The sequence below is a fragment of the Schistocerca nitens genome, chromosome 4 (assembly GCF_023898315.1).
Source record: "Schistocerca nitens isolate TAMUIC-IGC-003100 chromosome 4, iqSchNite1.1, whole genome shotgun sequence".
NCBI lineage: Eukaryota > Metazoa > Arthropoda > Insecta > Orthoptera > Acrididae > Schistocerca > Schistocerca nitens.
Genome location: NC_064617.1, coordinates 763584004 through 763688718, shown reverse-complemented (window position 1 = coordinate 763688718; position 104715 = coordinate 763584004). Strand labels below are relative to the sequence as shown.

Here is a 104715-nt window from a genome sequence, read left to right as displayed (position 1 = left end):
TCTCTTGTCAGAGCTATTTCAGTGCAATATGTACTGAGGGAGACAGAATTACTAAACTCGCTACAGCAGGTGAAAACCCAGTATCCAGTCTTAGCACTTCACCAGCATCCAACCATGGGAATTTAAGATATTCATACACAGAGATCGGAAAATATGCTCCCATAATGGACGCAGTGTGTCTGCCATTACAACTGCTGTACTCTGGTGTATTAATCATTATAAAACATGATGATCATACATTGCAGATCCAAATAACGACAAGCCACAAACGGTGTCACTAGAACATGTTAAGTTAGTGTATCTGCTTACATCAGACACTGATACAGCTCTTGAGGAAAATGAGAAAGCCGCACTGATGACTCTGGAGCAAACCAGTGGAGAAACTGGGCAATCAACCACAGCATCACCCTTCGCTCAGTAAGCAAACCTAGAAGAAACATTGGAGACACTAGCGGTCTATATCAGGTTGGGCTGACGACTGCATTACAAGTATCCATATATTTTAGGAGCTCTGCTCTACCATAGGGGTATGTTGGAAGCGCCAACTTCAGAATAACATACAAAGTGGATCTCATTGTGTTTTCGACGAACTTATAGGGCAGCATTTCCTCGAGTTATTTGAAGGAGGTTAGTTGACCGCTCGTTACACGAATCACAAATGCAGTCTCTCACTGTCTGTGAAGCGAGTTAGTTTACATTCATAATGCTCCCTGTCAGCAAAAAATATGAAAACATACCTACCATATACACGATAGTCTTTTACTTTAAATTTTACTTTGATACCTGTAACCCTTCCTTACACACAATGATTTGCACTTAACACACATTAAAAAATCACATTTTTTAAAAATTATATCGAGCAGAAAGAGCCAAGCAAATTTATGTTTGAAGTTAATTTTATTATCTGTTAGATAATAGTTGTGTCAGCTGTTCTCGTGTTCCGACTTGACGTCGTCTGTAATTGTGGAGCAGTAAATGCAGCGTCCGTCAATAAATGAAGGATGATTTCTGTCATGTAGACAACTGATCAATATCAGTTGGTAATTTTGTCATGTGTTGTTGTGTTATTCACATCACAGTTATGAACATATATTACGAGATACCGCAGGCAAATGAACCTGACTTGTCCGTTCGGTTTGGCAACGAGGATTTAGTTCGCCGCCGCTGTGCCACAACACCAACCTTATCCCCTCCAAGCTTCCCTATTGCTCCTCCTCTCTGCGCAGAGCTGCCTTCAGACGTTTTGCACTTTTGCAGACTACAAAAAATTTTTCTAGTACTACCTTTTTTCGAAACCTTGAAAAAACGTTTCGAAGGACTGTGAGTTTCGAAAGTGAAAAATATATTGTAACTTAAGCAAATATCGAAATAAAAACAAAGACCCCGACTTGGGTCTTTTTTTTTTTTTACAGTTTTTCGACAGTTTTTACTTGCCGTCCCGTTAGATCCAGAGTGAAATCATCGTCAAATTTGAATGAGAAATTGTTGGTATTGGTTCTGTGAATGGTAAACTATGGAAGAGTTTACACAAGTTACCTTTTCTATTATGAAAATTCCTAGTTCTGCTTTTTTTTAGAGGGGTTAAAACATTTCGATGAACTGTGAGTTTCAATTGTGAAAAATCTGTTCTAAATTAAGAAAATATTGAAAAAAATTTAAAGACTATGGCTTGCGCCATTTTGATTTGTTTCGAAAAATTTGTTAATTTGATGCAAATGGAAGATACCCATATGCACAACCGGTCGAAGGCGTAACGGAAGTACTTAATTTTTTTGCATAGTTTCGTTGGTTTGTGACCTGAGCGGCAGAAAGTAGTTTTGTGTTTTTACTGTCGGTGAACAATGTTGTTGTACATAAACAGTGCATCATTATACAGTGTTATAGGTATCACGTTCGTTTAGTTTATGGCTATCACATTTCGTTCAGTAGCATTAATAAAGCGAAATATCGTAACATCTGGAGCGTATTCGAGAGACAATAATAACTGTATTCTTCCGCGTGCAGCAGTTGCTTCCTCTTGACGCCATGTTCTTACGTGGACTGGTTGATCTGGTGGAGGTTGACTCGTGAAAAGCGTTTAATTTGTGTTTGTTACTAGTTTGACTTTATTTTGAACTTGAACCGCGTTTTTAAAAAAAAGAGTGCGAAATGGGAAGGTCGGATAGAAGGTAAGTAAGGAGCAAGTTCTTATAAAATTTGACTGTTGATGAAGGACCATATTGGGCTACATTGATGTGCGTTGTGGACTGAGTAAACTGAAAATATTGTCGATGCTGAAGTAGAAATTGGCAATAGAATCATTAGCTTAATAATTATAAAAATATATGGAGTACTTTATATGCAACGATGAACAGTTTTCGAAGATTATTAGCCAATTGAAGTTATGTGTTCTTTAATTGCTAAGAGCTGTGAAAATTTGTGGAGATTGCTGCGTATTTTGGTACTGAACTTCAAAGTGTGTAATGATGATGATCTAATATATCGTGTGTGTGTGTGTGAGAGAGAGAGAGAGAGAGAGCGGTAGCGGTGCTACTTCTACATGTTTTGGATTCGGCGGCGAGAGTTACCGTTATATTATTTTACAGTGTTAAACACGTATAATGATCAGATTTGTATAACGTGAAGCTTAATTTTTGCATAATACTTCATTGGGCATTAACCTGTTTAATGTTTCTGAAGAATTGTGCTATAAAAAAATAGGGGAAAAATTACCTTCAAAGCGTAGTAGTTTGAAGGCAGTCATCCACCATACAGGAATTGCATTCCGTTCAGTTATATTTGCCTCGCTACAATTACACTCTATGCCTTGTATTGCTCCACAGTTCGAATGTGGTGAAATCTTCGTTGTAGCTTGGTTAGGCAACAAGGTGGCTATTTTGTTGAGGATGGAAAGCCAACGAATGTGAATGTAAAATAAAAGACCGATCTGCTGCAGAGCCCACTTTCGCTTCTGTGCTCCATTTAATTCGCTTTTCACGTTCAGAACTTTAACGACAATGTGTATATACGAAAAGGCTATCAGTCCCGTGTGTAAATATGTTCTGCATAACTGTAGTGAGTGTTTCACGATGCACCTCTGTAGCAGCGTCCCAAGCGAACTTTTCTGGAACTGCAGACCGATTCACGTCGCCCGTCAGTTTTTCTGCAGAAATTGTAACGGGCTGGTCCGATCTCAAATTCGTGATTTTCCACAGTGTCTGGTTGAAATTACAGGCAAGCCCCTCCCCCCTGTGAATTGTTAACATTCTTGTAGACATCCCAGAGAATTTCCTTTCTTCTTCAAATCAAATGTGAGGGTTTTATAAGTTTCATATACAAATACTGAATCAGATTTGTAAAATTATATTCATATTTAGTCAGAAAGAAAGGATTACTATCACATCTCAGTAAGTCATGATCATACAGGCATATTTCCTCACTGTATGCTTTTATTAGGATATTTGTTTGTTTGGTCCATTTCCATTTTTAGAATATACAGCTGATACAAAGAAGTCTTTTTGCAGACAGCTTGCATAAAATATTGTATTTACTTACTGCGATTATGAAAGTTACTCATTAAATAAAAGTATGCAAAAGTTCCCATATGAAAACGTGAAGTTAGCTGATGGCTACAGAATTCAACAAACCATAAACAATATCAAGTAGAAAGCACACACTGAGTACCCCATTCTGCGTATGTAGTCATTATTGCAGTCGCGCATGGATGAGAAGATCCTTGGCAGTTTAGAACTCTTGTATACTTCTGCATGCTGATAATTTCTGCTATTTTTCATAGTTCCACATGTTCTGCCACCAGATGGCAGACATTATAGATGTCTGTCATATCATACTGTGTCATACTCCCATAAAAGATGCAAGGTTGGGACACTAAATATAAGGGACGTTCAAAAGGAAATGAGCCAGAGGCATAATTACAGAAACCAGTACCTGTATTTTAGAAATATTGACACTGGCTGTTGAGACACTTGCCTCACTTTGACAGAAGATGATGAATGGCTGTCTCATAAAATTCCTGGGGGTGCAATTTTAACCAGTTCTGCACGTAAAGCTGAACGGCATTCGAGGTGAATGGTTTGCCCCTCAGAGCCCTTTTAAGGGGACCAAAATTGGCCTAATCACAGGGGGAGAGGTCCGGACTGTATGGAGGTTGGCCAAGAACCTCCCTTTTGAATTTCTGCAGGAGTGCCGAGACTGTGTTGGCCGTATGAGGCTTTGCATTCTCGTGGAGCATAATGACCCCACAGGTGAGATTGCCTGGACATTTTGATTTGATGCTTGGTGAAGTGTGGTCAAGGTTTGAAAGTAATGCTGGGCATTCACTGTTGCCCCATGCTGCAGGAAGTGGATCAAAAGTGAATCATTTTTGGTCCCCTTAAAAAGGCTCTGAGGGGCAAACGATTCACCTCGGACAACGTCCACCCGTACGTGCGGAACTAGTTAACATCGCAGCCCTGGGAATTTTGAGACAGCCATTCACTGCCTTGTCACAGTGGGACAAATGTCTCAACAGCCAGGGTCAATACTTCTAACATACAGGTACTGGTTTCTGTAATAATGCCTCCGGCATATTTCTTTTTGAACACCCCTTATAAATCTCACTAATAAGCAGGATTCAGGTTTATCAGGCTGCCTTGATTTAGGTTGTGTGTTTGCTTTATTATCGGAGGGGGAAAGAGTAAGAGCTCTTTGCATAATTGCGGTCACCACTTTTATGGACTTACATTTTTTGGTTCGAGAAATTCCCAGTGTGTGCTGCCATGTTAACAAAGACATTTGAGCAGGAATCCTTTTTTCATGACCAAACTTGTCTGCTACAGTCGGGCGAATGCTGTGACAACGTGTATTGTATAACAATGTTGTCAGCTCCCAACATGAGGTGTGATGGGGGAAAAAAGGGGATGTTTAGCAGCTGTTTGTATGCAACCATTGGGAGCAGTGATTATGTGAATCTATTTATTATTCCATCGGTCTCATGAAACTGAGGCTGGTATGTTGTTTAACTCCTCCCTCCCCCAAAAACCATTGTTGTAGTGGGAGACTGATTGGTAACGTTGCTGGAGTTCTAGGGATTTGGTTGAAAGGTGGTAACTGGGTGCGAGCTGGTGAAGCAAACAAATTTGAATGCCAGATAAGGGTGGTAACAGTTTGACATGTAGCGTAGCTTAATGTTTGTTTGTGCCATAGGTTAATGCACTTTCACTCACTATAGAAATAAAAGCAAAAAGATTAATTCATAAAAGTATTTTAAATAATGGCCATGCCTGAGTATTTTGATGTTGTGCATATTTATCAAACATAAGCTATAGAAAAAGGCAGGTGGGCCCACTGCATGACTTGTTCCTGAAACTGAAGCATTAGCTGCCTATGAGCAGTAGAGAAACACTGCTGACTTGGATTGGCCTCACTCTAGACTCTCACATAGCTAGGTTTGTAATAGTAGGCTAATTTTCTGTCAACGGACAGGTGTTGACAACAATGTTTCACTTTCAGATTGTGAGATATTTAAATATGCATGTTCATTAAGTCTGTTTCTCACACATACTTGTTCCCAAAGTAAAGCCTAGTTTACCTGATGACACTGTGTTGCACGCGTTTGTGGTACCAGCCAGTATGCATTTGTGGCACACTTTTGCAAAACTCATTAGTAAAATTAAACAACTTTGGTTTCTTCCAACTTTCGTGGCCCAAGTTGCACAAGTATTGAGATTAGGTGTGGCAGTGTTGTGTAAATGAACAGCAATGGAGTAAATTATTCATTTTATGGATATCTATGCTATGTGTAGGTGTTTGTGGGATTTGAATGATGTTCATTTTGCTGCTTTTGAGGTTTTCGTACATACAAGTAAACAAAACATGACTGTGAAACAGTCCATGTCTAAAAGACTAAAATCCTATAGTTAGAGTTGGTCAGTTTTTAATCAATATTTGTTTATTTAAAATGTTAAGGAGTGCTTCCCATTCACAAATTGTACATATGTTCAAACCGTGAAATGTTGCCACTGTACATGTGTCTTCAGAATAGTAGTTTGGAAACCATTCTGTACTAAGTGCAGGCTGTTTTGAATAATTATTACTATTGGACTTCAGTTTTGTCTATTAGCCACCAACCTGAACACCCATTGCCCCTCCCCCCTACCCCTCCACCCCACCTGCTCCCAAGCACATATGCTTCTCAATGTTTCTGGCTGGTAAACTCCATTATTTACATGTTTCTGGTCTGTTAACTGTCATTGTGCATATTGTTGAGATAGCAGTTTTCCTCTGCCAGTTAAGAATTGCATCTGTAGCACTGACAGTTTTATCAACCATTTGTTGGTGTAATGGAGCCGACTTTTCATAAGAGTGAAATTTGGAAACTGCAATTCCAGATGCATTTCCCACAATCTGGTGAGCTGCTTCTCTTTGAAACTTAGTGGACCATGCCATGACAAAGGTTTAATTAAGCATGGTGTTAATGGAAATGTCAGGCCTAGGATTCTTAAGACTTTTGCACAAAACGCAATTTTTAATTATATTTCTGGTGACAGTGCTTCACACATTATCATACCTTTCTATCTTATTGCATTATTAACCTTTTTGGCGTAGCGTGAGTTGTTCTAGTGTCATTCTAAGATGGTTAGAATAACTTCTGTGATCTTTCACAGCAATTAGTTTCTGTAAGGTCACTGAACACCCAAGCTGATGTCTTTATCTAGACATGAACCCAAACAAGTTTCTTATTTCTATTCTTATGACACAGTTTCACCCAACAAAGAATTAACTCCACTGCAACTCTTGCAACTGCTAAAACTTTCATTTTAGACATGACTACAGCATTTGTAAAATGATGAAACTCAAGTGTGCAGTGGTCATGCCATCTACAGTCATGTATGAAACCCATTTGTGTGCAATTCTGTTTACGCAGCAAGTGGTGCAACTCATAGATGCTGAGTGCTTCTGCTGTGGACGATTGGAAACTGCAAAAGTTGGTTGGTTGCTTGCAGATTGTGTTTTGGGCAAGTCGATCTAATTGCCACCTATTTCATTCAATACACTAGCTACTGGTATTGTACACTTCTTCATCCACAACTGTTAGATTCCTAGTGCTAGAATTCTCATTTATCACGTGAGAAGTTTTGCAGACACCTTTGTGGTTTTCATCATTATGAATGAGACACACTTCTGGAGTAAGAGGAAGGAATTGGGGATTGTTCTGATTATGTTCTCTGCCCTGTCAGAAGAAAGCCTGTTAGGGACACACATTGTAAAATAAAACATAATCAACAAATGAATAGTTTGTAAGGAAAATTTCTGTTGCACAGGGTTATATTGTATTTTGAAATATATACGTGTAATGATGCAGTAAAATGTTTCATTGTAGAACTCTCTCAAGAAAACTTGATGACTGTACAGTTATGGTAACTTTAAGGAAAATATGGACTTTTCTAAATGAAAGTGTTGGATACATTACAGTCATTAGACAAATAGTTATTTTGTACAAGTGGTCAGACTAAAATTTACTTGTGTTGTTTTATTGCATTATTTGGTAGGTAAGCATTTTAATGTTTTCATGATGTAATTTCTCTTTACATGCTAAAACTATATATCTGTTAGTTGACTTGATTTTTTTTTTTCTTATGTAGAGACAGAGACAGGGACCGGGACAGGGATCGAGATAGGGACAGGGACAGAGACAGGTCTCGTGACAGAGGCCGAGACCGAGACAGGGACAGAGATCGCGATAGAAGTCGGCGAAGGAGCCGTAGTCGCAGTAGAGATCGTTATCGTGATGACCGAAGAGGTGGTGGTGGACGAGGGAAAAGAAGTCAAGCTGGAGCTAATCTCCGGAAACCACATTGGGACCTAAGCAGACTTCAACCTTTTCGCAAAGACTTCTATGTTCCTCATCCAGATGTAGCAAACAGGTGAGTGGAATATTGTTACCAGTCAGAGTTTAGATGGGGAGTACATTTGACTTCTTATATAACAACCAAGATGCTTATACCAAATTGCTACATTTTTTACGATGTGTTACTACTAGTCAGAATTGTGGAAAAGCTTGCATTTTCATCCTTACAGGTCACCACAGGAAGTTGAAGAATATAGAAGTTCAAAAGAAATAACGCTTAAAGGTCGCAATGTTCCAAATCCTATCAGAACATTTGATGAAGCTGGTTTCCCAGAATATGTACTTAAAGAAATAAAGTATGTATGTTTTCAAAAATTGTTTTTGGAGATTAAGTGTAATGTTCTTCATATTTGCTGTAGATTACTGTAATAGAATGGCTAATAGTGACTGTAGGGATGTAAGCCAATGCTTATTTTGATTGAAATTGTTTTCTTTAACCATAAGAATACAGGTTACAAAAAATAGATAACAAATGCTTAATGAAACTTTTGATTTTTGATTTGATTGTTTGTATGTGCAGAAAGCAAGGGTTCTCAGAACCTACAGCTATCCAAGCTCAGGGTTGGCCCATTGCGTTGAGTGGAAGAGATATGGTGGGCATTGCGCAGACTGGTTCAGGAAAAACTCTTTCGGTAAAGTATCTCTGCAAATCATTTGACTTTATTTAAGAGGCAGTGATGAAATAAAAGCAAATGAATGTTACATGTATGTGATATACGCTATACTGAGCCTTGAATGTGTGAATGTTATGTAAAAATGACATTAATTACACTTTATTAATAACAGTTGGACCAGATTATTACTTGATATGCAAGGACATTTAGTTATAGTTGCTGTTACTATAAAGTTGCCATTTGTTGTGCACTGCTTTAAAATTCTTTATTCAGTTTGTAAGGTTCTTAAAAACTTAAAAGTTTCTGTGGTTAATCAGATCTTGTTACATTCTAAGGTTGTAGAAAAATAATGGTGGAAGATTTTTATGTAAATATTGATCATTGTTGTTGATGTTTGTATTGAGTTGACACACCCTCTCCCACTGCTACCCTTGCATATTTCTTTTTCAAAAATTGTATTTCTCTGGTGAATGTTAGGTTTAACTGCGTATCATGGGCTGACATTTTATATATTCAACATAACTTGGTTTATTCGGTGCATGTTAAGCAGATGCATCCAACAAAGTGGAAAGTTTTCTGAAATTTCAGTGCTACACTTGGTTCGTTTTATTGGTTATACCTATAACTATGCTCCAGTATTCATTGTAGTTATTTACACAAATGGTAGTGGACCAGACATTTCCATCTAACTAGAATTTGCTTATGTACATTCAACAGCAGTCTTCTGGTGTCTACAGATGACAGTGTACCAGAGGTACTTCATCATCGGGCAATTCAAAGTCAATTCAACACAGATAAGTAACATTTTCAACCTGAACCCTCTCAGATTTCTTTCAAATTTGGTGCATCCAATGATCCAGATAGGAGATGGTAAACTACTGATTTGCAGAGATATGTCAATTGACAAAGTTACGGACCATATAAGTTGGAAATGATACGAAATTTAAATATGTCTGTGTCAACTCATGTTACTGGAATTCTGGTTCTAATCCTGATACAGCAATGAAAGTCTCATAATTAAAAAGCTAATGGATAGATCTTCACACTGATATGCAACGTACTGGGTTTCTAAGAATGTTCATGTTCACCATCATTGACCTTGAATATGCCAACCCCCACCCCCACATTCAGTTTTTGAAAAATATGTGGTATAAAAATTTGTCACCATCAGTACACTTTCAAAATACTGAAGGAAGCATGTAAATATGAAACACACATTATTGTGTTGTATAAAATATGATTTATATTGTTATAATGGTATTATGAATGATTTACAGTATAGCTTCAGTAAAAAGTGGTTACATCTCATCTCACAAGTCTCCATTTAAATTGTTAATGTTAACAAGATCTGAAGCAGGGAGAGTGGGTGTCTTTCCATTTGGTGTCAATGGACCCAATCTTTTTAAATGTCACATTGTCTGATAACACAGGTGTCAGCTAGGAAAGGCAGATGCTGGAGATGGCCTATTTGGATGCAAGAAGCTGGTGTGTACGTAATCTGTTTCTTCATATATTCATAAGACATTTGGATACCACCAATGACTGTCATACATACAAGCAACAAGTCCATGTATGTCTCTTAACAGCATTTCATTCACCACGGCAGTCTCTGACTCTTGTCAGCCCAATAAAGAAGCAGAAAATGTTCTTTATTTAATTGGATAGATAAAAATCTACTTACCAATTGTACTTTTTAATTGGCAAGCTTTCAGCCAGTAGCTCCTCCTTCAGGCAGAAGGGTTGAAGGGGAAGGAAGAGGACTGGAGAGGTCTAGGAAAAGGGGTAGATTTTGGGAAAGTCACCCAGAACCACGGGTCAGGGTAGACTTACCGTATGGGGTTATAAGGAAAGACTGATGTTGGGAACTGCATCAGACGAGATTTGAAAACATGAGAGACAAGGTAATATGCAGACAGAGATTACTGCTTAAACATCATGCATGCGTTAATAAGAGTGAAAAGTTAAAGGCATTGTACGTAACAGTGGGCAGTGAAAAATAGACGGGAAAGACAATGAAATACATAGAAAACTAAAATGGAGTGAAGCAAAGAGTAGTTACAGTGAAAAACTGCCGAGATGGAAGAAAGTAACTTAATTTAAGGCCATGTGGATGGCGAGAACAAAGGACATGTTGTGCTATTGCAGGTAGGAAGTAGCACTAAGTGTCCTTGGTTTTCGCCATCCACCTGGCCTTAATTTACGTTAATTTCCTCAGTCTCAGGAGCTCTTCACTGTAACTTCTCTCTGCTTCACCCTGTTGTAGTTTTCTACATCTTTCATTGCTTTCCTTTCTATTTTTCACTGCCCACTCCCACCATTGTTACGTATGATGCTCTTAGCTTTTCACTCTTAACAACTCGTGCATGATGTTTAAGCAGTAATCTCTGCATATTATCCTGTCTTCCATCTTTAAGCTATCAGGTTTTCAAATCTCATCCAGTCTTCATTTCTCATCCCGTATGGTAAGTCCCCACCTGATCTGCGATTCTGGGTGACTTTCTGATAATCACCCCTTTATCTAGACCTCTCCAGTCCATTTCCTTCAACCCTTCTACGTGAAGGATCCACTGGGATTTTTTATCTACCATTTAAATAGTTTTTGTCAGTAATTGCTTGTTTTCATTGTTATAGAATGTTTTTTGCTATTGCTCTACTTTTGTTAATAGGTATTACTCATTGAAGCTTGTGGGTATGTGGAATTGTCCTTGTATGCGTGGCAGTGCATCCTTGATGGGAAGCTGATGTCTAGTGGGAGACATATGAAGGAATATTTTCTTTGCACCACTGAAACAATTGTCTTAAAAATACTCTTTCATGTATTCCTTGACGTTGGCAAGTGTGGCTAATCTTGAGGTTGGCAAGTGTGGCTAATCTATGCACAACCACACCAGAAGGTCCTTTATCTTGAGCTGTAGCAAAAATGCCATTCTGCTGTAAAATCAAAAACTCCAAGATGGGCGATTCATGAAATTCTTCCTGCTTTTGTATTGGAGAGCACGTGCACCTGAGAAGTAGTGAATGAGCTTCAGAGTTATAATGCGACAGTTTTGAAAAAATTGACGAAATTGTGCTGGAAAGTGCGCCCCCCCCCCCCCCCCCCCACACACACACACACACAAAAACAAAAATCATGTTGAAGGCAGGGAAATATTTCCACATATGACACACAGTGTATATCTGTAGTAAGTTACAAATAGATGAATTGTAACCTGAGAATTATTCCACTGAAAGCATTGTACTCCATTCAAATGGTGTAGTAGTACCCCACAAAATCACAAACAACAAGGTCTTCATTTACTTTTGAGTTCTTATTTAGTGATTTTAGAGAGCTGTGACTGCTGCTGGGTGATAAGAGTGTGGTAGGAGCTGTTCTAAATTTGTTGCAAACATGTCAATGATATCATTTGTAGATTTTATTTTGTCAAAAACTAAACTTCCATGTAACTTCAGCAGTGCAATTTGTACCAGACAGACAGTCCTGTCAAATTTGGACAGTAGGGACATGGACACCTCCCCTTAAGACACATGCTGCAACTGCAGGATTGCGTGTACCAAATGCTATGCAGTGCTTGTTTGATGGTAATACGTGTTTTCCAGACTTCATTAGTTCTTTCAGTTTACACCCTTCAACCATTAACTTAAAATTCTTGTATGAGACTTCGGTCCCAAGTGGCATTGGTAAGGACAAAGGGCTGTGGTAACAACTTCAAAATTTTGATTATCCTGTTTACGCCTGGGTGTGTCTTTGAAAGATGCATGCAATTCCTTAAGGTTGTGCAACACTTTCTGCTTCTGTACTTTAATTGCATTTTCTTTTACAGGCGTTCTTTTCTCCCTGGCATCACACGGCTCATGATAAAATCATGTACACATTGAATGGCTTTTTCACATGTCTTATCAAGCTTTAGATTTTGTGACATTAATATACCATGGTCTGCTACTAACAGTTATGCTCTTTGTAGCATGCAACCTGAAGTGGAAAATTTTTTCATAGTTTTCCTTATAATCCAGATCTTTCAAATTACTGTCAGAATTTGTATTTTGTCACATATAGTCTGAATTGTGACACATCTTCCAGCTGCATTATGATTTCTCCTTTTCTGTTTTGTACACTCTTCTTCTACCAGTTGTGCCACATAAGTATGTTCCAATACTGAGGCAGTCTTTTACAGTTTTTGCTCTGGGTACTTTTTCTCATACTGAAGCCTCTTTTTTTTTCGCAGCAGATTCACCTAAGTACTTAAGGCTAGTACTTAAAGATTCCAGTGCCACATCTTACATTGTTTCTTCTTCATTTACACATTTTGTGGAAGTTTGTAGGACAGCTGTGGCAGCACTACAGGGGTGATGGGTTTTCTGATTTTGATTTCTAGGTTTGCTGCAAATTTTTCCACCTGGCAATACATTTGGGCACCTGTTTACCATCCATTCCTGAACATTCATCACATTCTTCATTAAGCTCACATGACCACATTTAAATGGATTGCAACAATACAGTTATGACTTCAAATCCATTTTTTACGAAACTACTTCACATTACATGTATACTGCAGTTTGAGTAAACAAGCTACTTATGATTGGTTGAAATTAGTCTCTGTGGCTGGCTGTTCACAGCAAGAAATGTTCACCAATTGGTCAGAACAATGACTACTATCGGCTACTGTTCTGGGAAAAACCATGTATATGACTTTCTTTTTTAAAAAAAAAAATCGAGGGAGTGATGTTTTGAGACATTAAAGGTCTAAGATCAGGAATTAGAAACTAGCTTTATTGCGTGTAATGTAAAGCCCTAATCATTAGCTTTTCAATTGCATAAGTTTCACTGCTGTCTCTTGATTAGCAGCAGAGTTACCGGTCCAGAAATACATGCCAAAATAGACGCATGTAAATTTTACAGTTTTCAAACTTTGCAGACCTGTAGCTTTCTTCACGATTATTATATGCCTCTGCAAGTCAGGTCATTGGATGCACCGTATCTGAAGCAAAACTGGGTGGGTCAGGTTGAGTGCTGCGTTGACTTGCCTTCCCATGAAATTACCCCAATTTTTTTATCTGCTGTTGATTTAGTGATTGGATTCTACTTGATTTACTCTCAGCTGTTTTGATGGAACCACTTGCTGCTGCTTCTCAAATATGGTGGAATATTTTTTACATCTTTATGATGCAGAGCAGTTGAACGGAATGGACAGTGTCTTGAAAGGAGGATATAAGATGAACATTAACAAAAGCAAAACGAGGATAATGGAATGTAGTCAAATTAAATCGGGTGATGCTGAGGGGATTAGATTAGGAAATGACACACTTAAAGTAGTAAAGGAGTTTTGCTATTTAGGGAGTAAAATAACTGATGATGGTCGAAGTAGAGAGGATATAAAATGTAGACTGGCAATGGCAAGGAAATCATTTCTGAAGAAGAGAAATTTGTTAAATTTGTAAGAAGAGAAATTTGTTAGATTTAAGTGTCAGGAAGTCGTTTCTGAAAGTATTTGTATGGAGTGTAGCCATGTATGGAAGTGAAACATGGCCGATAAATAGTTTGGATAAGAAGTGAATAGAAGCTTTCGAAATGTGGTGCTACAGAAGAATGCTGAAGATACGGTGGGTAGATCACATAACTAATGAGGAGGTATTGAATAGGATTGGGGAGAAGAGAAGTTTGTGGCACAACTTGACTCGAAGAAGGGATCGGTTGGTAGGACATGTTTTGAGGCATCAAGGGATCACAAATTTAGCATTGGAGGGCAGCGTGGAGGGCAAAAATCGTAGAGGGAGACCAAGAGATCAATACACTAAGCAGATTCAGAATGATGTAGGTTGCAGTAGGTACTGGGAGATGAAGAAGCTTGCAGAGGATAGAGTAGCATGGAGAGCTGCATCAAACCAGTCTCAGGACTGAAGACAACAACAACAACAACAACAACAACATGATGCAGGTGTTGTAATTCTATCCGTTAGATAGAATTAAGTCACAGCTGCAAAATACTAACGCGAAGTCTTTACAGACGAATGGAAAAACTGGTAGAAGCCGACCTCGGGGAAGATCAGTTTGGATTCCGTAGAAATGTTGGAACACGTGAGGCAATACTGACCTTACGACTTATCTTGGAAGAAAGATTAAGAAAAGGCAAACCTACGTTTCTAGCATTTGTAGACTTAGAAAAAGCTTTTGATAATGTTGACTGGAATACTCTCTTTCAAATTCTGAAGGTAGCAGGGGTAAAATACAGGGAGTGAAAGGCTATTTACAATTTGTACAGAAACCAGATGGCAGTTATAAGAGTCGAGGGGCATGAAAGGGAAGCAGTGGTTGGGAAGGGAGTGAGACAGGGTTGTAGCCTCTCCCCGATGTTATTCAATCTGTATATTGAGCAAGCAGTAAAGGAAACAAAAGAAAAATTCGGAGTAGGTATTAAAATTCATGGAGAAGCAGTAAAAACTTTGAGGTTCGCCGATGACATTGTAATTCTGTCAGAGACAGCAAAGGACTTGGAAGAGCAGTTGAACGGAATGGACAGTGTCTTGAAAGGAGGATATAAGATGAACATCAACAAAAGCAAAACGAGGATAATGGAATGTAGTCAAATTAAGTCGGGTGATGCTGAGGGAATTAGATTAGGAAATGAGACACTTAAAGTAGTAAAGGAGTTTTGCTATTTAGGGAGTAGAATAACTGATGATGGTCGAAGTAGAGAGGATATAAAATGTAGACTGGCAATGGCAAGGAACGCGTTTCTCAAGAAGAGAAATTTGTTAACATCGAGTATAGATTTAGGTGTCAGGAAGTCGTTTCTGAAAGTATTTGTATGGAGTGTAGCCATGTATGGAAGTGAGACGTGGACGATAACTAGTTTGGACAAGAAGAGAATAGAAGCTTTCGAAATGTGGTGCTACAGAAGAATGCTGAAGATAAGGTGGGTAGATCACGTAACTAATGAGGAGGTATTGAATAGGATTGGGGAGAAGAGAAGTTTGTGGCACAACTTGACTAGAAGAAGGGATCGATTGGTAGGACATGTTTTGAGGCATCAAGGGATCACAAATTTAGCATTGGAGGGCAGCGTGGAGGGTAAAAATCGTAGAGGGAGACCAAGAGATGAATACACTAAGCAGATTCAGAAGGATGTAGGTTGCAGTAGGTACTGGGAGATGAAGAAGCTTGCACAGGATAGAGTAGCATGGAGAGCTGCATCAAACCAGTCTCAGGACTGAAGACCACAACAACAACAGATAGAAGACAGAATACCAACCCCACAGTAAGTGTCCGGAGAGAAGAGTAATGGTCTTGCTGCTGAATTACTCTTTAAAGCTTATTTTATATAACTGCATATTGTTCTGTATGGTGAAATTCACCCAATATTCATGGAGACAGTTTTAATCTCTGGGGAAGCTGTATCACAGGTCACCGAGAGTCTTACTTTTTTGGGGTATATGTGCTCAAGGAGAGCATATGTCAGAGGTAGATGAATGTGATATTCTGACCAGGCACCTTCTCCATGACTTGAAGCTCATTGAGCAGTGTGTTAGCTTGTAGTGTGCCCATCAACTGCCAATGCAGATGCTGTAAAGATCTGATAAAGCATATGGTAACACACATTACTAGTATGAGGTACGGTGCCCTAGTTCTTGATGTGCTTTTTCCGAGTTAAGGTGAAGTCAACCTATTCATAGATACGGAGGTTGAACCACAATCATTGTTCGATAGAACCACAATCCTCTTCCAGTCACCGATAACATGTCACAACCCCACAAAGTACCCATTAATCATTAATGTATGTGATAACATTGAGACGATTTAGGGCAAGAACCACAGTGTGATATGTGTACATGAAACAGATTTGGAAAAGTCATTTTGTGTTTTTGATTTATCTCCTGTGTTTTAATGCTATTAATGTTTCAATGCTATTAAGGTCACATTGTTTCTAGACATATGACAGTCAGAGATCAGAACTTAAGATCTTCTGTTAGTAGATATTTTTACTTTGGAATTCGTTAAATGCTTCATGCGTGGCCCTCCTTCCCCCAATTTATGGATTCATTCAGTTTTCGTTTCTGAGGCTTTGGCTATATTTAAATTTGCAGTGAAGATCTTTTTTCCTTTGTGGCCGTTTCTTAACACTGCCGTCAAGATGCATCACGTGTTTCCTATCTCTGTTTTTCTTGACACACAAGTGTCTCCAAGACACATTTAACAGTACTCTTGAACTTTGTGTCTTGTTTATGCTTAAAATTTTCAGTCCTGTAGACTGTTCAGGCAATCTGAAAAGTTTCTTGTTGCACTTGCTAAGGAGAAATATCCTCGTAACTTAACATTCCTATTTACAGCCACATTTAGTATTCATATAATGGTCTTTTGATCACTGATACCTCATGCTATGCTAACCGACAAGCGCATGGTCAGACTTGTCATTTTGGAAATAGCTGTGTGGTTCTTCCACTTGTAGTTGAAAATAGTTGAAATCCTCTTTCTAAATTTCGGCTACCAACGGGAATTGAAAGTTACTGAAGTAAAATTATGAATGACACTTTGTCATGGATTCCTCATTTAAAACTGCCTGGTGAAGAGCCACAGATTGTACAGCCCTCAGGGGCTCAGCATCCAGTTGATGAATGCCGCTAGGTGTGCTGCAGAAACCTATTCCTAATGTGGACACTTTGACACACATGATGTCTAGTGCACCATTATTCACCACTAGCACCTGTACTTGGCACCTGTACAGGCCAAACTGAAGTGAGCAAAGACATCCAGGCAGCTACAACAGAAGAGACCGCAAAATTTTCACAGTGAGCATCAAGTAGACACCTTAAAAGTAGAGTGCCTTTCAATGCCCTCTTTCCCCATCATTCTCGAAGGGTAAGGGTCATGACATGAGGGCCAAAAGCTGTCTGGCACCATCAGATGTTATTCTGGTATGTCTGACTGACAAGGAAAGGCATCATGGATTTCGATGCCTTTTGAGTGGACCCAGACAGCCCCTCCAATCCTCCTCACTCTACAAGCACCTCACCACTTCGGCGTATGGGTAGAAGTAAATCGAAATCACACTGCTTCAGGTCTCGTCCAGAGGAGTTAACTCTTAGTATAGAACATACCTATTTCCTCCTTTTCTGAGAGACTCATTTTAAATACAATGTTGTGCCTACACTTGGAGGCTATAACTTTTTACAGAAAAGATGACCTTACTGGTGTCAGGGTGAAAGCTCGGGTTGCAATGTTCATCTGGACTCATTCCACTCCGTGCTTACCGAGCGAGGTGGCGCAGTGGTTAGACACTGGACTCTCATTCAGGAGGACGATGGTTCAATCCCGCGTCCGGCCATCCTGATTTAGGTTTTCCGTGAATTCCCTAAATCGCTCCAGGCAAATGCCGGGATGGTTCCTTTCAAAGGGCATGGCCGACTTCCTTCCCCGTCCTTCCCTAAACCGATGATACCGATGACCTCGCTGTCTGGTCTCCTTCTCCAAAACCAACCAACCACTCCGTGCTTGTGTCCTTAACCACAGCACAAGTAGTAGTGTTCTATATGATGATCATTGATGCTTATGTTATCAAGGTTGTCTTTTCAGTTCTTGTGAGTAAATGCAACTTGAGTTTCTGATTTATCATTTTTTAAATAAAATTTTCACCATGCTTGCCTTGTGTATCACTTGTGCAGGGGCACTTAGACCTTGCTGCTTAGTGCTGTTACCCACCAATCAACACTAAATTCTATTACTGTGAAATGCTGCATTAACTTGTCGCCAGTTCTATTGACTAGTGAGGAAAGTGCTGAATCACTGATTCAGAGTGAGCTTAATATAATTAAGCAGCCTCTGAGGAGTACTTCTTCTGTACACTTCCTCCGAATTTGTAAGGATTATACGCAAATAAATAAAAGATTTCCAGTACACGAACATTAATTTCATTCTGTTAACTGTTGCAGTAATGTGAAATATTGACACAATGTCCCATTTTTTTGTGGAACTTGAAAATAAAGTTACGAATAAAAGTTTTAGCATTGAGAGTTGCAATAAAACTGAAGTGATATCAGGTGTTCCCCAGGAAAGCGTCCTGGGACCTCTGCTGTTCCTGATCTATATAAATGACCTGGGTGACAATCTGAGCAGTTCTCTTAGGTTGTTCGCAGATGATGCTGTAATTTACAGTCTGGCAAGGTCATCTGAAGACCAGTATCAGTTGCAAAGCGATTTAGAAAAGATTGCTGTATGGTGTGGCAGGTGGCAGTTGACGCTAAATAACGAAAAGTGTGAGGTGATCCATATGAGTTCCAAAAGAAATCCGTTGGAATTCGATTACTTGATAAATAGTACAATTCTCAAGGCTGTCAATTCAACTAAGTACCTGGGTGTTAAAATTACGAACAACTTCAGTTGGAAAGAGCACATAGATAATATTGTGGGGAAGGCGAGCCAAAGTTGCGTTTCATTGGCAGGACACTTAGAAGATGCAACAAGTCCACTAAAGAGACTGCTTACACTACACTCGTTCGTCCTCTGTTAGAATATTGCTGCGCGGTGTGGGATCCTTACCAGGTGGGATTGATGGAGGATATCGAAAGGGTGCAAAAAAAGGGCAGCTCGTTTTGTATTGTCACATAATAGGGGAGGGAGTGTGGCAGATATGACACGCGAGTTGGGATCGAAGTCATTAAAGCAAAGACGTTTTTCGTTGCGGCGAGATCTATTTACGAAATTTCAGTCACAAACTTTCTCTTCCGAATGCGAAAATATTTTGTTGAGCCCAACCTACATAGGTAGGAATGATCATCAGAATAAAATAAGAGAAATCAGAGCTCGAACAGAAAGGTTTAGGTGTTCGTTTTTCCCACGCGCTGTTCGGAAGTGGAATGGTAGAGAGATAGTATGATTGTGGTTCGATGAACCCTCTGCCAAGCACTTAAATGTGAATTGCAGAGTAATCATGTAGATGTAGATATAACTGTTTTTAGATAAGTGGTCTGTAGTTAGGAATTAATCCAGTCTGTTAGGTACCTATGTTCCGAACGCCGTCCTCTGTAATCAGATTTTGAAACCAAGGAGCAGAAAACTGATTGTTCACTAGTGACTGCAACTTGAAAAGCTTGTTAACCTGCTCAAAGTTTTCTCTCAAATTTTCTGCCCCTGATGCAGAGGGTTCACACTTAGGGGCTGTACTAATGTCACTAAACATTAGGTATCCTTGGACAGAGTGAATGTGAATTCCAACAAAGTTTGGTAATCATCAGAAATGTAAAACACACAAGAGTAGAGTAATAACTCAGGTGGATAAGTACTCTGACGTGGTTGTTGTTGCAATGGGAGCAGCTCAACAAAGCACTGTTTCGCTCTTCCATTGCAGTCAATGAACCCCATAAACAATGTGCATTTCACCCAACCATCAGTAAACCTGTCTATACAGCTGTGTGAAACTGTTCAAGATGCAGCTAACATGCTGGAAAAAGAAGCTCGAAACAAAATTGAGCAGTAATGAATGCAAAGTTGATAGTAAACAGTGAAATCAGCACAACTTTTGTCAACAGCAGGCTTGTTACTGAATCTTAACAAGTTAATTTCCAAACAAGACACACACAGTGCATGCTGTCCAGTTTAACTGTAGTGCAAATCTTTTCAGTGCAGCTCAGAGTTTAATGGTGGTAAGAAACAAAATGAAATTACTCTGCAATAAGACCTTGGAAAAAGTAGCTCCTTTATACCAAAGCATTCCACAAGCATCTCTGAATACCTCTCAGATTTTGTTGGAGTGAATTCATCCTATAGATGCTACCAAGTTACAGGCTACAGTTGCATTTTCTCTTAGTGTGAGAGTGGATAGTATCGCAATGTGTATTTAATGGAAAAATGTCGATTCATGCTTCCATTCTTGCAAATTTTAAATGCCTTGCCATATTTTCTTTTCATATACTACAACTTTTTTTTTACAATTTCAGTATGTTTTGCCAGCTATTGTGCACATAAATAATCAGCCTCGTCTTCAGCGTGGGGATGGACCAATTGTTCTGATACTGGCTCCAACTAGGGAATTGGCACAGCAAATTCAGCAAGTAGCAAATGATTTTGGAGCTTCTTCACAGATTCGCAACACTTGTGTTTTTGGTGGTGCACCAAAAGCTCCACAGGTAACTACATTACAAACTAAATTTGTTTTATTTTCAGCTGTATCTTTATAAGAAAGAATGGAATAATCTCGAACAAATATTATTTTCTTCACACCATAATCCTCTGAAAAGGGTTTAAGTATCAACATTGTCAAGTGGGCAGGCTATCGCATATGTTGCACATATGAATTTTTCTTTGGGAGTGCAAAATATTGTGAACCAGGCCTTTCCTTAGGAATTGGGTTGTAACAAAGAGTTGGACAGTACTGTTAGTGTGCAGTAGTACTTAAGAAGTGTTTGCTGTTTCCTCCATTCTAATTTGCTATTCCAGTTAACTGTTCAGCTTGAACACTTGTGTTAATACTCTCTGGCTTTTCTAATTTTTTCTTGTTAAAAAGTACCAAAATGCATAATTTCTTGACATTTGTTAACGAAAACAAATTGATGCTGTTTCCAAAATTTAATTCCATTAGTACTCGATTTTCCAGAACACAGCTGTAGATCAGTTGCAAGTTGTGTAGCATAAATGAAATACTGTTGTTTCATTCTTGAATAATAAAGATTCACTCTGCATTTCACTGCGACAGAATGTATCTCATTTAATGTGTGGACATTTGACAGTAGTATACTGACACCAGTGAAATGTTGCACTTCATAGTTAACGTTACATAAAGTTAGGTTTACTGTATTGCAATAGTGATTTTGCAACAGCAGCCTCTACACACATAGTGGAAGACACAGATTTCCATTCCATTTCGTAAACAAAAGCCTTTGGACAGCACCAGTGAATTTAAGAATTAGCTTTTGAGTTGCAACCTCAATGACAGCAAATAAACAGCCACATAACAATGTAGATACAATCATAACAAAGCATACATATTTGAGAACAGAGCACAGAAATACAGGATGACACACGGGAGACGGACAGTTTTTAATGAAATAATACTCAGCCAACTTTAAAATTAATGCATGTTTATTTACATAAAATCAAAGCTCAATATTTGCCATTTTAGTCAACAGTTATTTGTGAAAAATAATGCAGTCAAGGTGATGTCCATCATTTCGAATGCAGGACTAAAGTCTCTTCCCAAAATCCTCCATCACACAGACTAAAATCTCTGCAGGGATGGCAGCAATTTCTTGAATGATTGCATTCTTCAACTCGTCCAAATTTCGTGGTTTGTGGTTATAGACACAGTTCTTAAGGTACCCCTACAGAAAAAAGTCACATACTGACAAGTCTGGAGACCTGGGAGGCCAAGGAACATTGCCAAAATGTGAGATAATCCGGCCAGGAAACATGCGTCTAAGAACTGTCATTGAAGTGTTTGTGGTGTGAGATGTTGCACCATCCTGCTGGAACCAAACACGTTTTAAAGGGATTCGTCGCCTTCTTAGTTCTGGTTTCAAGAATGTTTCAAGCATATGAATGTAACAAACCAAATTATCAGTAACTGTGGCCCCGTTCTCTTTTTAAGAAAAGTTCCAATAACGCCAACAGAGCCAAGAGCACACCAAACTTACTTTTTCTGAGTGTAGAGGACGCTGGTGGATAAGGTGTGGATGCTCTGGAGCCCAGTAACGTAGGTTTTGCTTATTCACGGTCCCGTTTAAATGAGAATGAGCTTCATTACTCGTCAATAAAGTTTCATTTTCATTTGATCCCAAAATCACTTGCATTCTGTAAGTGAAGTCTTCTCATACAGCAAAATCAGTTTCCTTAAGTTGTTGGACAATGAGCATTTTGTAGGGATGGAATTTTAATTCTTTATGCAAAATTCGTCTGACCAATTCACGATTGATTTGTAACTCACTAGCATGATGTCTAGCTGACCGTCTTGGGCTTCTGACTGCCACTTGCCTTACCCTTTCAACATTTTCTGGTGTCGTTACTTTGCGTCTCGGGCCAGGATGCTTCTTATCCAGTATGTTTTCAGTTGATCTGAAGTTTTCCACCCATCTGAAGATTGTGTTACAGCTCGGAACAGCTCCATGTCGACAGACATTAAACTGCGCACGAAACAATCGCTGCGTAACAATAATAAACTCACCACTTTTCACGAAACTGTCAGACAAACACTCGACGTTGCAAGTCCTACTACTACTACTCCATAATGACTGAGTAAATGAAATGGCGTCTTGTGTGGATAAGAACTATCCCCACCACGACCACGTCCCACCACTGCGCCCTCAGTACTGCGCAGTTCAAAACCGTCAGTCTCCCGTGTGTCACCCTGTGCAAGAAGTATGTATTTGATGATGACCATCTTGAAAACAATATGATCATACAGTTTATTAAAAAAAAAAAACACAGGTTGTAACTTTTTTCTCTGGATTTCACAATCACAAAGATGTCGTAAATAACATATATTCACAGCTTTTCATTCACCAATTTATGGCAACAGTGATAAAATTCCATCTGGCTCCCTATCATTGTTGTTGGAATTGGATCCAAAGGTGCCTTCATTACCAATACAAATCATTAGCTGTTCATGCTTGCTGATGATACCTTTGTCTGTGCTGCCTTCAGGAAGCTGCACCTACAGTCCCAAGAGCTTCACGTAACAGCCTGTCCAATTCTAGGACATGTTATTGTTTCTTATGTATGTATTCACATCACTTCGCACTAACTCACTGAGGTTGAAATGGCAGTGACATGCTGGCAGCCTTATGATGCTGCACCTTGGCTATTTCGTCTACTATGATGCTTTGTTCAGTATCACTAAATGATTTGGAACATCGTCCATTACAATTGTTATAGGGATGTGAAACTGTTTTAAAAGGTCCATCAACCACTCAGCAAATCATGTTTAATCCTTGTCTTAATGATAATCAAATATTTTTTTATTAAAAAGTTAAAAGTACACAATTAATGCTTCAACTATGGTAGTGTAATTGGGACCTGCAGACAATGGACTGCTGAAACAGTCTGCTGGGAAAGACACATTCCCTCAAATGGACTGCTGTCACAGTGCAGCCAATTCTGTGTGTTTGCAGTTTTAGTAAGCTATGTTATTGTGGAAGCAGCATTATTGGTGCTATCTAGTGGGCTTTCTGAACATTTTTGTACAGCAACATACTGCCACTAGAAATTACGGGCATTAACTTAAGCAGTGTGGCACATGCTAAGGATTTTGGGCATGTGGTGTGCAGTGCAAGCAGTGGTACATTTGTTGTCGATATACATAATCTGTAGTACCTGCTTTCTTGGCTGTAGATGTATTATTTCTTAGTAAGATTTTATTTTGAAAATGAGCAAACTGTTTCTTAGCTGAGGAAGCTTTGAAACTGCTATTATTTTGAAGTTGTCAGTGAAATTGAATGTGACAATGATTCGTTAACATGACCATTCTTGGGCACGATGATCAGTCTGTCAGTACACAGCCAAGACAGTCAAGTACTGCCTGTTCAGGTGGCCCAACCGGGGAGCCAAGCATCCTGTTGTTGCAGGGTTAATCAAGCTGCTCTTCCTGTTGGGTGATAACTGCTGCTTGGAGTGTCGCCCATCCAGCATTTACTGAGAGCTCCCCTAGCATTAACCCACATTTTGTGTAGCCATATTATCAAATCTTGTGTAACAAATATGTTTAAAGTCATCGAAATATGTGCCTTTTCTAACTGGACTTAGCGTCTGTATAGCTCTTTGTAATGGAAACTCATACCTTTTAGTAACTTTTTTTTCCACCCTTGAAAAGTTGGACATACGTATTACAATAGTAGCAACTTTGCTACAGTAGGTCGCTCTTTCCTGCTGGCAACTGCATCAATTTGGAAAGAAACTGTTGGTGACAGGAGGAGGCTGCTTTTTCTTCTTTTCAGAAGTTGCTATAAATATATTAGCTGATGCAGACACATTAGAATTCATTACAGCTCACACCTGTGTCTTTCAGCTTTTGAAGTAACACTCCCTTACTTACCATTGTTTTTGCGGTAATTCCATGTTGTTGAACTGATTCCAAGAGTATTTTATGTGCATTCTACTACTTTATTGGCAGGAACTGATGGCCGACTGAATATTTGCACATTCTTTCTCTTGCTCGTAAAATTCAGAGTTTGCAAGTGACTCAGGTCCCTGTCTAACAGCACACCTTTGATGCAAAAGATTGTCACTAGGCAGACAGAACTATTTTCTGCTGGCATTTTCCATTTATCAGAATTTTCTAAATCACAGTATTAAGCAAGCAAACTGTAGAAACCAACAATGATGAATTTTTTGTTCACACAAAACAAAGCTTGCAACGCAGGAGCTGAGGCGACATGGCCGGAAACGATTATTGTGCTGGCATTGATTTGCACCCCACACCTAGCGCCATGTACTTTTTCTTCACTTGTCAAACTGTTACACTACCAACTTGAAAAACATATTTAGAGTGCAAGGTTTCAGTAGCATGGGTATAGTAACACTTTCACTTCCAATCATTTTACTGTGATGTTGAGGTGTGTCACAACCTATCAAACAGCATCAGTCTGTATTATGGCCAGCCAAAAGCAAGATAGCAGGTTCAAGTTGCAGTCTGTTGGGAAGGTTCCTAAGCTTTCACATTTGCTACTGAAATGTTGACATCTTTTGAAGACTTCAACATCAACAGGAACAGCCATATATCCTCAGCACATGTAGCAAATGAAATATATTTTCTTAAATTACTGTAACATGTTATTTGCCTTCTCCCAACATTGCATATCAAAGTTTGATTCTAAGCCTGGTTTATGTAATTTGTACTGTTATTAATCTGCCGTACTCCTGTTATGATGACCTGCTCAGTATTTTAGGTAACAAAAGAGAGGCATTGAAAAGATTTTAATTCTTGCCAAAATTGTTGTGTGAAGTACGTTTGTCTTTCACAGTAGGTGGTAGTTACTATTTTATAATAATGAGTCATTATTTTATAATGCTCACCTCATTGTAATGTGAGGTAGCGAAAACTGCAACTTTTATGGACAGAAGTCTATATCAGTTTCGTATTTATTTACAGTTACTGAATTCGCCTGAATTGGGCCATCTTCAGAAGAAAAAAAAAACTAGTTGTAGACACAAATCAGTTCAGTGGTGAGCATTTTGTATCTGAAAGTGGCGTAATTCAGCCGAAATTGGATGTAAATAAACATGGGTAATTAAGACTGTTTCACTCATTACATTGTAAAACACAACCACTTGTACTCAGATCTTAGGTGTGTGCGCGCGCGTCCTTGGCCTGAGTTTATTTTAATGTTTCCAAGTTCTTAGTGTCCTTATGGAAACAATATAACGGGGGCAATGACTGAGCTGGAAAGTGATCTAAACATAAATAATAATAATAATCTTCATTACCCCTCGTGGCAGTCTGCTTCCATCACTCTCTCATTCTCCACTATCTCTCTCACTTTTTCTCTCTTCCCATGATTGCTGTTGTGACCTGTTGAGTATCATGTGCCTTCAATGAAGTTGTTAATTTCATTTTTTCTGAAAATTACTCCTTCCATGGCTGTTGTATTGGAGGCAAGTTTCAGAAAAGAAAGAAGTGGTAATTTGGGAATAGCATTTGATAGGAATGTTGTTTGTAGTACGATGGTAGTGACATGCGAAAGTAGCTCATGCAGACAAGTCATGTTACCATTGCTTGCCACTACAGGCAAATTCATGTATGGAGGGACAGCTATTAGTGCTGATCAGTGTGGGGGAGGTAGCGGATACAGGCACCTTGTCTAAATTTTTGATGCATAACTACAATTACAAAATGGATGTATTGTTACTCACCATATAAGAGAGTTGTTGAGTCACCCCATAAGCTGCACTAAATCTTCCCCACCCCTACTCTGCTATACCTGCCTTTCACCACCCCAGCTTCCTACTTACCCCCACCATCCACAGATTGCCTCTCCCATCAGGCACAGCTGCTGTGAAGTTCGGCCTCAGATGCCAGACAAGGATTTGTGTGTGTGTGTGTGTTTTAATTGTCCTGTTTTTTCTACTTTAAAAGAAGGCCTTTTGGCCCAAAGCTTAAATGTATAGCAGTCCTTTAGTTGTGCCCATCTGCGACTCAGCGTCTCATCTATATGGCGAGTAGCAATCTCTTATTTTCATAATTTTCGTTATTCCATCTTGGATTTCCCATTTTTCCCTTTTGGTGCGTATTTTATATGATGAATTGTTGGGGGCATTCTTAATAGAGGTAGAGGTGAAATTTTCCATCACATTTAACAATTTTCTTTTCAGATTCTTATTTTGTGTTTGAATTGTGTTGTTTCAGGCAAGAGATTTGGAGCGAGGTGTAGAAATTGTCATTGCAACACCTGGACGCTTAATAGACTTCCTTGAAAGTGGGAAAACAAACCTAAAGAGGTGCACATATCTAGTTTTGGATGAAGCTGATAGAATGCTTGACATGGGATTTGAACCACAGATTCGCAAAATTGTTGAACAGATACGGGTAAGAATACATAGTTACATTTGTAGCATTGCCACAGATAGCTGTAGCTTACGACATACTGAAAAAGTTGAGAATTAAGTTTGTCTCCTTCACACATTTTGGTGAAATAACACTTCATATATTGTGGAACATCAGTAGGTATGGACACTGTCATTGAGATTGTTAGATGCTTTGGAAGTTCCCTTTCTTCACAAATAAAAAGTTAAGTGAAGTTATGAAAATAACTTCGAAGCATTTATTGGAAATTGGTATGTGAAAACAGTATCAGAGCCAGTGGATGTATTGTATACTGCATCTGTGGTCTAATGCAAGAACAATTCGTGTCAAAACAAAAAAACTTATTTCAGTTTGTGATGCTCTGGGAAATCGGGGAAAAACCAGATATGTTTTAGATTCATGGGAATTTTTCATTGTTTTATTTTTCAGTTAAATTTTTGTAATTTGTGTTCATAAAAACGGACACTTTAACAAAGAAATTTATTTTAACTTGCTATTTCAGGATACTACTGCAGCAATAAATCATAAAAGAAACAATAATACCAAAATAAAACTTTAGTTTCAAGAAAATGGGCTAGCTACAACAACAAAACACAGCGCGCATACAAGTGTCTCCAGACAGCTAAATGTGTCAAAGGCCTTAGGGCAAAGACAAACAGCAAACTGTTTTTGATAAGCATGATGTCACATCTATATACAATTGTAGGTTTGCTCGAGCAGTTGCCAGTGTGCTCATCTGCATGTGCAGAGCTGAAGTCTCATATGGGCAGTCTTCTGCTTCTGGCTGCTTGAAGTGTGGCTGTTAACTAGATTAGCAGTAGCAGCAAGCAGCCAGATGCTAACAGGAACATTTTTCTGACATGCCCAAGCTGTCACATTGCACGTTTTGCATGTGCAGAGCAGTCAAGTGGCGAGTAGTCTGCACATGAGGCATGTTCACATTTCGTGATGTTGCTGTTTTGTCTTTGTTTATAGCTCTCGCGTCAAATAAAACAAAATAGATATCAGGGACTGGGTGCTATCAAGTGAATTAAAATACATTGTCATAATTATAGAAGACTAAAATATATTATTAGTTTATTTTCTGATTTTATTTCCATGTTATTAGCAATTGAGCATTAATTGACTTGGAGAACAATGAAGTTATTTTCATCAGTTTGCTGAAGAAATTTGGCTTTCATTAATTTTTCCCACAGAGGCAGTGAATATATTTAAAACAATGTTTCATTCCTCACTACCAGCTAATTTCAGTTGTTTGTAAAGTGCTTGTTTTAATCTTAACGGCTTGTGTGGCATTATGCCAAATAAAGAACCAAAGATAAGATAATACAGCACTGGCACGCCAAGAAAATGGGCAAGCCGAAAACCTCACTGAAAAATATTAATACTCAGTATTAGCCTGTCAGTGTGAATCTGGAAATACAACTGTGCACTTTAAGGCAAATTATGCATTTTAGTACATTTTACGAAATTCTGATGTTCTTGGAGTTCTCTCTGATGTCCTGATTCTTTTATAACATAATGTAAGATCTTTTAATGCTATACATGTATCAGCATATGTAAATGTTTACTTGAGGATAACTAAGCAGGAAAATTTTGTCAGTAATACTGATTAAAATATTTTGTTTCCAGTATATTGGCAGCTTTAGCATAATTTTACAAGTCTGCCTTCCATGAAAAACAATGTTTTTCAATAACAAGGAATGTCCTAGCACTTGTCAGGTATCTCCTATAGGACTGACTTTATTTCTTAATTGTGTTGTTCACATCTTAAATTTACAGAATGCCATTCCTTGCTAAATTATCGACTGACAACATATAATGTTTTATCATTGCAACTCCTCACATGGCTTTGTATTTATTAGTGGAGTAGAACATAAACTGTAAAAACTTACTGTTTTTAGGTGTGGTGTACACAAACTACTGTTTAAATAAAAGAAAATCTTTGTTAAAGTCACCACATAGCAAAATATTCGGTACTTTGTGTTTTAGAGCCTAGCTTTGAAATGAATATTATGCCAAGGACTACTTTCTTATTTTGCATTCCTTATCTGGATAGGATATAATAAAACAATTGTCCTAAGTACCATAACTCCATATTTCCCCTCTGAACAACATGTCACAGTGCTGAACATGTTCACGTGTTGTTTGTTTTTAAGTTATCTCATTGTGATTTTTAGCTTGGAGTAGTCTGTGAACCCCTGACTTGTTAAATATTCTTCTTATTTGTAGAGTAATGTAATTTTTACTAAAAATCAGGTCTTGGCAACTTAGATCTTTTAAGGCTTTTATTGTGTGTTTAAATACAACACATTTGGTAAATATCTTCTTACAGGAGACCTTCTGTAACAGCAAGTTTCCTTTTTTTTTTTTCCCCAACACACACCTATATATACATTATTGATATAAACTTCCAAGTCATTTGTATTAGTTGACAACGTGTCTAGGAAGAAGACTCTTTGCTGCCTTCAAATAGGTTGTGGGAAAGTATTGTGAAGTGGTTTGAGAAGTGTTAATTTCAAAGTCAATTTATTTTTATGCAAGATGAATTAAGTGACTTCTGATAATGGGCAATTATTTCTTAGATCATGAAGCATATGACTCTCATTTAAGCCATCAACTTTTCCTCTTTGTGTGTTTGCGCTGCTTAATAGTGATGTTGCAATTGGCTGACCACATCATGTTTCCTATGCTCTGAATATCTGCTGTCATTGGTTGGTGAGATCATGTGATGTGATCTATAATCGCACAGCACAATCTAAACTTCAGCAGATGCTCTGCTGTATTTGGTGGAATTCTTATATACTTCCTTGATAAGAAAATATGCGGTGTACATATTGCCGCTTGTCAAAATACCTTTCCAAAATGCATAATTTTTTTGTGGGGTTTGTTTTAAATTGCTGGGAAGCTCTAAGACAGTGTATAAAACCTTTACCGTTCAAAGGCTTTGTAGTATTTACAGCTCCAAGGGAAAAAGTCTATTTTTCACCTGGGAAATGCGTGTTTTTAACCAAGAAATCTGGGAATTTTTTTTCTTGTTTGTGTATATTCCCTGTATTTGTGGGAATCAAGCATTGAAATTTAGAGATGTTCCACTGCTATTAATACTTCAGTCTGCAATTTCATATTTCCCACTAATAAATTTGGTCATAAATGATATTATTTGTGCTATTTAAAAGTTCTTGAGCAGTTTTCTTAAGACCTTCAGAGATTGGTTCTTTTTGTACTTAAATAGTTTCAGTATCTTTTAGACATTGGTTATTTGTATGACAGTTGTTACAAAGTATGCAATTTTTTAGAAAGCTGGTTTCAGAGCTGATATTTGTTTAATTGCTGATATTTTATCAGTAATAATGCAAGTATTTGCTTTGAAACCCTGCATTGTAGAAAATGCCATATTTTGTAATTGATAAATGTATTTACCCTCATCCATAATAAAAAAAAGTCAAACTATTATATGGATTTGCCAGTTTGTGTATCAAGGTGTTCTTAGTGCTTGTACTTTTCCTGATAATTTTTTCGTGCCATTAAAGACTCATTTGCATTGTCCATCAAACCAAAGAGCATTGTTATCACTGCGAAAGGGCAAGCCTCTTCAGCAAATTTCACTGATGAAAACTTCTTGGGTTATGTTCAGAATAACTGACATCGTGAAGCAACATTTCACAACTTTTGTAATCAATTCAACTATGCATCTATTCTCCAGCAGCAGGATCATTTGGTTCATTGAGTACCTCGGGGAGGGCATGATTGACATTGGAGTTAAAAGTGGCCATCTAGCTGTTGCCAATCTGGTGCAACATGTCCACATTACCCATGCAAACACTGCTGTTGAAGGCATTTTTGCCAAATTTTTGCTAATGCAGGGTCCTGTGTGATACAGAAATGAGAAGTTGTCGTCCCTGATGTTAACACAATTGTTTACCATTATTTCCACTGCTTTCTGGATTCTTCTTTTGGGGCAGTAATGATCTGAACAAATTAAATTTGTGTGTTAAAGTAGATCAACTGAAATAGCACACGAAATATAAATACTCGTGTACCATTAACACTTAACATTTAACCAAAACAGAGCACAAATGAAGATAGCAAGATCTTGGGACTAGTGTGCTAGAATAGTGCTAGTTGATATCTGTATTCACAAGGAAATTCTCACATTACAACTTTTTTAGGAAAAAAAAAACTGAAGAGAATGAATCTACCATTGATGCCAAACAAGAGTGCCTCTAGCGGCTGGTGCACAAACTCTTGGCGGCTTTGAAATGTGGACAAACAGTAGTCGACACTCTTTGTGGCTACATCAGCTACATGGGGGGAACAATAGTGTCGTTCAAAACCCTTGGGGAAGAGTCCAGAGCGTGTTCTTCATTTGGGTAAAGTCTGCTTTGGACAGTTGTACCTGAGACTAAGGTTGGTTGTTACGGCCCAAGTGTAGGTGGCAGTTGTGGAAACACAGGTTTCACTCTGTTAATTGAGATCTTCTGTAGCTTTACCATTTAATAGTACATCCAGTGCATGTGCTCCTTTTTCAACAGCTTAATTTGGGCCAGTGTATGGAGATTGTAGCAATAGTTTGACATTGTCTATACCTAAAATGACTTGCATTCATATTAGCAAGTCACAATACATGTAGGTAGGTACATTAAGCATGTAGACACTAGATGAGTGCGAATTTGTCAGTCGAAAAGCTTCACCATACATGAGCTCCCCAATTTGACACAAAGGGAAAGATTAGCATTTCTGCTGGTACATTATTGGCCAGTGTAGCTTTTGGTTGGTGGGTGAAGGAGTCAGTTGCAGTCAAGCTATGTTCCTCCACCTTTTACTGTTCTGGGGGCACTAAATATGTCTCTTCAGGAAGTATGAGAGTCCCCTGTACATACTACAAAATTTCAGACTAAAAAGTATTCCACCAAAACATTAAAAACCATTGAGTTAGCACTTGAAAAACAATTATTTGGTAATGCAGAGGATTCCACAGAAAATGCGTCACTAGAACAGTTGGAAGAAGGTAACCCAAAGCTAGTTTTTGTTAAAGTAGTAGGAAAAAGAAAATAATACTACTAACGTGTACACCTCAATCTTGGAGTATTAGGAAGATGCGTGAATTTAGTGCTCCCATCTACATGGTATGCCAGGCAAAAAGGCTTCTGAAGGAAAGAGGTATAAAGCGGAAACTCGCATAGCAAGCTTAATTCATTCCAGAATCTTAACTCTTAATGCAGTAAACTCGTTAAGCGAAACAATTTATTCCATCTGAATTAACATAAAATATGATAATGCGTTCCATGCAGAAAAAGTACTAAAAGTTGTAGGTTATTCATGCCATGCCATGTATTGTGAAGAAAATATGTACTTTATTATTCACAATACATAACTAATTCTTTTTTACTAGGAAGCTTTCTGTGTCATTTGTTCCTGCTGACACTTCAACACTTGGAGAAAACACGAAACAGCATTATCGTCAAATTTATGGCGTGCGCGTAGTCACTGCTGTATTGGGGTGTTCGATGCAGTCTTATTCCCATCCTTCCAGCATTCTCTTATTATACCAGAAGATGGCTGCTTTGCTGTTACTTCCTCCTCCCCCCCCCCCTCCCCCCACCCCAAATTCCTGCTGTGAAACATGCTGCAACTCTGTATAAGGTCTTTGGTGGACACTTCTTGACTGATCTTCCACAAGCTCATAGATAATTGTTAATGACTTCTAGTTCCATGCACTTGGCCAAAGACAACCTCGTTGACTACAGGCTCCACAGCCACTGACCCGAATGCCTTAGTCACATTTGACGATGCACTCTGACCAAAGCTTCTTCCAAGCAGAAGTGAAAGTTCTCTTGGTTTCTTAAAGTTAGAAACAATCTGGTGGTCTATAGACTGGATTAGCTGAATGGTGTTGGGAGGCAGAAATTGGATCTTGATGAGTTGAAATTATCGAAGGAGGTGGTCTTGTAGGCCTGGAGAATGGGCAGGAGTGTTGGCCTTAACAAGCAAGACACGGAGTGGCAGATTCACCTCAAGCAAATATTTTTTTCACCGAAGGACCAAACACTTAATTGATCTAATCACAGAAAGATCATGTGTCACCCAAGCCTTTTTGTTGGACCTCCACATCAGATTTAACCTGCTCTTGTGGACTTCACACTTATTGAAGGGTTATGGAGTTTCTGAACATAAACAAGCAGCAGTTTAATTTTCAAATCACTAGCAGTACGAGACAGCGTTTCATTGGTTTGTGACTGGGCAATGCAGTTTCCTTGGCTGTTATAAAGGTACACCTCAGCATCTTTTTCAGGCTAGACCTGTCTCGTCACACTTAAAATCCTGTTGCGGCTGATGAAGTTCTCTGCTGCCTTTGTGTTGGAGCTGGCTGCTTCGCCATGCCTCACAATGCTGTGGATGCCAGGTTTTCTCTTAAACTTCTTGAACCACCCACAACTTCCCTTAAACACTTATTTGGACGTTAATGATCCTGCAGTCTTCACAAGGTGGTCACCAAAAATCATTCTCGCCTTCTTACAAAAGATGGTCTCGGTAATAGTGTCACCTTGCAATTGCGTTTCATTTATCTATATAAGGAGCAACCTTTCAACATCATCCAGAATATGAAACCATTGTTTAGATAATCTTGTCACTTCATTTGAAGAAAGCATCTTTCTCCTTAATCTTGTCCTTATTCTTGAGAATAGTGCAAATAATTGATGTAGACAGACTGCATGTGCATGCTAAATCAGCAATGCTCACACAGTGTTTGTGTTCATCAATAATTTTACATTTCATTTCTAAGGTAATTTTCTTTCTCTCAAGGTTGTCTTCTTGCGGCTGTATCTTCAGGGACCTTTCTACGAAGGTTATTAAAATTTGCACACAAAAAACACTGTGTGAATACAAGTTTTGAAAAATGTGAGATGACAAGCTGCACCAAGATGGTAGCAGAAAGAGCACTAAACCAAAACTGCAGTATGTGTTAAAGACGTAGTTCATATCCTGCTACTGACAATAAAAGGTGTTCTTATTGTTGAATGTTTCCCCTGCTGCGTGCAAACAGCTGACATCACACTAAATTTTCATCACGCGTTACGTGAAACGTCACTCGTTAAGGGAATCATTTTTTACAATTTGTTTTACTCATTATGCAAATTGCATGTTGTGGGAGGCACTCGTTAAGTGAGGTTCCACTGTGTTAGAAAGTCCTGATAAAAAACTCTGAAAGAATTTGTCCCAATAAGTTGTGCAAACAGTGTCTTACAATAATAAATTATTATTATAGTTGTTGTTTACTACTACTACTACTGCTGCTATGAATATGACAAAATAAACAGAGTAATGCTGGGGAAGAAAGACTGTAACTGTCAAGGGGAAAGGTAGAGAAAGAACAGTAACATCCAACAGACATATTTTGCACAATTTAAAAGAAGAACAGGATTTCTAAATTCAGAATTGTGCCCAAAACTGTGCATTTTAGCTGGTCATAGTGGAGCACACTCGGTATGTGTTTGCACTACATATCAAAACATCAAACTTATGGTAGAAAACATTAGGCTCAGAATCTTAACCAGTGTATTATGAAAACTATTGTTCTTGCCCAGGAAGTGACCCAATAAAAAAAACAGTACAAAGTGCATTTGATGGTAATACGGTTGAGAATATCACTTTTCGGCAATGGGTTTCAGTAGACAGACGCAACTTACAAGGGAACCTCCCCATCGCACCCCTCTCCGATTTAGTTATAAGTTAGCACAGTGGATAGGCCTTGATAAACTGAACACAGATCAATTGAGAAAACAGGAAGAAGTTGTGTGGAACTGTGAAAAAATAAGCAAAATATACAAACTGAGTAGTCCATGGGCCACATAAGCAACATCATGGACAATGTAAGCTCAGGAGCGCCGTGGTCCCGTGGTAGCGTGATCAGCTGCAGAACGAGAGGTCCTTGGTTCAAGTCTTCTCTCGAGTGAAAATTTTACTTTCTTTATTTTTGCATAGTTATTATCTGTCCGTTCGTTCATTGACGTCTCTGTTCACTGTAATGAGTTTAGTGTCTGTGTTTTGCGACCGCATCGCAAAACCGTGCGATTAACAGACGAAAGGACGTGCCTCTCCAATGGGAACCGAAAACATTTGATCGCAAGGTTATAGGTCAACCGATTCCTCCACAGGAAAACACATCTGATATATTCTATACGACACTGGTGACGGCATGTGCGTCACATGACATGAATATGTTGTCGACCCACCTAACTTGTACACTTGGCGAATGGGTAAAAAGATTCTTCTACCTTGCCCGATTTAGGTTTTCTTGTGGATGTGATAATCACTCCCGAAAAAGTGATGAAAACATAAGAGTTTGTCACATAAACTGAAAATAAAAAATTAAACTTTTCACTCGATGGAAGATTTGAACCCAGGACCTTTCGTTCCGCAGCTGCTCACGTTACCACGAGACCACGGCGCTCCTGCGTTTCCATTATCCTTAAAGTTGCTTATCTTCCCATGATCTACTCAGTTTGTATATTTTGCTTATTTTTTCATAGTCCCACACAACTTCTTCCTGTTTTCTCAATTGATGTGTGTTCAGTTTTTCAAGGCCTATCCACTGTGCCAACTTATAACTAAATCTGAGGGGGGTGCGATGGGGAGGTTCCCTTGTTAGAAGTAATGCAGAAGACCTCATCGTAGTTAACTGAATTATTTTCTGAAAAACTGACTGCACAAATACTCCATGATTTTCTAGCAAAGCTCTTTTCTAAAGCAAGAAAAATTTGAATAAGGATGAATATGTTGGTATATGTGCCTTCTCTGAGAATTTCACTTATGTCATACAGGATAAGGCCCAGGGTTGTTGTTGGTCAAATGCAACAGTTGTGCCCCTTTGTAGTATATTACAAAGAAGAGAACAAAACAGAGCACGAGTTATGTCATAATTTCTAACTCTCTAGAGTATAATACCATAGCAGTCTACTGAACAAAAAATAATAATAATCAGTTTTTAAAAACGAAATTTCAGACTGACACACAGGATATATGCCACTTTCCGGATAGCAGTTCGGCCCAGTACAAGAATAAAAAGAATTTTGTAAACTTGTGCTTCCACAAAGATAATTTTGGCATTGAATAGAATGCTGCTGCTTTTTTTGTAATGCATTGTGATGGTGTTGGTGGCACTGTTAAGAGATTAACAAGAAAAGCATGGCTGCGGAGGCTGCATAACAACCAAATTTGTACTCCACAACAAATTTTTGATTGGGCAGTTAAAAACACTACATCTGTACATGTCGAGTTTTCAACACAAGAGTACATTGAAATTGAGCGATTTATGGAAGTGTGCTTTAGTCTGTCTGCTTCCATGAATGGAACACAGAAGTTACATGCTTTTATACTGATAGTGTCAACTACATCAGAATTATTGGTAAAGACTTTTTCAGGTGCAGCAGACATTGCAGAAAGACATTGGTGGATATTTCACTGTTTATGACAAGAAATGGTGGTTAGCTTACATTTTAACAAAAGATTATCTTGGAGAAGTTACTTACTTTCCTTCACCCAGCTGGCCCATCACTGTCTTTTGCATATCCTATAAAACCAGATATTCTGTGGTATCTATAAATTATATTCTTTATAAGGTAAACCCAGTAACGCCAACAGGTAAAATTCCTGTGGATGAAACTGTAAAAACAAAATAAGCATTTTAACAAGTTCAATCTTAAAATGCAGATGTTAAATATGGTTTTGCTAGTGACATGTGGAATGTGTGTGTTAACATTAAATTTGAATGTGTATATAGGTACATTAAGAGGAGTTCGAACGCCCTATCTTTACAATGTTAAATTAGGGGCTTGGCTTTCCTGTATTTCAGAAACCACTCTAGCTTTGGATAGGAAACGTTTACTTCCCATGTGAGCTATATATATAAAATTCTGAAAATTGCAAATTTTATAATTGGATAAAAACCCGAAAATGTGAAAAAAATTAATTTTTTGCGTTCTGACTCCCCTTAAGAATGAAACTGTTTCTGGTTGAATCTATAAATTTTACAAAAATGTTAATTTTTTGTGAAATGTGAATTTTGAAATTTTATAGAGGTATGAACCCATGACAGTGGCACTTTTATATTTGGGAAATAGTTAATAATGTGAAGCGTTACATATCATTTTTAAAAAATCATCTTGAACACACATTGTGTTGTGTATATAGGAAAGTGTGTGGAAAATGCTGCAAAATAACCTCTCCCAACATTTTTGCTTAATTAGTAGAGTTGCTGTATCAGTTTGAAGTTACGGCAGTGTATTGGTTTTTTTTGTGATTTCTCATTGTTATATTTTTAAAATGGGTCAACAGATTTTAATAAAAGTAGGTATTTCTGTTAATCTATATGTAGTGTAGCTTTGTGCCAAGTTTCATCAAAATCTGAGGTGGTGAGTAAAATCACTGTGTTGATTAGACATGCAATTACCAAATAGACTTTCATCCGCATGAAACAAAGTACCCCACTAACATTATAAGTTTCAACATCCTACATATCCAATCTAAAGCTTTGAAACATACATACACCAACGAAAACAGCCTGAGTTCATGTGCATGCTTGCACTCTATCCTCCATGTGACTCTTAATAATTCAGTGTATGCACCCAAAAATGACAGTTCGCCCTTCATGTCATCCTGATAGTACGTATGTCTGTTTATATTGTGAAGAATATATCTATCTGAATATCTTTAATTGCTTAAGAGTTTATTATTTTCACACATACTTAGGTACGACATGTAACAGATGTAAGTTTAACAAGTACACGGCTCTGGTGTAACTAAAACTTTGCTCTCCTGGCATTCCTTCCATCATCTGTTTCATGTATAATGTTGACACTGATGGAAACACAATTATTACACTTAATTTTTTTTTATGTCACCTGATTGCATACATGTGTGCAAAACCTGTGTTAACGAACAGAAATTTATTAGTGTACCACTTGAGATAATTAATCTCATCTATTCCATCAGAGATCTCCACAGTACGTTGACTAACTCTGAAATAATAGTTCTGTTTTTCTGTATCGTAGCACTTTGAAATAATGTTTGTTTTGCTGTGTGTTCTTACGCATCTATCAGTTTCTAGACACCACTTTGTTCACAATGTATTACCAGTTTTATATGCAGTCTATTACTGTAGGGAAAGGATCCTGTGACCACTGGAGGTATTTTATTTTTATTGTTTTATTTGCACATAAGTGTCAGGTTTCTAGTCAAAGACCTTAACAGAACCATGTTCTGAAATAGTGCTCTGTTCTTGCACTGGATAATACCACATATCATCCAAAATCGTAAAACAACACACATGCCATATTAATGTAAATAAATCCACCTGGTGGAGGTTTAAATCTTAGAGACGTGTTATATAAATTAAACCGTGACTGGTAACAGTAAAACTTGCTGTTTCATTCGAAATTCAGCATTGCCAAGGGAGGTCATAGTTCTTAGATAGTTTTCTGATCATGAGAGCTTCATGATTGCTTCTGTCTTATCAGTTAGTGCAGTGACCCTGCTGATGAAATTAGATGGCGTAAGAAGGTGGTTAACCAAAAACACACTTTGCAGTATTTAACACCACACCATGCTGTTCTAAGCTTTTTAAAACCTCCATGTACTGCTGGTGCTGTTATGCAGTGGTTGAAAAGACAAGGATGCCATTTATGTGTGGAAAATGGAATGGCAATCTTGGTTTGCAGTGTGTATTGTTGAACTTTCTCAATCTTTGCTGCACGGAATCATTGAACCTTTTCCAAGAGAAGCAGGGCCAATCTTGTCAGGGTCACCAATGTTGGGGCGGCTAATGCGGCAACCACCCAAACAAATTATTTTTCTATGTTTGAGAGCAAATCGGCTGAAATAGCATGCAAAATATAGACACTTGTGTGCTATAAACATTAACCATTCATTAACAGGTACAGAACACAAAAGATATTTCTGTGAGAACTTGATACTAGTGAAGATCTGTGTCAATGGAATATAGTTAAGTCGGAGACAGGTAGGACCAGAAATTAGGAGGAACAAATAGCTCTAAAAATAAATGAAACCCTAGTAAAAAAAATGCATGTTGTGTTACAAACCATTTAAACAAGTCTTTTGTCTGTTACTGATAGCGGGGGGTTGTCAGGTTCAGTAAAAAAATGCAATGGAATATCTGAGACCAGTGCACACAAGCAATCCTCAGTAAAATGGAATTGACGCTTACTTCACCCAAAGAAATAGAATCCATCATAAAGTCACTGAAATCAAAGCATTCTAGTGGTTATGATAACATATCAACAAAGTTAATAAGTGTTCATGTGAGCTTAGTCATATGGTAAGTTATTTGTGTAATCAATCACTTACCACAGGAACATTCCTGGACTGGCTTAAATATGCTGAAGTTATACCTGTCCACAAGAAAGGGGACAAAGAAATGCTGTCAAATTACCTTACTTTTGCCACATTTTTCAAAAATCTTTGAAAAGGTTATGTTCAAGTGTCTACTTAAGCACCTTAGACAAAATAACAAACTGTGAAAGTCACAGTTTGGATTTCTTAAGAGTTCTGATATTGAGAAGGCTATTTACACTTGGAGTGAATATGTCCTTAATTCATTAGACAACAAATTACAGGCAACTGGCATATTCTCTGACCTGTCAAAGGCTTTTGAATGTGTGAATCACAGCATTCCTTTAAGTAAATTAAAATATTATGGCATCACTGGTAGTGCTGCAAAGTGGTTTCAGTCGTATCTTACTAATAGAAAACAGTGTGACATTACATAACATTTCAGCAGTAGGCAATCAGACATCATATGACTGGGAAGAAATTAAAAGTGGTGTTCCCCAAGGTTCCATATTAGGTCCACTACCTTTTCTTGTGTATATTAATGACCTGTCATCTGTTACAGTACCAGATGCTAAGTTTGTCTTATTTGCAGATGATACAAACCTTGAAATAAATAGTAAATCAAATATAAATTTAGAAAGGGCAGCTAATCAAATTTTTACTGACATTAATAAGTGGTTCATAGCCAATTCACTGTCATTAACTTTGAAAAGACCCACTATATGCAGTTCAGAAGTTCCAAGAGATTTCCTTCTAGTGTGTGTATAAAATATGACGACATGGAAAAAGAAGTTGAGAGTGTAAAATTCTTGGGATTACAACTTGATAATAAATTCAGATGGGAGCGACGTAACTAACGAACTGCTAAAGCGCCTAAACAAGTCTGTGTTTTCAATGCGTATGATGTCGGACATAGGAGATATAAAAAAACTGGCATATTTTGCTTATTTTCACTCCCATTATGTCATATCGTATTATATTTTGGGTAACTCCACAATCTGAGAAAAAAAATTTTAGAGTACAGAAGCATATAATAAGAGTAATGTGTAGTGTAAATCCAAGAACATCATGTCGAAACCTATTCAAAGAATTGGGCATACTAACCAAAGCTTCTCAATTTATTTATTCCTTAATGAAGCTTGTTGTAAATAATCCATCTCTTTTTCCAACTAACTGCTTAGTACACAGTATCAGTACTAGGAATAAGAACAAAATACATAGAGATTTAAAATCGCTTATTCTTGCCCAGCAAGGAGGCCAGTATTCAGCAACGCATATTTTCAATAAGTTACCAGCAACCATTAAGAGTTTAGTTTCAGACAAGGCACAATTTAAACATAATTTTAAAGAATTTTTGGTGGCAAACTCCTTCTATTCCATCCATGAATTTCTCAAAAAGTTCAGTAGACAATTTTGATGAAAATTTATTGTACTTCAATTTTTGACAGTGTAATAGCCAAGTAACTAGCTACTGTGTGAATGATGGATTAATGAAAGCAGATGTAAGTAGTAAACCTGTAAATATTAGAAGTTTAATTTTAATTCATGTACATTATTTTACTGTTTATTAACTGAGAATCATAAAAAATTGAGTTTTTCTAATTTCATTTTTGTAAAGTGTTTGACATGTTCCACATCCAGGAGGATCCGCTCTTTTGTGGGTCTATGGAATGAATAATAATCTTATCTAATCTATTTGCAAGAAAGTTCTCACACTATCACTTCCACGAAAAGTCCCAAAAAGTGAAAAGAACAAATCAATGGCCAATGCCAAACGGGCACCTCGGATGTCTGTTGCATGACCACCTTGAGATCTGTGAAATGTGAAAACATTAGTGGACAATCATGCTCCAGTGCATAGAATTCCTTGGCATGACAGTCATTTGTTACTGTTGTTCTCTGCTACTGTCTCCACCTAGACAATTTTCACATGACATGCAAAGTTACAGGGATATGGGTCTCTGTCAAAGGCTAAAGCATATGAAAGGGACAGACAGCAGCACCAGCAGTATGGACTACACACAACCAGTATTCTGCTGCTGACTTGTACAGTCTCTTACCAAAGCTTGTGATTTGTCCACATGATATACCTTTGGGAGAAGAGTATTATGAACAGTCTCATAGATTATGTCTTAACGGAATCTGCAACTGAGTCTGGAGATTACTAGTACGAAATTTACTAAAAAATTACTTAGCTGATAACTGAAGATGATTTCCTTGGAGTTATTTCTGTTCACAAACAGTGTGTTTTATACACCTGTATTGTAATGAGGTGGACGTACATGCCTTCTTTGTGACGTGTTTTTTGATGGCATAGTTTTATTTTAGTTGATTATGTTTAATTAGTCAACATATGGTTGAACCTCCTTATCTTGGCAGAACCCTGTTGTTTCCAGTAGCAGGCTGTTTATGCTGATGGGAGGTAAAGTAAATCTGAGAGAACTTTGATCATCCAGTGTCTGTTTTGTCTAGGTTCTGAGATCTCTGTTCTCAACATACTGAGTGACATTTAAATAAGTTTTTCTCTTGGTTCAGTATCTTAAAAGCATGTAGATTGAAGAAAAGTTACGAAACATCCTTAGTGCTCTCAATTTGTGTTACTGATATTGGTGGTAGGACGGGCAGCTTTGAACTGCTACTCGAGAGCTTTTTTTGGGGGGAGGGTGCAGGCTTGTGTTAAGTAATTAATCAGGATGGTGACACCTGGAAAATAGAAATTCTCAAGGAAATTGATTTTACTGTCAGGGAATTCTAAGAGACTTTAACTGTTAATTATACAAGGAAATGTACTGTCGTTGTATTAAATATTACATAGATTCTGCTTTGAATGTACTGCTGTGGAGTCAAATGAGGAAAGGTTGAGAATTGTGAGGGATGTTGCTTGATCGCAGAACCCCATGGTGGTTCCTCTCTCACTGGCGCCGGCCGGTGTTGCTGAGCGGTTCTACGAGCTTAAGAACCGCGGGACCGCTACGGTCGCAGGTTCGAATCCTGCCTCGGGCATGGATGTGTGTGATGCCCGTAGGTTAGTTAGGTTTAAGTAGTTCTAAGTTCTAGGGGACTGATGACCTCAGATGTTAAGTCCCATAGTGCTCAGAGCCATTTGAACCATTTTTTCTCTCATTGGCTAGAGTTGAGACTAAACAAATATAAACACAAGGAAAATGTGCCCTGTTCACTCAGTAAACTGTCTTCAGTTGAAGCTTTGTGCAAGTGCTGTATACGCCAACAAAGATAAGATAGAAATGCTGTGGAGAATGTCAGGTAGCAGAACATTAATTGCAGTAGTGTCATATTTAGAATACTAATAGATGTACTACAATTCTGTAGTGCTTTTAAATGATAAATTGTGTACAGGAGAGGCAGTCTACAATTAAAAACCCATAATTGCTGTAGACTGTTAAGTGAAATACCAGTTTGTGTTTATGGCTCCCTGGATACTTGCACTGTGTGCTAATAAGAGAGTCAGTTTTGTGTTACATTTTTAAGATCATGTAAAGACTCATTGCCCTTCATTTCTTCATAACAAACAGTTACAAACAAGACTGTTATGTTGGTAAGTATCCCCCCTGGTACTAAACATAATTTGCTTGATGCATATCTTATTTAGCTTCTGGTTAGTGGTTTATTTGAGGTGGTCAAGGTGAAGGGGTCACCCTGGATATTGTGAAAACTGCCCCCTGTCCTCAGCAGAGGTTTGTATCGCTTCACAATATCTACTCTGCAGATACCTGACATTCCAGGTATACGTAACAGGATCTTTGCCATTTCATCTTTAATAGAGTTCATCATATCGTTGAAATAGTAACTTACTGCTGTGAACACACACTTGTGTCTTTTACTGTAAGAGTTGGCAGCCTAGTTCAAAGGTGCAGTCCAATGCATTTCATTGTTTCCTCCACTTCTGTCTGAAGTACTTGAGGTTTTTTCAACAGTCTGCTAGTTTAATGATTAAACATTCCTTTCCCATTATAAAGAATGCATCTTCAGTCTGTTTTCTTGGAATAGATATAAAAATTTTATCTGCCAGTGTTACGAACATTATTTGATAAGCAAGAAAAAATGTTTGTTTTGTAAACAAGTCACCTTAATTCGCAAACAACGGAAATTTCAGGAGGGAATACAACAATATCAAGAAAATGATAGATGCTACTCACCATATACAGGGTGTATACGACCCGGGTCAACCAGGAGATCCAGGAAAAACCTGGGAATTTTTTCATCCGGGAGAAACCCGTGAATTTTTCAGAATTCCGGGAATTTTTCATTGTTTAGCTAAATTTTTGTGATTTTGACTGGTAAGAACCAATACTCTAACGAAGGATATTACTGTACCCCGCTATTGCAGAATAATACTGCAGCAACAAAACATGAACGAGGGGAAAAAAAACTAAAATGCAACTAAAGTTGCAAAGGAAATGCGCCATATAGAACAACAAAACACAGTGCTCATACAAGCGTCTGCCAACAGTGAAGTGTGTCAAAAAGGCTTTAGGCTGGGCTCTCAGCACTATGGGACTTAACATCTGGGGTCATCAGTCCCCTAAAACTTAGAACTACTTAAGCCTAACTAAACTAAGGACATCACACACATCCATGCCCGAGGCAGGATTCGAACCTGCGACCGTAGCTGTCGCGCGGTTCCAGGCTGTAGCGCCTAGAACCGGTTGGCCACCTCGGCCGGCCAAAGGCTTTAGGAAGAATATGCAATGCTTCCTAACAACAAATTGCCTCCGATGACCGTGACGTGACAACTGTTTAAATTAGATTCGTTTGAGCTGTGGGGGCGGGCTCTTGCGCAATCGCAGTTGAGTCGCGTATGAGTAGTACATTCTTTCGCTTCTGGTTACAGAAGTATGGCTGGGCGCCACTACTTAATATTGCCCCCGGTTCAGAAATGTAGTAAATCTGGCGCTGATCCCCAGAACAGTCTGAGTTGTAGTGGGGAGATGGATTGTCTCCACGTGACCTGCGTTTACGTTCAGTGATTCTGTTGTTTCCTCTTAGTTTATTGCTCTCATGTTAAATCATAACAAACGGATTTTTGCGGCCGGGAGTTATCAAATGAATTAAAATACGATTGCTTAATTACGGAAGGCTAAAATAAGTTATTAGTTTTAGATTTTATTTCCACCTTCCTGACAGTCAAGCATTAATCGCCTTGCAGAACAGTGAAGTTATTTTTGTCGGTTTGCTAAAGAGATTTTGCTTTCATTAATCTTTTCTGTTATATTTGAAACAAAGTGTTTAATTTCACACTATTGGCTAGTTTCAACTGTTCACTGCATTTCAAGTGCACGTATGGCATTATGCCATAATAAAGAACCAAACATGGGATAATACAGTACTGGTACTCCAAGAAAATTTACATACGACTCTGGACATATGAATGTGCATTTTAAGCCGAATTATGCATTTTAGCATGGTTCACGAAATTCCGATACTCTTGAAGTATCCTGCGATATCTTGTTTCTTTTATGACATAATGTAAGATCTTTTAATGTTTCACACGTACGAACATATGGGCTTCCTGCGTCATCGTAGCTGCGTAAACGCGGTGACGCCTATTATTTGGAGCTCTTTCCCAACTGCTGAAACGAACCTATTTCTAACAGTTCGCAGGAAAATACTGCGAATGGTGGTTTGAAAAGCGTTACATTCAAACCCAATTTCCTATTACACAAGATGAACTACGTGCGAGAATGTACGATGAATTACTTAAATCACAAAACGTTTGACTCTCATTTAAAAATCAGCTCTTTGAGGACGACCATTTAGAAGAATTTTGAGCCCAGAACATCAAACATTTAAGTCGTTATTAAAAATTTTACTGGCACATTTGTGTGATGTATCTTAAAGTGTAACACGCGCAAAAAAGATCAACATCATATGTAGAAGCTTAGCTTCTCTTCCAGCTTGTTAATCTTATAGACCAATATTATATATGTATGCTATGTATATTAATTTAAACCATTAACTTTTCTCATTTGTGTGTTTGCGCTACTTAAGAGTGATCCTGCTATGGGCTTACTACATAAAGTGTCTGTGCTGTTATCAGCTGGCGAGATCACGTGACAATGTGCTATGACTAGCTTACAAAAGCGCCTTGCAGTCTCGATTTCAATGCTTCGGAAAGTGACATAAGGTGTTCGGTGGAATTCAAATTTATAACTTCGTAATATGGAAATATGCAGCGTACGTGTTGCTGCACATCAAGGGTCTTTCAAAACGTCGGTATATAAAAATTTAAACATTCAAAGAATTGATGAGTTTTACAGTGCCGAGGAAGAGTATACTGTCACTTAACACGGAAAAAGTGTATTTTCACCCGGGAGAAAGTGTATTTTTAACCAGGAAACCCAGTAATTTTTTTTTTTTTTTCGTTGGCCACGTATACACCCTGCATATAGCAGAGATGCTGAGCTGCAGAAAGGCACAACAAAGGGACTGACAGAAAGTTAGCTTTTGGCCAACAAGGAAGGCCTTTGCCAAAAATAGACCACACACTCGCACGCGCGCGCGCGCACACACACACACACACACACACACACACACACACACACACACACACACACAAAAACCGCAGTGTGTGGCCTTAATTCTAGAGAGCCTCCTTTCAGGGATATATACTTGATCCAGTGACCCTCCAGGTTTTTCATCCCATTGAAAAAATAGTTTCTTTCTAACACTGCAAAATGCTTGTTTACTGCAACTATCACTTAATTTGATGACAATTTCTTCCCAGCAACCAAAGTTTAAAGTTAGGGGAGAGGAAGAAGTTACCCGGAACTAAGCCTGGTGAAAAGGGGTGGCACACAGCTTCTTCACAGCCAATTATCCGTGTAGGATAATATGCACTTGTGCAGTTGAGATGCTGACAATCTCAGCAATGTCATGAATTTTTATTCTGCAGTCTTGCATTACGACATCACGGGTTTTTTAATAGTCAAATTTTTGGTGACTTCTATTAGACGGCTTATAAAATAAATAAAAATAAAATGGAATAAAATATTAATGATTAATTATTCTGTATGTATGATGATTGGTTGTAATTGGTATTTGCTTATCTGGAACGTGGATGTTTAATTATTCGGTATCAGACGCTTGACAATGGCTATTTGGAAAAGGCAATGTAACTCGTAGTTGACCGTGAAATAAAACTGAAATAATCGGACTTCGTAATTAAATCGTTTCCAAAGACTGCTGCGGTAGGTACGGACTCATGATCTAATCTCAATATTACAATGATTTGCCAGCCATGCCAATACGTCGTACAGAGGTGATTGTCTACTAAACATAAAAAAGTTACACAGTTAGTTAAATCAGATATATTCAATGAAATAGCCTACAGTTCATAATCCTCCTTACTTTTATAAATATAAATTCATTACGGAATCGAGTGCCTAGTGTGGTTGCAACTCGCAGTATTCTTCTATAACATGAAAATATGGCGGTGTGCCAGACAATAAAATAAAATACGTGCTTCTCGCACCACTTCTACCTGAGCTCTCTCTTCTCTTAAACAGACATAAGAGTAACGTAATTATTCTTTTGTCTTTATCAGCGACACAGCGCTGCAGTTGTGTGCCATAGGCTTTATTTATTAGTCACTGATTATTTATTTAATTAATATTTCGCGTTTCCGCGGAAACTCACGCTCGGCATGCAAATGTGCCTTTATAGGCTGGAGCGTGCCCCCCTCCCTCTCGCTTGTCTGACTGTTTAAATTCGTTAATAAAGGAATAAATGGTCTTCAGCTCAGTTGGCTGTCAACAATGAACTGGTGCTGTACATTGTTGAAATTCTTTATACGATCGTTGCAATAATTGAGATTATCAACCATTAAATCACAACAAAAATGTTCCATTCTTTAGTTGAAAGTTACCAGACTTATGAAGCCACCCTTGTACTTCTCAAAACTTTTGCGCAACAAATCATAGAAAGAACACTACATTTTGGAGATACCTTTATTTCTGCGCTTAAGCTAAAATGCATATTTTCATAAGATATAAATGCAAATTTAAAAAAAAGTCAAATATGGCACTTCTGCTTTAAGAACACAAATTTATTTTTATGATTTTGTGAAATGTGTAGTGACTACCTGATATGTAATGTAGTCCTAGTGATGAAACAATGTACCAAAATGTTGTCTTACGTTTCTGAAAAAGCTGGTGTTGTATGTGGTGGTTTTTGTATTTATGCTTTTTGTAGTGTAGATATATGCACTTTAATTAGTGTATAGCACTAAACATCACCCAAAATGTGAAATTTTTTGTACGATGTGTTGTACAAAAGGGTCAGGAAATTTGACTTCGGTGGATGGAGCTTTTTTACTGGCTGACGGCACATGTAGGCATCAGTTTTTAAATAGGAAGTGCGTGGTCATTATATGTGGCTCAGTCTTCAGAACCAAAACAAGTTCCAATTTCAACATCAGATAACTATCAATTACCAGTATTAGTAAACTGCTGTCTTCATATTTATAAGATTTTTACCTGGGTTATGATGAAAATGCCAATTTTTCTGATTTTTGTAAAAACCACTGTTTTGTTGTTTGTTATTGTTTATGCCTCAATTTCCTGTTACTAATAAGAAGTAGATTGCCAACACAAAAATGCCATAAGTGACCATTGAGGCTAGTAAAGTAAAACTTGTTCTTACACATCACAAAAAATTGGTTCATAAATTTGGAATCTCAAACTGAAAAATTTGCAAATCTGAGCAATATTATGATGAAAATTGACACACTGAATAATCCAATTGTGATAAATACCCATGTGATGCTTAAACGAACATTCATTTGAAATTTGTCAATTTAGTTAAGTGGAAAGCAGGTATGACAACATTATTATAAAAAATTGATAAATGTATTTAAAGTTTAATTTGTTGCATTAATTAATGTTTATAATTGCAGCCTGATAGACAGACATTGATGTGGTCTGCAACGTGGCCAAAAGATGTCAGAAATTTAGCAGAAGAATTTCTCAAAGACTACACACAGATTAATGTTGGCTCACTCCAGTTATCAGCAAATCATAACATTCTTCAGATAATCGATGTCTGCCAAGAGTATGAAAAGGAGCAGAAGTACGTATATATAAATTTTTGTTTCTGGACTAAGTTAAATGTTCCGAATAAAGGATATCTAGTACGTAATCTTCAGAAATGGAGGTGTCATCTCTTAAACTTAAAAATGCAACAGAGTACAGTTTAAAATTTACGAAATTCATAATCTCTTTTAGGAGCTTCCTTTCATCTGCATAGCAGTGTTTTCACGAAACTTTTGATTTTTGCTGTATGCTATTATCATTATTGTCCCCTGTAGTTAATACTAAGAAGGGATGGAGATAGATAGATAGATAGATAGATAGATAGATAGATACGCTTACTGTAAACAATGGAAATTAAGAAACCATTAAAAAGGGAGGATGGGAGTGTCAGCTCTTGTAATGATGGCTGGTGTCAAAGCCTTTGTATTTGTGGCTGGTGTCAAAATGTAACGTCGTTGTTGTTGTTGTTGTTGTTGTTGTTGTCTTCAGTCCTGAGACTGATTTGATGCAGCTCTCCATGCTACTCTATCCTGTGCAAGCTTCATCATCTCGCAGTACTTACTGCAACCTACATCCTTCTGAATCTGCTTAGTGTATTCATCTCTTGGTCTCCCTCTACGATTTTTACTCTCCACGCTGCCCTCCAATGTAAATTTGTGATCCCTTGATGCCTCAGAACATGTCCTACCAACTGGTCCCTTCCTTTTGGCAAGTTGTGCCACAAACTCCTCTTCTCCCCAATTCTATTCAATACCTCCTCATTAGTTATGTGATCTACCCATCTAATCTTCCAGCATTCTTCTGTAGCACCACATTTCGAAAGCTTCTATTCTCTTCTTGTCCAAACTATTTATGGTCCATGTTTCATCTCCATATATGGCTACAGTCCGTACAAATACTTTCAGAAACGACTTCCTGACACTTAAATCTATACTTGATGTTAACAAATTTCTATTCTTCGGAAACGCTTTTCTTGCCATTGCCAGTCTACATTTTATATCCTCTCTACTTTGACCATCCTCAGTTATTTTGCTCCCCAAATAGCAAAACTCCTTTACTACTTTTAAGTGTCTCATTTGCTAATCTAATTCCCTCAGCATCACCCGACTTAATTCGACTACATTCCATTATCATCGTTATGTTTTTGTTGATGTTCATCTTATATCCTCCTCTCAAGACACTGTCCATTTCGTTCAAACTGCTCTTCCAAGTCCTTTGCTGTCTCTGACAGAATTACAATGCCATCGGCGAACCTCAAAGTTTTTATTTCTTCTCCATGGCTTTTAATACCTACTCAAAATTTTTCTTTTGTTTCCTTTACTGCTTACTAAATATACAGATTGAATAACATCGGGGACACGCTACAACCCTGTCTCACTCCCTTCCCAACCGCTGCTTCCCTTTCATACCCCTCGACTCTCATAACTGCCATCTAGTTTCTGTACAAATTGTAAATAGCCTTTCGCTCCCTGTATTTTACCCCTGCCACCTTTAGAATTTGAAAGAGAGTATTCCAGTCAACATTGTCAAAAGCTTTCTCAAAGTCTGCAAAGGCTAGAAACGTAGGTTTACCTTTCCTTAATCCATTTTCTAAGATAAGTCATAGGGTCAGTATTGCCTCACATGTTCCAACATTTCTGCAGAAACCAAACTTATCTCTGCCGAGGTCGGCTTCTACCAGTTTTTCCATTTGTCTGTAAAAAATTTGCATTAGTATTTTGCAGCTGTGACTTATTAAACTGATAGTTCGGTAATTTTCACCCCTGTCAACACCTGCTTTCTTTGGGATTGGAATTATTATATTCTTCTTAAAGTCTGAGGGTATTTCGCCTGTCTCATACATCTTGCTCACCAGATGGTAGAGTAGTGTCAGGACTGGCTCTCCCAAGGCCGTCAGTAGTTCTAATGGAATGTTGTCTACTACCGGGGCCTCGTTTCAACTCAGGTCTTTCAGTGCTCTGTCACACTCTTCACGCAGTATCATATCTTCCATTTCATCTTCATCTACATTGTCTTCCATTTCCATAATATTGTCCTCAAGTACATCGCCCTTGTATAGACCCTCTATATACTCCTTCCACCTTTCTGCTTTCCCTTCTTTGCTTAGAACTGGGTTTCCATCTGAGCTCTTGATATTCATACAAGTGGTTCTCTTTTCTCCAAAGGTCTCTTTAATTTTCCTGTAGGCAGTATCTATTTTATCCCTAGTGAGATAAGCCTCTACATCCTTACATTTGTCCTCTCGCCATCCCTGCTTAGCCGTTTTGCACTTCCTGTCGATCTCATTTTTGAGACGTTTGTATTCCCTTTTGCTGCTTAATTTACTGCGTTCTTATATTTTCTCGTTTCATCAATTAAATTCAATATTTCTTCTGTTACCCAATAATTTCTACTAGCCCTCGTCTTTTTACCTACTTGATCCTCTGCTGCCTTCACTACTTCATCCCTGAGAGCTACTCATTGTTCTTCTACTGTATTTCTTTCCTCCATTCCTGTCAATTGTTCCCATATGCTCTACCTGAAACTCTGTACAACCTCTGGTTCTTTCAGTTTATCCAGGTCCCATCTCCTTAAATTCCCACCTTTTTGCAGTTTCTTCAGTTTTAATCTACAGTTCATAACACAATAGATTGTGGTCAGAGTCCACATCTGCCCCTGGAAATGTCTTACAATTTAAAACCTGGTTCCTAAATCTCTGTCTTACCATTATATAATCTACCTGATACCTTTTAGTATCTCCAGGATTCTTCCATGTATACAACCTTCTTTTATGATTCTTGAACCAAGTGTTAGCTATGATTAAGTTATGCTCTGTGCAAAATTCTACCAGGCGGCTTCCTCTTTCATTTCTCTCTCCCAATCCATATTCACTCCCTACGTTTCCTTCTCTCCCTTTTCCTACTCTCGAATTTTAGTCACCTATGACTATTAAATTTTCGTCTCCCTTCACTACCTGAATAATTTCTTTTTTCTCATTATACATTTCATCAATTTCTTCATCTGCAGAGCTAGTTGGCATATAAACTTGTACTACTGTAGTAGGCATGGGCTTTGTGTCTATCTTGGCCACAATAATGCGTTCACTATGCTGTTTCTAGTAGCTAACCCGCACTCCTATTTTTTTATTTATTATTAAACCTACTCCTGCATTACCCCTATTTGATTTTGTATGTATAACCCTGTAATCACCTGACCAAAAAGTCTTGTTCCTCCTGCCACCGAACTTCACTAATTCCCACTATATCTAACTTTAACCTATCCATTTCCCTTTTTAAATTTTCTAACCTACCTGCCCGATTAAGGGATCTGACATTCCACGCTCCGATCCGTAGAACGCCAGTTTTCTTTCTCCTGATAATGACGTCCTCGAGTAGTCCCCGCCCGGAGATCCGAATGGGGGACTATTTCCCCTCGGAATATTTTACCCAAGAGGAAGCCATCATCATTTAACCATACAGTAAAGCTGCATGCCCCCGGGAAAAATTACAGCCGTAGTTTCCCCTTGCTTCCAGCCGTTCGCAGTACCAGCACAGCAAGGCCGTTTTGGTTAGTGTTGCAAGGCCAGATCAGTCAATCATCCAGACTGTTGCCCCTGCAACTACTGAAAAGGCTGCTGCCCCTTTTCAGGAACAACACGTTTGTCTGGCCTCTCAACGGACACCCCTCCGTTGTGGTTGCACCTACGGTACGGCCATCGGTATCGCTGAGGCACGCAAGCCTCCCCACCGCCGGCCAGGTCAATGGTTCATGGGGGTAGGAAAACTTAAGTTGCTGATTTTGTGATGAGCACTCGGTGACTCTTACTGCTAAAGAAATGAAGTTGAACAGCAACAAAAATTTTTCAATGTTATTCTGTTACCGTATCAGTTACAATGAATAAGGAGGATAATATAGACCCGTTTTGGATGAGTCTGTTTCGTCTGTCAGACATCAGGTTCCGAGCAACACCTGACATTTATTTTGATAGCAGTGTTGGAGGATGGAACATTCTGTATTGCTAAAATAGATTGCTGGAGAATGAAACATACTACCATTCCACATCCATCACTCAAAAAGGATCCTAGTTGTTAATTCATTCCTGTTAAATATAAATCACCCTCATGGGTGACTTCAACTTGCTCCACTGTCCAGGTACAGTGAAGAGATGCTTCATTATTTTGACTTGTTGATGAGGTTGATTTCCTGTAGGCAGCCCAAAATTAAATATTTAGGTATTGCATAAAAGAGAAAGGTATGCCAGTCACAGAAGTTTTTTGTGGTTTACCTGGAATTGATAGTCACAAATTTTATGCACTGCATGTCCCTTTCTTGCTATTCATGCAGTTGGCTTGTTTTATTATTTCTGTGGCCACTCTTTGTGCTACAGCAATGAGATAGGGACTACAGTTCTTTGAGGACTCGTATTAGCCTAAGTTAACATAACCATTTTAAAGTTAAGCATAACCATTTTAAAGTTAAGCAACAGTGCCATTGACATTAACATTGGTGTTTTGAAATAAAGATACTATAGTGGAACCTTGTGTAGGCAGCATCATTCACTTTAGAATCTCACTCACAGTGTGAAACACTCCTCTTTAAGCGAAACAGGTTATCCTGTACAAATTAATGTAAAATGTAATGCAGAAAAAGTACTAAGTTTTATCGTACTCTGCAACTCTTAAGCTCTTTGGTGGTCATTTCTTGACTGATCTTCCGCAAACTCCTCAATATTGTTTTTATCCAGTTCTAATCTTGTGCTTTTGGCCAAAGACACTATCTCATTGACTACAGGCTCCACAGGTACTGACTAAAACAAACACCTCAGAGTCACATTCGACAAAGCACTGCGGCCAAAACCTCTTCCAGACAGAATGGAGAGTTCTCTTTGTAACCCCTTCCCATGCGTTTTCTATCATTTTGTCGTAGGCAACAATGTTGAATTGATATTTCCAAAACTGTAAGAATGAGAGATTGGTAGCTTCAGTCAATTCAAAGCAATGCTTAATGTGTCGTTTAGTGTAGAGTTTCTTAAAATTAGAAATAATCTGGTGGTACATAGGCTGGATTAATGGAGTGGTGTTGGGAGGCAGAAATTGGATCTTGATGAATCAAAACTCTTCAAGGAGTTTGTCTTGTAGGCCTGGAGAATGGGCAGGAGTGTCGTCCATAAAAAGCAAGACCTGGAGTGGCAGATTTCATTCAAGCAAGTATTTTTTCACTGAAGGGCCAAACACTTCATTGATCCACACAAAAAAGATTAGTAGTGTGAGGCAGTCTTTCATTGGTCTGTGATGGGGCAGTGCGGTCTCCTCCGCTGTTATAAAGGTGCATTTTGGCATCTTTTTTCATGATAGACCCGTCTTGTCCCAATTAAAAACCTGTTGCGGCAGATAATACGCAGAATCTAAGAGCACTTTGAAGTTGCTGATAAAGTTCTCTGCTGCCTTTGTGTTGAGCTGGCTGCTTTGCTGCACCTCACAACGCTATGGATGCTGGTATTTTTCTTAAACTTCCTGAACAATCATAGACTTCTTCGCCCGCTAATGACCCTTCCGTTGTCTTGAGGTTGGCAAATTATTGTCGGATTCTCATAAACGTTGTTCCTCTTAATAGTTCGCCTTGCAGTTGCTTTTCATTTATTGATATAGTGAGCAACCTTTCGACATCGTCCAGAATACGAAACTGTTGTTTACTCTTGTCACTTCCTTGCAAGGAAGCATCTTTCTACTTAATCTTGTCCTTGTTCTTGAGGATAGTGCAAATATTTGATGTGACCAATTGTATGTTCGTGCTAAATCAGCAACACTCAGATAATGTTCGTGTTTATCAATGATTCTACATTTCATTTCAAAGGTAATTTTCTTTCTCTTATGGTTGTCTCTTGCGGCTGTATTTTCGGGGACATCTCTACGAAGGTTATTAAAATTTGCACACAAAAAAACACTGTGTGATCACAAGTTTAGATAAGTGTGTGCTCAAAACTGCACTAAGATGGTAGCAGAAAGAGCACTCAACCAAAACTGAAAGACAAAGTTCATATGCTGCTGCCGACAGTGGAAGGTGTTGATGTTGTTGAATGTTTTCCTGCTGCATGCAAAGGGCTGGTGTTGTGACACTAAATCATCATTCGTTGTGTGAAACATCAGTCATTAAACAAGTCATTTTTTTATAATTTGTTTTGCACATTATGTGAATTGCACATTATGGGAGGTGCACGTTAAGCAAGGTATCACTGTATTTGCATTTTCTAGGAACACGGTTAACTGAAAATCTAGACCTACGTTAATTTGAAGAAACTTACCTTTGTGTAATGGGAACCAGCATTGCAGTCACTTTCTTTGCATCTCTCTGTGTCTGGAGGGTTCTTGCATTGGTGTTGTAATTTTGATATTCCTCCCTGATTCCTTTCTCCATAAATATTTCCACCATATGATCATACTGCCTAATCAGACTGGTATTTTACAAAGGTGCCTAAATAATTAAGGTAATTAGATCTGGTGGGGTACCCTGTACAAATTAAATTACATATCTATATAATGTAAATGGATAGATAAAAAAATCTACTCACCAAGTGGCAAGGAAAAAACACACACATGGGTTTAAATTTTACAAACTTTCGGGAGCCTGTGGCTCCTTCTTATGGCAGAAGAGTTGAAGGGGTGAAGGAAAAGTATTGGAGAGGTTTTGGAAAAGGGGTACAGAACCCCGGGTGAGGGAGACATAGAGGACAAATTATTTAGTTTTCTCAATGATCCCAAATTCTTGAGAGTATTTGTTAAAAGAATGGCTACTCAAGAGTTCTTACAGTCAACTAGTTCAACACCTGTGGTGTTAATGACTCGGCTATAAATTTACAAGGTGGATTGTTGTTATAACATTATAACTCTAGTTATAATCATCATCTTCTTTTTCTTCTTACGCAAACATGCTATTTATCCATGTCAAAGTTTATTGAACAGAAATGGTATTTCTTGATAGCTACAGAGTCCCTTACATTGCAGCGGTTGTAAAATGATAGGACTGTCTATGTACTTTCCATATAAAAGGCAGTGTAATTCATTTGTATACTGCTAAAGGGGTCTTCTTCAATGATTTGGAAAATATTTCATTGATGCCCATTGTAGCATTACTCCTTTTGCAGAAGTCTATCACCAGTATAGAGCATGGGAAGTGTCAGCTTAATGCAGCTCTGCAGTTATGATGATTGAAAGGTAGCTTTCATTATAATCTCATCATTGTTTGCATGTAAATATTTTTTCTCAGTTTTTAGGTTCTACGGAATTTTTGCGAGTGTTAATGAATTTCATAAGTTCTGTGATTTTTCTCTGGTGAGGTGAAATTATAATAATTACCAAACATCTGTTACAATGTTTTTTGCTAGTCCTTTAATGTTATATTAAGTTATCGAAAAGCTTAGACTATCTTACAGGATAAATAAGTGGTCACATAAGGAGTTGGACAATCATTTTATTGATAGTAATCCAGTTAATATTTTGCAGGTTAAGCACGCTATTAAAAGAAATAATGGCTGAGAAAGAGAATAAAAGCATAGTGTTCATAGAAACAAAGAGGCGTGTCGATGAAATTACGAGAAAAATGCGACGTGATGGGTAAGTAGTGATAGAAGTGACTTGCACAGAATTTTGAAATGGTCACTTTAGTTAATTTTGAACAGATTCCAGATACTTCTTTACTAGTTCATTAACTGTAAGTGCAATCTCTCAAATCATTTTTGGAATGAGAAAGGGAGGAGTTACCAATTTTAGATAATGGAATTTAAATTGTATTAATTTTGTAAACCTTAAATTTTTTGATACAGACTGGAACTTCGGGGAGTTGTTGAGAGTTTTTCCTTCTACAAAGAAATTCCTTCACATTTTCTTCAGATATTCTCAGCTGTAACCTAATTTCTGTCATTGTTTTATCCAGACATGGTTTGTCATGCTTTATGAAGACAATCAGTTTCTACTGTACCATAGTTGTAAAGCAGCCATTGATACAAGTGCCTTATTCAGTCTGAAAAGTAAATTTAGTTTTTTATTAGTGCTGGAAGTAGTGTGTGGGTAACATTTGCTTCTCAGGCTTGTACTGTAGCTTAGCTTTTGAGTTGGAATAGAGGAAAGGTAACACAGATTCTCCTTACCTTCCTTAGCCCTCTAAAAAAAGGCACTGCCATTGAAATCATCTTCTTCCCCCTTGAAACCTGGCTGTTTTCAACAATGATATAATTCAGAAAAATTGATGAAAAATTCATAAACAGTTTTTATTTCTATTTTCGTGAAGGTTTGGCAGACTTCACAAAAATAAAATAATAAAGGCAAATCAGGTTTGAAGCACATTGTTAGAGAACTTACTTCTGGGAACCACTAACCTACAGAAATTAGCACTTTTGGGGGTTTTCTTTTGTTCTGGGATAGTATTATTTTGTGTGTGATGGTGCTTAGACACACTCTCTCTAGCAAACACAAGAATTAATGCATTAGCTCAAATTTGAAATTTTTGAAGGTCCACTAACATTTTCTGGGCTTGAAAAATATTCAGATGATTGTCCACACAAAAAGTACCCTTTGATTGTTGTGAAAATCTTCCACTGATCTGTCACTAGGTGGCTGTAATTTTGGGCTGCATAATATATATATATATATATATATATATATATATATATATATATATATATATATATATATATATAACAGAGGGAAACATTCCACGTGGAAAAATATATCTAAAAAGAAAGATGATGAGACTTACCAAACAAAAGCGCTGGCAGGTCGATAGACACACAAACAAACACAAATATACACACAAAATTCAAGCTTTCGCAACAAACTGTTGCCTCATCAGGAAAGAGGGGAAGGAGAGGGAAAGACGAAAGGATGTGGGTTTTAAGGGAGAGGGTAAGGAGTCATTCCAATCCCGGGAGCGGAAAGACTTACCTTAGGGGGAAAAAAGGACAGGTATACACTCGCACACACACACATATCCATCCACACATACAGAAATATGTCTGCTTGTGTCTGTATGTGTGGATGGATATGTGTGTGTGTGCGCGAGTGTATACCTGTCCTTTTTTCCCCCTAAGGTAAGTCTTTCCGCTCCCGGGATTGGAATGACTCCTTACCCTCTCCCTTAAAACCCACATCCTTTCGTCTTTCCCTCTCCTTCCCTCTTTCCTGATGAGGCAACAGTTTGTTGCGAAAGCTTGAATTTTGTGTGTATATTTGTGTTTGTTTGTGTGTCTATCGACCTGCCAGTGCTTTTGTTTGGTAAGTCTCATCATCTTTCTTTTTAGATATATTTTTTCCACGTGGAATGTTTCCCTCTGTTTTTATATATATATATATATATATATATATATATATATATATATATATATATATATATATATATATATATATATAATCCTTCATACTATAGTGATGTTTGTTGATTGAAACCACATGATGTTGCAGTGTGCAGTGGACACCCACTTTCACATGTATTACATTGTTTTTATAGTCTGTTGTTCGGTGCGATTTTTCTTTCACTTAATTTTTCACATGGCGTTTGTTACAGTGTTAACTTTTGTTGCTTCACAGCAAGAATATGTATGATATATAGATTGGATCAGCATATTTTGTTGCCTCAAAGATTTAAAAAAGTTCATCTTTTGAAATTTATGGTAATGGATGTTGCATTAATGTTAATTTTGTTGTTGAGATTTACTATTACAGTGGACTTATTACAGGTGGCCAGCATCTTGCATCCATGGAGACAAATCTCAACCAGAGAGAGACTGGGTTCTTCAAGGTTGGTTTTAGAAAATGTGTTAAATTGTTATTTTGTAATACATGAGCATTATATGTTTTTAGCCTGCACTTTGCCTCCGCAATGGGTCTCCATCTCTCCTTAACACAACTTGAATTTAACAGCAAATAAAGACAGCAATAACAGCAACTAAAGAAAGCAGTGAGAATTTCCTGCCATTGGTGTTGCTTTTGGTATTAAGACCAATGTCTCACTTAAATCCTTGTAATACCAAGGTTGTAATGCATTAGTGTGCAAAATTTTTTACTGTCAGCTGCTAATTGATCAGTTTCCAGTAGCATTGGCAAAGTTTTGTGCACTGATTGGGGCAGTATTTTGCTGAAATTGGTTACAGATTTAAAATTGCTTCTAATTTGTTGCTTGGTTTTAAATGTCATGATCATACGTGGATAAATGTCTGGAACATTTTACAATTAGATTATTAATAAATTCATTGTTTCTTGTGACAGGTGGATCTAAAACCTGACTATACATTGATAGTGTTGCCTCCTTCCTTGACATAACTGTCCTTAACATGCATTGAATTGTACAGGAGGTATAGATATATATGGGAACTAAACCTTCAGTGTTCAGATTAGAGTTTGATTCCATCCTCGAAGTGCCTGACGGGACCGTTGGAGATATTGTTGCTAGCTTACAAGCATACCAGTTGGCAGTTCCAAGGCAATTATGGTTTCAGACTTCAGTAGTTGCTCATGAAGTGTTCAAGTAAGGTTAGATTTTCAGCATCAGTTCATGTTTTAAGAATTAACATGAGCTTAAATCCAAAAATAGAGAATAATTCCATTACACTTTGCATCTAGCTAAAGATAATTTTCATTGGTCCTAATGAGCTTATCTTTTTTTCACCATGGAAATATTTTTTTTTTTTTTTTTTTGTAGTTTTCTGAGGCTGAGATGCTGAATGCCTCGTGTGAGTTTTCTGTCATATCTACTACATAGCCGAACAACAAATACTTATTTGGTCACTTTTCATCCTAATTAATAGAAAAAAGGTTGAACATAATTCACTTTGTGATTAACATTTTTTGGGAAAAAACTGCCACATTATAAGAACATTATCATGATCGGGCAATCAGTTCTTCAATATTAATAATTTAAGCTGTGTGTGTTTTATGTACAGTTTGAGCTCTCACTCTTTTTCTAGTAAAAGTATCACATAACCAAAATTAGGGTTTCGCCACCCACTCCCCTCAACCTACAGAATAACCTTGAGCATTCCTCTCTCAACCTGGCACCCTATGAGTGCGAAGGGCAAGTCCATGCACCCATCCACTACCCCCTACTGCAGTCCAGATACTAGCATTCTCTGCCCAGGGCCAAGTGCGAAAGTGGTAGTGTTATATAACAGCTATGCTACAATTACCGTACACCATTCAACATGGACATGACAAGTAATCCACTGTATACTCACTTGGATTGCAACTGCAAAAGTGAGGCAAACTCCAAACCTGACCATCCGCTTTCCATACATGCTGCACACTAGTACGCTAATGACTTCAACAGCTGCTTCAGTATGTGGGCCATTTGGATACTCATTCCCATATCAAGTTTTTCTCAACTATGCCGATGGGAATTCTCTCCCCAGCAGACCCTGTGCAGTTGCAATCCCCTTGCCCCAAACCTCCACTAAGCAGTTTCCCACTACCTCACCTTATTTTTGCCTACTCTCCTCTCTCTCTCTCTCTCTCTCTCTCTCTCTCTCTCTCTCTCTCCCTCCCTCCCTCCCTCCCCCCCTCTCTCTCTCTCTTTCAAATGCTCTACCCACACAATTAATTTTGTCTTGTTGTGCAATCACTGAATCATCTGTTGTGAAAGACCTGCCTCATTCTGTACCTGCCTCATTGCCGTGTGTGTCCTTCCCTAACTGAGTAAGGTGACGCAATGGTTAGCACACTGGACTCGCTTTCAGGAGGAGGATGGTTCAAACCCATGTCGAGCCATCCAGATTTAGGTTTTCCATGATTTCCCTAAATTGCTGCAGACAAATGTCAGGGTGGTTCCCCTTTGGAACGGCCTGCCCGGGCTGACTTCCCAGTTCTTCCCTAGTCTGATGGGACCAATAACCTTGCTGTTTGGTCCCCTCCCCCAAATCAACTAACCAACTTTACCAACCCCCACCCCACCTCCATCAGCCTGGGCAACTGCTTTTAGTAATTAGTGTTTGTCTGGGTCTGTCTGTGAATGTGTGTACTTTTAGTAGTAAAAGAACAAGAGCTCAAAAGCTAATGTGAATACTGTTCAATGTTGTGTGTTTCTATGCCCCACCCATCAGTCCACTATAGGTAGATTGGTTGACTTTCCCTTCTATTATGTATTGTTTCATCCAGACATTTCCATTTTTAAAAGTAGTTACGATGCTTCTAACTTGTTTTACTTTGTTTGGTAACTTGTTTTACTTTGTTTGGTTTGGTTAGGTTATTGAAGCAGGTTTCAAGTGATTTTGTTTGTTGGTTACTGGTCAGTGGGAAGTTTCTGCCACTGATTTCTGAAACACAAAACAAAACTGAATGCTGACTTGTTCTGTCATGCGTGCAAACGACAGTTATGAACTCATGGAAAAAATTTGCAAAACAGTTACTATCCTACCTAGTCGAAGCTTCAACACAGATGGTGTTGGATAAAGTTATTACAACTCTGAGCTATTAACAAGTTGCAGGAGAACCAGTCAGTACCTGCAGTAAATGCATTCATGTTGTGTTGTAACGTATTCCCACACTGCCCTTTCCAGCTTGTTGCTGCCGCTTGCATTTGCTTGCTTCAGTTAGGGAGTGAGGTGAAGATATGATGGCTAACAAGTTAAGGCCTTATTACACATACTTAATATTTCCTTATTTCTTCATTTAGCTATGTGTCCTTAACAAGTAATGAATTAAACAGAAGGTAAAGTAATAAGGGGGACTTATGCCTTCGGTGTTAAAACATGACTACATCCTCTTAAGACATGACAGTATGTCCATGTGACTGTCTCCAGGAAAAGTGCACACACTTTATTGTGTGTTCTGATGGTACTCAAAATGACAGCTGGTTTTAGGGTGAACTAGAAGCCTTCACTTACAAAACTAGATTTTTCCATTCTACCTATAGTGCTCAATTACGGGGAATGAAACTTTTAACAGACACTTACATGTGGAACCTCGATACAGATACCTGTTGATGTTTGGAGCCAATACAAAATCAGCAGTTGCATCCCTCAGTTTCCTTTTTATAAAAATTCCATGTGGGAAAAATATATATAAAAACAAAGATGCTGTGACTTACCAAACGGGAAAGCGCTGGTAGATACACACAATAGAAAACACACAAACACACACTCAAATTTGCCAGACATACCAACAATTAAAGGGAACAGCCATGGGTACCAGGATGGCCCTCTCGTACGCCAACCTATTTATGGGTCGCTTAGAGGAAGCCTTCTTGGTTACCCAAGCCTGCCAACCCAAAGTTTGGTGCAGATTTATTGATGACATCTTCATGATCTGGACTCACAGTGAAGAACAACTCCAGAATTTCCTCTCCAACCTCCTTTGGTTCCATCAGATTTTCCTGGTCCTACTCCAAATCCCATGCCACTTTCCTTGACGTTAACCTCCATCTGTCCAATGGCCAGCTTCACACATCCGTCCACATCAAACCCACCAACAAGCAACAGTACCTCCATTAAGACAGCTGCCACCCATTCCATATCAAACTGTCGCTTCCCTACAGCTTAGGTCTTAGTGGCTAACAAATCTGCTTCAGTCCTGAATCCCCGAACCATTACACCAATAACCTGAAAACAGCTTTCGCATCCCGCAACTACCCTCCCGACCTGGTACAGAAGCAAATAGCTAGAGCCACTTCCTCATCCTCTCAAACCCAGAACCTCCCATAGAAGAACCGCAAAAGTGCCCCACTTGTGACAGGATACTTTCCGGGACTGGATCAGACTCTGAATGTGGCTGTCCAGCAGGGATACGACTTCCTCAAATCCTGCCCTGAAATTAGATCCATCCTTCATGAAATCCTCCCCATTCCACCAAGAGTGTCTTTCCGCCGTCCACCTAACCTTCGTAACCTCTTGGTTCATCCCTATGAAATCCCCAAACCACCTTCCCTACCCTCTGGTTCTTACCCTTGTAACCGCCCATGCACCCTCCCGCCGCCACCACCACCACCACCACCACCACCACCACCACCACCACCACCACCACCTACTCCAGTCCTGTAACCCGGAAGGTGTACACAGTCAGAGGCAGAGCCACGTGTGAAAGCACTCACATGATTTACCAACTGACATGCCTACACTGTGAAGCCTTGTATGTGGGAATGACCAGCAACGAACTGTCCATTCGCATGAACGGACACAGGCAGACAGTGTTTGTTGGTAATGAGGATCACCCTGTGGCTAAACGTGCCTTGGTGCACGGCCAGCACATCTTGGTGCAGTGTTACACCGTCCGGGTTATCTGGATACTTCCCACCAACACCAACCTATCAGAACTCCAGAGATGGGAACTTGCCCTTCAATATATTCTCTCTTCCCGTTATCCACCAGGCCACAACCTCTGCTAATTTCAAGTTGCCGCCGTTCATACCTCACCTGTCATTAACAACATCTTTGCCTCTGTACTTCCGCCTTGACTGACATCTCTGACCAACCTCCTTGCATTTACATATGTCTGCCTGTGTCTGTATATATATATATATGTGTGTGTGTGTGTGTGTGTGTGTGTGTGTATGTATACACCTGTCCTCCTTTCCCCCTAAGGTAAGTCTTTCTGCTCCCGGGATTGGAATGACTCCTTACCCTCTCCCTCAAAACCCACATCCTTTAGTCTTTCCCTCTCCTTCCCTCTTTCCTGATGAAGCAACCTTGGGTTGCGAAAGCTTGAAATTTGTGTGTGTGTGGTAGTGTGTGTTTTCTCTTGTCTCTATCAACATACCAACGCTTTCGTTTGGTAAGTTACAGCGTTTTAACTTACCAAACGAGAAAGCAGTGGTATGTTGGTAGGCACAACGAAAAACTCACTACTGCCCATATTTTCCCACGTGGAATGTTTCCCTCTGGATCTGTATTCAACAAATTAGTCCTGGGTTTGACTGCATGATGATTTTTGCTGACAATCCAGAGCAGTCCACTCTCTTTGACCTATTAAGTACTTCTGTCTTCTGTGTGATCCTGTAATAAAAGTTATTGTGCCAAGAATGGCTGTGATTGAATATTGGAGAGTCTGAGATGCAGTGCCAAATGCACAGCTAGGAATAACAAACAAAGGAAGAAATGTTTTACTTTTTCGTTAGGGTGTCCTGGTTATTTTTAGTTGTGCATTGTAGGCTGCTTTGTTTCCCAGTTCTTCAAATTTTTATTTTTTTCTGTAAGTCTGATTTTCCATTGCATTAAGTACATCGCTATTTTGCAAATGTTTATAAATTGTAAGAATAAAAGGAGCTGAGCATTTGAGATGCCTGTACTGATTACAGCAGAAAGACTTACTATTTTTAAGTGATTGTGTCTGGCAACAAAAAATGCATGGGATGTGAATATACATATTAAGGTTTGGCCTCCTTTCTTGGCATGGCTTTGTGTCATAACAAGTCATGAATTAAACAGGAGGTATATCAATATGTGGGAACTTTATGCCTTCGGTGTTCAGACTAATATGTTTGGATTCCATCCTCGTAGAGCCCAACAGAACCACCTGAGACAGTGTTGCATACTCCTCAGCATCCCATGACATATTTACAAAGAAATTTGGCATCAATAGTAACAATTATAGTAGTGTAAATTAGCGAGGCATAATGTTCTTATCCTATTTCACCAACTGACAAAATTTAATTTTAACCTTGTTGGAAGTTATTCCTTAGTTCACCCAGATTTATTTTTTTAATGTGTCCTTAATTCACTTCATTAGAAAAAATTTTGTGCTAGTAATAAGTGACGGTTTGGATCTAGTGAGTAGTTTCACTGTGATTGAGAGGGGGATTTACAGTTCCTCACCCAACATTTTAGCTCCTCGATGTTGTAAACTGGTTAATTACATTACTATAGAGAATAATTTCAAACTCAGCTATATGTTTTATGTTGCATACAGTATCCATAATTGTTTCTATGTTAGTTTTCATTTGTTTTGCTTTGGTTGTGTTGTCAAAGTGAACTTCTACTGGATCTCGTGCAAGCTGAATTCTCTCCAGTGAGGGGTTTCTGATCTCTGTAGTGAGAATCAGAACTTGATGGTAACATATTATTGTCATGCCTGCGAATTCTACATGTAGGATCATGGACAAATGTTTGGTTGATAGGGAAAATGGTATGTAGTACAAACACCTAGTGGGAGAAACCTGTAGTACCCGCACTATCTGTGGGAATGAATTCTTGTTAGTTTTACAAATCCTCCCTCCCAGTTGATATATTGAAATAATTTGGCAGTGAACTAAAGTGAATAAATGTGTTAGGGTATTACTCTGTGTGTGTGTGTGTGTGTGTGTGTGTGTGTGTGTGTGTGTAAATCAAGGATTAATTATACATTTATAATATTACCTCATTGTTTGGCATGGGCTTGTCCCCTTACGTCATGAATTAGGCAGGGGATAGACATTTGGATTCCATTCTTGTAGAGCTCTATATTACCTCCCATGTGTGACCGTCTCCAGGAGAACAAATCCTAAGTAAGGAATAAGCAAGGCACATTTTACTGTATTGCATACTCGAGTAGTACTCCACGTGACAACTGATTAGTGTAAACCAAATGCCTCTAGTCAGGTCATAAAATTGGATTTCTTTGTTTTTCTTGAACGTGTTACACCAATACTGTTGTATTGTGGGAATAGCAGTTTTGACCAGTGCTTATGTGCTTAATGGTGTTAGATTGACTTTTTGGAGAGAAGTTTTTTTTGGAAATTCTGCAAATACTTTACCGAAATTCATGTCCAGCACATAGAGCCCCCTCCCCTTACTCACTGAATGTTTAAAAACTTTATGTGCAACTTACAGTTAAGTTTCCTACAGGTAGTTGCATGTGTGTTTACATAGGCTTCTTTAGCTGGTGTCCTAGGTGTGCCTCAACGCAATTGCTGAAAGTGGAAAGAACTTTACACACACTATGATCAGTGAAGTAATCTTTCATCCTGTGTGGTCTTCTCATCCTGTCATACATAAGACATGAGTTTGCCAAGAGCTTTTGTAGTGTGAATGCTACTGGGGGGAGGGAAGGGGGGCTGCCTTCATTACAGTGACAAAGACAAAATGAGGAATCGTGCATCAGAGACTTTGCAGAGAAGTGGTCAAAACATTGGGCAGTTGCTTTAGTTTTTCAGGATGTCATGACTTTAGTAGTTTATTAGTGCATGTTGTGTCTTGTGTCCCAATTAGTTAAATTTTTGTAGCTGTAGTTCCAAGCTTAGTTGATTTAGGCGTATCGTTAAATTTATAAAGATTAATGATGAAATGTAAGTGTCCAGTTATGTGCTTTTTGATGCCTATCAAATTTTGTAAGAAGTTTTCTGCACTTGCACAAATATAGGAAATGATATTGTACAAAAGATTTCTCCTCCTTTCTTGGCATGGCCTTGTGTCCTTAACATGTCATGAATTAAACAGGAGGTATAGTAATGAGTGGGAACTTATGCCTTCGGTGTTCAAACAAGGTGTTTGAATTCCATCCTCGTAGTGCCCGACAGTAGCTATCATGTTACTGTTTCCAGGACAACATATCACAGGTAAAATCAGTATTGTACTGTGTGTATTCTGATAACTCAAACTGCTTTAGTTTAAATTAAGTCTCCAGTTAAAAACTGGATTTCTGTGTATTGTGATTGTTGTTTGACCATTACTGCTAGATTATGGGGAAAGGAGTTTTAACACATACGGATCACAGTACAAAAATACTCTGTGTAGAATTTCCATTCAAAGGAGTGTGAATTTACCATTTTTTTCACTCACTGAGATTTTTCCTTGCTATTGTAAAACTTTAGGTGTAATATTTATGATGTGGTGTCCTGCAGGTAGTGTTACATTTGTGTGTTTTTAGTAGACTTACCAACAAATTACTTCCGGGTTTGACTGCATGATGATTGTTTTTGACAGTCTAGAATGGTTCATGGCCTTTGTACTTCAACATTATGCAATCCTGTCATCCAGTTGTCATATGGTTGCAGAGAACTACTGTGATATGAATATTGAAGAGACTGAGATCCAGTGCCATATGCATAGCTAACAATAACAAATGAAAGAAGAAATATCGGTTACTTTTTCATACAAGGCATTCTAGTAATTTCTTGTTGTGCATAGTATCTGCTCTGTTTCCCAAATAGATTATTTTTTTGTAACTGTATTTCAGGTTCACCATTGCATTAAGTATATTGTTATTTTGCAGATGTTAGTTATAAAAATGAACATCAATGGAGCTGAGTGAGATGCGTGTACTTAACACACTTGAAAGAGACTGTCATTTTTTGTGTGTTATTCTGTAGCAACAGGAATGTGACGATACATAAAGATTTGGCCTCCTTTCTTGGCATGGCTTTGTGTCCTTAACATGTCATGAATTAAATAGGAGGTATAGCAATGTGTGGGAAATTTATGCCTTCGGTGTTCAGACTAATGTTTGGATTCCATCCTCGTAGAGCCCAACAGAGATCTTTCCAATAATGGATGTAATAGAACCCTGCCATAATAAGTTATTAGTGAATTGGTTATGCTTATGTGTGTATGGATGTATGGTCCATTGTTTAGGACTGAATTGCCAATATTCATACTTGAGAATGGGCAGATATAATTGATAAGTGCATCCGTAAATCTGTCGATTGCTGTTTGAATATCAGCACTTAAAGTTTGCACATCATATTTGATGATGTGCCCACTGTACTAATCATAATTTTATAATGTTTATTACTACACACACACACACACACACACACACACACACACACACACACACACACACACACACACACACATTTAAAAATTACTGGATTGTTATGCTAATTATAATGCAAGCATTGCATCATTTGAGTTTTTATGGAAATCATAAAGTATATAATGGTTTGGCATGCATGCAATGTAAGTGGACAAAAAGTTGAATGGTGTAAAGTGATACTTGTTTTATTTTCTTCTAGAATTTCGCACAGGAAAATCACCGATTCTTGTTGCTACTGATGTTGCTGCTCGAGGCTTAGGTATGTATGTATGTCATGTACACAAATCTTATATTTATATGTTGAACGCGACAGTAAACAATTTTCATTGGTTAGACTTTTTGTGAGGTTGGAAGGCTTCTACAGTTTCAAATGTTCCATACTGCAGTGAGTTTTTATTGGGTTGTGAAGTCAATACACAAGAAGTGGGATATTTTTCAACAACTATTACTTTAGTCCCAGTTAAATATGAATTAAAGTAATATTTCATTATTCAGTGAGAATGTACAAATAAGTGAGTACAGTGTGTGCTCTCCCCTTCTCCTCCTCTTCCTCCCTCTCTCTCCCCTCCTCCCTCTCTCTCCCCTCCTCCCTCTCTCTCCCCTCCTCCCTCTCTCTCCCCTCCTCCCTCTCTCTCCCCTCCTCCCTCTCTCTCCCCTCCTCCCTCTCTCTCCCCTCCTCCCTCTCTCTCCCCTCCTCCCTCTCTCTCCCCTCCTCCCTCTCTCTCCCCTCCTCCCTCTCTCTCCCCTCCTCCCTCTCTCTCCCCTCCTCCCTCTCTCTCCCCTCCTCCCTCTCTCTCCCCTCCTCCCTCTCTCTCCCCTCCTCCCTCTCTCTCCCCTCCTCCCTCTCTCTCCCCTCCTCCCTCTCTCTCCCCTCCTCCCTCTCTCTCCCCTCCTCCCTCTCTCTCCCCTCCTCCCTCTCTCTCCCCTCCTCCCTCTCTCTCCCCTCCTCCCTCTCTCTCCCCTCTCTCCCCTCTCCCCTCTCCCCTCCTCCCTCTCTCTCCCCCGCATCCCTCGGTTTGTGCAATTTCAGTATGTTCAGTTTCAAATAGTAGGGCAACATTAGGATAGTAGTTTAAGGGGATTGACGGATGTGTACAGGTCACTACTAGCATAGAAAATGTCTTAGGTGTTTTTAAAACTACTATTTTCACTTATGACTTTTCCAGCCGTAAATAATGTGGGTTACAGTACTTAAGGAACATACATGAATTCTTTAGTTAAGGGTTACAAAATTAAATGCTGTAAAAAGCAAAGTGGTTCAGGGAAGGGAATGGTTAAGTGTTTAAAAAGAAGCCTTCTGTTTTTGGATGCTACATGTTAGTGTGGGATACCGAGTGTGTAAAGAAACAATTTACTATGTCAAAGTCAAATATTGCACAAATTTTAATTTTGTTGTGGGGGTAAGTTGTACCTTGTGGTTAGTATATTTAAAACATGCCACTGGGTTCATTGAAAAAGTATGATATATAGGTTATGGGGCCATGAATATTCTTTTTATTTCTATTAATATGATTGGTTTCCAGAAATCTGAAAACTGATTGAGATATCAGTTTTACTTACAGTAAGTGGCAAGTACATGCAGTCTGTGGGAACCTATACTTTGCTGCAGCCAGTTTGTGGACGCAACTCGTGCAGAAGCAATTTTGTAGCTGTTGGTGCCAGCCAGTAACAACATTGGAGCTACACGGCCCTCCAAAATAGTATTAGTAAATATTTTTAAAAATGCCATTTGATAAATTACTGGGATAGCAGTGGCCTGCTGTCTTGAGTTCTCTTCAGTCAGTGAAAGGAAAGTGACGATCTGTGGGAGACTTCTGTTATTAACAAGTTCGATTATTTTCTTTTTTCTTGCAGAGGCACAAGCAAGATAATGCAAAGGTGGTTTGCATTGTCGTTCAGGCTGTGCCTCTCTGGCTTCTCTGCGGGCCACTCGGTAGGCCTGCGGGCCACTCGGTAGGCCCCTGAGAGAAAGCCGAGTAACAGAAGGGGGTTGCACGCCCCCCCGTTCGCCGTCGCAGGTGCATGCTCCCAACCGAGTTGCTTAAGATGGCCCAGTTGTAGGGCAGCAGTAAGCAACTTGTGCGGAGTGTGCACCTGACTGCACTACTAGGCCTGTTAGTGGTTCGCACACAGGTAATAACTAAACTACACCTGCTCAGGCGTTTCCTTAATCATTGTGGTTTTTTATTGCAGGCTAATGTCATGACTTGCTAATTGTTTAATGTGGTATCAGTAATCATTTTAATGTTATACTAATAGTGTTCAGTGATAAAATATTTTTTCATTTAATCTCAGAAGATCCTGTAAATTGGAAATAAACGTGTAGATACATTAAAATTAATACTTCTATTACTGTACTGCTGTTCGATTTGAAAGTGTTTTTAATTAGTTATTAATGTTGTAACATCGCTTGTCTGTTTTGTGCTTGCTCACATAGTTTCGCTGCTTTTTCAGATGTGGAGGATGTAAAGTTTGTCATTAACTTTGACTACCCCTCAAGTTCGGAAGATTATGTTCATCGTATTGGAAGGACAGGACGATCTCAAAGAACAGGCACAGCATATACCTTTTTTACACCAAGCAATGCAAGACAAGCAGCAGATTTGGTTGCAGTATTAAGAGAAGCCAATCAGGTCATCAATCCTAAGTTGTATGAAATGGCTGAAATGGCAAAAGGAATGGGAGGAAGAGGTGATCAAATTTTTATTTATGTAGTACTTTGCCTGAATGGTGAGCATTAAAATAGCAGTGAATAGTGATTGACATTCTGCAAGTGTACTGTTCTTGGAAACAGTTGGGCAACTGGCACCTTCTATGTATTAAGGCTGGATGCATTAACTGAAAATAGTGTGAATAGAAAATTTTAGCCAGAGCTTAATGAATAGCTGTTATACTTCTTGATTTCACAATTTATACAAGACTGGATCACCATCTATTTAATCTGTTTTACTTCTTGTAATTCCTATAGTGCAAAAACTCTAATCACCAGAAAAGAAAAAAATTTTTGACAGTCATCAATCATTTGTCATACCCGACTATACACAAGATATCCACAATGAGCAAATATAGCCTCACTAAGCAAATATAGCCTCACTGATGAGCTACTGGTGGAAGTAAATCTGTGATAGGGTTAGTTGTGAGTCTTTTTCCGATAGCTCTGTTGGTGGAGAAGGTGTCAATGAAAACAGAGAATCACTGGTTAAGAGTTCTGGTCTGCCACACAATTTTATCTGCCAGGAAGTTTCTTGATGTTCCCTATCGTATATGCTCTATGCAACAAATATTCAAAACAAATTTATTTGGAATGGGTGTGCATGTACGTTCCAAGAAAAAGATGCCAGCTATTCATTCTTTTTTGTAACTAGCTACTAGCTTATGATGTACGCTATTCATTTTACATTTCTGCTATGGATTATTACTTCAAATTTATATTGACACACATTAAGACTTCAGAGTGCACAGAGTCAGTTTTCAGCATTAATTTAATACAGATTTAGTTTGGTGGGTGGTGGTGGTGGTGGTGGTGGTGGTGTGGTGTGGTGGTGGTGGTGGAGAGATTCACAGTAGTAAGACAAGAGAACCATACATCCTGCGACCAGTAGTGTCATTCCACTGTCCTCAACTGTTCTGTGTGTAATTTAGTATTTTTTGAATGATGATTTTTAACTTTAGGTGCATCTATATAATGTACTATAATCTTCTGGTGACAGTCATTATAGGTGACTGAAAAGAGCAGTGTCAAGGGTTTGCAAAGAAGATTGCGATGTAATGTTCTACGCCCATAATTCATAAAAGAAGTTACAAGCAAAGAACAACTCCCCACATGATGCCCACATATTTTAAAGGCAAAAATACCCAAGTGTAGGATATTTAGATCTGTCCTTCAAAGAAACTGTAAATTTTAGTGGTAGTCGATATGAATTTGAAAGTAATCTGGCTTTGTGAACCTTAAACTTAGCAGTATGAAGAAACCACATACCTTGATAAGATTGATTCAATAGATAACATGTGAATGTGTAAAGCGCAACAGTATGAAAAACAACAGCATTGTTTCTACATGAACTATGTTAAGGTCACTGCCTTCAACAACACAAACATTATTGTTTTTCTTTTTATTTTGGCTTACAGGTTTATTACACACTACTTTTATTCCTTAATACCTAGGTATTGGTAATTTTTGTTCAGCTAAACCATATTAAAATTTTACCTCATTGCTGTAGCTTTCGTTGTACACAAATTTGTTAGTGTTTGCAATCAAAAATCATTACAGAATGTGTTCCTTTGTAGCTTTCCATGATAATTCTGTTGTGCTCTCTCTGCATTGTAACCACTGTAGATACCTGTGGTTCAGTACAGTTAAAATACTGGCCTCAATAGGTTTAGTTAATGTACAAATTCCTTGCATCAGTAAAACTTCGTAAGAACCAGAGAATAAAGAAATTAATTATACATGTGATTCTTATTACATGTTGCCATTTTAAATATCTAGAGTTGAAAAGCTTAGTAGCTGAATTAAGGTCATTTGAAAATGGAGTTCTTATGTTAAGACAGTTAGTTTGCTTTTTACCATCACTTCCCAATGGGAGTTAATTTCAGTAGCTCATGCTAATCTGCATGGTCAGTTTCTGTTGAGTGTAGACTGTAAGGGGGTGTTGGATGGTAACAAGAATGGGCAGGCTTTAAATGTTAATGAGACTTCATATGATGACCTGAGGATATAGGTGATATACTGCTTATTGTAACGCAGTAAAACCCATTTGTAATTAATCTAGGTACGCAAATATTTTTTTCATTAATTGGGGTTTTGTCAGAGTACGTGGAAAGAGAAACCCAGAATTGTAGTTCAAACGTGTGGTAAAAGTGCTATTTAATTACGAAATCACCAATATCCTGTGCTGCTACAAATTTAAATGCAGTGAATATACATTTATTACACTCTTCACTGAACAAAAAGATCAAGAAGTTTTGTTCTTACAGCATATTCTACTGAAAGAAGAAGTCGCTCAAGCTGCCTGACATAATTTAAAATTGATCTGTCTATATTAAAATAGGAAAGTAAACTGTTAACAGTATCAATTCCTTGCACAACAGCAGTGAAACTTGACACAATGCCCTCCTCTTCATCTGTTATGATACTCCATTCTCCTTCTGGAACGTCTCCTTCAATAGCAACCAATTTACCAGAGCCAGTATTTGTATAACAGTCTGTTTTACAAAATCCCGGGCAGAAACAGAGGCATAACCTGTACAATGCTGAGTCTCATCACTTCTTTCCTCGCATGGAATGAAATTGACTTTTACACAAATTTTACTCTGTACCTGGCTTTCAACAGAGTGTATTATTTCCTGGTCCAGAGGCTGCAGATTACTTTTGCAGTTGTACATTTCTCAGAAATATGCTTCATTAGAATGTATGGGGCATGGTTCAATAATTAGACCAATTTTTTCCTGCTGCACCACTCTTGGCATCTAACTGCTTGAAAAAGTTGCAAAGATTTGACATTTTCTGGGTTTGCTATTGTGCTCTTGAGTACAAAATAGCATTTTTATGCTTGAGAAACACATGGGAATTGATAGCGGAGATAGCTTTTCATTTCCATCACCCTTTACATACATCAGTATCATCATTATTTCTTTACTTTTTTTTACCTCTTTGGTGCCTCCCCCCCCTCCTCCATGATGAAACATGATTTTTGCAGGAGTTAAATTATAAAAGAGAAGAGTTTCAACAGAATTGAAATGTATGTGGGCTGATAGCTCTATATAAATTGTGGCAATGTAATGTTCTTCCATTAAGTTACACTTTTCTGAGATCAGAGCCTAGCTGTCTAACCTACATTTTTAAACTACAGATTATAATTTTTTTTAACTATTCCAGCAGCTGTTCAATGCACTTAAAGTGTCAATGTCGATATTCATAGTGATTTCATTAACTTTTTTGCGCATTATGTTTTCCCTTACAGGAATGCTTCTGCTTCTCAGTCCTTGAAACTACAATTAGTTTTCCTCGTTGTTGAATGTAGACATATGAACATTCCTCTATTTTGGATCCATAGGAATCATTAGCCGTACATCTAGACAGAGCTGTATTTGTTCGCCATGTAGGAAAAATTTAAGCTAAGACTGACATCGACGTCTCGAATTATTATCAGGTTTTGCTGAACTGTAAGCTTCAAACTTTTGCATGCCATAACTCCACAAAAGTTAAACTGATAACTTTGATACTTCAATCAACAAACGGCTACACTTCCGAGCTTCATAGACTTGGTGACTGTGGTGTCACAGCACATGACCTAAGTCTCATGGAATTGATTTCCATTTCATGCATGTGCTGATAAAGCTACAAAGCAAGTATAGTTGGACAACACTCTGTCCTATTACTATTTACTGTGTCCACATACACATGCACACACACAACTGTTCAATGGGAAGAAATCAAAAAGTTGCTCGAACGTGTTAGGAGGTATGATAAAACTGCCTTTCAATTTGCAAGATGTTCCATGTCTATCCTTTAAAAGCAGAATTTGCTTAAAGTGGGGTTTGGTAAAAGCATGAAGAAAAAACTTTGTTATTGTATCACCGGGACCAACGGAAATATTAATTAAAAGCGGAATTTCCATAAAACCAGTTCATCAATTTGGGGTTTTACTATGTGTGCTTATGGTAATAAGACATTTAGGTGAGTTAATAAATTATGTCTTAATAAGTTTACATATCTAACCTTAAATTTTGTGTTGCTAGTGTGTATGTTCACACAGTAGTTGACAGTTCCAGCACTCTAACAACAGCATTCATAAAGTCACAAGCAAATTGTAATTATAGAGACTGTTTAGATACAGTGGACTTGATTGTGGTACAGAAGTGTGCCATGTCATAGTGTTTAATGCAAATGTGGTACACTGCGTGACAGTTTTGTTTTTTAATTTTAGGTGTTAGTGCCCTATTAGGCTGACTACAGGTAATGCTGTTGTGTATAGAGAAGTCATTGCTAGAAATTTGTAGTGAAATGCAAGATTATCATTTCTTGCTGCAGGAATTAGCTATTTACTCTCAGCATAAACAGATCAATTCACTTTGCATAAGTAGGCAGAAAGACCTATTGTTGAGCAGTTGCTGAACAGTCACTGGAGCTAGTGACACCCATTAAACATCTAGAATTGGTCAGGAACAGCCCCCATAAAATTGCAGTAAAGGTTGATGCAAGACTCATTGGGAAAAAACCCTATATTCAACTAACACTTGAAGTACTGTTGAGACTGGGATAATAGAGGAAATAGAGGATAATCAATAGAGGAAATAGAGAAGATGCAAAGAAAACAGTTGTTTCCTGAAGAGTTTGTTTAGTGAGCACCTGTTACTGAACTGCTCATCCAACTCCATTGACAGATGCTACAAAAGTTGGTGTTCTGCATTATGGTGTGGTTTACTACTAAAATTCCAAGAGTGTATGTTCCAAGTGGATAGTATCAGTGTATTGCTTCCTCCTACATATAATCCACAGAAGGGCCTTAAAGGTAAAATTAGAGCAGTTGGAATTGTGCAATTTTTCCCATACACCACTGTCGAATTGAACAAGGCGGGGGCAGAATGACAGTGGTACACAATGTACCTGTCACCAAACACGCTAAGATGGATTTTCAATATGTATGTAGGTGTAGAATATAAAAGTGCTGGTGGTAAGACCATCCTCCTTTCTGCCCAGCCCCTTCCTTCCCTTCTTTTGGGGTTTTTATCCAATCCAATATTGATTGAAATGCCAATAAATAGTTGTATATTCTGTGAACAATATACTGGAGAGTCTCTCACTTACTGATAGTTGATTATGGTTCAGTGAGCTATCAAAACATGCTGAAAACAGCTGTCAACATTTCAAAGTTCTAGGTATAACAGTTGCAGGGAAGAAAAAGTACATTAAGTTACCAAATGTAACATGGGTGAGCTAAGTCATTCTGGTGCCCTGTAATATGTACTGTAGTAAGAGTTCCATATTACAGCAAACCAGTTGCAACAAGATCTTACTTTAAACAACGCTGACTGGCCGTCTTCAATATAAAATCCAAACTGTTTTAAGTGAGGCTTTGAGACAGTAATTGTACAAGAATAGGACTTGTTAATACAGCCAACTGGTAACAACAAGATACTTCTTCAACCTGTTTTTGACATGCAGAGGAAATCAAAACAGTTGTTCGAAATTTCTGCTGATGTCAGACATAGTTTGTGTCGAAACTAGTTTAAAGCAAATTTTGTTGCAACTGGTTGGTATTAACTGTCATATTCTTGTGAGGTTGCTGTCTGAATGCCATGTGTAAAATCATAAGATTTTTACCAACCCATGTACAGTAATAGTTGTTCTTGCAGCTAACACTACATTGCAGGAAGTTCATGTTATGTGCCTATCATAGGTAACCTCTAAACTCTTAAAATAAGGTCCACAGCATGGATTTTGACAGCGATGCCCTCATGTTACTGAGCTGAATATTATTTTGTGTAGGGTTACATAACAGTGTAGTGCTTTTCTTTCTTGTCACAAGTGTGATTCCTTTGAAACAGCTAAGGAAAGATGCAACAATACACTTAACAATGAGAGGATGTGGTGAAATCTGATCGGGCATACATAATATTAATTTCCAAAGGTAGTAATAACTGTTTTATTGGAACAAAAAAAATTGCAACCAGGTATTTCTATAAGTGTGCAATTGCTTAACTTCTGTTTGTGGTTTTGTGTGCCCTATAAATCTGTGATGACATTGTTCCAAATAAAACTTTGGTGTTAGACTGGATTGCTGTTGGGGGGGGGGGGGGGGGGGTTGTCAATTCAACATAAACACTGAGCTATGCTGTTGGTGAGAGAAAATTGGTAACTTTAATCAGTACCATTGGTCATGGACAAGTTTTATGTTGTAATTGATTACATTCTCATTGTTCTGTTATCAATAATCCATCAAAACTTGCCTATTAGTCGTTATATTGAATGTGCAGTCATTTACCTGTGAATTGGGAATATCTGGTGAATGAAAACTAGTAAGATGCCTTGTGTTGTGGTTCAGCATCTCGAAAAGGCTTGTCACATTGACAGTTGAATTGATCTTAAATTGTAATATAAACAGCTAATTCTCTCCATTGCTTATGTGGATCTGTAAATTTTATATTTCAGTACTAATCCCTACAACAAATTTATTTAATTCTTGCATTTCCGTGTGTTACCTTTGCTCCAGCAGCACTGAAAGAACTTTGAGTGACGTGTCAAAGTTATTTTGATGGCTAAACAAAAATATTCTGTCATTTCCTTTGATTTATTATTTTCTGAAAGCCCGTAATGTGTTAACTAGATAAATCTTAGACAGTTTTTTGTGTAATAAAAATGAATATTTTATTTTCTTTATCAGGCCGGAACAGATGGCGTGGTAGAGGTGGCCGTGGCCTAGGTGGCGGCCGTAGTCGGACGAGATCACGAAGCCGCAGCCGGTCCCGCACGCGTAGTCGGAGCAGAGACAGGGACAGAGACAGAGATAGGGACAGGGACAGAGACAGACGAAGCAGAAGCCGCAGCAGAGACAGGAGGAGGGACAGGACCCGTTCCAGAAGTCGCAGCCCTCGTGACAGGCGGGATGACCGATCAGGCAAGTTGCGGGAGTCTTCACCTGATCGTGCATGGCGACAAGAGCAACACCCACAGCAGAATCAGGAGCAGCCTCAGCAGGTTCACCTGGGGAGCAATGGTGGGCTGCCTCCTCCAGCTGCATTGCAACAACCTCCCTCTTCACCAACATCCCAGACCACAACTGATTCTCAGAAATTGCCACAGACTGATACCAATCAGTCTGCTCCATCACTTTCTTCTGTTACCTCTAACACAACACAACAGATGATGTCACCGTTGGCCAATGGCTATGGGTACAGTCACCATTAGGCTGCAGCATGCAAGGTTTGTGTCTTCTTGTCACCAGGTTCTCAGATAGTGCATTTGAGAAACTTCATACAGTTGACTTAATTTGTTCCTAATTAATGATAATTTGAAATGTTGATTACTTTATAAATGGGGATTCAGACTTTTCCATATGTTCACATAATTTGGCTTGGTTTTGATGCACTAAAATTAATGTTAATTCTAGATATTTTTCCTGGTGCTATTGCTTATTTGTTTTAGATGATTATGTGATCGGGGATAACTACTGGAGTTCGGCAACGGGGGAGAGATGAAGCGAGATAATGACAACACACTCCATACAACGTCATTTTTGTACCTGTCCAAATTAATTTGTTTTTGGATGCTTCAGTATTATCAGCATGAAATTCTTGATCTGACATGGAGTTTCACTTCTAATATGCAAATAAAGTCCTAACCTTTCCTGATTTGAAGCTGTTGGAGGTAGCTCACATGCTGTTGTGTTGCTTTGTTACAGACTGTGTACAGTATTTAATTTGGAAATAAAGACTTAAACCTGCAGATTTAGTTCGTGTATTCACCCATTTCTGCAATATGCAATTCTGTTTTAGCGTGATGTAACAACGCCTAACAGTATTCTGCCTCCATCGTTCAGCATTGCGTTGCCAGTCGTGATGAGGAATGGATGAAGAGCTGGGAGGGTGGGATTTAGTGCACTTATCTTTACAGTATTGATGTGGTGTTAGTGATGCTGAATGTGGCTCTGTGATCTTTCTTTGTTTGACTGATTTTTAATAATTAGATGGTATTGTGTACAGAGATCTTGCATTTACATCTTTCGTAGCGCTTTTTTATTGAAGTTTTTATTTCAGTCATTTTGAAGTATAATAATTTATATTCTAAATGTATTGTATAAATGTACAGAGCTGTCTGTATTTTATATGTAAATCAATAAAATGTGTTCATTCCAACCTATAACTGGTCTGTAATAATTGGTAAAAGCTTCTGAGGAAGACAGATTGGAATACATCCAGCAAATAATTCAGGGTGTAGGGTAAATGTACTACTTTCGAGATGAAAAGGTTGGCACAGTAGAGGAATTTGTGGTGAGCTGCTTCAAACTAGCCAGAAGATTGATGATTCAATAATAATAATAATAATAATAGAGAAAAGAAAGAATAAGAATAGTAGTAGTAGTAGAAGATCTTTGTGAAGTAGCTACAATATGTGGTGGTGCAACTACACAGGGGAATTTGGCTTTCCTGTACAAGTGTTCCTTGTTTAGTGCTAGGCAACAAACTCTGAGAACAGTGCCAAAGGGTACTTTTTAAGATTTTTTTATTTTCAACCAGATAGATTTTTCTTAGATCACAGTGGCATCCATCAAAAATAAATTGCAAAAATATTCTTTGTGTTGCAGTGTTTGTTTAGGCAGAGAGGAGAGGCACATTTCTAATATAGCCAAATGTAACAATGGCGGTTGTTAAATCATTACAGATTGCGTTTCCACTAAAATGTTGACTTCAAATCCGGATTTAGGTTTTCTGAGGTTTCCCTAAATTACTCAAGGGAAATCCCAGGATAGTCCCTTTGAAAAGAGTATGACTGATTTCCTTCCGCATCATGCTGTAATCGGAACTCTGTCTAATTACCTTTTTCGGTGAGACGATAAATTCTAATCTTTCGTTCCTAAAATGCTGGCTGATACTAGTAAATATATTTAAGGAATTGGAATGAATGATTAGAAGATTGAATCAGCAAATTGTAGCAATCTTCCAAGTGAAATAAGACTTTATAGTGAACGTCATCTTAGAAGTCTTGATTTCTGGAAGTCAGATGAACAGGAGGGGGGGGGGGAGGAGGAGCAGCAGCTTGAGTGTTGCTGCTGAATGATCTCACAGAGTAATTTAAAGAAATGTATGGAAATTAGTAAATATCCTCAATTTTTTCAAAAACCATCGGCGGCATATGCAACTTCAGTTATTTCCACTAGCATTAATCAAAGTGTAATCTATTAGCTTTGTGAAATGTATATGTAGAGGATCTGTATCATCATTTGGCAAGTACAAGATAGTGTCAATACTTAACTGAAGTAAAGCATTATTAAAAACTGTTTGTGGGTGCACATCACACACAAGTGTGTGTGTCTTGTAAGTCTCCTCCCATGTTATGAGTGGGGTTGATGGTGCAAGCGGTCCTTCAATTGTTCAGAGTGTAATTGTAAAATCTTAAGTATGCTGAAGACTACACCTGCGTTGAATCAGATAATAGTAATATTATCGGCTAATGTCGGACAGTTACCAGTTCTCACAACATTCACTCATTTTACATCAATAGATTGTTTATCTTATTTATTTTTAGCTTTGTTTTTGTGATCAATTTCAAAGATTGCATCAACCTTGATATTTTTCTTAAACGTGTTCACTCGCAGGAGGCCAATCATCCAAACACGGGGAAAAAACCTATCCTGTGTGTCAATAAGAACGTAGTTATTCAATAAAAATTGTTTCAGCTCTGTAAGTAAACTCTGTTGTAAGGCACTTTGAAACTAAAACACAAACAAAATTGCTGTTAATGCCACCTTCTGAGTATTGTTATATGTGCATATATAGTTTCTCAATCAAATAAATGTATTAGTGGTGCTCGGATGACAATTCCTGTTCCTTCAGTTCCCGGTGTAGTGGTTATTAAAAAAGAAAGAGAGAAGAAAAAAGGTTGAAAATGCAGGAAGAAAAGAGTGAATCAAAAGGGGGTTTTAAAATTGTTAATGACCGTAAAAAAGGGAAATAATGAAATGCAAATCGGACTTCTTATTACGTAAAAGTTATCGGACTTCGTGATTCGGAAAGGCTATTGCTGGGGTGGTCCTTGTGGTGTTTCTGAGCAAAAGTCAAACCAATTTCCACTACAAAAATTATTTGCAAAAAGACAGAGAATAACAAATGTAACTAACAGGGGGAAATGGCGTGGATAAATAGTTCATCCTTTACCAGGTTAACATGTCTTCTTTCGTGCGGCGCCCAGGTCCTCAGAAATCTCCTACTTCATTTCTGCGTGAAAAGTCTGCTCCGAAATCTTGCAATAAGTTTCATCGTCCAGGAATTTCTAATGTATACAAAACCGTCTTGATATTAAACGCAATTTATTTTACGTTGCTTCCCTCCTCCAAATGTCATAACAACTTCCACAATATGTCTACACATTAATAAGTTTTTTTCGTATTCATCAGATCACGTCTGCATTAAGCTTCCGCTCTCGAGAGACAATAGACGGATAGAAAAAAAAGTTACAATTTTAGTATTTTCTCTGCTGTCGAGCGCTCATACCGCTGCGACGGTATAATTTATATCTGGGGACAAGTGTAGTGCGGCGAAATTCAAAGTCCCGCTACATCGCCCCCTCGACTGTCACGCTCAAACATGTAGCGTGGCAGGCTAGCAAACAATATAATACATATACCTAAATGTCAATATATACATATTTTCATAGGAAAGGCCACGTGCATTCATAGGGGATAATCTTTGTCAATACTTACTCTCTAAACCTATATACTAAATACAATTATTACAGTTTTGATCCCTTTTACAAAATTAATATACATATATTTACATAGAGTTTGAGCAAGCTGCTTGCCAGCGCATTTCATGTTGTGTGCTTCCAGCGTTGGTTTCCCAATTAGGGATGCCACGGATTTCACGGACAATCCGCGATTTTAGGGTAAATGAAAACGTCCGGGCCGAAAAGGCAAATGTCCGCGATATTTTCTGGATTTGAAGTCAACTTCCGGTAATTTCAAAAATTGCTGTCAAAGAAGCATCAATGTTATCTCTTTGCCTTCACATTATATAAAATCCAAACAGAACAGAACAGCTTTCGAGATATGGAAACAATGGGCAGTCAGGCTCTATTCAAGGTTCTAAGAAATAAGATTGGTATAAGAAAAGCTCAAATGATGACAATAGAACTTCGTGTACTGAATAATGTAATGCATATTCTTATTTTTTGTAATAAATGCTTTCTTAATGAAGCAGTCCTTCCTAAACTCTGGATCATTAATTAAATGCACATTTCCCTTAGCTTATGGGCATGAGGACTCCATATTCCTCTTATCTCTTTCGATCGGGTACGGTGACCGTAAGGTTTGTCCTGGTTTTGGATTCCGAGATTATGGCAACCCTATTCCCAATGCATCTCTGGCAGCACGTAGTCTTTGCGCATGCGCAATAGCATCACTGAATTTCGCGTGCGGCAGTTTCAAAATTGCTGTGTTATGACAGTATTCACTTTCACATAGTGTTCATTACAAGTTGTTATTCCAGCATAAATGGCGTGTTAAGTCTGGAGACATCATAAGACTGAGCGTGTGCGTGATCTGAAGAAATGTCCATGTCTTCTGTTACGACACAACACTCCAGGTCCTTGTGCGTTTTCATGACTATTGTTCCCGGGGCATACCGTATTTACTCGAATCTAAGCCGCACTTTTTTTCCGGTTTTTGTAATCCAAAAAACCTCCTGCGGCTTAGAATCGAGTGCAAAGTAAGCGGAAGTACTTAAAAATATTGGTAGGTGCCGCCACAACTAACTTCTGATGTCAAATATATGTAACGCTATACAGGCATGCTTTGCAGGCACAAAGATAAATACTGGCGCCAAAACGATTACGTCAGTAAATAAATTTAAAAAAAAAGGTGGAAGACGAGCTTTTTTCTCCGCCCCGAGTATCGACCACTGCATTTTCATACATTATCCAACGAAGTAAATACAAATTCCGTATTAATCATCTTTGAATGTAGCAGCCGTTCAATGTACTACGAAAATCCGACTGGCAAGACTGTTAGGAATGGTTGTCAATATGGCCAACTCTACTTGTCAGTATGGCCTACTCTACATTCTGAATTTTTTCCTACCTGTGGGAAGAGATGGTTGCTTATAGGAACTTTTATGAATTGTGAATCACTTGCAGTATTCTCTTCACCATAAGAATAATACGAATGTAAACATTTTTCCATGTATTCCTTCGTGTTTTGTGCTGTCTCATTTAAATCCTGTGCGCCTAATAAACTACGAAACTAGAGTGAGGCAACAGCGAACGTGGAAGAATATATCATGTCATTTTTATATTCGTATTATTCTTATGCTAAATAGTGATAGTCAGAAATGAAGCACGGTAACGACTAGATTTTTAAATCTAAGATGACGCTAATTTCTGTGCAGAATGTAATGTACTAAAGCGGTGTCTGCAAAGATTTTCAAACGGAGAAAAATTTTCGCTAAACTTTCGTTCAGAACATCTTATCATACGCAGTCTACTATTTGGTTCTTGTTGATCATTATCAAAGAAAGCAGCAGTGTAAGTAACAACAAATAGCAGTCTCTTGCCATTGTTTCGCTAATGAGACAAAAGCAAGCCATGCCGCGAACGGCGACAGGTCGTAAACACTTATCATCAGAATGCGACAAACAATGCACGACACAGTACAATAATGCATTTTGAGCTTAGAGTGACGGAAACACCTATAACAAAGAGAACGCACTAATCAAATGAAAGAAAAATAAGCAATCAATTCAAACCAGACGAAGCACGTGAAAAAGGAAGCGCACCCGTATAAATATGGACGGAGCGCCTGACGCATAGCAATGACTACCTGGTAAAGCTTAAATGCTAATCTTACCACACGAACCAAACTACCTTAGCTGTATCGTCATTCATTCGACCTAAATTGTGTCTCATATTACAATGGACCAACTTTCTTTCGGTTTGGAGGTGCGGTCTGAAACGTTTCTCTCCACTTGAATTTAGTGTCTCAAATTTCAGGTGCGGCTTAGATTCGGGATTTTTTTTTTCCTTGATTTCGCGTCTCATTTTTCAGGTGCGGCTTAGATTCGAGTGCGGCTTAGATTCTAGTAAATACGGTATATGGTCGATGTAGTTTTTAGCCTCCACATCGCCTACGACAGGTGCTGAGTTTTTTTGTCTCCAAAGCATCTGCAGGCCGGCCAGGAACAACGGCGTCTATGTTCGCAAAGGTAGGTGTTTCATCATGTTTACACTTGCCAACAAACGTTCATTTGCAGTGTGAAAATCCTCATTATCGTCGAAGTAAATTGCAGTTTATATCTGTTTACAAACAGTTATTTGGTTTATGCACCATAAGTTTCACAAGTTTCGTCGTTTATAACGTACACAGTTTGTAACACTTTTTGCCATATTTACATTTTAACAAAGTTCACTGTGTCCCAGCATGTTTACATAGTTAATTATGAAAGCTTACATTTCGTGGTCACATTTCAAAATATGTTGACAATATGCAAAGTTTAAACTCATATACAAATACACATAAATTTACAAGAATATGCATGTGAAATATTTACACTAAAAATTTATACTAAGTCCCATTGGCTTTCTTTTATTGGGGTATTAAATTTTTTTTATTTTATTCGAGTTCGGGCGTGCCAGGGGATATCAGACTTCATATTTAAAGCACGGGCTTTCCTTCATTTATTATTTCTTTCTTTCTTTTGATTCCATATCTTGGCTAGTGGTTGACCAGGCTTTTAATGCCATCAATATCCACGTCTTTTTATTCATACCTGAAAGTTTACTGTCACACAATATATTCTTACATTCCATAAACAATATCCAGCTGCAGGAGGTGTTAGGATAATGGAGAAAGAAAGAAAGATAGACTTGAAGAAACTATTCACTACCCATAAACTACCAAATCCTACAGCTAATACATAAAAAGAGAACATAATACATTATAACGTTTGCATCACCTTCAAGGGGTGTGTGAAAGGAGGTGCTTACAATTTACCAAATCATGGGTAAATGTAAGTGTCCTTACGTCAAGTATGTCTAGTGTAACATCATGACAGTCTATGATTGTGTTCTGACTGTTCATATGACTTAAGTGTATTATACCTTAACAAATCCTTGCATGAGTAAATCGCATATCAGCTCAGTACTTCCTCGATATCTCCACTTCTTGTGGATACCGTCTATACAAATGGAAAATATATCTCACAGAGATTGTCTCTCTCATAATGTGTATTATATAATAACATATCAAATTTCCTCTCAAGAGTTCAACCATGAACTTTCTTCTACTTTAGTCAAGGTTAAACATCATGTATGTGGTGTATATATATCATTTCTTTCTATAAAACGCAAATAAAGAACATAGTATTATAATTGACAGCAAAATATCTCTGAGTGTCCGTTGCTCGACGTCGGCTGCACAGGTGGTCACTGCTCCTTTGCACTTACCTTGCATAGCCTGAAAAGTCAAATGTTGTCTTCCAAGTGGATGTAATTTTGTCATCTGTTCGCTTAAGTGGAGGTGTTGTACGAGTCGCAAAAACGGCCTTAATAACTCTCCTATCTTTTGCTTCCTTGGGGTTTTCTGTTGCGTGTAAATATAATAAAGGCTAACATGGCACTAAATTTCACTTTTGTAAAAAAAAAAAAAAAAAAAAAAAAAATTATACAAATGTATTCACATGAGGGCTGTGTAAAAACTATATTTCAATTTAAGTTCCTTAAAATAGCATTCTCCTGTCTGAACACGAACTATAAATGTTTTCTTCCACACAATGGCGTAACAAAACTTAACGAAAGGTCACTAAGTTACACTTCCGAAATAAATTAAAGCTAATGTGTTTCCAAGTTACTTTCTTATTACACTTCTTTCCACAGCTTGTTCACTCTGCTTTTCTTGCATTCGTTCATTTTCAAGGGCACTGAAAATAGATTCACATTTAACGTCTTGTACTCACGTGTTCTAACTCATCACAAATGTTTTCTTGCAAACTGAAAATTCTTATGTAATCTTAAAGATGTAGACTGTTAACTCACTTCTCTATGTAGCACAATATTACCAAAACATTCTCACTCATTCCTTACTCACATATTCATCATAATATATATATATCCTTATACATTAAACATATTCCTCATCAAACATTAATATATCACATACATGGGGCCATTTGGCACTTTCATTCTCATAAACTCCAATAATATTTTCCTCAAATAATTTCTTGTCTCCATCAACTACTTCACAGTAACTTACCTTCTTATATTAACTTAAATACTAACTCATTCATCCTGATCATTCATTCTTACATCCTCATTCATTCTGCTACATTCCTATGTCATTACTGATCTCAATAGTTATTATCTCCTGTCATTAGAGTGCCTTGAAATAACTAATTGTTGATTCACCTTACAATTTACAATTAACAACAAATGTAACCTGTGTAGATCTCATTCCTATATGAATATCTTTTCTCATTCAGTAAGTGTACTCACCTGGGTTTACATTCTCTTCATAATTGTGTGTACAAGTGTAACTGCAGTATATAATTTCCATAAATTAACGTTTGTGTTCTTAGGCTGTATAACTTAATATTTGTGTATTCAACACAAATATTTATGATCTCGTTTTCACAGCAACTTGCTCATGTTCAAATTAGTTGTCATTATATTATGTTGTTTTAGTGCACAAAGGGTTTCAAATGTCTGTGGGGATGCAGCCCCCTCGGCTTGTGAGATAAACGGGTATTCTAGGGAGTAACAACCTGGGTGAGGTATGCTTGCTATTCTGAAAGGACCTGAATATAATAGCTGCCATTTTCTATTCAGTTCATTTAATTTTGTAGACTTGGGATGTGAACGAAAAAGAACAAGGTCATCAACCTGATAGGTTTGTGTATTTGTAACATGTTTGTCATACTCTCTTTCCTGATCTTGGCTTTATTGCACAACGTAGTGTATGCCTGTCTTTCTTTCTCTTCCAAAGGTGTATGTGTTGTGGATGCGGTTAGCTTTGAAATGGGCATAGCCCACTTGTTCTGTTCAGGTTTGTTTAATAATAATTCCTGTGGTGGGTATCCTGTTGAGGCATGAGGCAAATTGTTTACTATCTGCTCAAAGGGTGCTAAAAATTCGATCCACTTTGTGTGTTTGTGAGGTGAATGTAGTCTCATGAATTGACAAACTCTCTAAAAATCCTTTCTACGGGGTTACTCTTCCGGGTGAAAAGCTGATGTAAGAATATGTTTGATGTTATGTGTGGCAACAAAAGATTTCCATTTTCTTCCCGTAAAATAGTGTGCATTATCCGTGATAATGCTGTGGGGTTTGCCAAACCTTGTAAAGTAGCTGTTAGTCAAATGTCTAGCAATAGCAGATGCGTTGACAGTACGGATAGCATACAATTTTAAGTATTTTGAGAAGACATCAGGTACAGCAACGATGAATTTCACAACTCCACGAGCTCTGGGATAAGGTCCGGCGATATCAAACGATACTAATTCCAGAGGTCGGGTTGGTACAATAGGATGTAATTCATTCAAAGATGATTTAGAAAATTTTGCTTTTTGGCAGATGATACATTTACGAACAATTTGCAACACACTCTGACGCAGATTTGGAAAATAACAGTACTGTACTATTTTATCAGCGCATTTGGTGACTCCGTAGTGTCCCCAGGTTTTGTGTGTGAACAGAATAAAAGCGTCAACATGCGCGTCGGGTAGACAAACACACCAATGGTGCGAGTCTGGGATACGCCTATGAAAAAGTACATTTTTGTGTATTGTGTAATATTTTTGCAAGTGTGAAGAAAGATCTGTACGTAATTTCTTTTTGATGTTTGACCACCTGGGGTCGCTGTCCTGAAGTGAAGCAAAGTTATTGCACATATTGCGGTAATATGGGACGTATGTACCATCGTACATACGTAAGATGTTAAAGTCTGATGTTTGCTCAGAAAGTTCCGAAAAATCCTGTATGCCTTGCGGCAAACGGGACAGGGCATCGGCTACTACGTTTGATTTATCTTTAATGTAAATAATTTCGAAGCTGTCTTCTTGGAGTGAAAGGCACCACCGGGTGAGCCGTGAATGAAGCAATTTGCATGATAGCAAGAAAGAAAGGGCTTGATGGTCTGTGAATATGCGAGTATGATTACCCCAAAGAAAGTAGCGAAACTTACGGAATGCCCAAATAATGGCAAGAGCCTCCTGCTCTGTCACCGAGTACGACCTCTCGCACCCAGTGAGTGTGCGGCTCGCAAAACTTATCGGTTTGATGACAGATTGTCTTGATTCGGATTTAATTTGAAATAGAAAAGCTCCAAGGCCGTATGATGACGAATCCGTGGCTAGGCAAAAATCTGACGTCATCTCGGGGTGGCAGAGGAGGGGTGCGTTCACAAATGCATCTTTAATAGCCTGAAAATCAGCTTGGCAAAACTCTGTCCATCTCCAAATTGCGTTCTTTTTCAGTAGAGTTAGCAGGTGAGAGCTGTTCAGAGGCTGTTGTGAAACGAACTTCCGAAAGAAAGAAGATAATCCTAAGAATGCTTTCAACTGTTTGCGGTTTTGTGGAGGAGGGAAATTACGAATAGCATCAATCTTCTTAGAATCGGGACGAATGCCTTCCAGCGAGACAATACGACCGAAAAACTTGATTTCACGCCTTCCTACTTTAGACTTCGAAAGATTTACTGTGACTCCAGCTTGTGATTATTTAAATAAAATTTGCTGTAACAGATCAATATGTTCCTCCGACGTGACAACAAACACGGGCCAAGAACGGCATCAAGCGCCTCGATGAACACGCCCGCGCTTACGCGCAAACCAAAAGGCAACACACAAAACTGATAACTGCGTCCTTCACAAAGGAAAGCAGTGTATTTACGACTGTCATTGTGAAGGGACACCTGCCAGTACGATAAGCGGAGGTCAATATTAGTTAGATATTGTACATTATAAAATTTTAGCAACTGTTCGTCCAAGTTGACGGGTCTTGTGTTAACAGGTATAATAATTTTGTTGATTTCACGTGCGTCTAGCACCAATCTGACATTGCCATCTTGCTTGCCTACCACCAGGATAGGACTGCAATAAGGGGAATGTGATTTTTCTATGACACCCCAGGTCAACATACGCTCGATTTCAAATAAAACTGCACGTTTCTTCGCCCATGGAATATTATAATGTGTACTACATACAATGAGTCTTATGTGGCTTAACATCCATTTTGTAGTTATAACTCCTGATTACACCAGGCCTCTCACTGAAAACTTTTGCATAATCACATAATAATTTGTACAATCCTTTTTGCTGTTGTTTCGTTAAATAGTCAGATTCGACACATTTCTGATACAATAAATCCTGCTCAATCTCCTGATAGTCTGAATCTTCAAGTGTTAAATTGCATACACTAACTATGGTAGGATATACCAATTGAAATTGATTTAGTTCGTAATGTTTTTGTCGTAGTTCAATTGTCTTGTTAAGTTCAACATTAATTAGTTGTTCTCCTACAGATAATTGACAAATGCCGTTACTTAAATCTATGATTGCTTTGTGTTCATTCAAGAAATCCATCCCTAGGATGCAGTGTACGATGAGCTTGTCTACAATCAGAAAATTACACTTGAACTGTGTATTGGAAAATGTGAAGTTAACAAGGGCTTGCATGCGTATGTTCTTAGATTTAGTACCTGTGGCACTAACCACGTGGCAATTCTGTACGGGTTTATAATTTGTTTCAATTCATTATAGAATGAGGTTGACATCACACTTGCAGCAGCACCAGTATCTAATAAAATTTGTACATCATAATCGTTAAACTTAACCCATGCCGTAGCTTGTATGAATTCTTTAACACAACTGTCTGATTTAATGTTTTTGTCGTCGGTTAATTCCTGTTCTGCTGTCATTTTGTCATCGTGCCCGAGGAAACAAACCGTCTCAGCCGTTGCGCTCTTACAACACCTCACGACCGAAGCACGAGCGCTTAGCTCGGTCGTCGACTGTTTTCCGTCGTCTGCTGTGTTTGGCTGGGTTCATTGACCAGCTCCACTATGTTTACATTCCGGCCGGTTGGCGCCCACGCGTCAGCTGATGGCGCGGCGCAATTGTTATTGCTACTTCGTGGCGGGGAGTGCATGACTGTACTGGGGAACGGCGGCGGATTCCGTGGAGGGTTATGATTTGTCATGCTTGAATTTTGTATGTTCCACATATTCTGTCGGTGATTGTTGGGATTGTTATTGTTTTGGTGGTAATTATGTCTGTTATATGGCATGTTCCTGTCAAAGTAGCCCGGGTTGTACCGGTTAATCTCACGTCTCCTATTGCGGTTGTTGTACTGTCTGTGATTTTCATTTTGCTTGTAGTTACCATTTTGATATGGGTGATAATTATTATTGTTGTTGTTGTTGTTGTTATTCCACGAATTTCTGCGGTTGTTCCTACCGTCATACACGTTTCTATTTGAATATGTTTCGCGCGCAGGCATCGTATTGTGTCGCGGCGTGGACGGATGGTTCCACCAACCACCGTCACTACGGTTCCTTTGGGGTGGATGCTGATTTTGGTTACTAATATGAGTAAAATTTGAATGGCGTGAATCGCCTCTGTAAACTACGTCCATTTGATCTAAGAAGTTTAAGAAAAGTCCCAGTACTCCTATTAATGTCTCGGTATGGAAAGGGTAAGTGGCTCTTTAAAGTGTCAATTATCGCTGGCAAGTCGGCTGGTTTGGACCAGTACGGTGTCTTGTCTAGGTACCTCTCAAAGTATTGTCTTAATGTATCTTTTTTAGGGTCATAGGTCTCAGGGTTGCACACTTGTCTCCTTAGACTCTGTTGCTCATTCTCGGACCAGAATTCGTCCAAGAAGGCTTATTCGAACTGTTCAAATGTAAGGCACCGCCGTTTCATAGCGGCACCCCACTTAGCTGCTGCTCGTCCTCTCATGAGATTGGTGACGTATCTGATTTTATCGACTTCTGACCCAACTACGTGGAAAAACACCGTCAAATGATCTAATAAACACCACATCAAGATAACATCTTGGACCTACTGATAACGAACAGACCCGAACTTTTCGACTCTGTGTAAGTGCAGAACAGGGAATCAGTGATCATAAGGCCGTTGCAGCATCCCTGAATATGGAAGTTAATAGGAATATAAAAAAAGGGAGGAAGGTTTATCTGTTTAGTAAGAGTAATAGAAGGCAGATTTCAGACTACCTAACAGATCAAAACGAAAATTTCTGTTCCGACACTGACAATGTTGAGTGTTTGTGGAAAAAGTTCAAGGCAATCGTAAAATGCGTTTTAGACAGGTATGTGCCGAGTAAAACTGTGAGGGACGGGAAAAACCCACCGTGGTTCAACAACAATGTTAGGAAACTACTGCGAAAGCAAAGAGAGCTTCACTCCAGGTTTAAACTCAGCCAAAACCTCTCAGACGAACAGAAGCTAAACGATGTCAAAGTTAGCGTAAGGAGGGCTATGCGTGAAGCGTTCAGTGATTTCGAAAGTAAAATTCTATGTACCGACTTGACAGAAAATCCTAGGAAGTTCTGGTCTTACGTTAAATCAGTAAGTGGCTCGAAACAGCATATCCAGACACTCCGAGATGATGATGGCATTGAAACAGAGGATGACATGCGTAAAGCTGAAATACTGAACACCTTTTTCCAAAGCTGTTTCACAGAGGAAGACCGCACTGCAGTTCCTTCTCTAAATCCTCGCACAAACGAAAAAATGGCTGACCTCGAAATAAGTGTCCAAGGAATAGAAAAGCAACTGGAATCACTCAACAGAGGAGAGTCCACTGGACCTGACGGGATACCAATTCGATTCTACACAGAGCACGCGAAAGAACTTGCCCCCTTCTAACAGCCGTGTACCGTAAGTCTCTAGAGGAACGGAAGGTTCCAAATGATTGGAAAAGAGCACAGGTAGTCCCAGTCTTCAAGAAGGGTCGTCGAGCAGATGCGCAAAACTATAGACCTATATCTCTGACGTCGATCTGTTGTAGAATTTTAGAACGTGTTTTTTGCTCGCGTATCATGTCGTTTTTGGAAACCCAGAATCTACTCTGTAGGAATCAACATGGATTCCGGAAACAGCGATCTTGTGAGACCCAGCTCGCTTTATTTGTTCATGAGACCCAGAAAATATTAGATACAGGCTCCCAGGTAGATGCTGTTTTCCTTGACTTCTGGAAGGCGTTCGATACAGTTCCGCACTGTCGCCTGATAAACAAAGTAAGAGCCTACGGAATATCAGACCAGCTGTGTGGCTGGATTGAAGAGTTCTTAGCAAACAGAACACAGCATGTTGTTATCAATGGAGAGACGTCTACAGACGTTAAAGTAACCTCTGGCGTGCCACAGGGGAGTGTTATGGGACCATTGCTTTTCACAATATATATAAATGACCTAGTAGATAGTGTCGGAAGTTCCATGCGGCTTTTCGCGGATGATGCTGTAGTATACAGAGAAGTTGCAGCATTAGAAAATTGTAGCGAAATGCAGGAAGATCTGCAGCGGATAGGCACTTGGTGCAGGGAGTGGCAACTGACCCTTAACATAGACAAATGTAATGTATTGCGAATACATAGATCGAAGCATCCTTTATTGTATGATTATATGATAGCGGAACAAAAACTGGTAGCAGTTACTTCTGTAAAATATCTGGGAGTATGCGTGCGGAACGATTTGATGTGGAATGATAATATAAAATTAATTGTTGGTAAGGCGGGTACCAGGTTGAGATTCATTGGGAGAGTCCTGAGAAAATGTAGTCCATCAACAAAGGAGGAGGTGACGTACAAAACACTCGTTCGACCTATACTTGAGTATTGCTCATCAGTGTGGGATCCGTACCAGATCGGGTTGACGGAGGAGATAGAGAAGATCCAAAGAAGAGCGGCGCGTTTCATCACAGGGTTATTTGTTAACGTGATAGCGCTACGGAGATGTTTAGCAAACTCAAGTGGCAGACTCTGCAAGAGAGGCGCTCTGCATCGCGGTGTAGCTTGCTCGCCAGGTTCCGAGAGGGCGCGTTTCTGGATGAGGTATCGAATATATTGCTTCCCCCTACTTATACCTCCCGAGGAGATCACGAATGTAAAATTAGAGAGATTCGAGCGCGCATGGAGGCTTCAGACAGTCGTTCTTCCCGCGAACCATACGCGATTGGAACAGAAAAGGGAGGTAATGACAGTGGCAAGTAAAGTGCCCTCCGCCACACACCGTTGGGTGGCTTGCGGAGTATAAATGTAGATGTAGATGTAGGTGGACTTTGTGCTTGTCCTCACTGGAAAATGTCTGGAAATACCCATGCCTTACAAACGTGTCATCGGCCATGCCGGTTTGCATAATTGTATTGATGTGGTTTGTGTCACTTCCTACTCTAGGTGTCGTACCGTAATATTGCTCTTTTGGTGGTAAAGAAAGCGGCACATTGTAGTTTTGATTGGAAATAGGTGATTCCACAATAGGTGTTCTGTCTGTGTCATTAGCCGTGGTTTTAGCTATTTTGTCGTTCCCTGAGGATGCGTTTACACCAATCGCCAAACACGGCACAGCATTGTCTCGTAATTTTGTCACTTCGTCTTCTATGTGTTTTGTCTCGTCTTTAACATGTGTCTTTGTTTTTGAAAGTATGTCCTGTGTAATTGTTTCAAGTTTTTTTGTCCAGATAGTCGTCACACTATTTTACATTCTCGGTCATGTTGCTGTCGTTGTTTAGTGACGCGAGGTCCGCTCGATCTTCTAATTTTCCTATATTTTCTTTGAGGTGGGTTTGTTCAAGAACTACCATTGTGAGCTGTTGGGTAATATTTCCCACTTCTTCAGTCAGCTTTTCTTGGGTGGAGCTAGCTGAAGCGTGTGCCTGAGGTAATTCTTCCACACGGGTGTTCACTTCCTGCTGCACATTAACTATTTGAGTTAACTGATTCTCACATCGGGTGATATTGTTTTTTGTTTCATGTGTGAAGGTAACCAAAGCTTCTTCCTGTTTAGTGACTCGGTCGGACAATGTCTGAAATCGCTGGCTGAGCTGTTGAGTGGTGTTATTTAATTCTGTCATCTGTTTTGTCGTTCGTTCAAAATTTTCGGTCATAGTATGGTTTAATATGTCAATTTTCTGACTAACGTCTCGTTTCATATCTGCAAATAACTCTAATAGTCGGTCCAGTTTGTCAGTTTCCTGTGTCCGATTTGTCACACATTGCTGGATTTGTCTCATATTCGGTTCTGACATTGATGTTAACAATGGCGCTGATGGTCTAGTCTCGCGTCCATTCCACATTTCGTCATTTAAAGTCGCCATCTGTGTATTATCACAAATGTTGCGAGTTTGAGGCAAAATCATTGCATTGATCTGTGAACTCGTCCATGGAGGGAAACGCGGACTTACTTGTTGGTTGAACGATGAGTCTAGTTAACTTAACTCATCTGCCGAAACTATCTCTACCTTACCGCGTTCCATTGTAATAGGATGTATAATCGTAAGTCAAAAACGGAATAATATAAGTCTGATTAGTAAAGATTTGACTCAGATTTAGGTTGAAATATTTTCTCGTCAATGCAAATGATTGCTCTATTGCAAACAATGGTTGAGAAAGATGCAGCAGGGCGGACAAAATTTTTCGTAGCAAATAACTGTTTGGCGGTCAAATTCACGATCTTCATATGCTACAACAATACTATAATTACCACAAACTACAATAGAGATAGATAATTTTGGAAAAATGTAGAAGAAAACTACAGGATGTGTGGAAAGGGAAAAATGGATTCTGCAGTTGGCTATTGAATGCTTGAATGAAACACAATTGTGTGACTCACCATTAAATTTTCAGTCCTGCAGCGGCTGGTCAATCACTTCTGCGTAAATCGTATTCGTCAAAATATGGATTTTTCTTAATACATCTCCATCGGATAATCACCAAAAGGTCTCAAAATAACAGTTTTGCATCAATATATGCCATGCAAAGAAAAACAGATTGAATTAGTTACAAAAATTCTTTACAATATTCTTGTATAATCATTTGCTTAGGTACAATAAAGTTGGTCTTTTAGTTACTATTTAAATTTAAGGATTTTTGATTATTCTCTGTTGGGAAAAAATACAAATTAAAGTTTCAAATTTGCTTAAAAACGACACATTCGAAAATTGCGTCCTGTCGCGAGAGCTAGTTGTAGTGGTTATTAAAAAAGAAAGAGAGAGAAGAAAAGAAAAGAACAGGTTGAAAATGTAGGAAGAAAAGAGTGAATAAAAAGGGGTTTTTAAGATCGTTAATGACCGTGAAAAAAGGGAAATAATGAAATGCAAATCGGACTTCGTATTACAGAAAAGTTATCGGATTTCGTGATTCGGAAAGGCTATTGCTGGGGTGGTCCTTGTGGCGTTTCTGAGCAAAAGTCAAATCAATTTCCACTGCAAAAATTATTTGAAAAAAGACAGAGAATAACAAATGTAACTAACAGGTTAACATGTCTTCTTTCGTGCGGCGCCCAGGTCCTCAGAAATCTCCTACTTCATTTCTGCGTGAAAAGTCTGCTCCGAAATCTTGCAATAAGTTTCATCGTCCAGGAATTTCTAATGTATACAAAACCGTCTTGATATTAAATGCAATTTATTTTACGTTGCTTCCCTCCTCCAATTGTCATAACAACTTCCACAATATGTCTACACATTAATAAGTTTTTTTCGTCTTCATCAGATCACGTCTGCATTAAAGCTTCCGCTCTCGAGAGACAATTAACGGATAGAAAAAAAAGTTACAATTTTAGTATTTTCTCTGCCGTCGAGCGCTCATACCGCTGCGACGGTATAATTTATATCTGAGGGGACGAGTGTAGCGCGGCGAAATTCAAAGTCCCGCTACACCGGTAGTGTGGAGAACTTAAAATATGGCGTTTGTCAAGATCCTTCACTAATAATTTTACTATGATCATAAATAAAATTACTATCATTGTTACCATGTATCGACTAGTAAGGATTGTCCTTTATAAACCTCATTTAAACTCTTCAGTACTCAGCTGAGCATTGTGACAGTTCATATAGTGTGATCATCCCCATCATTTGACAGTTATACTCTGTTCTGTTGAAGTCCACTTTGAATAATCCTCAACACTACAGTTCGTTGTGTCAAACTAAGCAGCACTTAGAAAAATACAATTTTGGTGTTATTTCAAATGACCATTTGTGAAAAGTGAGTCTTAGTACAGGAATAATGCAATAGGAGATCTGTAGTAGATTCACTTAAAACGAATAGTGTTTCTAGACAAGAAAGTTGCTGCTGTTAAAGGCATTCAAGGACTGGTTTATTGATTCCTTAACTAGAATATGTCAATATTTCCAGTCTTGTATTTCTGTAAGATCTGCACTTGCTTCAGAAACTGCTATTAATTGAGCAATGCGGGACGGTAGTTACAGCACTGGACTTGAATTTTGGAGTGGTAGGATTTAAATGCTTGTCATCCAGTTTTGTTTCTATAGTTTAGTGGAAATAAATCCAAATGCTAGGTAGGTTCCTTTGTTAAGGAAACTGTAGATCTCCTTTCTGTTCTTGTCTGATGGGACCTTGTGCTTAATCTTTTAATGACCTTTACATAAACAAGATGTCCCATCCAGATCTTCCTTCAGCTCCCATTAGACCTCACGTCCTGGTCTTGCTTCAGCTCCCATTAGATCACACATCCTGGTGTTATTTCAATTCCCATTAAATCTCTCCCAGTGAAACGTGCTACAGTTGGTGAGAATTTTGACCTAACTTCTTGGATCTCAAGATTATTTCTACTTGTTGGAAAGGTAAAGATCAACCCTACTGCCAAGAGACAGAGCTACTGCCTCCGTTCTTTTTTTTTTTTTTTTTTTTTTTTTTTTTTTTTTTTTTTTTTTTTTTTTTTTTTTTTTTTGAACGGGTCCTGCTGCTGCTTGGTGAGTAGAATTTTTATCCAATTGCTTTGAATGCCCAGAAATTGATTATTTTGTAGTTACAAGTTAAGAATCAGTCTTTTGTTGTTTTGTAGGTCAAAATTATCAGCTTATGATGCTTTTATTAAGATAGTTTACTGCTTATAACTGTCTACAAGCAATCATATAAGATTTTGGGTAACAAGTCCTGAAAATGTTTCTTACCTGTTAGAGTAACTAACAGGTACTGTAAATAGTGTTTTTCATAGTCATTAGAAAACACTTGAAAATCCACATATATGAATGTGGGATTAGAGGGACTCTTGTTACTCTGCATCAGTAGGCCATGTTAAAAGCCTTGAAAACATACATGAATTTCTGTTGAAATTAATATTTTCTTAATTCAGAGGGGTTGTTCTATGGCATGTCCGTATGTTAGTCTATTTTGAATGGAAGTGGTATTTTCTTAAAGTAAGCATTTTTAAGAGGTTGCGTGGTAGACAGAAAAGCTTCTTTCCTATTTTACTTACAGTACACCCAGTTGCTAGTATGTCTGGATTTATCAAAAGATGCTTTATATGTGTAATCCATTAGTGTTTCAAGCTGTACATCGTCTGTCACTGCAAGCATGTCGGGAGTTCTGGCAGACTCCTGATTCAAAATAGGAAGTGCCCAGTTGACACGGAAGACTGAGAAAGTTATATATCCAGAGTAGAACAAAAACTTTCAAGCTTTTGATAATGCAGAATTTACTCAAGAACCCAGATACCGAGATGCAAGTGTGCCTAGAAAGTAAAGCACCACACTTTTTCCCCTTCAACAATTCTTCATTGAACATAATGAGAATTACATACATATTACGAGGGCAGTTCAATAAGTAATGCAACACATTTTTTTTCTGAAACAGGGGTTGTTTTATTCAGCATTGAAATACACCAGGTTATTCCCCAATCTTTTAGCTACACAACACTATTTTTCAACGTAATCTCCATTCAATGCTACGGCCTTACGCCACCTTGAAATGAGGCCCTGTATGTCTGCACGGTACCATTCCACTGGTCGATGTCGGAGCCAACGTCGTACTGCATCAATAACTTCTTCATCATCCGCGTAGTGCCTCCCACGGATTGCGTCCTTCATTGGGCCAAGCATATGGAAATCCGATGGTGCGAGATCGGGGCTGTAGGGTGCATGAGGAAGAACAGTCCACTGAAGTTTTGTGAGCTCCTCTCGGGTGCGAAGACTTTTGTGAGGTCTTGCGTTGTCATGAAGAAGGAGAAGTTCGTTCAGATTTTTGTGCCTACGAACACGCTGAAGTCGTTTCTTCAATTTCTGAAGAGTAGCACAATACACTTCAGAGTTGATCGTTTGACCATGGGGAAGGACATCGAACAGAATAACCCCTTCAGCGTCCCAGAAGACTGTAACCATGACTTTACCGGCTGAGGGTATGGCTTTAAACTTTTTCTTGGTAGGGGAGTGGGTGTGGCGCCACTCCATTGATTGCCGTTTTGTTTCAGGTTCGAAGTGATGAACCCATGTTTCATCGCCTGTAACAATCTTTGACAAGAAATTGTCACCCTCAGCCACATGACGAGCAAGCAATTCCGCACAGATGGTTCTCCTTTGCTCTTTATGGTGTTCGGTTAGACAACGAGGGACCCAGCGGGAACAAACCTTTGAATATCCCAACTGGTGAACAATTGTGACAGCACTACCAACAGAGATGTCAAGTTGAGCACTGAGTTGTTTGATGGTAATACGTCGATCATCTCGAACGAGTGTGTTCGCACGCTCCGCCATTGCAGGAGTCACAGCTGTGCACGGCCGGCCCGCACGCGGGAGATCAGACAGTCTTGCTTGACCTTGCGGCGATGATGACACACGCTTTGCCCAAAGACTCACCGTGCTTTTGTCCACTGCCAGATCACCGTAGACATTCTGCAAGCGCCTATGAATATCTGAGATGCCCTTGTTTTCCGCCAAAAGAAACTCGATCACTGCCCGTTGTTTGCAACGCACATCCGTTACAGACGCCATTTTAACAGCTCCGTACAGCGCTGCCACCTGTCGGAAGTCAATGAAACTATACGAGACGAAGCGGGAACGTTTGAAAATATTCCACAAGAAATTTACGGTTTTTTCAACCAAAATTGGCCGAGAAAAAAAATGTGTTGCATTACTTATTGAACTGCCCTCGTACATACATGAAAGAATGGTGCTTTATCTACACACCCAATTTTTCCACATAATCTCCATCCCATTCTGTGGCCTCTTTTCAGTGTGGAATGAGGGTGTGTATGACCTGTCAGTACTATTTATTGTCATAGTGGCGGAGTCAGTGCTTCACTGTGTGAATCACTTCATCATCGTCCTCAAAATGTGTTCTTGAGTCATAATTTGTCTGTCCTTGCAAATGACATCATCAGATCACTGTAACTTGTCAGGTGTGACAGCTGTGGATGGTCTCCCCAAGTGCTGCAAATTGTGGAGTTCCACCGAACCACCTTCTGATGACCTCACCCTACATACCCAGTAACTAACTGTACTTCTGTCGACAGCAGATGCTCCATGAATTTTGCACAAGCGTTTGTGAATATTCCCCACAGTTTGTTTCTCTGCAGTGAGAAATTAAATGACAGCACATTGCTTGTAACATACATCACATATAGGCGCCATTTTTAAATTTTCCTGCAGCTATGCTATCTGTTGGAAGCGACGGAAACTTGGCGTGCTCACTCAGAAGAGGTCAAACAATACAAATACAATGTTTTGCATTTGTAGCATTGTTTTTGTGCATTATTTTGTGGACAAACCTTGTAGACTGGGGCCACACAAGTGAAAAGACGGGGAGTCATGTAGCCATCTCATGAACATTCTTGTGTGTCGTAAATCTCACATTGGAGCTTGATAATGAACTAGCCCTCTCCTTGTTATTGCTCATAGTTAGCGTACTTTGAAATTAAGTAATCTGAATCACATTTTGAAAAGTTATTGCTGAAAAAAGAAATCACTGGCTGGTTTACATATAGTCCAGTTCAGGTGATTACATTGGTGCGAATGTAGCTAATACACTGAAATTGGTTTTTCCGTTCAGGAGAGCTGTACTACTTCCCAATCTCAAGTAAATGCGTGAAATAGTCATATGCAGAGTTTATTGATGTGCATTGTATTTCTCTTGTGTATAGGATTTATGAAGTAATTAGTGACACAGATTAACAGTTATTTCTCCGTTTAAAACTAGCTAGACTATTGCATGTTTATAAACTCAGTCTCGTCATAAAGCTATTTTAAGTATCGAGTTGAATTTGTGTTGATTTATTTTGAACAGGGAAATGGTGTCGCTTAAGGAAGTTTCCTCAGTGTTAATGTTATTACCATCACAGTTAAGGGGACCACACCCTGCCTGTCTAACCCATGTTAATTTAGGCAAGTATTTGACCCATTTCTGAAAAAACTATTTGATGCAGGACCTTAATATTTTTACTGTATTTTATATGATGCTAATAGTCAACTGTACTAAAATCTATTTTATCCATTGTATAGTTTTTAAGAAATACTTTTTAAAATTTATTATCAAAATATATTAAGTTTTTTCTGCAGAAAATATTTTTTGTGAACTTCTTAATGTTGTTGTTGTGGTCTTCAGTCCTGAGACTGGTTTGATGCAGCTCTCCATGCTACTCTATCCTGTGCAAGCTTAATCATCCCCCAGTACCTACTGCAGCCTACATCCTTCTGAATCTGCTTAGTGTATTCATCTCTTGGTCTCCCTCTACGATTTTTACCCTCCACACTGCCCTCCAATACTAAATTGGTGATCCCTCGATGTCTCCGAACATGTCCTACCAACCGATCCCTTCTTCTAGTCAAGTTGTGCCACAAGCTCCTCTTCTCCCCAGTTCTATTCAATAGCTCCTCATTAGTTACGTGATCTACCCATCTAATCTTCAGCATTCTTCTGTAGCACCACATTTCGAAAGCTTCTATTCTCTTCTTGTCCAAACTATTTATTGTACATGTTTCACTTCCATACATGGCTACACTCCATACAAATACTGTCAGAAACGACTTCCTGACATTTAAATCTATAGGCCTACTCGATGTTAACAAATTTTTCTTCTTCAGAAACGCTTTCCTTGCCATTGCCAGTCTACATTTTATATCCTCTCTACTTCGACCATCATCAGTTATTTTGCTCCCCAAATAGCAAAACTCCTTTACTACTTTGTCTCATTTCCTAATCTAATTCCCTCAGCATCACCCGACTTAATTCGACTACATTCCATTATCCTCATTTTGCTTCTGTTGATGTTCATCTTATACCCTCCTTTCAAGACACTGTCCATTCCGTTCAGCTGCTCTTCCAAGTCCTTTGCTGTCTCTGACAGAATTACAATGTCATCGGCGAACCTCAAAGTTTTTATTTCTTCTTCATGAACTTTAATACGTACTCCGAACTTTTCTTTTGTTTCCTTTATTGCTTGCTCAATATACAGACTGAATAACATCGGGGATAGGCTACAGCCCTGTCTCACTCCCTTCCCAACCACTGCTTCCCTTTCATACCCCTAGCCTCTTATAACTGCCATCTGCTTTCTGTACAAATTGGAAAAACCTTTCGCTCCCTGTGTTTTACCCCTGCCACCTTCAGAATTTGAAAGAGAGTATTCCAATCAACATTGTCAAAAGCTTTCTCTAAGTCTACAAATGCTAGAAACGTAGGTTTGCCTTTCCTTAATCTTTCTTCTAAGAATCTTTCTTCTAAGATAAGTTGTAGGGTCAGTACTGACTCACGCGTTCCAACATTTCTACGGAATCCAAACTGGTCTTCCCCGAGGTCAGCTTCTACCAGTTTTTCCATTCGTCTGTAAAGAATTAGCGTTAGTATTTTGCAGCTGTGACTTATTAAACTGATAGTTCGGTAATTTTCACATCTGTCAACACCTGCTTTCTTTGGGATTGGAATTCTTCTTGAAGTCTGAGGGAATTTCGCCTGTCTCATACATCTTGCTCAGCAGATGGTAGAGTTTTGTTAGGCCTGGCTCTCCCAAGGCTGTCAGTAGTTCTAATGGATTGTTGTCTACTCCTAGGACCTTGTTTCGACTCAGATCTTTCAGTGCTCTGTCAAACTCTTCATGCAGTATCATATCTCCCATTTCATCTTCATCTACCTCCTCTTCCATTTCAATAATATTGTTCTCAAGAACATTGCCTCTGTATAGACCCTCTATATACTCCTTCCACCTTTCTGCTTTCCCTTCTTTGCTTAGACCTGGGTTTCCACCTGAGCTCTTGATATTCATGCAAGTGGTTCTCTTTTCTCCAAAGGTCTCTTTAATTTTCCTGTAGGTAGTATCTATCTTACCCCTAGTGAGATAAGCCTCTACATTCTTACATTTGTCCTCTAGCCATCCCTGCTTAGCCATTTTGCACTTTCTGTCGATATCATTTTTGAGACGTTTGTATTTCTCCCTGAAACTCCTTCAGTTTATCCAGGTCCCATCTCCTTAAATTCCCACCTTTGTCAGTTTCTTAAGTTTTAATCTACAGTTCATAACCAATAGATTGTGGTCAGAGTCCACATCTGCCCCTGGAAATGTCTTACAATTTAAAACCTGGTTTCTAAATCTCTGTCTTACCATTATATAATCTATCTGATACATTTTAGTATCTCCAGCATTCTTCCATGTATACAACCTTCTTTCATGATTCTTGAACCAAGTGTTAGCTATGATTAAGTTATGCTCTGCGCAAAATTCTACCAGGTGGCTTCCTCTTTCATTTCTTAGCCCCAATTCATATTCACCTACTATGTTACCTTCTCTCCCTTTTCCTACTCTCGATTCCCAGTCACTCATGACTATTAAATTTTCGTCTCCCTTCACTATCCGAATAATTTCTTTTATCTCCTCATACATTTCTTCAATTTCTTCACCATCTGCAGAGCTAGTTGGCATGTAGACTTGTACTACTGTCGAAGGTGTGGGCTTCGTGTCTATCTTGGCCACAATAATGCGTTCACTATGCTGTTTGTAGTAGCTTACCCATACTCCTATTTTTTATTCCTCATTAAACCTACTCCTGCATTACTCCTATTTGATTTTGTATTTATAACCCTGTATTCACCTGACCAAAAGTCTTGTTCCTCCTGCCACCGAACTTCACTAATTCCCACTATATCTAACTTTAACCTATTCATTTTCCTTCTTAAATTTTCTACTGGAAAGGCTGCTGCGAGTCTCTGAAGAAAATTTCATTCATTTATCTATGATAGTTTCTGATATAATGGGGCATATGTACTGAAAATTTTAGTTTGCGAGAAATTGACTTTAAAGAAAAAACTTTTGAAATATGTTACTTACAGTTAATTAAAACTGCCCTGCTGCATATGATGGCCCTTCTTTGGCCTCTAGCAGGTCTTCCAGCTTCTTTTTCACCTTCCTGGATGTTTGTCTTGCTTTCTTTGCCGTATTAGATGCAGACCTGTCTGCATGGGCTATCCTCATTTTATCGCAGTGTTGCAGCCCACTGATCATATTTTCACCAGGATTAATTCCCAGCTTTTTCAGTACCCAACACTTTCCAATATTACTACAACTGAATGTAATAACAGCATCATGAAATCCTAGTTTCATTGTATGCATGCCTACAAATACAGTTTTAGGAAGGCGGTTCCGAATTATGCTGTTGAAACATTCATTTGGGTTCTGTGTCTGCCCATGCAGACATTTCCTTAGGAGGTCAGGATGAGCCACATCTCTGAAAATAGGTTTAATTGCTGTAATAACAGCAACAGGAAGAGAATGCTGGTAAGAATAAGATTCTCCAGTTGCCTGAGCCCTATTGTATTTGCACCACGAATTTTCTGCTGATGGACACAATCCATGACATGGCTTATCATCAGTAGAGGACTTATGGAAGAATATGGCACAAACATCTCTCTTCATTGACTCCAGATTTTCTTTATTTCTCCTCAGTTTTAGTTAACTAACCCTGTCCGGTCAACAATTTTCCATCTTCTAAGTTTTTTTTTCCTCTCATATCAGCAGTTAGTTTTCTCAGCCTTGTTCCCAAATGTTTTTGAACATGGCCTACACATTCTATTTTGCTAATAATGGCATCTCCATATGGCTTAGGGTTCACCATATTGTTGTATGCCTTACTGTCACCATTGCCCAAATATTTGGTGTACCGTGCTCGTCTTGTTTCTACGGGGCGGTGAAATATTTGTTGTACTCCATGAAGTTCTGTACCACCACTTGTTCCTCTAAAATTAGCCACACAGTTGTGTTCTGTATGTTGACTTTACAACATTTGCAATATTTAGACATTATCTCCACATGTAACGCTTTACCGGTGTCTACACTCGTGGCAATTACTACTCCATTCACAGAAGTATGTCCTCTTTTGTGCCATCTTCCATCAAGTGCAACTGCAATATCTGAACATCCATCATTTTCTTCCACTGCTTCCTTAACGGCCAGTTTCATGCTTTCCTCACTGACCTAACATACAGCTTTCTCTAGTATTGCAGTCAGTTTTTCAAATTTATTTGGTGGTTGATGTAAGATCATCACTCAGCAAAATGTTCTCCCTACAGTCATGTCCTTGCCAATGGATCGTAAGGCATAAACTAATCTAGTATTGATTTCATAAGGGCCATTTGCATCTTGTTTTGAAGAACTCATAAATGAAATCACAGCTGAGCATTTAGTGGAAATTAAATCCAAAGCAATTGCTAGGCCTTTCCTCCCACTGGCACTCTCACAAATATGCGCACTCTGTGACTCACCACACAAGAGAATAAAAAGCAGTATTGAAAGTAGACTGCAAGAGGAGCAGTACGGTTTCAGACTGGGAAGATCAACAACGGACCTCATATTTGCGGTAAGGCAACTGCAGGAAAGGCACTATGAGTACGGGAAGGACTTAATCATGGCCTTTTTAGATATTGAGAAGGCGTATGACAGTATCTGTAGGGACAAGCTCTGGGATGTGCTGAACGCAAAATGGATAGATGAAGAGATAACACGACAAGTCAGAAAAATGTATGAGGGAAGTGAGAGTTGTGTGAAAGTGGGGAGGGAACGTACTGCATGGTTCAAGCTGGAAAATGGGCTGCGACAGGGAAGTGCACTTTCGCCTTTATTGTTTATTATTGTTATGGATGAAATCCTACAGCAAGTATCAGAGGCAATTGGAGATCATAAAATGAAAGCAGTGCTTTTTGCCGATGACCTGATGTTATGGGGAAATTGCGTGAAGGAGGTGCAAGAGAAGTTAGATGCATGGGAGGCAACGGCAGCACAATATGGAATACATTTCTCTGCAAAGAAAAGTGAAATAATTGTCACAACAAGGAAGAAGAATAGGCCAAATGTGGATATAACTTGTGGAGGGGAAAAACTACAAGTGGTAGAGAACTTAAAGTACCTGGGAAGCGTGATTGAAAGTAAGGGGGGAAACGCAATGGAAATAAATGAAAGGTGCAGAAAAGCAGGGCAGTTCTACAAATGCATTAGGGGGCTTATTTGGAGCAAGGAGGTGCCACAGAAATCCAAGGGAATTATATACCGAACCTACTTTGTCCCCATATTGGCATACGGAAGTGAGACATGGGTAATGCACAAAAGCGACAAAAGTAGAATACAGGCTAGTGAAATGAAGTTCCAGAGGAGCAGGTTGGGTGTAACAAGACGAGACAGATTGCGAAATGTGTATGTGAGGGAAAGACTAAAGGAGGAACCAGTACAGGACGGGATAGAAAAATCAAGACTGCAGTGGTATGGACACATGAAGAGAATGGATGAGGGAAGAATTCCAAAGAGGATGTTTGATCTGCAACTGGAGGGGAAGAGGCCCAGAGGAAGACCAAGAGATAGATGGGTGAAGGGAGTGAAGGAATGTGTGATGAGAAGAGGAGAGAACTGGACGAAGGTGGAAGAGGGGGAATGGTGGAAAGACAGAACACAATGGAGAGGCTTGTGTTCCCGACAGACCCAGCC

The 104715-nt window shown here is 38.6% G+C and overlaps 1 protein-coding gene across 4 annotated transcripts; it reads left to right on the top strand.

The window, feature by feature from the left end:
* Positions 1–1929: 1929 nt before the first annotated feature.
* On the top strand, positions 1930–77947 carry LOC126253079 (probable ATP-dependent RNA helicase DDX17). 4 transcript variants are annotated; one of them, XM_049954174.1, is made up of 13 exons: positions 1961–2168; positions 7623–7904; positions 8059–8184; positions 8409–8520; positions 20428–20616; positions 26823–27002; positions 48265–48437; positions 55879–55989; positions 58107–58168; positions 67283–67342; positions 69538–69774; positions 76470–76703; positions 77231–77947. In XM_049954174.1, the coding sequence occupies exons 1-13, from the start codon at positions 2149–2151 to the stop codon at positions 77281–77283; spliced, it is 1839 nt and encodes a 612-aa protein (XP_049810131.1). In that variant the 5' UTR covers positions 1961–2148; the 3' UTR covers positions 77284–77947. The 4 variants fall into 4 exon arrangements, 3 of the variants coding, with proteins under 3 accessions (XP_049810131.1, XP_049810132.1, XP_049810130.1); XM_049954175.1 differs by having other exon boundaries at positions 1968–2168; positions 77581–77947; XM_049954173.1 differs by having other exon boundaries at positions 1975–2168; positions 76470–77008.
* The last annotated feature ends 26768 nt before the right edge of the window (positions 77948–104715 follow it).

Coding starts and splice junctions, on each gene's coding strand:
- LOC126253079 (XM_049954173.1), top strand. CDS start 2,149: ATGGGAAGGTCGGATAGAAG. Junction 55,990..58,106: donor AGAAAAATGCGACGTGATGG/GTAAGTAGTGAT, acceptor GACTTATTACAG/GTGGCCAGCATCTTGCATCC. Junction 58,169..67,282: donor GAGAGACTGGGTTCTTCAAG/GTTGGTTTTAGA, acceptor ATTTTCTTCTAG/AATTTCGCACAGGAAAATCA.